We start from the raw sequence: 144,179 nt of genomic DNA, 5'->3' as shown, positions 1-144,179 counted from the left end.
TAATAATCTTTTAAAAGGAAAGGTAAGCCAATCAATAAATTGGTAGATGATTTGAAAGGACACTTCTCAAAAGAGGAAATATGAAGGCCAATGAATAAATAAAATGATGTTCAAACCTTTTTACTATAAAAACCAAACAACAACAACAACAAACTTAAAAAGACAATGTTGCCAAGAAACTGGATTGAAATGAGCACACATTGTTGCTAGAAAACATTACGGTTCCTTAAAAAGTATACATACATATCCATGTTCAGATGATCCAGGCACGCAGCCCATTACATCATTACATCCTGGGGAGAAATGATATCAGCATATATAAGTGTTTATTGCAGTCCTATACACAATAATGAAACTGTGGAATAAGCTTAGGTTCCCTTAAATTGAAGAATGGATAAAGAAAATAAGGTATATGTACAAAATGAAGCATTATTCACCATAAAGAAGAGCAAGTTATGTCCATGGAAGGAAAATATTGTGTCAAACAAAAGAACCCATATGCCACAACATTAAGCTGCATGTGTCTTCATTCCTATGTTGAAATTAGATTAAAAATAAAACAAGAACTAACAAGAACAGATAATCTTAATATGATAGAGGGTGTATTAGATCAGAAGGAGGAATTGAATCGGGCATGGAGAAAGGAGAATAAGAGAATGTATTAGAGAAGGTGGGTGTATATGAAATATGAGATATGTATGTGGGGAAAAGTCACAATGAAATATATTAATAGCATAATTGATATGTATTAAAATAATAAATCTTAGTTATTAAAAAATAGGGTTTCAAGCCCAGTGATTAACCTGAGGATAAAAAATTAATAAGTAAAAAAGGAAAAAAAATCACATAGAAAACTGTTTTTCATTCCACAATATGCTATACAATTGTGTACAAATATTTTCATTTATTTAGTATTACATGGAAAATATTCAAGGTAGAATTCAACACATGTGAAATGGGAGACAGCAATGAAAATATTGAAATTATCTAATCCTCTTAGCATATGAAGAAGAGAGGCTGGAAGGAAAACAAGCTGGAGGAGATAAATTGGGGGAGGGATATGATGGAGCCATCCCTGCCACATTGTGTACCATTTTTAAGTGAACATTCCAGTCTCTATGCTCTATTTTTGATCTGAGATAGCTTTAAGATTTGAGTGAAAAGTAACTGAATTTAAAGGAGTAATATTTAAAAAAAATTCAAAACTAAGAATTTAGAAGAGAACTATTTCAGTTATGTCAAAATCCAGTGGTTTGCAATTATACATATGAATGGAAAGAACACTGATCTAGATCCCAGACAGACAGAAATTCTTGATGGCTTGTGTATACAGCTCACAGCTTCCTGTCTCTGTTACTTTACATAAGCTAACCCAATTTCCCAGAATGCACTTTCCCCCCTGTAGTCCTAAAGCTTCTTAGTATCCTATGGAATCATCTGTTTGTTTGTTTGTTTTTTTTTCTGTATGAAGGATGTTTGTTCTTCTCTCATAGAGATAGCTGCTTTACAACTATGCTTTCTGTAAACGTGCCATTAATCATACATGTCAATCACTATTTTAATTATTCCTTGGCATGTTTCTTAACCTCCTAGGAGGCAGAGACCATGATATTCATCTCTGTGTTTGGTGTCTTAGGTAAATGTGAGGTAGGGTTGAACATAGCAGGACCATTGTCCATTAAGTAAGAAATGCCTATTTGGATTATTTTTTTCCTATCATTTGTATTATTCTCAATTATGAAGCATATTTACATGTTTTAATAAATGGTAAGACTCTGAAGAACTGAACAATTTGATCTAACAAGAATGGAAAGATACTAACCACCTGGTACCTATGTAATCTGATATTACTGTGTAACTTTTGTTATTGTGTCCAAAGTCCAGATGGATTTTTATCAGCTCAGTAAAGGCTGTGGCTGATCTGATTTTTATTTAAATTAGTATAACTATTGTAATCTTACAAAAAGTAGAATGACTAAATTGGTGTGGATATTTATTTATGAGATTTTGGTGCTTAATAAATTTAATTGAAATAAAACTGCAAAGTCCTCCTTATGATCTGACCCATAATTTTTGGTGACAGCTGATGTTGTAAAGTCACCAAATCTTCTGAGGTCCAGAAACTTGGTTGTAGAGTCTTCTGAGCTCTAGAAACTTTATTTGACCCAGGCAAAATTTTATTTACAACAAAAATATATTTCTGATGGATTTTAGTCCCAAATACAACTCAAGAATCTCTGTATTGGAACCTTGCTCATTTTTAACAATCATGGTACTAGAGCAAGTTTTTGTTGATGAGAGAGCTGTAGTCTTCAGCATTTTCTGAAAAGGCACATTTATAAAACTCCATGGATGATATATATATACATATATATATACGTATATATATATACACACACACACATACAGGATGAAGTGTGGACAGTTATTCAGCAATTGCGCATCCAATACTATTCTGGGTGCATGACATCTCAACGTCTAGGTTTTCTATGAAATGTGTGTTATGGCTACCCTCCTTACTAAGTCTAGCACCTGTGGGAGGGGTTTGCATTATGATCTTCTGTGGACGCTCTGTGGGATGAGCACTTAGCCCTTGGAAGTTTCCTGACAGTAAACTTCCTTGCATGGAATAACTCATGATTCCAGTATTGCTGTTGAGTCTAAACTGAGTGAAAGCCCACCAAAGCCCCAGCCATGCTGTCATCCAAGATACGACCTAAGCTTGCCAAAGTAAAAGTCAAGTGTCTGCAGCATATTCCACAGTACTTAAGCCACTGAAAATGTTTTGTCTTTGAGATGTGTGTCTTGATTTCAAATAATGCATTCCTGGGGATTTAATCTTGACACAACTTTTCTAGCGCGCTGAAAAGTTCTTCCTGTGGTCGCATATTCTTTTGTGCCTAATTATATCACTAATTGGCTCATTTCATGGAAATAACATTCCTAGGAAGGCCACTTATAAGGTGGGTATAAAAAGACACCATAATAATCTTCACAGCACAGGTTGGTTCTTTTTCAATGAAATATTTTCTTTTTTAGTGTCTTTTTCTTACAGCCAGCCAGTAAGCTCTGTAGAGCTAGAAGATGATAGATCAATAACTTTAGCTTCAAACAAAGAGAAATTTGGTCATCAGCATAAAACTTAGTAAAGTGTGGAGTCTGGAACCAGGAAGCTTAAAATAGAGATTTCCTTTACTGAAGACAGTTATGCTAAATATATTCATTTAATTTTCTAAGCATGTTATTAATGCTTTCAAGTAAAATCATACACCCTGTATACTTTTAGAGAAAATAATATAGAAGAGTAGGTTATTGACTTTAATAAACTTCTAGTGAAGAGTTGAAGAATTTTTCGTACACAGATATAACAACTCAACAGCTTATTGTAATCTCTTCATTTTTTTAGTAGTTATATAGATCATGAACATGAGCCCATCTTGAGTTTACTTTTTCAAATACAGTTCACCCAATAAATAAGGTGTATCATTGAAGAAATAATTACATAGACTTGTGTGTATGTATTCAGTGTTTATATTCTATTCTCAGAATTGTAATATTCACAGACATGTGAACATTGATTATCTATCAATGTAGTGAGCATTAATTAAATGCCCAATGAATGTAAAACACTATTCTAGGCAATTGGAATAGCTGGGAGTCTCTTTAATTAGGAAGCATGCATTATAACCAAAGGGGGAAAAAAGATACTAAAACAAAAACAAAAACAGATACTAAAAAAAGTACAGAGAATGAGTAGCACACATGATACATTGAAAATTCATCAGGATAAGGAGAATTAGGAACACTAGGAAAGATTTCTCAATAGGTTTCATTGAGAGGGTGAAATACAAAGAAGCAGGGACAGTGCTTGGAGATCACTGAAGGGGAGTGATACAATGCAAACAGAAACTACCAGTGCAAAAGCTACTGTCAACAGAACACGGACTGAGACCATATTACCTTTACGTTACCTTTCCTTCAACCCCTCTCACATCCCCTCCACTCTCAAGTGGTCAACCTTTTTCTCTTTGATTATTATTGCTACATTCGCATATGTATGTATGTGTATTCAGAAATATACAAATGCAACCTGATGATGCCATTTTTATTGTTTGTATATATCTGGCTTGGGGGATGATCACTCTGCATTGGAAAAACCAACACAGGGCTCAACCTAGGGATCGGCTAATTCCCTTTCTCCCAGCAGTCATTAATTTCCTGGAATTCTTTGCCTAATGGTAGGACCCTGTGAAATTTCCCCCTTCCATATTAACTTGGGAAGAAAACAATTAATAGTCCTACCCAACTGCACTATAGGTCATGATAATTACGGGCATAGCAAGGTATACATGAAGGTGCAAGAAGTTCTTGTTGGTTGTTGTTTTTCTACTCTTAGCTCTTTTCTCTTTAGGGAGCCCACCACCCAATTCCCATATAAATCACACAGAAGCTTATTTTTACTTATAAGTGCCCAGCCTTAGTTTGACTTGTTTCTTGCCAGCTTAATTTAAATTATCCCATCTTTCTTGCCTCCGGGTTTTTACCTTTCCATATTTCTGTATATCTTTTCTTTCCTTCTTATTCTTATTCTTGTTCTCATTCTGTGTCTGGCAGAGGCAGGTAGAACTCTGAATTTGAGGCAAGCAGCTCTACAGAGCGAGTTCTAGGACAGCCAGGGCTACACACAGAAACATTATGTTGGAAAAAAAAACAAATAAATAATAAAAGGCAGGAAGGAAGGAAGGAAGGAAGGAAAGAAGGAAGGAAGGAAGGAAGGAAGGAAGGAAGGAAAGAAGGAAAGAAAGAAGGAAGGAAAGAATGAAATGGCTACTTGCTTTCTTTAATATCTTTTCATTACAATTATAAGTCATGATTTCTTATAAATATAGGCCTTATTTTTAATATTTAAAATATTTAAAAGAGAATAAATGAATACAAAAAATCAGGTAATTCCATTAAATTATATTGCATTTTCCTGTAGAAAACAAGGTTTTCTTTACTTTTCTCTGAAGACAAGGAGTCAGGTAGTGTCCTAAATTTGGTCTCAGACTTTTATCATAGTGAACTTCCCAAATTACTTTGTGTCTGTCAATATCTTCTTTATAGAACTTTCTTTGAAGTTGATACACTGGGAGAAAATAGAACAGCATATCAGGATTTTACAAGTGATGGAGGCAACTCCTATGAGAGTGAAAGTAATCCTGATTTCCTATTAAGAAAACACTGATTATTGGCACGAGGAGGACAGAAGTCCAATTCTCTTTAAGTAATTAAATTTCTACATCTTATGTATTCTTCTCATTCCTCCTGAAGATCTGGTGTATTTTCTTTTCACTGTAAATTGGATCCTAGCAAAGGTCAGTTAGAGTTCACAGGGAATCATTTCCTTGCCACCTAGACAACGAGAATGGAGTATTTAATTGAAATCAAATCTAAAGAACATGCAATAAAAATTCAGAACTGCTTCATTTCAAAAACACTTCATTAAGTGTACTGACTTTGGTTCTGTTTGAGAAAAAGGGTTTTCTATTTCTTTAAGTATGTCAATAACCAAGCTGAAAGTGGTAAGGGATACATGCATGTTCCAGGCTGGTTAGCCGATTACCTCTGTTTGTCTTGCTTGTGGAACATGAACACGGATATGAGGAGAGAAGCCCTTTGTAGATTCATCTGCATCCATAGTACTGCTGATACTACAGCTAATGTTGCAGTATTATCTGTCTACACACTTGTTTCTCTCGGCTTTGTAGATAGGACTTTCTATCTGAATGTACATCAAAAGGATACAATGCTTAGAACTCAAATCTCTTGTGTAAAGACATAAAACTTTTTGATTATGTAATATTTCCACAAAACTATAGCTGCCCTCTTTCCTGTAATCCTAAATTTGTGAGTTCAAAAGAGGCAGCCTACCAGCTGAAATAGATTTCCAATCAAGTTATTTATCTGTTAAAACAAAGAACAAAGTATATAGCAGGAGACAGATCTCAGTGGTAGGACACAGAATATTGTAGAGATGACTCCCAGTAAGGCATAAGATTGACTGGGCAGAGGTGAGGTACACCTTTAATCCCAGCACTCTGGAGGCAGGGGCAGGTGAATCTCTGTGAGTTAGAAGCCAGCTTAGTCTACAAAGTGAGATCCCGGATAACCAGGGCTATACAGCAAAATCCTGTCTTGAAAAAACAAAGAAACAACCAAACCAAACCAAACAAAAATCAAACAACAGCAAAAACAAATTAAGCATTAACCATTTTACAATACCAAATATTTACTAGTAAATAAACCTTTAAATAATATGGAGAAATTAAAACCTGCAAAAATAGCATATGTATCTTTTAGACTGTAGCCACATGGAACTCTCCTTCTTGCTGAAGACCCGTGTGCTATGGAGTGTAAAATCTCCATCCTTCTGTCCCATTTAGAACTTGAAGAATTTGTAGATCTCTGTTCAGCAGAACTCTTATTATGAAGGAAATGTGATAAAGTGATGAGAATGAAAAACATGCTCTTAAGACCATTGCTGTGGTGGAAAGGTTTAAATTTGATGTTTTTAAAAATTAGTTAGGTTTTTAATTATTTTATGAAGAAAACATTACAGAAGCCAAATAAAAAATACAAATATAAATCTATTTTTATCAAATTTGCATTACAGAAGTGAAGATTTCTTCACTATCCTATTGTAAGGCTTACTGTGTATTTAGTATCTATTCAACGAGATATTTCTTGTCTTTCTTCTGTTTGTAAAGCTTCCTTGAATTGTTTCTCTATCTCGAACTTTCCCCTCTAGGACCATAAGAAAAATCTCATTCTGTTGCTTGAGCCATTTAATGTGTTGTCTGTTTTTACTGAGTATGTCTTGTCAAATGATGTTGCCTTTGGAAAAAAAAGCAAAAGCATTTGGGCCTGACCTAGTAATTTGCCTTGGGTCCTGAAAACAGTTGTTCAGTATTTGCGAACACAGGTTAAAATGAATAATTTATTAGTGGAAATAATAACTATTTATATACTTTAGATATTTAAGAAATTTTAGATAAAATACTTCAAGAGAATATAGTAGCTATACTTACTGACAATCAACTTGCTTGTGTTTCAATTTAATGAAAATTGGATAATGGACTAGACACAAAGTATTATGGTGACATTTTCCTAGCCCCGAAAAAAACTTGGCATTACAACTGAAAATAGGTATTATCTTTAAACCACTTAAATTGAGTATTTTTCTTCTACTTATTTTGGTTTTAGAAAGGGTAAAGTACACATTATTTTTTATTTTACCTTTTGAATGTCAGGAAATAGCGAGTCTTTCTGAGTGTTAGATGCTGAATGGCATCTCCCTTAAATATATATGTGTGTGTGTGTGTGTGTGTGTGTGTGTGTGTGTGTGTGTGTGTGTGTATGTAAATATATATATATGTAGCATGAATTTTAAAAGGTCTTATTAATTAAAAAAAAGCCCGGGGCCAGGTATTAGGGTGAATTCTAAAAGATCAGAGAAGCAGAACAAGCCTCCCAGTCGATCCTGTTTCCTCAAACTGGAAGCCTCTGAGTCCTCATCCAAATGGATCTCAGCTGAACTGCTGCTAAAAGCCTAGAAGTTTAAGAGCCTCTAGTTCCTGGTCCTCACACCTTATATACTTTTCTGCTTTCTACCATTACCTCTTGGGATTAAAGGTGTGTGTCACCAAGCCTGGCTCTTCCCAGTGTGGTCTTGAACTCACAGAGATCTGGATGGATCTCTGCCTCCCAAGTGATAGGATTAAAGGTGTGTGTGCCACCATTTTCTGGTCTCTATGTCTATCTAGTTGCTGTTCTGTTCCCTGACCCCAGATAAGGTTATTAGGGTACTCAATATATTGGGGGACACAATATTCCCATATATATATAATTGAGTTTTTAATCTAAGTCCTGTAGAGTGTGACTGATAGGAAGGAAACAAGGTCTTCAAGATATGATTAAGTTGAAATGTAGGTTCTACATCAAAGCTCTGAGCAGCATGGACATAAGGACAGAAAATCTGGACATATAAATGCACAGAACTGTGGTGTTGTATTCCCCCAAATATTGTGCATGCTAATAAACTTATCTGGGGTCAGAGACAGAGCAGCCACAATATTAAACATAAAGGTTAGGCAGTGGTAGCACATGCCTTTAACCCTAGCATTCCAGAGGCAGAAATCCATCTGTTCAAGGATAGACAGGCATGGTGACTCATCACACCTTTAATCCCAGAAAGCAGCCTTTAATCCCAGGGAGTGGTGGTAGAAAGCAGAAAGGTTTATAAGGTGTGAGGACCAGAAACTAGAGGCATTTGGCTGGTTAAGCGTTCAGGCTTCTAGCAACACAGTTCAGCTGAGACCCATTCTGGATGAGGACTCAGAGGCCTCCAGTCTGAGGAAACAAGACCAGCTGAGGATCCGGCAAGGTGAGGTAGCTGTGGCTTGTTCTGTATCTCTGACCATCCAGCATTTCACCCCAATAACTGGCCCCGGGTTTGATTTTATTAATGAGAATTTTTAAGATTCATGCTACAGTGTGAAGACAAATGGACAGAATGAGAAGATGACTGTCTACAAGACCGAAACAAAAATCACAGGAGCTATGAGTTTTGCTGACACCTTTGTCTTAAACTTTCTGCCCCAGCATCATGAGAAAATCCTACTCCATTACTTAAGCCATTTTGTATGTTGTCCTTTGTTACGGCAGTCTCAGCAAAGTAAAATAAGATTACAGAGAACATTCTTGGGCTTATACTAATATTTGCTTTCTACTAATATTGGGTTTATACAATAATAGGCATAGTGTATTACAATCAGAAAAGAAAAGAAAAGCATCATGCTTAATATTCTAAGATTTATGGTTGCTATATGAACAGGTTAGACCCATGGAAGACAAAAATACAATGTTCCTTATGAAGAAAGAGTTGTGAAGACCCAGAAATCCAATTGGATGAACATTAACTATATAACTGTAGCAATTATCCTTACAAGCCATCTTCTGGAAAGCATATGTGGATAAGTGTAAGCAACACATGCAGAAAAACCCAAAACACTATAAAATGTCATTTATTAGTAATAATTGGAAACCATGACTTCTCTAGATATTTTAGCTAGTGGTGGTTAAGTATTGATGTCCATGTATCAGATATATCTGAATTCAAACTCTATCTCTAATACTAACGAACTGATCATCTGGTCATTAACGTGACCCTATGTGTAAAATAAGGTATTCATAGTACTAAACACACAGGAATCTCTTAAGACTCAATGAGATAACACAAAAATAGTTACTAAATAGACTATTTATGTTAATATATTATTCCTATTTTTGTGATGGGTGCAGAACTGAGAAAAATGAGTTTCAGGGCTGTTTCACATCTCTAGTAGTAGCTATTCTTTTTTTCTAATCAGTTGTTTCTTATTGTCAAGTGTATTATAAAGGCATATTTAATTCACAGTAGATTACCTGTTCACTGGACGACCCACTACAATCACAACACATTTCTAAGGACTTCATTTTCTGGAGTCAACTTTGAAGAATGACAGGTTATACTTAGTTCACATTCCTGCAACTCAGCTCACTGATTTAAAATTGATTCTATCCATCTTGTGAATTCATGGATGATGTCTTAGAATCTAGGCCAAGTTCATAGCAATGGCTTTTTATTGTATAAATGTGAAGTACTGTTGTGGGATGTACTCGACAGAATGTTACAAAAAAAAGTCAAATCATCCCAGTGTAGCTCAAAGTCAAAAAGAGGTGTTGTACTTACCTGACGGAACCATACTCTGAAATTAAACATTATCACATGTTTTATGAAGACATTGATGATTTCAATATGTTGAATGAATTCATAGAAACAGGTCTCACAGTGTGAGCAGACCAAAGAGATGTCAATAATTAGAACCTTCCCATGACTTTCTATCTCTCTGAATACATAAATGTAATATCAGTACTTTTCTTAAAAGGTCAGAACCTCTTCTTTTGTTCACTTTGAAGTACTTTATTGGAGTAAAAAAGTAAAAACAAATCTTAAGCCCACAGTATTCAACACACACAGACACACAGACACAGACAGACAGACAGACAGATACACACACACACACACACACACACACACACACACACACACACATAAACACACACACACACACATATCCACTTATTACCTACAGTAGGACACTGGGGTTGCATTGCTTTCAGTATTTGCAGGCTATAAGGTTAGCAGTTCTTACTTCTATTCCTGAGCATGTGAGGTCTTTGGTAGTGAAGAACTTTAAGTCTTCATATATCACTTCTCCCCATCTCCACCCCCCAGGGTTACACAGAATACTAAAGGTTTTTGAAAAATCATGAAATTTGCAGGGAAATGGATGGAACTAGAAAAATAACCATCCTGAGCAAGGCAACTAAGACCCAGAAAGACACATAGGATATATACTTACTTTTAAGTGGATATCAGCTGTTAAGGATCCAAACTTTAAATCTTTACAAAGCAATGGAGAAATATAATATATCTTAATTTTTGAGGGCCTTATTTAATTTCTGTTTAATCCCTTTCAAAAATAGTTTATATGGCCCCCTGATATGTTTACTGTTCTCATTTCTCCCAGCTAAATAAAACAGTGTATTCCAGAGATCAGATGGGATATGGGTATGCTTTATGCGATGTGAGCATTGACTTTCTAGTGACAATCAAAAATATGATAAATCATACATATGTCAAAGGAAACAGCTGGAAGCAAAATGGTCCAAATTATCCCCAGATGTTGGGGCAAGAATATATGATGCTCACCCACTCTGTTCAGTTCTCCTCATTCTGCAGATTCCAAAAATCAGTGGGACTTTTTCTTCGGTCCAAAGGTAACAGTTCAGGCATTATCTTACAAATGAAGTATAAGAACACATGAAAAAAGTACATCCAATATGAAAATTAGAAGCAATAAGCTTTTTTCCCACACAAGCATGGATCATTGAAGATTTAAAGGCTACAGAAATAAAAACTGCTCAGCAAATCCTAACTTTCTCATTTTATGGGAAATCCTAAATCTTTCTCCTTTATAAATCCTAATTCTACCTTCTTGTAAAAAGCTTGGCAATTCCCACTCTTTTTATGCTTCTCTCCATCACTGTGAAACTCAAATCTTGCATTCCATGCTTGCTATGAAATGAACTGATAAGGTCTGTTATGCTATACAGTATTAAATCAATACAGAGGAATAATAATTTCTGTTTTATCAATACTAGTGTTTTTATTAATATATTTAAAATATTTAGTTAATATACAAACTGTATTCATTGTAATACTTTGATAATACATATGCATTATTATGCTTTTTTCTTTTAAATATATTTGTACTAATTCTTTGAGAATTTCATATAATTTTGATTATATTCATTATCCACTTGTTCCCTAACTCCTTGATCCATACACAACCTTCTCCTTTTTTGTGTCTTGTAGGTTTTACACATAGATATCTTGCCAAAGAGACGAACCATGCTCCATCTTCTTAATTGGTGAAGACACCAGTCTCTGACTCAAGTGATTGCTTAGAGACCTGCACATAATGTGTTTTGTCTAATGACAAGTGAGGAGCCTTTAAACTTCAAATGAAAAAGATCTTTTCCTCTGACACATAAAGACCAGAGATATATAATCATTCTCTGAATTTTTCTTAGAAGGTGTAATTATTTTTCCACTTTGGAATTATTCCAAACAACATGAGAATGATGGATTACAGGAAGATGAGAACATTAACCCTTAATGGCATGTATAATTGACCTGCTGTACTATTCTAGACTCTTCTACCAAGTTATGGATTAAATAGATATCACTTATATAAAGAGTAAAAAGAAAAAGTGCATATTGCTGTCAAACCCAGCTTTTATTCTTTTCACCTATAAAATATCTACTATTTCCTCTAGGATCTAGATTACATTCTACCTCCACTGGAGTCATCTTTTTTACCATTTTATCAGAATAAATCGATAATATATATTTTTATAAATTACTGATTGAACATTTAATCTCATATTTGTGTCACCTGTTGAATCTTCAATGGGACTTTGCAATCCTTAAGGAACATAATATGTGATGTAATTCATATCTCTTTATACTTAGTAGAATGTTCAATCTCTATGCAAACTGTCATGTCTTCAATAAACAGAGCATTGGTAGTTAACAATTCCTGTACCTTTGTTTGTGCCAAATCATCGACTAAGCACTTTGGAGTACTTAATGCTCTTGTTACAATTGCAGAAAGTACTGTCACATTCCACAGTGCTGTCCTTTAGCTAGGTTGGATGCTGGTTGAAGTTTGTCAAATAATAATTTTAGTAACCTGACAGATTTTTCCCTAAACATATCAGGTATTCCTAAGAGTTGTCAACCTATCTTAGGGATAAGAGTTTAGGTTTCATAGCATCTACAATGTAGGAAATAGCAGGAGGGCAGTGGACTTAGATAAAAGGCAAAATGAAGGAACTTCATGGCCAAATCACATTTTGCATGGGAAGTTAAACTCATCACAGGTATCCTTGAAGGTTCAGAATCATGACTTATAAAGAAAAAAATATGGAAACAAGTCTAAACCAGATGCATCCATCTGGAGCTTGTTTAGTTATGACGATGTTTGACCTTTTCAAAGAGAGCATACAAATTTATAAAGCTGCAGTGGAAGAAGTAGAGCCGTCATCTCTGTCACCATAGGAACACATTAAAAAATTGTGGTCAATTAGAGGGTAGCAAGTTCTCTTTGTGCTACAGTGTCCAGTCCAGTATCACCAGGATGACCCATGTCCTCATTCTTGCATCTTTCCTCTAGACATATGCCGTGGTAGATTTAATTGTATCTGTCACATCAGCGATCATATACATGTGTGTTTTCTAGAAGGTTGTGGGCTGTGTGATATGGTGCACAGCTGCCTCAGGCTAACAAGAGCATTTCCTCTGAGGTCACTAACTATTCTGCTAGTGTTTGCCTTGTGGCCAAGCTAGATGCCCCTAAATGCTTCATAATAAAGCCAAGAGGTGCAATGCTCAGCAAATGAACAGATGCTCAAAGCTGGAGAACCTCCACTCCCGGGGAAAAGCATGAGGTCTCCTGGAAGACAGAGACAGAGGAAACCACAAGCAAAATGTATTATTCCCCACAGAAATCCTGCTTCTTCTTACTTGCTTTTGTTTTGTATTGGAACATTTTATTCTATGTAAGGAATATTTCAAATTTTAAGAGGATGGAAAATCCAAGGGGGAAAAGGTTGAGAGTGATTTTCTGTTTGCTAAGGAAAACAGATACCTTGTGCTCAAATCTCAAGGAGTTGGTATTTATTCTTATTGCTACATTTTAGGGATAGTAGAAATTTGTTAGTACATTGCTTTGTTATTGATAGGGCCTTGCAATGCAGCCCAAGCTGACCCTGAACTCCCCATCAACCTGCCTTTGCCTCCTTAGTGCTGGAGTTACAGATGTGTGCCCTCACCACAGCTGACCTATTATTTTCTTAATTTTACTTGTAATTTTCCAGTTACATTTTAATTAATTTCCCATTTATATAACACTAATTCTCAAGTCCTGGGTATTTTACAAAGGTTTTTTTTTTTTTTCATGAGTATTTTACTTGCATGCATGTCGGTGTACCACATGCATAAGCCAGAGGTGAGTACTGTTTCCCCCGGAGGGGAGTTAAAGACAATTGTGAGTTACCATGCAGATGCTGGGAATCAAATCTGAGTCCTCTAGAAGAGCAGCCAGCATTTTTAAGTATCTTATATAGATGTACATATATTCTTGTTATTACCCACAATTATATTTAATATATAAAATATATCACACATTGTTCTCAACATTGTGATGCTAGAAACAGAGCTAAAATGTCTGTGTATAGTGATGTGGTAAATCCATGTAATTACAGCATGTAAGAAGAACATGAAGCCTAACTGAGCTACAGAGCAAGGCTCCATCTCAAAATGAATGGTCAACTTGCAAGATGATTGACCATAGAACTCCACTTCAGGTAATCCTAGGGGTGAGCTTAGCTTGTCAGCAGAAACTTGAGGTTCATCCCAGAAGCAGAACAATGAGCACTTACTCACAGCTACTATATGTAATGTTTTAATAATCACATCTCATGTTAGAAAGATCACTAACTAGATGGGATAATCAGGAAGGGTATTAAGCTGGGAATTCGAATAGAGATAAGCAATCATGCACAGGTAAGTAGCACAAGAGATATCACAGAAAAAAAAAATCCCAGGAATGACAATGAAAAGACATCCTAGATTTTATTCTGTATTTCCCTCTTATGTGCCAGATGTTACAGATGCTATATCCCTGCATGGTGAGAGATGGTTGTTACTGACTGAAGCATTGAAATGCAGATGTGCATACACGCATAGATGCATATTGGTTAGTCGCAGATTATTGATCCAGAAGGTTAATGATATGTTCTCTCTGTCTCTCTCTCTGTCTCTCTCTGTCTCTCTGTCTCTCTGTCTCTCTCTCTGTCTCTCTCTCTGTCTCTCTCTCTCTCTCTCTCTCTCTCTCTCTATCTATCTATATATCTGCCCCTCCCTTTCTCTCTCTCCCCCTCTCTTTCTCTCTCTCTCTCTCTCTCTCTCTCTCTCTCTCTCTCTCTCTCACACACACACACACACACACACACACACACATGCACACACACACACACACATCACACACTCATACACAGAGAGAGTGGTGGTGTCATTTAGATGGTTAGAAGTGTATTTCTTAAACAGGCTTTTGGTTATAGAAACTTGCTTTATACTGTTTTTCTTAATAACACATTAAGAAAATTTCTAAGTGTGTAGTGCCTTAGGAATTGTTTAGTGTCTGACCTTCATGTTCACACTTGTATGCTCAGCACCAAATATAATGATCTGGATCTCATAGATGTTCAATTACTGGTTGAATAAAAAGAAAGTGAATGAATACTTTTTATTCATAGTCTCCATTTATGATATTTTGTCAGCTATTCTTGAAGTGTGACTGAACATACTGAAGAAAGATATTTCTTCTTTGGGAAGTTTGATGAAATGATCGTTTTTTTTTTCTTTAAAACGTTAAACTGGGTTTTATTGTATAAGACTTTTAATTCATCGTTGAGCTCATATGATCTCATTGTTATACACACAACATGTGGTGCATAAACCCCACTGAGTACAGCAAAACCTTGATGATGATCTTCACTGGTTCCCTCTTAGTCCTCTCTCCCCACTCCTAGGAGGGAGCAGAAAAGTCATTAGTGCAAGCAGTCTAACAGCTCCATGAACGTGGTTTAGAACAGTAGATTGCTCCAAGTCTGACTGGCGCCGTCTAAACAGCACGGTGACATAAGACAGTGGGGTTCCCCCCCCCCAAAAGGAATCTGTATTTTTAGATAAATGGTCACTAAGTGACACTTACTTATTAACGAATATCAGTGTCTCTGAAAATTTAAAGACATGCTTTTAAGTGTTCTCGTGGAGGAGATGAAATGCTGAGTTATTTTCCTTACGTGCTGCCATGAGACTCTACATCCTCCTTGTGCTCTGTGTGCATGCTTGAAATACCTAGTGTTTCAAGGGTCACATTTTATTGAACTAAAATCCACCTGTAGTCATATAAATGTTTACACACATTCTAGTTTTTGTTCTAGATGCCCTTGCATTCTTGAGGGAAATCTCCACATTTCCATGTGAGGGATAATACAAAGATTACATGATACCCCAAAGTTGAACCTAGGAAGTTCTATGCAAAGAACAGAAATGATACACCCCATTACTGCTTTTGTTCATTGTAAAAATACATTTGTAATACAAATTGCTAAATGGTCTTATTAATGAAAAACTCAGAGCCAGATATTGGGTTGAAAGCTGAAAGATCAGAGGGATAAAACAAGCCACAGCCAACCTCACCTCGCCAACTCCACAGCTCATCCTGTTTCCACAAATCCTCAGACTGAAAGCCTTTGAGTCCTCATCCCTGAGGGTCTCAGTTGAACTGCTCCTTATTTTCCACCCAGCCATGTCACTTCCTAGGATTAAAGGTGTGTGTGCTTCCCATGTAAAGAAATGAGATCTCAAGTGCTGGAATTAAAGCTGTGTGTCACCACTGTCTGGCCTCTATATCTAATCCAGTGGCTGGCTCTGTCCTCTGATCCCTAGATAAGTTTATTAGGGTACACAATATATTAGGGTACACAATATATCACCACATACACTCAATGCTTTATTTAAGTTTCTTGGGAATTAAAATATTCTTATTATTTTATTTATGAAATAAAATGTTCTCTATATAAATTGAAGAAAATGATACCCATGCTATTATTTATGAAGAGAAAATGAGACTAAATTCATAAATTCACATAATGATTCACCACAGAATCTGGGCTGTGATGGGTGCTTAAAATATGGTAGTTTAATTTCCATTTAAAGATATTGTATTTGTACTATACATATGATGGGGAAGGATAATAAAATTAAGGACCTTACATAATTTTTCTGGGAGTAATATTGAAGTCACCTTGTAAATGAATTGACTGATAGCAAGTTCATTACAGAACTTATTCAATAGCAATTGGCAGTTTAAAACTCATTATTACGAATTGGCTCTTGGCTATAAATTTTACATCAAAATGAAATCAATATGTAATTGAAAAACTACTGAAATATCTGAATGATTTTACTGCTAATCTTTAATACAGTAATACTTCTGTAGCAAGACAGAAATTAAGACATATTTTCTTTATTTCTTTTTCCTTCACAACAAGGTCCCACTATGTAGCCCTGATGGCCTGGAACTTGCTGTGTAGATCACGTTGGACTCATTCACCAAAAGGTCCCTGCCTCTGCTCCTCCTCCCAAATTGTGGGATTAAAGGCAGGTGCCATTAAGCCTGACTTCACACGTATATGTCATTCACAATAGTAAGACTCTAAAATACAACTGAATATAGGAAACATGCACTACTGACATTTTAAGGAAAACCTGAGCTTTTTTTTTTTACATGATAAACTCAATAATAAAAATAATAAACCAATTTCATTCATCTAGTGACAAAACTTTTGGTTATTTTAGCTGAGAATACTGGTACCAAGGCCTCAAATTTTTCATGTCAATCCAAAATAATACTATATTTTCAGATTAAATATTTAGTACTGCAATTGACTTAATATTACTTTGATATAGAGTAAGGTAATAGCCCCACTTTCTTTTCACATTCATTTGCTATACTCAGCATCTTATGCTCTGCGTAGGTCTGTTCAAGCAGACTGTATTGAATAATGTTGCTTCAATGTTAATTGTTTCTTTTAGAGTATGTGAAGACCACCATTTTCATTAAAGTTGAATTGGGAATTAATTCTGATTTCTCTATGTTACTATATGCGTTTAATATTCTCTTTGCCAAATTTGTTAAGATTCCTGCTTGGCCGGGCGGTGGTGGCGCACGCCTTTAATCCCAGCACTTGGGAGGCAGAACCAGGCGGATCTCTGTGAGTTCGAGGCCAGCCTGGGCTACCAAGTGAGTTCCAGGAAAGGCGCAAAACTACACAGAGAAACCCTGCCTCGAAAAACCGGAAAAAAAAAAAAAAGATTCCTGCTTGAAATACGACTGTGATTCTGTTGAATCCTATGCAGGTTGAAAGTTGATGAGTACTATATCATATTCCTTCTTAACTGTTACTTTATTTAATAATTACTTTATTTTTATTTTTATTTTTATTATTTTTTTTTTTGGTTTTTCGAGACAGGGTTTCTCTGTGTAGCTTTGCGCCTTTCCTGGAACTCGCTTTGGAGACCAGGCTGGCCTCGAACTCACAGAGATCCGCCTGCCTCTGCCTCCCGAGTGCTGGGATTAAAGGCGTGCGCCACCACCGCCCGGCTTACTTTATTTTTAATTTTTTATATTTTTATTTTTTATTTTACTTTATTATTATTTAGTTATTAAAGTAATTTAATAATCACTTTATTTAGTAATAATTACTTTATTAATATTATTAATATTTAAGTATTAAATACTACTTAATTTAATTGAGCTCAGGGTTTTGCTAAGCACTGTACCACCAAGCTGTGTCTTTAACATGTAAATTCCACTATTTTTAAATCCATGAGTATGGATATGTCCATTTATAAAACCACCATCAGACCACAAGTACACAATAACCACATCCCAAAGTTTTCTGTCATTGTTTTTATTAATATTGTTATCAGCATTTTGTATGTGTGATACCAATACTTAACATAAAATTTACTTTCTTATCAAAATTTAGGTGTACAAATTGGTATAGTTAACTCTAGGTACTGGGTTGTGAAGGTCTATATAGCACATTTTTCTTGTATGAGAAAAACTATAGGCTCAGATCATTTCCTTTCTTGGAAACAACTTCTCTACTTCCTGTAAGTTTTAGTATTTCAGATTTTTCATGTACTGAGATTATACAGGATTGTCTGACATATGAAGTTTATTACAATTACCACAAGGACTTTCAGGTTCCTCTGTGTTATTTCAGATGGCTAATTTTTTTTTCTTTTCCCTTTAGTTTGTTAATGTACTGTTTCTATTCAAACACATCCTGGAATGTAGTCTGGGGACTGTAAACAGCGGATCAATGTGTTCTAGATTGGTTTGAGAGTCACACAGAAATGTAAATCATGTTGTCATGTGAACTTTCAGGGGCATTCCCATTTTATCATCTTATGCCCATGAATAGTTGAGATGCATATGATTAACAATAAATAAAATAAGATGCTTTGTAGAAAGGGACATGCCTGGCAAGCAAGGGTTTGCATAATCCAAGTCTGTAGGGTCAAATACACAGCTACCCAAATTATACTCCTATATCCAAACTCCTTCTCTTGAAAGCCATAGAATAAAACCAAAAAAAATCAGAATCTTGAATATCTTCACTAATTATGGCTTTCTATTCCTTTGCAATGTATTCTTGTCTTTTGTATTTTTCCGTTTGAAGTGTTTATTTTACAATACAAATATACACTAAAATATCATGAGATGAAAATTAAATGCATACACTTATAATTTCTTAAAAAGGATTTTAAAAACCTGGGAATGCATTGAATCTTATGTCTACCAGGAGATAAAAATAGTATGTTTAGTCCACTCAAATGACATCATTTCCATGTAGCTCCAGAAATCCTACTCAGTTCAATGCAGAAAAGCAATCAGAGTATTGATGGCATTTAAATATTTTTAATTTATGTTTTATTGTATGTGTATAAGGGTTTTGCCCACAAATTATGTACATGTACTATTTGTGTGCCTGGGGCCCTTGAAGTTCAGAAGAGGATTCAAATCTCCTGGAACTAGAGTTAAAGAGAATTGTGAGTTGCCTCATGGGTGTGGTCCTCTGCAAGAGCAGAAATTGCTCATTACCCACACAGTCATCTCTCCAGCCACCCAAACATTAAATGTTCAAATGTAAGTGTCATGTTTATTCGTGGTTTTTTTTTTGTTGTTGTTTTTGTTGTTGTTGTTGTTGTTTGTTTTGTTTTTTTTTGTTGTTTTTTTTGTTTTTTTTTGTTTTTCGAGACAGGGTTTCTCTGTGTAGCTTTGCGCCTTTCCTGGACTACTCATTTGGTAGTCCAGGCTGGCCTCGAACTCACAGAGATCCGCCTGGCTCTGCTCCCGAGTGCTAGGATTAAAGGCATGAGCCACTGCCGCCCGGCTCTCAGTGTATTTTATTTACGTGTTATTTGCATGATCATTTATCCTATGACATTTATTCCCATAAAAGAAGTCTCAATATTTGTCACAATCTATAAAATCAATACATTTATTTGAGAAGAAAATTCAAGAACTCATTATAATCTAGAAAGCAAATGAACTGACATTTTTCCTTATTGACATGCAGTAAAATGAAAATCCTTGAATTGTTAACTTTTTTGCTAGATTTTTTTCTATGCATTATTCTGTCAACTAGAACTAAGTACATTCAAACTGACTGTGGTTAAGATATTTTGTATTCTTTTTTAAATTCCTTTTTGTTGTTTGAGGATTTCATAAATGCACACAATGTGTTTTTGATTCAATTCCTTATCTTCCCCCTCCAATTTTCCCCTATGATACCTACCACTTTTTGCTTCCAACTTCATGTTCTCTGTTTATAAACCTTGAATCCTACTCCTAGCTAAGTATGTATTGGTGATTGATGGTTGCTGCATAAGGGAAAGTTAGTTTTCTACAGGAATGAGGTCCCCAAGAAGCTCCAGCATATGGTCCCACACCCATTCACACACTGGCAGCACTAAGTATTCTGATACTTTCTATTGCTTTGCTTCAAATAAAGTTCTCTTACTACTTTGTGATTTACATGGTCTTTTATTTCATTCTTGGATGAAATGTCTCAAACCTGGAAGCACACAATTCAGATCTTGACCTCTGCTAACATCTCCTCTAGTATGAGAGAGTCTGTATCTCTGAATCCTTTGTCAAGCATTTATATAAACTTGAAATGGGCATTTTCAGTCACATTATCTCTATTCAGTTCACAGTGCCCTTTCATTTGTTACATTCATTTTAATGACCATTGTTGATCTTGAAGTAGATGATACTTCATTAGCGCAGAATCTGCACTCCCAACAGACACCTTATAACAGCTCTCTGTGCAACTGTAACATAGCCAAATCCCCTTCTGAAATGACAGTGGATGTTGACATTGTCTATCACACCCATTTGGTTCTAAGTGTACAATACAGTTTTTCTCTGTCCTAAATGACAGAGTATGGAAAACACCCTGTTAGCATTAGGCACCAGTTAGTTCAATTTTTTTTTTTTTTTTTTTTTTTGGTTTTTCAAGACAGGGTTTCCCTGTGTAGCTTTGAGCCTTTCCTGGAACTCACTTGGTAGCCCAGGATGGCCTCGAAGTCACAGAGATCTGCCTGTCTCTGCCTCCTGAGTGCTGGGATTAAAGGCGTGTGCCACCACCGCCCAGCCAACCAGTGAATTCTTGATATTAAATAACATCCCAAATTGTGAGTTATCATTTACACAATACTTTTCATAGCCTAGATATATTTTGTCCTGAATTTAATTAAGTGTATTTACTGTAGTTCTTTCACTGGAAGAAAAAGACATAAAATTGCATTGAACCAGTCAGAGGGTAAAATCATGCCCTGTTCCCACCCAGAAAACAGTCTTTTCAGGTGATATGTGTCTGGGTTTTTTTTTTTTTTTAATCTTCCTCTTGTCCTCTCTTTCAGGAAAAAACATCCTGTGCATATCTTGGGTTATTTCTTCCTCTCATTTCAGTTTAAATTACTTATTGGTGTGTGAAAATTATCTTTCTTTCCTTTTGATGACTGACAGAAACTACTTTCAAAAACATGTCCACCTGCTATTGAAAAGTAGTATACAAGCTATTACTCTAATTGAAATAAGACTATTATACCTAGCAAACTTTCTGTGACATTTAAATATTTAAGGGTTACTTAGTAAGTTTTCTAATAGGAATAAAATGAGACTTCTCAACATAGCCTATTTATTAAAAGTATTAAAATTGCAATTGTTAATATGTATTCTGCAGATAATTGGATTGTGAGGGGTCATGGATACTTCTATTATAATGAAAAGGTAAAGCATTTTCTACTTGTAAAAAATATTGTGATGGAAACAAGAAAAGAGATTTATATTATTATTGGTGGCCGAGGTTTGCTGTTATGCAGCTGATTTCTGGAGTTCTATGTTTGGACTAACTAGAGCATTATACTTTTTTTGTTTTTATGGTGGGCATATTACGTACTATGATCCTAATGTAGAGGTTGGAGTACAATTTGTTTTGGTTCTCTCCTTACGTCATGTGGTTTCTAGGTATCAAACTCAAGCTGTCAATCTTAGCACCAATACCTTTAGCACTGAGCCATCTAACCTGCCCACCAATTAAAATTCCCTGATAGTCCCTCTCTCCAGCCCTGGAAACCACAACCCTGTGCTGTAGTCTGTGGATCTGCCTATTTAAAACACTACGTAGAAGTTGAATCACCACACTTATTTTTCTCTAACTCACTTATTTCATTTACTGAAAAGTGCTAAAGGCTTACTCGTGTGATCTAATACCATTAAATGTGTTTCTGTTGAAAGGCTCAGAAACGTTTCACTGTAAACACAAATCACAGTTTGTTTATCCATTAATAGCTGAATTCTAATTATGGCAAATTTTATTGTGAAATTAAGTTGGAATGAGTTGGCCCCTTCAAAACATGAAGCACTGGAAGTGAGAAGGAAAACCTCGAGGAGGAAAGAGAAATGGCTGGCATAATACAGCATGCTCTATGCTTACACCTTCTTGAAGATGTACTTTATTTTATTTTATTATTTAGTGTATTTGTGTGTATATTTACCTGCGTGTGTTTGGCCAACAACGCCAGAATATCAGATATCTTGGAACAGGAGGTAAGGTAGTTGTGAGCTGCCCAAAGTGCAGGGAACCAAATTCCAGTCCTCTGAAAAAGCAGTGAACTTTTTTTTAAAAATTAGTTTTACAAACATTTCTGTAAAAAAAAAAATTGTAAATGAAATAAACATGACATACACCCAAATTTACCAGGCCCCAAGTCTACATACAATTCAATGAATGTCTATGTCATTAAAATAGGCAATCAAAAGGGAAGCTGTGGAATTTCACATTATATTTTACACTTTTGGTATTGAATATGTTTTTATTTGCTCATCCACCATCAAAACTAAAAAGGTCCATGACAATATTAGACTAGAAAAAGAAATAGCTTTATATCCTCGTTCATAACTTGTGTCCATTACCTGCACTCAGTCCTTCCTCATCTCTTTGTATTCAGCCTTGCTTGTTTTCTTTTCTCCACATGATGTTGCACCCACATGTTCATTTGTTTATATATATACAAATATTATTGGCTAGAACCAGCATATGAAAGAGAAAAATATTGTTTTTTTCTTCCTAAGATTGTGTGACCTCAGTTAATATTACACATCCAATTTCTTACAAAATTTTAATCTCATTTTTATAGCTGGGTAGTATTCACATATATCTGTGTACAAACATATATACTTCACACACACACAAACACACACACACACACACACAAATTCTCATTATCCATTCATTTCCATTCATTCCATTATCCATTCATGATGGACAACTAGGTTGGTCCCAATTCTTTTTTAACAGTGAATAAAAGAATAATACACATTCTTAAAACTGCTCGGTCATGTCGCCAGCCCTCAATTTATAGTTTGTGCTAGATTTGCTTGTTACGATTTTATAACACCATGAGGCAGCATTTTAGAATATTTATATGGCAATATTTCTCTTCTAAAAATTTATTTGAAAAGAATAAACCTCTATCTCAAAGTTTATTTTACTTTAGTTGATGTCTCTGTGTCTTTTTACATTTCAAAAAATTAGTTTTTGAGAATCTCATATACTGTAAATTATAATTCTTATTTATTTTTTGAAATTATACTATCATTTCTACTTTCTCTTTTCTTCTTCCAATCCCTCCCAGATATCTTTTCCCCACTCCCAGTAAAATTCATGGCCTTTAAAAATGATTATCGCACATCCTCACCCCCCCCCATGCACCTAAGTACATAAATACAACCTGCTTAGTCTGTTAATTGTTTTCTGCATGCATATGTTTTCAGGGATGATCAAATTTCACACAGTGTGTTTTGACCATGTCTACTCTCCCTGGAAACTCCTTCTAGCTCCACATCCTTCTTCCCTACCCATCAAACTTAGTAGAATCTTTGGTTTGGTTTGGTTTTTTAACTAATATATAATTATGTTTGTGCTGCCCAATTTTTGTGGCCTTTCCATTGGAGCCAGGTCAACTTTCTAATGGCTACCCTCTTAAAGAAAGTTATCTATCTATCTATCTATCTATCTATCTATCTATCTATCTATCTACCTATCTACCTATCTCTCTATATATATCAGTTACCAATAGCTCCTTGGTTAGTTGTGGGACTTAGTGCCCATCTACCCTCTCCATGTTGGGATTTGGTCTCTACATTTTTAATTGAAAAACAACTTGAGGTGGTAAAGAAAGAGTGTTAGTTGTGTGGATTCCTACTTACTCATGTCCCTCCACTTCACCATCTCTTAAATGACACTGATAGTGTCCATCCTGTTACTGAGAAGACTAAATGAATAACTGTGTATAAAATTGTCACAACAAATTCACATATAAAAATACTCAAAGCTGACCCATACCTTTCCAGTGCTTCTCAGGGCTCTTCTGAATGCTTCCTGGCTTAGGTGAACACAGTCAGAATGTGGTTCCTGTTCAGCAGCTTTGATGTCTCCTGAATGAAGCTCAGTACTCAACCTGAGGAGTGACATTTCACCCAGCAAATTTTAAGGCTGCCATGCTGCCATATTTGACTAACAAATGGGATGCTGGACTGAATTATTTACATGATATGGATTTCTGTTCAGTTATAATTTGTAAATATTATCAGAAATCAAATACATGTGTGCAAATTAGCCCAACTCAGGGAAGCCATGACTAATACATAGAAGTGAAGTTAGAGTTGGACAGGACATAAGAGCAACTATAAATGGTAGCAAACATAGTATTGAGTCATTATAGATGATCTCTCCTTAATCCTTAAAATACTAAATTGCTTGGTCAGAGCTTATAAAACAATTTCACAGTTTATTTCTATCAAACACTGAAACTATTCTAAAAAATTAATCATTTAATTGAGCTGAATGATTTTTGCAGGGGTCCCCACTATCTGTTGTTGGTTGTTTTTGCTCTTTTGGGAGGCCCGGCACTCAGCTCCCAAATAAATCACACATGGAAGCTTATTACTACTTATAAATGCCCAGCCTAGCTTGTTTCTTGCCAGCTTTCCTTAACTTGTCCCATCTACCTTTTGCCTCTGGGCTTTCCCCATTCTCTTACTTCTATAATCTTACTCTTACTCCATGGCTTGCTGTGTAGCTGGGTGGCTTGCCTCTGATGTCCTCCTCCCCTCCTTCTTTGGCTACTTCTTCCCTCCCAGATTTCTCCTTCTATATGTTCTCTCTGCCTGCCAGCCCCACCTAACCTTTCTCCTGTCTTGCTATTGGCCATTCAGTTCTTTATTAGACCATCAGATTTTTAGATAGGCAAAATAACACAGCTTCATAGAGTTAAACAAATGCAACATAAACAAAAATAAAACAACTTAAATTAATATTTCCCAACAACTATCCTTGTGGCATTCACAGACTTTTTATTCCTTGGTTCTCAATCAGTACTCCATAACATTGGTGAAGAGAGGAAACATCCAGGCATTACTAGTATTTTTTTTTCCTGTGGATAGAATATAAAACTCAAGGCTGTGACCATTTGTGTTCATTAAGAATCCCACAGACTTCTGAGATGGAATAGGGATGTCCACTCTTTCTTGTGTCCTGGCTAGCTTCCGGCAAAGTAATTACTTTCTGCCAGTAAAAATGATACCCTTGCAGTTGGCATTGGGTTAGGCCTTGATTTCTTTATTTTTCCTACCTCTAACTTGCATCTGTTGTGTCAGTGGGGCTAGTATCTTAGTGTGGAATGGATTTTTTAAAATGTTCTCTACTTCCTTAGGAATATTTGTAGCAGGACACATTTGAGGATTTTATGTTGCTAAATCACAATCTGCCTCTATTTTACTAAATATTCTGGAGTCACTGAAGGAACATCTTGTTTTAAGATATGGATTTTATGATTATGCCTGCACATTCTCTGTGATTTGAAATGAAATGCTCTCCCATAAGCTCTTGTCTTTGAGCACTCGGTTACCAGCTGCTGGAAGGCCTTGAGGTGAGGGTAGGCAGGAGATGGTTCACTAGGGTTTCTTATCCTGGTCACTACAACACCTCTCTCGGTTTCCTGACTGCAGATATAAAGTAGTCATCCACTCCATTTTCTTGCTAGCACATCTCCTCTAGTATTATGGGACATATTCCACTTGAATTACAAGGAAAAAAATAGATCAATCATCCTATAACTTGTTTTTTGTTACAACAACAATAGAAGCATGCTTGTCCAATATTCTATAGCTTTTTACATAAATTTGTGACTGTGTGTGTAGACATTCTAGGTCAGATGCATGTTCAAATGCTGTATCCCACGAGTGAAGTTCCCATTTGTCTCAATATGCATTGACTTTCACTACAGCATAAGTAACTTTTGTCAGACTCCAGTTTTGATTTTAACATCCTATAAATCTTATACAATATAATTATCTCTGAACATCGGAAATTAAAAAGTCAGAAAAATAAAAATCTCCTCCCATAGGCAATATTTTAATCAAGTATATTTTTCTTTCGGCTTCCTCTTTAGCACAGTTGTGGGAATCAAAAGAAAGAAAGTATTGAAAATTCACATGGAGATTGACTGCTAGTTTTTTTTTTTTTAAAGTTAACCTAAGGTTATTTCAAAGTTAATAGGAAGAATATTTTCTCTTATTTTAAAAGTATCCTTTTCTCTAATTTCTTTCTGCTTTTTATTGTTGGAGAGCAAAACTTATTCAGAGTCTGGACTCATAGGCTGATAAACAGAAAAAAACCATTTCCACTAATAAATACTTTTTATAACTTAAACAGAATCACAAATTTACTCACAGATACAGATGAGAGAATAGGTTTTGGGAAGGGTCTCTCCCATATTCTTTAAAACAAAGCAGGTACATTTAGTCGCTTGACCTTCAGAATTTGTTAATAATGTCAAACTTTCGAAGGCAGTGGGTGGTACTTGGAACAGTGTTTCATTGGTATGGAGGAGGAAATTGCACTGAAATTATTGGCTCAAAGTCACAAATCTAAAGATGTGCTTCTAGAATCTAAGTGTCACCGTATCTTTCCGATCCTTAGTGTCTTCTCAGGACTTCAAATATTTTAGGATTGTGTCTGATATTTATACAACTTCTGTCACTTTCTCAATACATCAGAAAAAGAGTCGGCATAACATTTCACTAAAATTTCTCAAGTTCTGTCTGTTAGGACTTTATTACATTGTTTGTTAAAATCCAAGACTCTATTTCATATGCACAATCATAGGAGAGATGAATCACCATTTCCCAAAATGCCTGAAGCAAATTCTTCATTGAATCCAGAGGAAGTCTAGGAAATGCAGCATTGAGGAAGACATTGAAGTACCTAGGCTAGCAAACGAGGCAAGGTTCATGTCAGCAAATATGAGGAAAGACAAAAGATGTTGGATGCTATGTGAAGTAGAGAAGCTTGCCTACTGGACGTGATTTTAGAAGATGGCTAGAGGCAGTGACTAGAGCTGTGACCAGGTGTTCCCTGTGAGAGGCTGAACAGAGTAAAAGGAAGATTTAGTTCATTCCCCAGGAGTTGTCATTCTGCATCAGATTACTGGTCCATAAACTTTGGATCCCATCCCATAGCAACAGGGGTGTGCCCAAGAGCTTCATCAGATTCTAAGCCCAGTGAGAGGTGAGCAGGAAAGGAAACCGTGATTGGACAGCTTATGAAAAGTCTGAAACTTTAAATATTATTATTTCTTTTTTTGAGATTATAATATAATTACACCACTTCTCTCTTCCGCTTCCTCCCTCCAAACCTTCCCATAATCCCCTTCCCGATCTTCAATCCATGGTATCTTTATTTATGAAGTGATTGTGTTTTAAACATACACACACACACACACACACACACACACACACAATTACAAAATGTTTTTCTTTATTTAAATACATGATCAGGAGGATGAAGAAAGGGGTGAGTGATTAAGAGCTTGCAGAAGACCTAAGTCAGGTTTCCAGTACCCATATCAGGTGACTCATAACTGCCTGTATCTCTAGGGTATCTGGCGCCCTCCTCTTGCTTCCAGGGACACTGTACTCACATGGAGAAACTCATACAGACACATACATATGTACATAATTTAAAAATTGTCATCGTTATTATCACAGTGACATATAAAATTGTATGCATCCATGAGGTACAGTGTAATGCTCAAAAGTGCATGTCATGTTGAATCACTAACATCACCTTTTGTCCATCACATTCTTTACACATTTTTCCAGGTCACATTAGTAGCTGTTATTTCCCACATTGTACAATATATCACTTAAGTTTATTCTTTTTATCTGAAAGTTTATAGCCTTTGACCAACATCTCACAATTTCACAATTTCTGCTCATCCTTTTAATCCTTGTTAACTACTAGAGATAGAAACTAGGACCTCAATATGAGCTAGACAAATACTGTCCCAGTGGGCTATATCCTCAACACTCAGCTTGCTGTTTATTTTGAGACAAGGTCTCATTAATTTGCTAAACCTAGCCTTGAAATTGTTCTCTATCCCAAGAAAGTTTTTAATTTGTCATCTCCTGCCTCAGCCTTTTAAGTAGCTGAATTAATAAACAGACTTGTGTCGCCAGGCCCTACCACAGTTCTGTTTTTCTTCTTTATTTCATTTAGCAACAGTGTCCTCCAGATTCACCCATATAATTGCAAATGACAGAACTATCCTCTTTTTAGAGCTAAATGACATCCCATTATATGTTTAGATGATAGGGGTTTGATTTATTTGCTTTTTGACAGATTATTTTTATTTCATGTTTATGACTGTTTGACTGTCTTTATGTGTGTATACCACTTCATACCTGGTACCCAAGGAGGCAGAAAAGGGCATTGGATTCACTTGGAACTGGAATTGCAGGTGGTTGTGAGCTACATTTTGAGTGATAGTAACCAATCTTGTGTGTTTTCAATCTTTTCAACTCTGTGTGTTTTCAATCCTCTTAAGCACTGATGGACACTTAGAAAGTGTTCTGTATCTAGGCTGTTTTAAATACCGTTGCAATAAACAAGATCATGTAGATGTCTCCTTGACAAGCTGATTTTATTTTCCTTTGGATATATATTCAGAAGTTAAGTTATTGGATTGCATATTAGTTTTATTCTAATTCCTTTAGGAATCACGTTAGACTCATTTATATACTGCTTTAGACATATTTAATATTTTTGATGATCAATTATAGACTAGAACATGAATGAGCGTTACTCTTGATAGTCATTAAAATTATACTTTCATTAAGTTACACTTAGGCTAAAAGAGGTCTTGAAACTCCTCTAGCTACAGTAAACATGAATATTTTTTAAGAAATGGGAACTTGGGAAATATTTTTGTGTCCGTATTCTAGTAGCATGAAAACTGATTAATGGATAGAACTAGGAGACCTTCCATAAGTGACTTCATGGGGCTCAACACCAGTTACGCAGATACAGTGAGAGTCCTCAGAAGAGTGTCCGATCATCCCAAAGACTGCTGGCCATGACATTACATCTAGTGGAGTCTGTCATAGGAAGACTGTGAGGAGTTAATCTTGGTTATCAACTTGACTGGATCTAGAGTCAACTAACAAACAAGACAGTGGCACACCTGGGTGGGATATAGTAATCAATTTAGTTGCAGTGAGTAGACTCAACCTAATGATGAGCAGTTTATTCTGATGGTGGTGGAGATAAAAGAGCGTGCGAGAAAGAGAAGTGCTTAATTCATCTCCATGATGGCAGGTTCGCCTTGTCTGATAACACCTTGCTGCTGTCACTGCTGCTGCTGCCATAGCCATTCTTTACTGATATTAAAAACCCAGGTTTTTCAAAAGTAGGTCTTGAAACCCAGATTTTTTTAGCCCTCTAATGTGGACTGAGGACCAGTAGCTCCCCTTGAATCCTCCCGGTCTCCAGCATCAGACTGGGACTGCTGAGGTATTCAGCCTCCTGGACTAAGCAGTTACAGGATTCTCAGCTTCACTCTCATTTTATCAGTTCTGTTCCTATAGAGAAAGCTGACCAATAAATTGACTAGCAAACTGACAGTAAAGTCTCTCTCTCTCTCTCTCTCTCTCTCTCTCTCTCTCTCTCTCTCTCACACACACACACACACACACACACACACACACACACACACACACACACACACGCTTCCACCAGTACACAGGTGATTTAGGATAGACTGTCAGTTCCATCATTTTCCACAAGATTTTCAGATCAAATAATACCACTTACTAAAATGTCCACTTGGTCTTATTTGAGATGTTATCCTTATCCTATACAAACTAAGCTAAATATTTAAAGTTTGTTATTTTCTCTTCTTTTGCTTGACTTATTTATCTATCCATTGGCTAACATAACACTTTTAAATTATGGGAACTTTTCAATGTATTTGAATCGCTCCAGTGACTATTTATTTCCATGTAAAACTCAATGTGATTGCTTATTTCTATCCTTCAGTATTCCTTCTCTGGAAAAGTATTCTAGTTTGTTTCTCCAAAGAAACCTCATAATCAAATTGAGTTTTAAAATGGCGAAAGACAGGTACTAACTAGTGTTTATACTGTAATTTTATAGTTTATTGTACTTATAACTTATAGGAATACTGATACATTTATGATATTGATCTACCTTAAGATTCAAGTTTCTTTTTATGTCTTCACGTCATTTTTTATGTACTGTTAAGTTCAGTAAATGTGTTTTATATCTGTCTTTCTACACCTTATTTTGTTTTGTTGTTGTTGTTTTGAGATATTGACTCTACAGCCAAGGCTGAACCTGAAACCCCGGTCTTCCTGCCTCCACTCCCCACATATGGAAATCACAATCTGTACTACCACATTGAGTTTACTTATTGAATATTTACAGGATCTGGCCTTCATCCGTATCAAACCATTAGTTTTTGATTTCTGTGTTTAAAGACAGTGTATTTTGAATGTTAGAGTTTGCAGTTCATTATTTTTTTAAATTGTCACATTTTAAGTAAGTTCTCCATCATTTCTTTCAAGTTTTCTATATATTTTCACTTGTGAAAGTATTCTAATGACCAATAATATTACAAAAGGCCACCAGAACTTATGAACAATCTACTAGAATTAAGTCTCACTGTCTATGAAGAGTACCTGTTAAAGCAATAAAAGCAAAGAGAGTCTGAATATAAAATTGCTGTTTGAAAAGTAGCTCAGGCAACAACAGAATGCAGGAAATGACCATCGATCAACAAGATTATTAACAGAACCACTAAAGATAAAAAGCTTTGATTTTCTTCAACCAAAGGAAAACGTTACAGAAAGTTGACAGCTGAACATTTTACTGGAAATCTTATTTTATATTACACTTGATACGATCATCATATTTATTATATTACACAATATATATTTTATAAACTTGAAAGTGCATTCTCAATATTGTTTTAGAATCGTCACTAAAAATAGTAAAATAATATCTAAGGCTTTCTTATAAGAAGTATCATATAGCAGAAATAGTTTAATTCTTTCTCAAATTAATTTTTAAGATTTATTGTCAATTATGTGTATGTGGGTTTGTCTGTGTGTGGGAACGTACATGTGAATGAAGATGCCCATGTGGGCCAGAGGTGTCAGATACCCTGGAACAGGAGTTAGAGGCATTTGTGAGTCACCTGACACTTGGGTTCTGAGAAGCAAACAAGAGTTCTCTCCTAGAGAACTGCTCTTCTAGAATAGCATACATCCTTAACTGTTGAGACATCTCACCAGCTCTCTAAAACAGTTTAATTTAAAAACTGGAAGAAATAAGAGTTTCAAAACAAAAACATTTTAAAAAAAGATGAGCCACAGAGAAAATGAATGAATGAGATGGTAAATAGAAGTCTAAACTTATCAATAATTTAAGAAATATCTAATAATATACTGCTTATAAGATATGAATTTTAAATATAAGAACTTAAGTAAAAATGTATAAACATTTCATTATAAGTTTAAATGATTAAATAGGGAAAAAACAAAAGATTTAGGACTGTGCAGACAGTAAGTAGTTTAAAACTGTTAAAGCATTCAAGCAACAGATAAAGCCACCTGTGAATCTACAGGACTCATTAGAAATATATCAATTTTACTAGATGAGATCTACAGGAGCAAACTGGGGGTGAGGCAGGGTAATGGAGGGCAAGGGTCGGGGGAAAGGGAGCTTAGGGGAGCAGGAGGCCCTAGCTGGATCAGGAACAGAGTGGGAGAACAAGGAAAGAGATACCATGATGAATGAAGACACCATGGGAATAGGAAGAAGCAGAGTGCTAGGGAGCTCCCTAGGAATCCACAAAGATGACTCCATCATAGACTACCGGCAACGGTCCAGAGGGTGCCTGAGCTGACCTACTCTGGTGATCCGATGGCCAAACACCCTAACTGTCATGATAGAACCCTCATCCAGTGACTGACAGAAGCAGATGCAGAGATCCACAGCCGGTCTCAGGCGGAGCTCCAGGAGTCCAAGAGTCCAACCGGCAAGAGAGAGGAGGGATTGTATGAGCAAGAGATATCGAGTTCATGATTGGAAAAGGTACAGAGACAACTAGTCAAACTAGCGGAAACACATGAACTGTGGACCAAAAGTAAAGGAGCCCCCATGGTACTGGACTAGGCCCTCTGAATAAGCGAGACAGTTGTTTAGCTTTAACTGTATAGGGGGCCCCCAGGCAGTGGGACCAGGACCTGTCCCTAGTGCATGAGCCGGCTTTTTGGAACCTAGGGCCTATGGTGAAACACTTTGTGCAGCGTTGTGCAGGGAGGAGGGGCTTGGACCTGCCTCAGCTGAATGTATCAGGCTCTGCTGACTCCCCATGGGAGACCTTGCCTTGGAGGAGGTGGGAATGGGGGGATAGATTTGGGGGGGAAGGCTGGGCATGGGAGGAGGGAGGACAGGGGAATCTGTGGTTGATGTGCAAAATGAATAGAAATCTCTTAATAAAAAAGAAAATACATATAGAACCATGAAAAAAAAGAAATATATCCATTTTATGATAGCAAAAGCACAAAAAAACGGGAATGACACAGAACATGGAATGACATGCACCCAGTACCAGAACTTTACAAAGCATGAAACAAAAACTGACAGAAACAGAAGATTCACAAAACATGATAGACTAATACTTTTTTCCTTTTAAATACACATATTTCAAATGTTTATTCAATGCCTATTAAAGCTTTCTGACCTACAACATAAACAATTTCTAATTTCATTTTGTATCCTTTTTTTCAGTTTGGATTCTTTATTGCTTTATTGAAAATATCTTGCCCCCCTCCCATAATATATCCTGATTATGGTTTCCCCTCCCTCCACCCCTGCCAGACACTACCCATCTCCCCTCCAATCCAGATCCACTCCTTTTCTGTATTTCATGAGAAAGCAAACAGGATTCTAAGGGATAAATAATAAAATAAAATAAGACAAAAATAAAACCCTAACATACTTGATTGGACAAAACAAATAAACAAAAGAAAAAGATACAAGAAAGAGAGATAGAAGCAGACACCCACTTGCTCATACACTCAGGAATGCCATAAAAACACTAAACTGGAAGGCTTAATATATATACAAAAGACCTGTAGGGTCATAACAGAAATTAGTCTGTAATTCTTTTCTGTTTGTTGATTCTCTCTGTGGTTTGGAAAACCGGATAACTATGGTCTTTTAACATGAACTGGGCAATGTTCTTTCTGTTTCTACTTTGTGGAAATATTTGAGGAGTATTGGCATTAAATCTTGTTTGAAATTCTGGTAGAATTCTACACGAAAACTACCAGGACCTGGGCTTTTTTTAGTTGGTAAAATTTTAAATACTACTTTATTTCACTAAGGGCTATAGATCTGTTTAAATTGCTTATCTGATTTGGTTTAACTTTGGTAAGTGTGTCTATTGAGAAAATCACAAATTTCTTTTAGATTTTTCTAATTTGGAGGAGAACAGGAAGAAAGGATGTCCTTATGGTCCTCTGGATTTCTTCAATGTCTGTAGTTACATCCCACTTTTCATCTCTAATTCTGTTAATTTGGATATTTTCTTTGCCTTTAATTAATTTGGATAAGTGTTTGTCAATCTTATTGATTTTCTCAAAGAATCAACTCTTAATTTTGTTGATTCTTTGTATTGGTTCTCTCTCTCTCTCTCTCTCTCTCTCTCTCTCTCTCTCTCTCTCTCTCTGTGTGTGTGTGTGTATGTGTGTGTGTGTACTTTCTTCTTTTTGTTCTAGAGCTTTCATGTGTCCTCTTAAGTTACTAGTATAAGGTCCCTCTCTCTCTCTCTCTCTCTCTCTCTCTCTCTCTCTCTCTCTCTCTCTAATGTAGGTACTTGATGCTATGAACTTGCCTCTTAGAACTACCTTCACTGGGTCCCATAAGTTTGGATATGTTCATTTTCATTCAATTCCAGAAAGTCTTTAATTTCTTTCTTAATTACTGTCTTGACCCATTTTGCATTCAGTAGATTGTTTAGTCACCATGAGTTTTTAAGCTTTCTGTTGTTTCTGTAGTTGGTGGTTATCAGTTTTAATCTGTTGTGGTCAGATAGGATGTAGGGTGTTATTTCGATTTTCTTGAATCTTTTTACATATAAGAGATATGTGAATTAAAATTAAGATACACATTTGCATATTAATTTAAAAAGAATATATTATTGTTTCACACAGTACATCTACCAAAATTTTCCAAGATCACTGGAGTAACACTGTAGAGGTTTTTTAAAATCTCTCCTTGACAATTGTAATAAGTATAGTAATGATCTGTAAAATCCAGATTGTATAAGCACAGTAACAGAAAATAATGCATTACTTCCAAGCCTGTCCTTAAATGCAGACAAATATTTGCCTGTGCTTGTTTCATAAAAAGTTTCAATTTGAAATTTGAATGCACTGAACCTTACAGATTCCCTGTCCCAAAGTTTATGTTATTTGTTACTAAAAACTCAAAAGAATAAGCTGAATACTAAAAAGAATTGGAGAACAATTGAATTATGTGCCACTGATTGAATGCCCTTTAATTTACATCCATAATCTGATTTGAATACTATCTACTTTAAAACACCCATTTTTTGAAGGTCACAAATGAATATTCCCTAAAGAAGAATACTGAAGTAGGTCAAGTCCAGATCCTCAAACTAATTATTTGATTTGCTTGACTTTTACCTTGTTATACTGCAGGTAAAAGAGGTTCAATATTCTAATATGTTTTTATGGTTGTTGTATTTGGTGGAATAATGGTTCCTCAAAGAAGTCTATGTTCTAAGCTCTGAAAGTTGTGAAGATATTATGTTACAGGGCAAGGAGAAACTAAGATTGAAGATGAAACTAAGGTTTGTATTAGCTGACTTTAAAGTAAAAGATTTCTCTCAGTGTTCCAGATGCTTAAATAGAATTATAGTGGACCATAAAAATATTGCAAAGAAAAAGAATTAGGCTCACAATGGTGTAATACAAAGATTTTATTTGATGTAGGTGGTTATAATACAGTGTGGATGTTCATTTTGAATTTTGGATTATTGCTGACCAGAAAACAGAATATGAAGTTAAAAAAGCCAAAAAAAGAAGAAATATTTCTCAGGCACTATCAGAGAAAATGACTTAATGCATATTCCTTATTGCAAATCATATTCTTTCTTGAGATCTACCAGAAGCTGGCAGCCTGTCAATCAAAGCATGATCTCATCGTTCTTATTCTTGCAGTGGGCTCACAGAATTATTTGTTTTACCTTACTTTTTTAAAAAAGTGAGATTAAGTTTCATTCCATCCAATGTGTACGCATTCTTAATTGTTTAGTGAGAACTTTTGTTAGAATTAACAATTTAAGTGTATATTAATATTTGCGTTATTATGTTTCTACATGTGAGTATAACAAACTTCAGTATTTACTACTTTAAAGGTACCTGTTTTCTCAAGTCTACAAGTACAGAAAGTTAGTTTAAAAGATCATTGAAAATAGAAAAACGCAATTTAGGGACAATGCACAAAGTATATTTCTCTTTAGAGGACATGTCATTTGATTGCATTCTATCTACATCTATACCTACATCAATCCACATACAGTCTTTGTTTGTTTGTTTGTATTGAAAATAGATTTTTCACACAATATATTCTGATTATGATGTCCCTTCCCCCACTTCCTTCCAGATCCTCCCTGACTACCCATCCACCCTAATCCATACATTTTCTTTTTCTCTCACATTAGCATACAAATAGGCATCTAAAAAATAAAACAAAATATGATAAAACCAAAACAAAACAGAACAAAACAAAAAAACAAACTGCAATAGGACAAAATAAACAAACAAGAATAGAAAAATCAAAGACAAATCATAAGAAATACACATAGACACACACACACACACACACAAACACACACACACCACACACACACACACACATTTGAACACATGTAGAAGTCCCATTTTTAAAAAAAGACCACTAGATATATACACACAAGGCCTGGGAAGAAACAAAAAAAGAAAGGAAGAAAGGAAGGGAGGGATAGAGGGAGGGAGGGATGGATAGACAGATGGACAGACAGACAGACAAAGCGTTATAAATAAGACAAGGAATCTTCAAAAGTGCCATTGAGTTCAATTTGCCCTGGCCTGGGGTTTTTCTTAAGAGTGGTTTGTGCATCTAGTGAGACTCTGTTGCAGAAAACTAATTTTTCTTTGGCAATCAAATATCAGTTGGAGATAGCTTCTGAGTTAGGAATGTGGGGCTTGTGTTCAGTCTCCCTCAGTGCTGGGACTCCTGCTGACTTAGACTTGTGCAGGCCCTGTGCATGCTGCCACAGTCATGTGTTGTCAGCCCCATTGTGTTTAGAAGGCTTTGTTTTCTTGTTGTCCTCTGTCCCTTCTGCTCTTCCATTCTTTCTGCCTCCTCCTGTGCAGATTCTCTGAGTCCCAAGGAAGTGATTTGGTGGAGATATTCCACTCAAGACTGAGTTCACAAACAATATTAATGAATTTAGTTACCTGGTAGAAAATACAGAGACCTTATAATAAATTAGATATGGAAAGTGTCAACCGTGAGATACACTGAAAGAATTAGTAAATAATAATTGGGAATTTGAAAGTGAGGTTGGAAGTCGAACTCTATGTAAATTGAATATAGGTCATAAAAATGTGAACTCCCATAATTGTTTGATGCTCATAGCATGCATTTCAGCAAATATTTACTCATATTTATAATCACAGGAAGAAAAAGAAATAGGATCATCTATAGAAACAGAAACAAATATGATGAATATGAATTATACTTAAAATGTACCAGTTGCCTTTTCAATTATTATCTGAATTAAGTAATTTAAATCCTGTCTAAAAAGTAGATCGATTATTTATACCATTTTTAGTTAGATAATGTAATTGCATGAGGGTTAGCCGCCTGCCACAGGCCATGCACTCAGAAATCTGTCAGAAACCCAATCTGTCTCTTGAAATTCTACACATGAACATGACAAAATAGTAGTTCCCCTAAAACTAGTTGTCTCTCAAAATGATGTGCTTTCAGACTTAATTTCTAATTAAGAAATTCCATTAAATTGTTACCTGTCACCTAAAACTAGCTCTTATTCTATAATGACATTATTAGCTAGATACAAGTACATTCATCTTGGGCACCCATTTTCTAACCTTCTTTGTATCTTCTGGTCTCCTCACTGGATTGTGAGTTCAAAGGATATTATATAGCTCCTATCAAAATTGTTGAATCCACTCTATAAACAGGTAAATAAATTAGATATTTCTCAAATAAAAAATTAACAATGGCCAAAATATATATGAAAAAAAGATTCTACATTTTTAAGCATCACAGACATGCTTAATCAAAGCTATGCTGCGATTCTCACCTCAATCAAAACAACTATCATATAATAAAATGTTGTTAAAAGTGGGGCATAGGGAACCATATACATTCATGGTGGGAGTGTAATAATCCAGCCTCTATGGAAATCAGTATGGACAATTGTCAAAACACTGCCAACAGAAGTACCACATGACCCATGGGGTCCACTATTCATAATACACCTGAAATAATTCAATTCAACACACAACAGAGATAACTGTATTTCCATGTGGGGTATCACTCAAAATGGGCATGTTACAGAATCAAACATGTTTATTCATATGGCATGAAGGTAGGTGGAACTATTTAAGATGAGAAAGGGGATAGCAAGGATAATAGAGACTGAGTGAATATGAACGATATAATAAACACACGTCTCTACATCATTTTACAGAATCATTATATGCTGATAGAAATTTTAAATGATTTTTACAAAGGTACTACTTCCTGCCTTCTTTCCTGCTGTTTCCTATAGGCTGTCAGTTCTAGTGACAATCAGCTGTGACTATGTCTCCAAGGCAAGAGAAGCCCAGGAGAAGTAACTTGGACACCTGAATAACTTCATGGAGCAGAACAATTTTCCAGGCTATACCAATCATATACAATATGTTTTTAAATTCTAAAACACACTAAAATAGAAATATACAATTGTAGTAGCAAAGAGAAAGGAGAGAACATTACAGTGTTTCCAGTGTACTAATGAGTGAGATAAAATTTTTAACAGTAATAGTGTCCTTTACAGAAAAGTTGGTACAACATGGGCACTGGGACATCATTGATAATAACAAGCAAGATATAAATGAGCCTGCAGTTCTAAGTAAGCAGGACATGTTTTTGTTTAATTACAAAATGGAGGACGGTGCTTAGGGGATATGGGAATGGTGCCTAAACATCTATCTGCCTTTATGCTGAAAACTGTGAGATCCTGAAGGTATAAACCATGGGTCATACTTTAATGCTCATTCATTATATTTAATGCACATCAAAGACTGTGTTTTCTGTTCAATGGGCAGGATCAGAAAACTGAAACATACTACATATGCTCATGAAACGTACAATCAACAGGGAAACCACAAAAATAACAATGGCCTTGCTACAAGTGTTGAAATGGAGGTAAAGAGAGTCTACCTGTGTAAGGGAAGGAAAGGAGAATATGGGAAACTGAATGGTGGGGGAGAGGACAGCATTTGTCATACTGCAGATAATTTAATAGCAAAATCTTGGTAGGAAATAGTCAGGGTGACATAGAATGAAGTTAGAGAACTATCCTAGTTAGGGTTTCTATGGCTGTAATGAGACACCATGACCACAACAACACTTATAATGGAAAATATTTAACTGAGTCTGACTTACAATTCAGAGATTCAGACCATTGACTGAATTATGGAGCCATAAGCCTAATCGACCCTTGACACACATGCTGCCATATTTGGGCTTCTCTTCTCTTTTCTTAGATCTAGGCCTTGCTTAAGTCTCCATAGCACCAGAATATCTTCTCACAGATACCAGAACCTCTTCTCAGATATCAGGTGAATGAGCTGCAGTTAAGCAATTAGGCAGTTAGACAAGAGTAGATAGATAACCCTCAGAGCAACATTCCCTGCTGGCCCAACAGCCCATAATTAAGTCCCTTCCTGCTTGCAACCCCCATAATTAAGTCCCTTCCTGCTTGCAACCCCCTTTGTCTACCTATATATGCCTTGAGAGAAAAATAAAATTTTGGAGCTTGACCAGACGTCCTGTCTTGCTCTCATTCTTTGTGTCTTTTGTCCCTCTCATTCTCCGGCCCTCCCTTTAGGTCCCCGTTGAGAACCCCGCTGGCTGGTGCAATTGACATTATGGCAAGGTACACAGTGGCGTGCAGGCAGACATGGTGCAGTAGCTGAGAATTCTGCATCTGTATCCACAGGCAACAGGAAGAGGAGTAACACTGGGCCAAGCTTGAGCTTCTGAAACCTCAAAGCCCATCCCTAGTAATACACTTCCTCTGACAAGGCCACACCTCCTTATAGTGCTACTTCCTATGAGCCTATGGGGGCCACTTCCTGTGGTAGTCTGAATGATTAGGAAGAAGGATGTTCTCGGGTTTTGTCATGACATAGACGGTAAATAAGACTTTGTCATCTGTCTCTGTGACAGTGGTTGCACTAACTCCTCTGCCTTTTATCAGCATGAGAACACAGGATGTCCACTTGACCAAACTGCCATTGCAAAGCCTCAAAAGAAAGATCTGTAACGAAGATGTAATTTAGGATGCTGGTCCTTGAATCCCACATATGGCCAGACTATGGCAAGTAACCTCCTAATACACAATACACGTTTCTTTCCCCCAAAGCTATCTTCTTGCAAACAACAATAACAACAAAACTGTGGTTTTATTCTTGTTCTTGTTTCTAAAGGAAGTAAAGGATTTGCCACATTTTAAGCAAGGTGTTTATGTCATTAATCTGGCAGGAAGCTGGGAAAGGGTGGTTGTTAAACCAGCCACTTGTTTTGCTTTTGGAACAGTGCTATTCCTAATTATTTTCAGTGAAGCCATAACAGTAACCAGCATTCACTAGGCTCCTACATAACAGCAGAAACAGAGAAAAGAGACAGCTTAAGCATAAGAAAGCCAAGGGAAGTTAAAATCCCAGGAGTCTGTAGGAGCAACAGAGTGACTAGAGAGCACAAAAGACCACATGGTGAGATCGGATTCTTTCAGTGACTCAGGAATGCTTTATTATTATAACAATAAACAAAAAGATGATTTTTCCCTCACCCCTGATGGGGGATTATTAGGACAGCCCTAGGAACAGGAAGGAATGCTCCAGATTAGAGTGTGCACTGTTTGATTCTCACACTTCTCTTTCTTCTAACGAATGCTCAGTATAACAATGTGCGGTATTATCCTACACTCCCACAATAATCCTTGTTAATGCTGTTGGGACACCAGCAGAAACAGTCTATTACTATATCTGTGCCCCGCCCCTTCCCCCAGTACTGAACACCTAGGTGCTGGAGATTTTTCAATGCAAAAGGAAAAACAAAGCAGGGTTTGTTTGTTGTGTGACCACTGTCCATACATAAGGATGCTCTTCCTCATCTTATATGTGTCATCAAAACAGATTACTAAGTACCATAGCACTGAATGTGAAGGCGGTATGCTAATGCCCTCTTGATGTTTAATTGCAGGAGAAGCTTTTCCTGGAAGAGAGCCAAGAACTCCTATGAACCAAACAGTCTTAATTTAGTTCCTCCTCTGCCTAGCGTACACTGAAGTGCTGTGATCTTCCTTCACTGCCCCATGCTCAGAGGCTGTGTGCAATTTTCTGCTCTGCCTGGTTTAGCTATTGTTACATTCAGGTGACGGTTAATTTAATCACTCATAATATTGATGCACTGTGTTACATGTGTTAATACCCAGGTTGCTCTGTTTGCAGGGCCTTTGGGTTATTTAGTGTCAGCCCATTTCTCTGGCACAGACAAAGCTCAAGATGTTTCACCCAGTCCACAAAAGAATTTTGTTCTCATTAATTCTTACAATGCTCTTGAGTGGGAAGTAGATTATATATTCAGAGCAGCACAGCAGCAGCACTAGAAACAATATTTCCCCATACCTTTCCACGTGCGTACTCTCACTGACATTATTTGACAAGTGAAGGAGCCAGGTACCTACCAGGCATCAAACCTCAATTATCCCCAACTCACAATGGTTCAAGCACTTTAGTTAGTCCCCAGGGTGCTGAGTATTCCAAGATTCAGGAAACAATGCTTTCCCCGGTGTTCATACAAGAATGACAGGTGTGTGATCCCTCTATTGGAGATGATCAGAGCTTCTCACACACTGCTTCTGACCACAAAAATTGACGACTTATTTACAATGCCCCAGAAAGTATGGGCTTACCTGTAATAGTACTGTTCTATTGAGCAGAACTAGAGGGTAGAGGGGAAAGATAGCTTCAAAGAGGCTGAAACACGCAAGTCAGCCCTAATTACTTTGGAATATAACCTGAAACATTGATATGAGAGGCCTTATAACACATTCCCTAAATATACAAACTTGGATGTTACTCTCTGACCTCCTACCTTTCACCCCGAGACATGGAAAATAAATAATTTAAATTAACCAATAAATAAGTCAATAAATATATAAGGAAGTAAGTTGGTAGATCTTCATCTCAGAGAATTCCTACACTGTGTTTGGAGGTTAAGATTATGAACAAAGAGGCCTTGCTGAGCCCCCACCCCCCTTTGCCATTAGATCACAGTCTTTGCCCTGCAAACACATCAACAGAACTGTCCCCAAAATAGTTTTATATGAATCTTCTCTAAGCTCCATGTCATATAAAATTTTAATTGAATAGAATGACTTTGCCTTTCTCTTGTGGACATCTCTTTGATACAAGGAGTGAACGAATGAACCTTGCAACAGGTGAAATGCATTACCCTCCCCCTCTTTCTGTATGCACATGGGATGATAATGCTTCATTTTAAATAAACAATGATGTTAAAAGGTTAATCTTGTCCTTCCCTAGGTGTGTCTGCATGTGGCATTTACTTGCTTAGTAGTCATAAACAGCAGGAGACAAATGTATTCGGTTAGTAGGAATAGGAAGGAGGCACAATAGAAGTACCATATTGGAATTAGTCATTTCTTATCTAATTTATTGGAATTGTTGCCTGTGGAAGATGAGATTTCAAGGCCTGTTTGAGTGATGAAAAAAGGAGAATTAGTCAGGGAGAATCAGAAGTTTTGTGAGGGAAAGCAATTTGCCCAAGGTCACTTAACTAGCCAATGTCAGAGTCGGGGAATTAAACACAGTGAAAGGAAATGGATGTTTCTATAGTGAGTCTCTTAGAAGAGCACCTTCAAGCTGATGTCAAGAATTTCCTCCAGGAGGTACATGGGAGTTGCAGTGACCTTCGTGAAATTATACATTGTGACTCAGAGAAAAGAGACTCAGGTTTTTTATCTAAGGCTCACCTAAACCCACTTTCTGCATTACCTATGAAAGTGCTTTTCACATCCCTCTCAAACCTGGAACAAGACAAAATTCTCTCTGCAAAAGATGAAAACATGCTCTAGTCAACCCTTCAACTAGCAGAGCAAACTTCATTTTTTTATTTGTTTGATAAGTGCGTTATTTCAGCTACGTATAAATATGAATTCATACACATAGATGCATATACTAAGCCTTGGACATGTCCTCCAAAAATTTTAACATTAATTCCATTAAAAAGTTTTATAAAACCATAGGGGAAAAACAACAACACTTAGAAGTAAAACTTAACCATGTATCTTTTTTTGTTTTGTTTTGTTTTTTTGTTTTTTCGATACAGGGTTTCTCTGTGTAGTTTTGGTACCTGTCCTGGATCTCGCTCTGTAGACCAGGCTGGCCTCGAACTTACAGAGATCCACCTGGCTTTGCCTCCCAAGTGCTGGGATTAAAGGTGTGCGCCACCACCACCTGGCTAACCATTTTTATGTGCAGCAATGAAATTTACATATTAGAATGCAAACATTCTCAGTCACATGTTTTTTCCTCAGGAATCTCTCTCAACTAATTAACTTAGGTAAGGATGGAGCCATGCAGGCACCCCGACTGATTTTAGCAATGCCAAGTTGGAGAGCAAGCTCTTCCAGTCAGTTGTATTATCTGGACCTATTGTTACACTTTATCAGGTTTCCACCCTAGCCTAGCTACCTTCCCCTCCCCGATTCCAGATGACCATCTTCCTTGCTTGTGTGCAGACACTATTCACACTTTTCTCCGAATGAACCTAAAGCTCTCTGAAGGCTTGAGCTCAACCTAGCTCATTACTAGAACCATAGCACCTAGAGTAGGAGCTAACACAGTGATATTCAGTAAGTATTTTTGAACAAAACAAAGCTGGTTATGGCTTAATGGCATAGTGGTAGATGTCAAGCTTGGCGTGCATGAAGCCCTGGCTAACATCAATAATAAATCTAATAAAATTCTTCTATATTGTTTATTTTTTCATCTCAAAACTTATGAAATATCTAGACAAAAATTGAAGGCTACGGATGTTTCACTATCAGTATAATGCCATTAGTGTGAAGCTTATTAGTAAATAATGAATGTTATGTACTATGACAAATGTTTTCTGGTAAATAACATGCAGGATATATATGAAAGTTTCATTAGAGGCATTGAAAGTCCAGAAAACATGCACTGAGAATCACTGCATGAAGTTATTCAAAATAGTTAATTTTTAAATTTTATTTGCTCATTAAGTATAAAAATATAAATGCATAATTGATAAAAATGTGATATGTGTGATCATTTGATATTTGTCTAATACTGTGTAGTTTTCCACAATCAAATGAATTAGCATATTCATGACCACCAATAGGTACACTTTGTGTGTGTGTGTGTGTGTGTGTGTGTCTGTGTTGTGTAAGTGTGCACTTGTATGCATGAGCATGTGTACTTTAAGGACATGAACTCTTTCTTATCAAATTTGAAGTAACCAGTGTGGTACCATTAATTATGGTCAGCAATCTGCATACTAGATTACCAGAGCACATTCATGTTAGAACATTTATATACCTCAGCTAACTTCTCTCCCCACTCTTCCCTAGCAACCAGCATCTTGTGCTGCTTGAGTAAGCTCAACTGTTTGAGCTCCTGTGTATAAATGACATCATATTTCAAAATATTTATCTTTTTGTATCTAACTTATTCACTGTTTTAAGAATAATTAATAGATGCTATTTGAAACACCACATATTTTAAAATCAAATTTAAAATATGTGTGTGTGTGTGTGTGTGTGTGTGTATGTGAAAATGGCAATATAATTCTTTAAAAGACAGTTCTACTGCAGAAGTTATCATAACTTGAGTTAGCCTTAGAATTTGGATCTTAGTTCTTTTCTTTACAAGGGTCATGACTTTTAGAAAGTTATCCACTTTAATATTTTATTTTTTTCTTTAAAAAATAATAATATCTACTTCACAGAATTGTTATAAATGTGATAGCTAGTTAAAGTCAGACAAGAAACACTTGTTATTGGTTCTTCCACTCTAAGTATTCTATTTACTTCTCCTAACGTCCTCTGACACCCAACACATTTTGTAATTGTATTGATATGGTTACAATATTGGTGGAATAGGCCTTTATTCTTCTTGTCTGATTGACTAGCTCTGACATTTTCTTGGGGAATCATCTTAGTCTGTTTCTTCTCCACTAACCTTGCCTAAACATCTCTCTCTGCCTCAGTGATATCATAACCCTTCCCCATGCTAAAAGTCTGCTGTAGTTTGGATCTGAAACGTCTCCTAAGGTCCATATAATATGTATTCCCCAGTCCATAGTACTACTGGAAGGTAGGGAATAATTGGAAGAATTTAGACCATTTTAGTGTATTTGTGAAGGTAATGCTAGGACCCTGACTTCCTTATTCTGTTTTTAAATTTGCATATACTATAAGATAGTAGGTAGTCTTCTCTCTACAGGCTTCTGACATAATTTGGTTGTACGCCTTTTCCTTGGGAAGACTTGAAGAAATGCCTATCCCCAGTCAATCCAGAGAGAGAGGGAGAGAGCAACGATTCTTCTAAGTCCAGGTCGCTGAACAAATGAGTTTATTACAGTTACTTACAGAAGCCAGGGTAACTTGAAGCAGCTACACCACTTAGAACCCCCCTCCCCCCCCCCCACACACACACCCAAGGACAACTTACAGGCAGCTACATCACCAAGCAATCCCGCTTGCATGTGGTCTAGATGAGCCATGAATTCACATGACTGATGGGTTCCCTGGCTATGTAGCAGCAGTTACACACACCACTACTCACTTCCGTAACTTTAAAGTGCACAGTGACCTCATCAGGAGCTCACAAAGGCTCATGAGCCCCAGGATCCCTAGGACCACAGGATCCCACAAATTCTGTGAGTCTCTATCATTCCATTGCTGTTTTGAAACATTGGAAGCGGCACATAAAACAGATCATTACCAAAACTTCTTTGAAACAATTGAAAGTTTGGTGGTAGTTGTAGATTGCCAAAGGAAATGATAAAGGTGACTGCTCAATTTTTCACTTGGAAAATTAGTAAAATAGTTTCCTCCTCAAATAGGCAAGTGAGAGGTACTGGGAATGTGTAGAAAACTGAAGATCCTGTACCACTTAGGATGTATCTGTAAACCTTCTGTAGATATGTAGTAAGTAGTTGTATGGCTTTGAAGCTCAGGAGACATGTTTCATTGGAGAGATGCATATTTGAGAGTCATTTATGTACTCAACTAATATTTGTTCAGTGTCTTCTGAAAGTAAGACACTGCTCTAGACACAAATTATTAATACTCAGATTAATTACACACTAGTGGGACTTTTGACAGGTATGCAAGGAAAAAAAAACTCAGCCAAGATGACTTTACAGATTACCTGCTACAGTCTTCTCCCCAGCACCCTTGCCACCATCTCCAGTGGATCACACAGATATTCTCCTCCAAACTCCCCATGCCACTCATCCTATTATCTTACCCCCCCACCCCCCGCCCCGCACGCTCCAGCAAGGATTTCCTGGAACCCCATCAGCCAAGATGGCCAGAGAAACAAGTAGATCAGTGAAGCATGTAGGCAACATTCAGATCTTCAGTATCCTTTCTCTCCTCTAAATCCAGTCTCTCAGTTTCATCCCCAATTCTACCAGTGGCCTTTCCTCACTCTGCCCCAACCCCAGGGGACTAAACAGATCCTAGTAGATCACCCTGCTTTCCTCATTTCTGTGGACCCTCTGCCTCCCATACCTATCCACATTCTCAAGTATCAGTTCTCAATACCTAGAAACACATTTTACCCAGAACCCACAGCAGCCACACCTGACAGTATTCCAGAGGAATTCCCTACCAGACAATACACAGTCGCCACATCCTCCTAAGAACCAGAGTGGGCAAACAGAAGCCGAGGAACAAATCACCCACCAAACAAAGACAAGACTAGATATCAGCACCTAGAATTCCAATATCCCAAACCCAGATGCCTAGACACCAGCACAAAAACACAACAGCCAGAAGAATATGTCTCCATTAGTACCCCACAACCCTATTGAGACCTGAGAATTGCAACTTAGCTGAAGCATATGTAGTCAAGGACCATAAAATAGCCTTTATGAATATGATAGAGGAAATCCCTTAAAATTTTTTATGAAAACAATGAACGGTGAAAGGAAATGAATAAAAAGTTCAAGACCTGAACGTGGAAATGGAATCAATACAGAAGAGCCAAACTGAAGGAAATCTAGAAATGAAAAATTTAGAAACTTAAATAGGAATCTCACTGGGAAGTCTCACTAACAATACATACCATAATCAGTATATATTCTGTGAGAAAAAAAATGATTTTCAATAAAGAAAAAAAAAGGGAACAGATTTAAGGATATCTACCTCAAAAGTCTCTACAATACCAGGATTTCCTAGAGTTTCTGGTTCTGAGTATGAATGGCTTGACCAGGAGAGTACATATTTATATGTTGTATGTATTTTTCTTCAATACAGGTTGAATTATAACTTCCTAGACTTGACATAGGAACCTGTGACTTCATTTTGAATCTAATCTATATGATGGTTCTGTTCGTTCACATTTGCTTTCTATGGTCCATCATATACAGTGTTTTCACTACTGAGCAAAACAAAACCTGATTGGAAAACACCACTAAAATCATTTAGTTTGAGTAACAACCAAGGAAATCCACTGAGCTTGAATTTCTACAACTGCCTCAACTTTGCTCTCCCATGTGTTAGGAGGAGTTGCCTAACGCTTTTAGATTATCAAGTAAATTATTTTGATTTTCATTAACTGTGGTGCTTTGTTTTTCTTCAGAAGATTTTGAGATGGCTGTTTTTTTAGACCTTAAATGAATAAACTCTTTTCACAATTAATGCTGGAATCCTAGAGCATCTCAGAATTTATCTGAATGCTTGGATAATTATGTATTGCCAAACCTAAATTTTAAATAACAATATGTTTTTAGTTATTTGAACACTTAATTAATATGAGAAATGATAATCATAATATTCAATGATGTCTTTCCTAAGGCTAAACAAAATAAGGGCTCATAAGAGGATGCTGTCAGAATATACTGGATTATGTTTGTTCTAACATTGCAAAGGCAAAAAAAATTGTTTACCTTAGTGCTATATATAATAACTCTGAAAGACTCAATATGGTGATTTGTAACAAGAGTTTGTTTTTTATTTTATAAGAAAATAAAAATGGAATTGGAAGCAAAAAGCAACAAAGCAAGGTCAAATCGGTGAATGGGAAGTAGTTTTCCTCAGTACATAGGTAAATTCCTGATGCTTCATATGGCCTAATTAGAATGCTATGGATAAATGAGATGTAGAAAAAATGATTTCCAAATACTCTTTCTTTGTTTAAGTGATGAAAAACTCAGCCCTTTGATTGGCCATCTTAAAAGGGAGGGAGACTCCCGAGAAGCAAAATGTCCATTTTCATTCTGGCTTAATGATTCACTATCCAAGTGTGAAATTAGGTAAATAGACAGTCTGTCATGCAGACATAAAATTTTGAAATGCCTAGGGATTTTTGACGGTGTCACCCAGTGTCTCTGTTTTTCCTTTTTGCTCATTTTCTGTAATTTGCAGAATGGTGTTGAAATGCTTGCCACTCCGACAGAGGGGCAGAGTTAGAATAGGTTGTATTATTCACCAACAACATGATGGAAGTCATTCACAAAGTCCTCTGCTTCCTGGATACAGCAGACGATGTACAAGCACCTACTTTCACGGAAAGCAAGATGCCCTTTTGTATGAGGGATCTGCAAGATCCTAGGTAAGCCTCTCTTTAGAGAGACAGGGTTTTCTATCAATTGGTTCACTATCTCTACTCTTTCTGTCTTTATTTGGAAATTGCAGAGATGGAAGAAGGGATATTATATTGAGAGCATGGAGAAAACCAGTTTCTCTTAGTAATTTTCTCAAAAAGAACACATTTGCTCTTGAAAAAAAAATATGTATAGAAGACAATGGTAAAGTTGAAGCCTCACTTAAATTCCTTTCCTCTAAGCTGCTTTGTTGAACTTCTCACTGAGTCCCTTCACAGTTTAGATAAGAATAAGGAAAATTTTCCCCATTGAATATATTCCTGGGACAGAACAAGCACCCAAAGGAAATATCATCTGATCTTGTATCAGAAAAGCTTTATTTTGGGTAGCCAGGATTTTTATATCATTGTTGCACACTCTTATACCACGTATTTTTTTTTTAAAAAAAAAAAAAAGAGGAAGAAAAGAAAAGGAGAAATCCCAGAACATGTTTAGTCAGTAGAAGAAAATCCTATCTGTATACCAAGGGACCACATCTTGTTTCATAGTATTCATAACACAAACTCCTATGTGCATATTCTAAAAGAAGATGTGACAAATCTGTACCCTAGATACAGAAAAAATTCTATGAGATCTTCTGGAATTCAAAAATAAACATTTACAGACCTTGGTGTTTCAATGGTCAGCATGACACACTTGGATAAAGCCAACATTGCCCAGCTGTTTCCTTCCACAGTAGCGAGGAAAGCAAAACAGAACAGGAGAAACACCAACAAAGATCTGACATCTGAACAAATTTGAAGACCCATGCTTGATGACCCAGAGAATGCCATTCTAACAGATCTATCACTGGAGGTCTCCAGGTCAAAGAAAACAGGGTACCATTGAGAGAGAACATAGGAACAGTGTGCTTGCCCTGCTCTTCCAACAAGGAAACAATAGGAAGCAGTCCGACATGGTTTAGGTTGGTGGAAAGCTTGGTTTTTGTATCTCACTATTAAAAAAAAAAAAAAAAAAGTGAACAAACAAAAACAGGACCAAAGTATCCACTTAGCATATTTTCAAATTCCAGGAGGGAGAATTTCTGGAGAGAACATTGTCAGCTCATCTATTGTTTCAGGGGTCTCAGAAACCACATGTTTGTTCTGATGGTAGGTCCTTATTCGAAATGTTTTGATTTTACTTTTCTTGTGGGAAGGAAATGGTGAAAATAACGAGCAGCACCGAATACCCTTAGAAGGCTATTAGTTCATATTCTGAGCTCTTCCCTAGTGGCTGACTTGAGACATTCCTTAAACACAAACACACAAACATGTAATAACTATCTTAGGAAGCACGTGGTTGATAGTTTACACTTCAGAAGCCCCCTTCTCCCTCTGGATCATTTCTGACAAACACACATGGATAAAGGCTCTGGGGTAGGTTCTCTGTCAAATACCAATCATTAAGAAACAGTCATCATGTTCTCTAGACAGCTCCCCAAATAGAGTGTCAGGTAGGAAGACAGGCTTTGTCTTCAAAGGTAACTTTTCCTCAGTTTCTTTTCTTACACTTCTCTGTGACCCTATCAGTTCTGCACTCAGTGGGCAGCCAAACAGGGTGTTTCACAGCATTTACAGCATGTCCTGGGGCAGAAAGTCTAGCGATGAGAGGTTGACTAAGACACTTCACACTCAGTAATGAACTCCAGTCATACCTCTGCCAACCTCTACCAGACAGAGTTTCTTATAGCCTCTGGGTTCCCACTATAACTGTTATTTCTACTCTGTAGAAAAGATATAGCAAGCAAGAGATGCAGTTATACAATCAAATGCTTAAATACGTTTAAAAAATACAGACTAAAGTTAGTCTAAAAATGTGTTCCCTTTGATTTTGAGGTTAGTCAAATGTTATTAAAGACATCCATTCCTGCTCTCTTCCGCTACATTTTATTTTAGTGCCACCAGCAAATGTCATATGTAGAAACTGTACATTTTATCATTTGTGGCCATAAATTATTTACACAGTTCAACTCAGACTGGAAAAGAAATTAAGATGTGTAGTACATCTTCAAGGAAACTGTTCGGCTTGGGGAATACCTACCAAAAAATTCAGCAATTTTAGAAAGAAGTTATTTTTTAAAGATACATTTTGTACTCACTTAAAACAGTATATTCACCAATTCTTACTACAGGGGAAGGTAAGTTCAGGCATCCTCTCCACCATTGCTAGGTTGTTTCCAGGTGCTTTGAACATAGTTGAGCAAGTGCCCTTGTGGTATGGTTGAGCATCTTTTGGGTGTATGTGCCCAAGAGTAGTATTGCTGGGTCTTGAGGTAGGTTGGTTCCTAATTTTCTGAATTGTCATCATAGAGTCTACATCCAGTGAAGAATGGAAACAGATGCAGAGACCCACAGTCAAGCACTTGGCAGAGCTCCTAGAGTTCAGTTGAAGAGAGAGAGGGAGGAGGGCTTATAGAAGCAAGGGGAGGGGTCAAGGTCATGATGGGGAAACCCACAGAGACAGCTGAACTGAGCTAGTAGGAACTCATGGACTCTGGACTGATGGCTGGGGAGCCTGCATGGGACTGAACTAGGCCCTCCAAATGTGAGTGACAGTTGTGTGGCTTAATCTGTTTGTGGAGTCCCAGGCAGTGGGATCAGGACTTATCCCAGGTACATGAACAGGCTTTTTAGTGCCTATTCCCTAAGGTGGGATGCTTTATTCAGCCTTGATGCAGGGGGTAGGGGCTTGGTCCTGCCCCAATTTGGTATGCCAGCCTCTGTTGACTCCCCAAGGGAGACCTTACCCCCTATTAGGAGTGAATAGGGGGTGGAGAGGGGCAAGGTGGGGGCAGTGGGAGAAGGGAAGGGAGGGGGAACTGTGGTTGATATGTAAAATGGAAAAAATTAAATAAAAAAGAAGCTCACACATACACAAACATACACTACAGAAACACACACACATACACAGTGCAGAAGCACATGAACATACAGCACACACACACACAGCAGAAGCACATGAACACATAGTACACGCATACACACTACAGAAGCACATGAACACACAGTACATATACACACACAAAGAAATAGTATATTCAGATATATATGTGTATGTGTATATATGTATATATATATATATATATATATATATATATATATATATATATACATAAAATCATATCACAGATGCTTACTTGAACAGATTTCATTGGTTGTCATTTTAAAGAACGATTCTATTGTAATGTTTTCCTTTGTGGGTTAGATGACTAGCTAAATGTTCAAGTTAAATGTTAGTGTGGGCTACTATTAAACTCCACTGACACTCTGTACTTCATAAATTAGTACAAATTCAAATGATGACTTCTAGATTATTCTATTTGGGTAATAGTAGAATAATTGTTTTGCCCTTTTAGTCATTAGTCATTTTGTCAATTAGTAGAAGCCTGGGTATTATAATCTAGCACATTCATTGACAAATAGATCACTACTAGCTTAAAAAGAAAAACCAACAACAATACAACAAAACCACAACAAACTATGAATCACTATCTAATCTGCTAAAATACACAGCCTCAGTCTTCTAGGTCACTTCTCAGAAATAATCTTATTTGGTGAGTTTCTACTTCAACCTATTCCCTTTTTACACTATTGTGCTATTGTGACTTATTCTCTTCTATATAAGGGAATATATAAATGTCTATAAAAGGAAGAAATATCAGTTTGCATCATTTTTTCATGCTGTTCTAGCAAAGAAATAGAGAAATTCATAATATGAGATCAAGATATACTATAATGGCCAGTGGATTGTTCAGCCAGTAAAGGAGCTTGACACCAAGCCTGCCTGACTGATTTAAATTTGATCTTTTCCACATGATAAGTGGTAGAAAGAATCCTGCATGTTGTCCCATGCTTCTACTTGTATACCTAATGTATCACAGGTGTAAACACACACACACACACACACACACACACACACACACACACACAATTAGATAGATAAAGAGAATTTGTTATAAAGCTTAAAAATTGAAGAAAGAGACAATGTATTGAAACGCTTCTTTTCTCAATGTGAGGGATCATAAATGATTCCAACACCCTAAGAAACACTTTAGTTTCCAAACAGTGAAATCTCATTGGCAGATAAGAGCCTGGTTGTTATATAACATTATGTTGAGGTTAGTAAACCTAAGAACCAACTTGGATACTTCTGGTCCCAAAACAAAATACTGACTAGCAAAATTATACACAGCATAGATTAGTTTTACTGCCACTTTGTTATTACAGCCAAGGTCCTTCCTACATTCTAAATCCTATTCTCACATCCACAGGTAAGTGTAGCTTCCTCCCCTCATCAAAGAGCTCTCTCTTTATACCTTTACAGCAACCAAGACCATCACAGAAAACCACATCTAGACACAGTGCAGAGATTAATAGATGATGGGGAGTCCAGAGCCAATGGATACATCTACATCACAGATCCTGCATGTGTGACTCAAGAAACATCATGGAAGAGGGGACAGAAAGACTGTAAAAACCAGAGTATCAAGAAATCTGCTGTAAAACAGTTTCTTCCAGAAAGGCTGCATGAACAAAACCAAACGAATGATAATACCACTGTCAATGTTAAAGTGGAAGAGGAAAATTTCCACAGGGTCTTACTCCTGAGCAAAGAACTACAAGTAATTAATGACTACTTGGAGAAGGAAACTTAGTATCTTCCATAGATGAGCCCCATTATTGGCTGAACCAATAATGAGTGATTACTGAACCAATTTAGAATGATGAGCCTTGAAACCATATACACATAAACAACAAAGAAGTGATATATTGTATTGATTATTGTATTGATATATTTTTGTGCACACACACACACACACACACACACACACACGTATGTATCTAAAAATATTTTTTAAAGGCTATCAACTTGAGAGCCAGGGGAGCCTAGGAGGGGTCTGAGGAAGGGAAAGGAGGGAGAAAATAATGTAATTCTATTTCAATTAAAAATATATTTTTAGCCAGGCGGTGGCATCTCAGGCTTTTAAACCCAGCAGAGGCATACAGATTTCTGAGTTTGAGGTCAGCCTAGTCTACAGAGCAAGTTCCAGTACAGCCAGGACTACACAGAGAAACTCTCTCTCTCTCTCTCTCTCTCTCTCTCTCTCTCTCTCTCTCTCTCTCTCTCTCTCCCTCTCCATATATATATGTGTGTGTGTGTGTCTATGCATAACATATCATATATAATATAATATATAATGTTAAAGATATAGTTAAATTACATATTATATACATTATATTATATACATTAAAATTTCTACATAATTATACAATCATGCTAGGCTTTCAAATCAAAAAGCATTTTTAAAATACTAGTTAAGTTTAGTTAAACAAAAGTATTTGTTTATCCCAAAATTACAGGAAATATTAGCTACATTTTCCTCTTGGGGAGGAAATACAGTATCAGTGTGCCAAAAGATATATTAAAAAAAATTAGCACAAAGAAATGTCTTTATATCTGCTAGATATAAAGCCATTGCTTGAGAAGTAGACTAACTAAAAGCATAGTTAGTACTGGTCACCATGAGATGACCAGGTAGCTTCTCACAGAGCTCACTTAAAAAATGTTGATAGACATCACTTTAAGTTTTTGTACTGTTTGTTTTCAAATTCCCCATAATAGGGGAGGGCCAGGAAGGTGGAAAGTAAGCTGTGGGAAACATACAGGATTCAGAGAGCAGATCAAGCTTGAACTCCACCTTGGGAACCAAGACAATTATCCAGTTCCTGACTTGGCTTGGACGGTGTATCAGGCTTATGTGTACAATAGCGGAACTGAGGTCTGGGAAAACAACATTGAGCCAAGAACATGACAGTCAGCTTACCACAGGTATGTCTCCATTTTCTTGCCTGAATAACTAAGAGCCTTATGGAAGAAAGTCTTGCCATACTTCTTAATGAAAACAGGTAAGATTCCAGCTGGACTTTATGTGTTTAAAATAAAGAAATGAAATGTGGTATTTTAGTGAAATAAATATCTTGGAAAAGTTTTTGGATGCTATATCAAAAACACATGTGTAAAGCAAAATCTTTAAAGCAAGACACTAATTTTTGTAGGAAACACAGGATGGACCTGAAGAAGAGCTGGAGAAAAACACAGTTGTATACAGAGCTGAGACATAAGTGAACACTATGTGTGAGAAGGAGAGAGGGGAGTAGGGACCCATGATGGCAGTCAGATATATGAAAGACAGACTCATATCCTCTGTTCTCACCCAGACCATTTATTTTCCTGGAAAATTTTATCTTCTGATTACTGAGAAGTTAGTCTACTTTGAGGAATTACCAAATCTCACCATATATATATTTGTGCAGCATTTACAGAAGTCAGCTGTGTTATGAAATGGTCTCATATCATTAAACGGAGTCATATCATTAAATTATCATGAAGACATTATCATGAATTTAATGGAATTTCAGTATCATATCTAACATGGATATATGTGTGTGAATCTAGTATCATTTTATAGACACTAATTTTTTTTTAATTTTTATTTTGCAATACAATTAAGTTCTACATACAGGCACAGATTCCCTTGTTCTCCCCCCTCCTGCCCCCCTCACCTTCCCCCCAGCCCGCCCCCCATTCCAATCTCCTCCAGGGCAAAGCCTTCCCCACAGACTGAGATCAACCTGGTGGACTCAGTCCAGGTAGGTCCAGTCCCCTCCTCCCAGGCCGAGCCAAGCGACCCTGCATAGGCCCCAGGTTTCAAACAGCCAACTCATGCAATGAGCACAGGACCCAGTGCCACTGCCTGGATGCCTCCCAAACAGATCAGGCCAATCAACTGTCTCACCCACTCAGAGGGCCTGATCCAGTTGGTGACCCCTCAGCCATTGGTTCATATTTCATGTGTTTCCGTTTGTTTGGCTATTTGTCTCTGTGCTTTATCCGACCTTGGTCTCAACAATTCTCTCTCATATAAACCCTCCTCATTCTCGCTAATTGGACTCCCAGAGATCCACCTGGGGCCTAGTCATGGATCTCTGCATCCAGATCCCTCAGTAGTTGGATGAGGTTTCTAGCACGACAATTAGGGTGTTTGGCCATCCCATCACCAGAGTAGGTCAGTTCGGACTGTCTCTCGACCATTGCCAGCAGTCTGTTGTGGGGGTATCTTTGTGGATTTCTGTGGGCCTCTCTAGCACTTTGTTTCTTCCTATTCTCATGTGGTCTTCATTTACCATGGTCTCCTATTCCCTGTTCTCCCTCTCTGTTGTTAATCCAGCTGGGATCTCCCACTCACCCAAGCTCTCTTTCCCTCGACCCTCGCCCTTCACTACCCCCACTCATGTCCAGGCTGTTCATGTAGATCTCATTCCATTTCTCTGTCATTGGGCGATCCCTGTGTCTTTCTTGGGGTCCTGTTTTCCAGGTAGCCTGCCTGATGATGTGAGTAGCAGTCCAGTCATCCTTGTTCCACATCTAGTATCCTGTTATGTGTGAGTACGTACCATGTTTGTCTTTCTGAGTCTGGGATACCTCACTCAGGATGATTTTTTCTAGGTCCATCCATTTGTCTGCAAACCTCATGATGTCATTGTTTTTCTCTGCTGAGTAGTATTCCATTGTGTATATGTACCACATTTTGTTTATCCATTCTTCAGTTGAAGGGCATCTAGGTTGTTTCCATGTTCTGGCTATTACAAACAATGCTGATATGAACATAGCTGAACAAGTGCTCTTGTGGTGTGGTTGAGCATTCCTTGGGTATATGCCCAAGAGTGGTATAGCTGTATCTTGGGGGAGATGGATTCCCAATTTTCTAAGAAAGTGCCATATTGATTTCCAAAGTGGTTGTACAAGCTTGCATTCCCACCAGCAGTGGAGGAGAGTTCCCCTAGCTCCACATCCTCTCCAGCATAAGGTGTCTTCAGTGTTTTTGATCTTAGCCATTCTGACAGGCGTAAGGTGGTATCTCAGAGTTGTTTTGATTTGCATTTCCCTGATGATTAGGGATGTTGAGCAATTCCTTAAATGTCTTTCAGCCATTTGAGTTTCCTCTGTTGAGAATTCTCTGTTTAGTTCTATAGCCCATTTCTTAATTGGACTGTTGGGCATTTTGATATCTAATTTCTTGAGTTCCTTATATATTCTGGATATCAGTCCTCTGTCGGATGTGGGATTGGTGAATATCTTTTCCCATTCTGTAGGCTGTCGCTTTGCTTTGTTGACCGTATCCTTTGCCCTACAAAAGCTTCTCAGTTTCAAAAGGTCCCATTGATTGATTGTTTCTCTCAGTGTCTGTGCTACTGGTGTTCTATTTAGAAAGTGGTCTCCTATGCCAATGCGTTCAAGACTACTTCCTACTTTCTCTTCTAGCAGGTTCAGAGTAGCTGGGTTTATGTTGAGGTCCTTGATCCACTTGGACTTAAGTTTTGTGCATGGTGATAGATATGGATCTATTTGTAGCCTTCTACATGTTGATATCCAGTTTTGCCAGCACCATTTGTTGAAGATGCTTTCTTTTTTCCATTGTGCACTTTTGGCTTCTTTGTCAAAAATTATTTGTTCATAGGTGTGCGGATTAATGTCAGGGTCTTCAATTCGATTCCATTGGTCCACATGTCGGTTTTTATGCCAGTACGAAGCTGTTTTTATTACTATAGCTCTATAGTACAGCTTGAAGTCAGGGATCGTGATGCCTCCAGAGGTTGTTTTATTGTACAGGATTCTTTTGGCTATCCTGGGTTTTTTGTTTTTCCATATGAAGTTGAGTATTATTCTTTCCAGGTATAGACACTAATTTTATAAAATATGACATTTTTAATGTTTAAAAACAAAATTGATGCCTAGCTAGCATATCTAGAATATAGATTTTTATGATTATTGAAAAACAGGTATGAAATAAAAATAAATGCTTTATTTAAAAATTCACATAAATGTAAGAATATAAATTAATTTGATAGTGAGTATTGGCGGTGTGATCTATATTTCATAAAGATCTAAATAGAAAAGTCAAGGCCAAAGAATCCTTTAAAATCTTTTTAGTAAAATCTGATAATTCCACTGTCTCTTTTTTTGACAAATAATAGATTCTCTTAATCATGTAGCTCTGATGGACATTGATAGAATCAGTCTAACATTATTCAAATTTTGAGAGATTTTCATATTCTGGGATCAAATTGCATGTATCTATTTACACTATTTGATAACATAATTTGCTATTATTTAATATCTTTCATATGTTACATGAAGCCAGCATGTGGGATATTCATCAGTTTAAAATTTATCTAGTTCAAGAGAGATGTCTCCAGGCAATACACTAAATTATATCTAATTGCTTCCTTCAATATATGCAATTTTACAGACAGCTTGTGTTGATCTTCAGAGATTTTAACATTTTTATTCATCCAAGACATAGTCATTGGGGCAATAGGCTGATGGCTTAAATGATAAAGTGTTTGTCTTGGAAACATGATCCTGTAAATTTATTCTATAGATCTCATATAAAAAGCTGGGGTTGGTAATGTGGTGCTTGTAATCCCAGCCTCGGGAGGTGGTAAGAAACAGATAATTGGGGTTTCTTAGCTGGTCAGCATAGCCTACTTGTTGGACTCCATATGAATGAAAGACTGTATGAATAACTCCTGAGCTTGTCCTATGCCCTCCACATACATGTTGCATGCATGGAGACACACACACACACACACACACACACACACACACACACACAATTTTTTTAAGTGGTTATGTTTGGGCTGTGGAACTGGCTACGTTTGTAAAATGTTTACCGTGCAGGCATGAAAGACCTGAGTTTGATCCTCAGCACCCACATAAAAGGCAGACATGGTGTGTGTACTTGAAGTCGCAGTGTTGAGGAAACAGAGGCAGGAGGATCCATGTGGCTTGGTGGTAGGCCAGCCCAGCCTAATCAGACTCGAATACAATAAAACTCTGTACTGAAATAAGATCATAATGTCTAAATAATAACACTTGGGGTTTATCTCTGACCTCCACATACATGTACACCTATAGACACATATGCACCTTTACACACACACACACACACACACACTGGCCAACTATGTCCTAGTTGTGCATTAGATAATGATACTTATCAGTGAATGTTTAAAAGGACAGTCCTCTTGTTGAAGTTACATTCCATTTGATTCTTCTCTGTGACTGATGGTAAGGAGACAGCATAAAATAAAACAAGCTGAAGAATTTCAAATAGAGATAACCTTAAAAAAATAAGATTATCCAAGAGAGAATGAGCTCAGAGAGTGCTTATTTATAAAAGAAATCAAATTAGGCTTCTATTTGAACCATGAGAATAAATCAATGACCTAAAAGACAAGAGAAGAACATTTTATTTTGAATTTTCGAGCAATTGCAATTCCTATGAAGGGCAAGATTTGGTTCATTAGTGGAACAGAATAAAGACTGAGTGAATAACTAGAATGGAGATCTGGGAACTGAGGGGCTGGGAGGTAGGAGCTGATGAAGTGGTCAGTGACTACTGAGCTGAATACATTTAGACTAGTCTTCTGTGGGTAATCAATTATCTATAACATTACAGTTCTTTCTGGGAGGCAGTAAATTTTCCCACGAACTCAGATGAACATGAGCATCACCTTATGTAAGCTAATAAAGAGTAGGTAAATTTGAATCTTACCAGATATAGGTCAGAGTTGCCAAATGCAGACTCAAGGATAAGTGGTGATTTACTTGATTTTTCAAAATTAAATTGAACTATTTTTTCTGGTGCTAAAACTTTGGAAAATAGACAGTGTTTCTCTTCAAAGACTCATTATTTGACCACCCTGTTGCTGTTTTCCCAACAATATTAGTGTTATTTAGATAGGGAAATCACTTCTTTTTGCCACATTACACAGTCCTGCATTGTGTCTCAATTCCATTCTTCTTTTGTGTATGCTTTCTTAACATCTTTATTTTTTGCCATACTATGGGAAAATCCTGTGTGCAGGTCTGTGCCCAGTTTTCTTTTGATTAGGAAACCAAGAGTATCTCATCTTAAATACTTATCTTGGAAATCATCCCTTGATAAAATAGGGCCTATTTTGACATACTAGACATCTTTATTAGGCTATCATCATGCCTATTCCGTGGCCTTTAATTTGCTCTTATTCTGAAGCTGTACTCAATCTGGAAACTGTGAAATCTTTTAGTTATTCATCACAGCATTTGTATAATTAATAATTGATTATCAATTTATTAGCATATAAGAATGCATAACTCTAGCAAAGAAAAATTCTGAAGTATGCTGATTAGGGTCATGTAATACCAGGATGGTGTGTAAGTCCTGAACAAGCCAAGAAAATTGGCCTTTAGCAAATAAAAAAAAGTGTGCAGATTTTAAGGTAACTGTCTTAAAGTTTGTCTTATGGCTAGAACCAGAATTGTTTTTCCCAGTGAAGAATCCAAAAGTCGAAGTAGGTTAAATATAAATAAGGATCATAAGGGAAAGAAAGGGCAGTTTATTAATAATTGTTCTTGTTCTTGAAGTAAGTAGTTATTGGAGGATGAGTTTGTCTTGGGTCTCAATTTGAGATGTTATCATCAAGGTAGGTAGTGCTAGTTTGGCAGGGGGTGTGGCTAAGATTTCTCACATCTTGTCAAAATAAGAAACGGGGAGCTGATGGGAAGTGGAACTTGGCTATAAAAAATACATCAAAACCTATCTCCGGTCACCTACCTCCTCTGGCAAGGCTCAGCCTCCTAAAGGTTCCACAACGTTTTCAAATGACTTTACCAGCTTGGATCGAAGTGTTCAAAACATAAGAGGCATGAGGGAACATTTCATATTCAAGCCACAACAAATAAGAAGATCATTACACCTTTTTAGTGTGTCAGTATTATTCTATATGATACTACAATTGGGACCCCATGTCAGTATACATTGATCAAATCAGGGCATATGCATAATCAACAGAGAACCCTAATGCCAACAATGGACTGTGAAGAAAAATTGGCAAATTTATTTCAACACATGCACCATTCTGTGGCACCAGTGGAAGTAATGTATATTTGATGACAGGAGATATTGGAAACCTAACTTCACTTTCTGATCAGTTTTCTATGAATCCAGAGCTGTTACAAAGTAATTAAGTCTATTAAAACAAAAATATTCAGAAAGCATAAAATAACTTACCTTGATGTTTTATAGAAATAGAAATTTCCAGAATAGCAGTCATCATGTCTAGAGACAACTGCAAAATAATCAGAGGCAATTAAAGGAAAAATCCCTAAAGAGACCTGTCCTAAGTTCTGATTGAATCAGTACTCACTGACATGTCTCTAATGGCTGTCTCTTAAACTTTCCATGACTTTTAATTAAGTACAGGTCACAATCTTCAAGCTTCCTCAGAAAGATTCACGGTTAAAACCTAAGAAAGAACAGAGTCTAAATAATCAACAGTATCATCAGTGGAAAATTTTGGATGTAATGTTTAGAAATGGGTAATGGAGAGACAGGTAGAATATAGTGAAAACATGGGAGATAGTTTATACCCTGGAGATGCAAAATGAAGAAAAAAAATTCTCGATTTAAGTCTTCAGTGTAAAACCTACAAATGGTGAGACATTTGAGTCAGTAGCTTTAGATTTCCGGTTCTTAAGTTCTTCATCTGTATAGTGTGAATAGTAAAGCTTATCTCACTTAGTTTATATTAGAGATGAATGGGTGGATATGTGCAAAATAAAGCCAAAATGATGCAGAATCTAATACAGTCCATTCCATTATAGGACAGGTGTTGCTTTTAATAGATTTTATTTGAAATTTTTCTTATTCACATCAATGCAATGAATTAGGAGCTTATTTGGCCAATTAAACAGATGAGGAAATGAAAGCATACATAGATACATAGATTATGTAATTCACCTGGGGCCATATACCTAAATATATTTGAAGCTAATGCTGGACATGTGTGTTTCAATCCTGTTTTTGACCAGGTCGATGTAGTCTCTCTTTTCCAGAGTTCTCATTTCCTTCTTCTCTTGCAGCTACCCTGGCTTGAATGTTGATATTCTACTTATCCACACAATGATTCCTAATGATCAATCTGATGGTACTAAGAGATGGGGCCATAGGAAATGATCAGGTTGTGAAAGGTGTGCTTAATGTCTTTATAGAAGAGGCTTGAAGGAGTCTCCTTTCCCTTCTGTTATGTGAGGAGATAAGAGGAAAGAGGTCTCTAGGCTTCACATTGGCTACTCCTTTGATATTGGACTTCACAGGCTTAAGAACTAGCTGACAAATCTCTGCAATTTACAACCCATCCACTGCAAAGTATGAATCTGTTTCCTCATCTGTTTTTGAGATAACATTGGAAGAGTCATAGTAACTCTTGAAGAGAAGTATATAGTAGGCCTTGTCTTGGGCTTGACATCTGCAATAAGAATGGGCCTATTAAATTAGATTCTTAACTTGTAGGATCTGAACTTTACTCTAGGTCAAGAACATTACAAATACACCCCCAGAGGCTGTTGGAAGGTTAGTTAGTGCACATAAACACACAGTGTCAGAAGTGTTATATGAATGGAGAGAAACAATGTTCACTATGAATTGAGAATGTGAGAATCAGGATTTTCTAGACTAGTCCTGACTCATGGGTATATGTTAGAAGAAAAACAGATAAAAAGATTGGGGATTATTTGGTTCTTCGGTGTCTAATCATCATGGGATGAAACTACTTACTCATAGGTCAGATGCTAGAATTGAAGTTACCAGTAAGACTCAGGAGATGGGGGTAGATCTGACTCATTGGGTACACAGGAAATGCAGCCACAATAAAAAGTATGTAAGCCAAACAATCCCTGGGGATTATTCTTTCTAATTGCCAAATGAAAGGAAAAGACAGCCCTGAGTAAGGCTTTCATAAGATAAGTTTAGATTTCAGTCAATGTGAACTTTCAAAACTAACATCAAAGTACATCTGAAAATGAAAAATTAGGTAAGAATAGTGGGACTTCTCTAAGAGACTGGATAGCCAAGAACATAGTTCATATGGAGAGAGAACAAAACCAAGAACCTACTAAAACTAAGGAAGAGGCACTTGTTTGGAGGAACAAAAAAACACTTATTTTATGAAGTTTGTCATCATTTTCTTGAGAACTTTTATAGAATAGGTTGTAACTAATTTAAATGAACTGGTTTTTTTTTATTTTGAATGTTATAAAGTCAAAAAAGAAGTTAGGTTGATAAGAGGAGCCTATGCTATATTATTGAGTAATTTTAAACAGTTGATCATGAGCCAGACACACAGGAGGAAGTCCTCCTAGTAAAGAATGCTAGGCATTAGACTGTAAAGGATGCTAATCATGAGAAGGCAACCTGTCTGACACCTCTAGAAGTGTCCAGTGGAGCAGCATCCATGAAGCAGCTACATGCCTTCTGGTACATTTTATAATTACTTCATTATTACCCACTGACTATACCTGTTACCCACTTCATGGTAAAAGCAATAGTTAGTTTTCTATTTATTATTGAGCAATAATATAATAATATTATTATAGTTTTCTTTATTCATTATTGAGAAATTTTTATTCATTTTACATACCAACCAAAGATCTCCCTCTCTTCCCTCTTCCCTGCCCCCAGTCTTCACCCCCATCAACCCACTCCCCATTCCCTCCTCTGACAAGGTCAGGCTTTCCATGGGGAGTCAACAGAGCCTGGTACATTCAGTTGAGCTAGGTCCAAGCCTCTCCCCCTTCATCAAGGCTGTAGAGTACCCTGTGTATCAAAGCTTCTCTAGAACTGAACAACAGTTTGGGCAGCCTTTATGGAACAACAGCTTCCTGCCATAGTGTTGAGAAAACAGGAGACAGAGACTTGTCAGACTCTTTTAGGGCAGGGGTCAGACTCTTTTAGGGCAGGGGCCTCAAAAGTAGCAGCTTCATTCTTGTCCTTGTCCAGAAACTAGCAATGCTTTTGTTTCTGTCCCAGCTATTGGCCAGAAATTCCAGATATGTTTTAGACAGTAGCTTTTAGTTTGTTTCATGCTCTCTTTCTCTAAGTGAGCTTCTCTGCATGCAAACTATATATAAAGTCATGACCAAAATTCTAGTCCAGACACCCATCCCTTTAGTGAGAAGCTTTAGAATTGGATTATCTGGCTCTTCATGTTGGAAATGGATTTTGTCTATGACAATCAGAGTAATGATGTTCTTAATATTTGAACCTTGTGCAATCAACTGATGCTTTAATTTTATTTTTGCATGTTTACGGACAATGTGAACTGAGATGATACCATAACAATCTAACTCCACCTATCTGGATCCCCTTCTAAGACATGAATGTCAGCAAGAGTGGATCTGTAGACCTTTCTACATCCTGATTAAGGTCCTCACTGTTGCAGGGGGCACTGTTATGTGGTTGGCTCACTTAGAGACCCCTAAAGATGGAGCCTTCTTTTGCCTTTGGCTTTGAAGCCTACCTCCTGTTTCCGTGGTAACATTAGAAAGGAAAATATCACAACTGCTTCCTCTTAGGATTTCTAATAACATGAAAATGTGGACATATCAGGGCTTGGTTGAGACCCACTAAAGGAAATGTGTTTTTTCCTAATCAAAAGATGCAATCTGTGTTCTCCTTTTGGTCCTGGAAACAAACATGGCATTCTGATCTGCTCCAAAGATTAGAACATTTCATACTACTGCCTTAAGAGTTAATCCAGCTCAGACTGTCAATCACGTGGTCTCAGGAAAGCCGATTCTCCCTAGACACGCTAGGATGATGGGAGGAATACTTATCTCCTTAATCAGATGATGTACTTATCTCTCCCAGAAGCCCCTACCCTAGTGCAGCAGCTTATAGCATTTTGAATTCAAAAGGATATCCTTTTTCCTCTTTCTGTCTCCTTTAGGATGCTGGCCAGAATCTTGAGGATATTTGCTGTGAAACTCTGGGCTTCCTTGGTGTTTTTTCTGGAGCCTCTCTCCACTTCTGCCATGCAGCTATTTCCTGGTCTGCATTGCTGAAAACACCCAGTTTCTTGGGTTCTAGTTTAAAAGACATGACCACCTCACTTCCTATTGCCTATATCCTTCCTTCCAGCAGCTGCCAGTTTACACCTTGCCTCTTCTGTTGTTGGTCTTTAAAACTACTAAAACAAACCCAGATTACCCTTCTGAGTATCCCTTTTCTTTGTTTGGTTAATTTTATAATTTTTATTTCTTCCTGAGAACTTTGTACACATACATAAAATATGATCATATCTACCCCCATTTGCTTCCTCCACATCTCCTCAAAACTCAGCCATCTAATCTCCATACTCTTCATCTTTTTCTTTTAACAATGAACAAAGTTCAATGATTGCTGCCCAGGTATATGGTGGGGAGCCATCCAATGGAGAACAATCCTATGATTTTTGTCTCTGCATTTATGCAATTCACTTATGAAACTCATTACCCTTATTGATTTGCACATGTTGAACCATCCCTGCATAATTAGAATAAAGGAAACTTGGTCATGATTAATGATCTTTTTCATTTGCTTCTGAATTCAGTTTAGGAGTCTTTTATTGATAATTTTTTCAACTATGTTTATCTATAAGATCATACTATAATTTTCATTTTTATCATGTCTTTATCTTCTTTATGTACTAGGGTCATAATGACTTCATATAAAGAATTGAAAGCTTTCTATATTTTATGAAATAATTTGAGTAGTATTGATATTAGATCCTCTTTGAAGTTACAGTACAATTCTAGAGTAAATCCATCTTATTTTTGGCATTCATTTACTTGGGAGACTTTTTATTTTTATTACCATTTCAATCTCATTGTCGGTTACAGATATATTTAAATTATTTATTTTACCTTGGTTTAATTTTACTATAGAAGGTATATATAGAAATTCAACCATTTCTCTTAACTATTCCAGTTCAGTGGAGTATAAGTTTTGAGGGTATGTTCTCAAGATTTTCAGAATTTTTTGGTGTCTGTTGGAATGTCTGTCTTTTGATCTCAAATTTTATTAATCTGGGTTTTTTTCTCTCCTTATGGTTAACAATTTGCTAATTTTGTTCAAGAACCTGTTCTTTGTTTCACTGATTGCTTATATTGAATCATTTGTTTGCTTGTTTTCTATTTTATTCATTTCTGGCAGAGTTGATGGTTACTGTCTGCTTGTATATGATTTTGCATTTTCTTGTATTTCCTAGACCTTTCAGTATGCCATCAACTTATTTATTTAAGATATTTAATAACTTCAAGTATGTCATTAATTTATTTATTTGAGATATCTCAAATTTTTAATTGAAAATAGTTTCTTCTTTCATACAATACATGCTGACCACAGTTTCCCCTCCCTCCAGTCCTCCCAGCTCCCAGCCACCTCACCTTTCCTTTAGATCCACTTCTCCTCCTTTTCCCTTCAGAAAGGAGGAGGACTCCAAGAGACAATGATAAAACATGACAAAACAAAATAAGATACAATAGGAGGGAAAGTGTCCAGAGAGCAGGCAAAAGAGTCAGGTACACATCTGTTTCTACTGTTAGGATTCTCCCTCCATCCCTTCTCTCCACACCCACCTGATTCCTCCTGCTCTGGTCCCCACATGCACCAGTCCACCAGCAAAATCTGTTCTATTTACCCTTCCCAGGGATCTTCATGCATCGCCCCCTAGAGCTCTCCTCTTTACCTAACCTCTCTGGGTCTACAGATTGTAGCTTGGTTATCATTTCCTTAACAGCTAATATTTACTTATAAGTGAATATCTACCATATTTGTCTTTTTGGGTCTGGGGTACCTCACTCAGGATGATTTTTTTTTCTAGTTCCATCCATTTGCCTGCAAATTTCATGATGTCATTGTTTTTAACAGCTGAATAATATTCCATTATGTAAATGTACCACATTTTATTTTTCTATTCTTCAGTTGAGGGACATCTAGGCTGTTTCCAGTTTCTGGTTATTATGAGTAAAGCTGCTATGAACAGAGATGAGTAAGTTTCCTTGTGGTAGGATGGAGCTTCCTTTGGGTATATGCCCAAAAGTGGTATAGCTGGGTCTTGAGGTAGATTGAGTCTCAGTTTTCTGAGGAACTGCCATATTGATTTCCATAGTGGCTGTATAAGTTTGCATTCCCACCAGCAATGGAGGAGTGTTTGCCATGCTCCACACACTTACCAGCATGAGCTGTCACTTGTGATTTTTATCTTAGCCATTCTGACAGGTATAAGATGGAATCTCAAAGGAGTTTTTCTTTGTATTTCCCTGATGGCTAAGTATGTTGAATATTTCTTTAAGTGGCTCTCAGCTGTTTGAGATTCCTCTGTTGAGAATTAACTGCTGGAGGTACCACCACCCCTGATTTCAAGTTGCACTGCAGAGCTATAGTAAAAAAAAAAAAACCCACCTCATTCTATTGGCACAAAAATAGATATATTCATCAATGGGCTAGAACTGAAGATCCAGATACAAAACTACACATCATCAACACCTGATTTTTTATAAAGAAGCCAGAAATACACACTAGAAAAAAGAAAGCATCTTCAACAAATGCTGCTGGCCAAACTGGATATCTGCATGTAGAAGAATTCCTATAGACTCATACTTATCACCCTGCTCAAAACTTAAGTCCTAATGGTTCAAAGACATCACCAAAAACAAAGCAAAACAAAACAAAACAACAATAACAACAACAAAAAAAACCAGACACACTGGACATTATAGAAGAGAAAGTGAAGAATAGCCTTGAACACATGGGCATAGGAGACAACTTCCTGAACAGAATACCAATAGAGCAGGCACTAAGATTAACAATTAATAAATGGGACCCCTTGAAACTGAAAAGCTTCTGTAAGGCAAAGAACACGGTCAATCAAAGGGACATCCTACAGAATGGGAAAAGATATTTACCAGTTTCACATTCAATAGAGGTCTAATATCCAAAATATGTAAAGAACTGAAGAAACTAGATATCAAAATACCAAATAATATAATTAAAAATTTGGGGTGAAGGTCTATAGAGATATCTCAAAATTTTTGGTGAAACACTCATCACTATGAACTTCTTTCTTAAGAATCCTTCATGACCTAGGCACTCTGCATATGTTACAGTTGTGTATCTTGTTCCTCTTGTGGGATTCCTAACAACGGGAGCAGAGACTGTCTCTGACTCTTTTGCTGGCTTTTGGACACTACTCCTCATACTGGGTCACCTTGTCTAGCCTTAGTACATGGGGAGGTGCTTAGTCTTACTATCATTTGATAAGCCATGTTTTGTTGATATCCATGGGAGGCCTGGCATTTCCTGAACAGAAATGGAGGAGGAGTGGGTTGGGGGTGGGGACAGAGGGGAGTTTGTGGGGAGGGGTTGGGAGGAGAGGAGGAAGGGAAAATTGCAGCCTGGTGTAAAATAAATGAATAAATACCATTTTTAAGGGAAAAAAGTCTCCTTCAGTATGTCTATAAATTTTGATATATTGTGTCTTAATTTTCATTCAGTTCTAGAATATTAAAATTTCCTTCTTGATTTCTTCAGCAATCTATACATACATCATTTAGTAGTGTATCGTTTAATCTTCATGACTTTGTGTACTTTACGTGGTCAGCCTTATATTCATTTTAATTTATATTTTATTTCCTATGATTTTATTAGCTCATCTCTGTTACAATCACAGGAATATATTTTTGACTACTGAAATCCAGGATCATTACTGATTGACTTCCTATAATCTAATTTATTCTTGTTACCACTCCAATAATGCATTTTTTTCATTTAATCCATATTTTGTCCATATTAGACATACTTGGAACATAAAATCATGAAGACATCCCTTTCCTAGGATAACTTCTGTGGTTAACAGTCAGATTTGCACAATTCAAGTGCCTCAGAAGCTGAACTACTGTTTCCTAAGCAAACAATGTGTTTTTTACTCCCCTGACACAAAGTAATATATTCTCTATCAGAGAATTCTAAAAAGAAGTAAATGTCAGAAAAACACTTGTCTCTGTAAAAATTCAACTTCAGCTAATGTAATCAAGAAAACATATTTGAGGCAGTAACTAATGACTCTAGTCTGCCTATCTACCAGGACATTTGATTTGAGATTTCTAAAGTATCTTCTTAATAGTGTCTTTAATAACTTATTTGAATAAATTCCTGTGTATTTAAAAACCTATTTTCCACTCCTTTTTAATCACAGCAATATGTGAGTTCAAAGCATTGAATCCCACACTGCCGTAGATGCTGCTTTTTGCTAGCATTGCTCCGTTTCGATTTTAAAATGTGTGCTGTTTGAAAATCTGCTTTGCTTTCAGTTATTTTGATTGCATTATTTTGTGATATAGAAACCAGAATGCATTACTGGCAGCCATACATTCTGAAGAGGCACAATTGATTCTAAGGATAAAGGAGGCTCTGTCTAACAAACTTTAGCATAAGCAGGTATTATGATCCACATTCCTCAGGACATAAGAAGCCCCTGGAAACACAAATTGAGATGTGCATCTCAATGCTACAGTGATGGCTTCCATAAACATGGGTAGAAAATGAAATGCAAATAGATACAGCACTTAAGACTACCACTACAGAGGCAGGTGCAGGAAGATAGCCAAGTTTTTCTTAATGAGATTTTTGTACTTTGCTCCAGTTAACCAATTTAAGGGACATTATATATCCATGGTGAGATAGCATTTAAACTGGGAGAACAGCTTAACATTCACATCCTGCAAACTCCATGACAGTCTTCTTGGACTGATTTCTGAAAGCAAGGTGGTATTTTTAATTGTGAACAAGTAAACACTAGCCTGGATGCTAGGAACAATTCAACAGATGAAATGAGACAGAAGTTTTCTCTGCAGGTGGGTTAGTAGCTGCTGCCAAATATCTCTATCTTTATATCTTAGAGCAAGCCTATAGCAGATAGATTAAATCATTTTCTCAAATGCCCAAGCTGAAAAGATCTGCTTCTCATGATTGATGCTAAAGGTTGGGTCCTTCAATTCTGGAAAAGAAAAAGCTTTTGATCCTTTGAAACAATACTCTTTCATTTGTGAAGAGGAATCTAAGTTCTCCCTCATTTTATTTTTCTGAAGCTGAAATCATAGCAAAGATTAGACCTCCAAATTTAATTGCCTATAATTTTGCTATCATGACAGCCCATCGAAGGGTTCTACAAACAGAGGAGTGATTGAAAATGAGAGACAAGTGTCTAGCTCTCTGCAAAACTAAATTAGAAACCCTGTCAAACTCGGCCTGGATCTCTCTCATTTGCATGTTGTGTACATACTTCTCCTCAAATGCATCTCTACCATTTCCACATGTCTCTAGCTTGTTAAATGATGATGCCAGAACTCATCTCCAGATTGATTTTAAGACTCAAATCTAAATTGTAGGAAATTAACACATTCCTAGGATATCGTTTATGTAAATAAATATCTATAAATTGTAGTAGAGCAAAGGAAGAAAACTATACATGGGAAGGAGAAGGTAATTTTCAGGTAGTATACAGTCCTTCAAGGACGTTTACAACTTTTTTCATTAAGAAATTATTTTATTCATTTTACATACCAATCACAGATCCCCCTCCTTCTGACCCCTCCAGCATTCCTTCCCAATCCCCCATTCCCTCCAAAAGAAGGTAAGGCCTGACAATTGCAACTTTTTAGAAGAGTGGAAATATTGTGGAATAGTGATTCTCCAATTCATCTTATCTTAAAAGAATTTGTTTCATATCATGTTTCTCCATAACCATTTGTTCTGTTCTTACTTAACCATTTTTGTTTTCTTCCTAGTGTTTGGTTTTTACTGAAATGATTGACAAGCTACAAAATAAAGGTGAACACATGGCAATTTTCTAAGTAGAGAAATTAGGAGAAGGGGTTGGGCATATTTCATGCAGTCTCAGGGATCAGCTGCTTATAGGTATTTTGGTAACTTAAATAACTAATTCAAAGACTTTAAATCAAGTCTTAGCATTATAGCATTTGGGTTTTGGTTGTATGTTTTGTTTTTCTATAATATTTTAAAGAGTAAAATTGAAAGAATAATGGTATTTCTTTGGGGATATAACTAAAATCACAGAAAGGAGGCTTCTGCATATTGTCTCACTCAAATTTTATATTCATTAGATGTGAAAATAATATAACTATTGGAAAACATTTGATGATTCTGAAGAACTTTTTCAGAAGTTTCCTTGCCACACACAAACAAAACACATAAAAAAATCTGCAAAGAAAGAACATTTTCTATATATGGATGTATGCAGGCTTGTAATTATACATGCATAATTTTATATATTGGAAAAAATGAAACCATAAAAATATGAAGCACAAAGCAGGGCATGAAGACCACTTTCAGCAGGAACTTGTGGTACTACTCACTGGCTGTGCTGTGGTATGTCCAAGCTTCTGTCTTCTGTCTACAGTACTTGTCTTGCCTGAACTGAATGCTCCTCTCATAATTTGGGCATATTGATAAACCAATTCAGAGATGAAACTTGCTTGGAACTTTCTTTCTCTTTTCCCTAGCTTTAATTAGGTGTAACTGACAATTAAAATAATACATACTTAAGCTACAGGACATGGTTGATCATGTTCCAAAATTTATTTTCTTTTCCAATGACAGTACATCAGATCTACTTTTTCAAATGCATCATGATGAATTGTAGGCATATGGCTGGATAGTAGTTTCCCAGTGATGTGGTTTATTTGAAAGCGATGGGACTTTTCTGAGCTCTGGGTGATGTTATCTTGAGGGGATAGAGTCCTAGACAATCAATGGCCACTAAAGACACGTGAGACAGTCGTTTCTGAGCTTATTGTCTTATACTAAAGGAGAATAAAGAGATATAAACAAGAAGTGAACAGAGCAATCTTAGATTTACTACAGGAAAATGAGAAAGAATTTTCAAGAGGGGGTGGGGCTATAAAAGATGAAGCACTGCTGTCCTGCCTAGGGGACTCCTGTGGATCTTACAGTGGGAATTGGATGGAGATTGAATTGAAGCATTCTGTTGGGATTAGTTTTCCATTGTTGTTGTCTTTGAGAAAGGGTTTCTTTGTGTAGTCCTGGATGTCCTGAAACTCTGTAAACCAGGCTGGCCTTAAACTCAGAGTTCCTTCTGCCTCTGCCTCCTGAGTACTGGGATTAAAGGCATGCACCATCACCACCCAGCAGGATTAATTTTTTTGAGTATATTGTAGATCAAATTAATAAGGAGTCCAAACCCGTTTTACATGCTTCCTGAGCCCAAATGTAGACTTCAAAAGCGGGCTCATAAGTGATACATGACTAAGTCATGACCTACCATGGGTCCTGCATGGCACTCTCCTCAACAGAAGTCATTCACTTTACAACACAATTTTGCACTCTTTGGCCAACATCTCCTTTTCCTTGTTCTATGACCCTTACCTTCTGCTCTGTGATATCTACCTTCTACACTTACTCTCTCTGAGTCTGAGTATTTTTCATCTCACACTGAATTAACACTGTGGAATGTTCTTTGTTTTAAAACCTGTGAAAGGAAGGAGGAAATGTAATCAAGTTAAATCAAGAGGGAAAAATCATCATTTAACATTGTCAGCTGACCCCATGAGAAATTCTCTAGTAGATTAATAACTGGGTGTCCCAACTTAAGGTAAAAGATCTAAACTGATAGCCTAGTGTTGAACAAGCATGAAAATGAGTTACACCCAAGAGAAGGCAATACAGAATCCTTACAGACAATCCTTACAGTCACAAAACCTTACATTTTTTTTATTACAACATTTTTTTCATATTGATATTTCCTATAATAATTCAAACTGTTTGGCATCAAGGGATATGTCTTACTCTTTTGTTTATAGGATGAAGAACACAGAATAAATCATATGATGGCTTCCTATTTCCAGCCAGCGCCGAGCGATGGGCATCTCTCAAGACAACTGGCACAAGCGCCGCAAGACCGGGGGTAAGAGAAAGCCCGACCACAAGAAGCAGAAGTATGAGGTGGGACGGCCTGCTGCCAACACGAAGATTGGCCCTCGTCGTATACACAGACAGTCCCAGTCCGAGGAGGCAATAAGAAGTACCGTACCCTAAGATTAGATGTGGGGAACTTTTCCTGGGGCTCTGAGTGTTGTACTCGGAAAACAAGGATCATTGATGATGTCTACAATGCATCCAATAACGAGCTGGTCCGCACCAAGACCCTGGAGAAAAACTGCATCGTGCTTATCGACAGCACACCATACCGACAGTGGTATGAGTCTCACTATGAGCTGCCCCTGGGTCGCAAGAAGGGGGCCAAGCTGACTCCTAAAGAGGAAGAAATATTAAACAAAAAACGATCAAAGAAAATCCAAAAGAAATATGATGAAAGGAAAAAGAACGCTAAAATCAGCAGTCTTCTGGAGGAGCAGTTCCAGCAGGGCAAGCTTCTTGCCTGTATTGCCTCAAGACCAGGCCAGTGTGGCAGAGCAGATGGCTATGGGCTAGAAGGCAAGGAGCTGGAGTTCTATCTGAGAAAGATCAAAGCCCGGAAAGGCAAATAAAACATCATTCATAGCTCATGTAATAAAGGTGTTTATTGTTCTATATTTTAAAAAAAATCATATGATGAAGAGGTACAGGTAACAAATGGCTGCTGAGAATGGAAGACTCAGTTTTCTCTAGAAACACTAGTAGGTTATCTAATCACAAATGATTATCCCTAAATACATGTACACAGGGTACACAGGAGCAGCAAAGTGTGTGTGTGTGTGTGTGTGTGTGTGTGTGTGTGTGTGTGTGCATGTGTGTGCGTGCATGTGTGTGTGCGTGCATGTGTGTGTGCGTGTGTGCATGCGTGCATGTGTGTGTGTGTCCTCATGCATAATAGAAAAGAGGTTTATGAATTTGAAAGGAAGTGGGGGTCACAGAAGGAGTTCAGAGGGAGAAGAGGAGAAATGATGTAAATACAGTACTGATATATGAAACTGTAAAAAATTATAGATATTTGAGAATGGAGAGCGAGTGCCTTTAGAACTAAATACAGAAAACTATCTTTAGATATTATTATTATGTACGATAACTTAGTAGAAAGTGCCCCAAATCCAGTGAACCTTGAGAAAAATATGTCAAGTAGATGAGAATGTTTTGGAGCCAATAGTGCTCATTAAAAAACAGCCCCAATCAGTCATAGGCCACAGTGTGCCATGTGATCTAGAACTACCAAATACAAGGTATTTTTTTGAGCATTTCAACAGTACCCAGAGCTTTTTTAATTAGAAAAATGAGGCAGAAATGGAGCACAATACCCTGGACATGGCGCAGGAGTGTGGAGGAAATGTGCTACCCCACATTAGAATACTGAACAGCTTAACTGTTACCAAATGTGTGGAGTGGGACAGTAAGTGACAGAGTATACATTCTGTAACGAAGTCCCTAGATTGTATACCTTAGAATATTGTTGAGACCAAGGTTGGATAAAGCACAGGGACAAATAGCCAAACGAATGGAAACACATGAACTATAAACCAATGGCTGAGGGGTCATCAACTGGATCAGGCCCTCTGAGTGGGTGAGACAGTTGATTGGCTTGATCTGTTTGGGAGGCATCCAGGCAGTGGGACCGGGTCCTGTGCTCATTGCATGAGTTGGCTGTTTGAAACCTGGGGCCTATGCAGGGTCACTTGGCTCGGCCTGGGAGGAGGGGACTGGACCTACCTGGACTGAGTCTACCAGGTTGATCTCAGTCTGCGGGGAAGGCTTTGCCCTGGAGGAGATGGGAATGGGGGGTGGGCTGGGGGGAAGGTGAGGGGGGCAGGAGGGGGAGAACAAGGGAATCCATGGCTGATATGTAGAACTGAATTGTATTGCAAAATAAAAATTAAAAAAAAAAAAAGAGTATGCCTGTCTAAGAGCTTTGTCTCTGTCTGGGCTTCCTGTTTAATTATGCTTTCAGTCATTCCTACCTGCTACTCTTTATAACAAAAAAGAAGGTAATTCCAGAAACCTGTTCTGAAAATGCTTCATATTGAGTAAAATAACAATATTTAAAACTCCATCCATGTGTTTTTACAGTTCTAGAGATTGAGAGAACTGGTGTTTTCTAGGAATATCTTGCAACAAGTGGGGACAGACCTCTCCTCTGCAGACATTTGAACTAAAGACCCTGAAATCTCATGGCAGTTGTTCTTTGACAGCACCTCTGGATGGTTTCCATGGAATAAGGAATCTCTCATTAATGCAGTTCCAGAGAGAAATTGTACAGATTGGTCCTGAGTTTCCAAGAGAAGAGAGAATCAGCATTCACAGCCTGTTACAGATGCTGCAATCTTCAGGCCTTCAAAGGGGAGAGCAGGACCTTTGCTCCCCGGAGGGAAAGGCCTGCTAATTGTATGGCATATCATGGGATGTGGGCCAAACTAAGCTGTCTGCCATCCCGCCTTTTAAAGAGAACTCAGGACTGTGTTTGTCTGTATCTTTACCATGCTTTGTCCTGACCCATGAACATATTTTGACAGAACAAAGAAGTAAGACTAAACAGATTAAAGTGTTAGCCATCATTTCTCCTTCTCCTTCTAGCTTCCTCTCAAGATTTGTATGTGTTTTTTCTGTTTCACTGCTCTGTTCTAATGGTTGCCTTTCTCAGTGACCATTGCCCTCAGTGTCATCATTATAATTACTCTAAAAAATAAACTCTTAAATCACAAAATATTCAACTCTGGAAGATTTTTGAACGTGGAATAATTCTTACTAATTGTGTTCTTGCAATTCTGTGAATGTAACTACGTTGGGGACTGACTTCACTCACTGCTTTTGCCCTCACTATTGGAACTACTACCTCCCCGAATTTCTCTATGATCATTTTCTCCTTAAAGGATATCTTTCCTTATATATTTTTTAACTTGTTTATTCATCTAAACTCTTGAGGCTTTCATATTAAACTGAGAAATTTATTTTTCATGTACAAGTAACTATTAAATCCTCATGTTATGGAATGTTGTTTGTAGTTTTATAAATTCTTGATGAAAGATAGCTTTAGAATTAAATAAATAATACTAAAATGTTCTTCACTGTTAAAATATTCTTCCATCTCTAAGCATCAGGGTTAACATTTACATGTAGGTAAATCTTTTCTAAAACAGTGCTCTTCTATATGAAACAGTGCTAGACTATATAAGAGACTTGGAAAAAATGGCTATGCCTTAACACTATGATAGAAGAATCAATTATTTTGGAGATATACACAGGTGGTCAGTTCCAACTTGGAAGTACAGGTAGTTAGGTACATCTGTGTAGTCATGGTTTGGATTGATAAGTGGAGAAGCATCAGCCTCAATTCTCAAGCATGGGAAAGTTGTCTAGCTTCAAGGAACTCAAAGTTGCCAATAAGAATGAGACACTCAGAAGCAAATGGGCCTAAGAATGAACAGGAGGATACAATGGTGAGTAAAAGGAGCCGGCTGTGCCACACAGACTAACAAGTAAGTCCTTATTGTAATAATATGTAGCTGGTTTTATTTTGTTTCTAAGAGTTATTATCTTAATTTAGACCTAAGTGAAACTAAATTACCTGGTATTGGAAATGATTTTCTGCTCTTCCCTTTCAGATATTTTTCTTCTTTGACTATTTATAAGATGTTTTAGAATTATTTTAAACCTGAGTAAATATTATTTAGTGTTTATTCCATCACCTATTGTATATGCATGTACTGGATATCCAGTAAATGTATATATATATATATATATATATATATATATATATATATATGTGATTCTTGAAATTAATTTTACTAATTCAAATGATTGAACTTCAGGCCATTCCTTAGAAAATGAAGTATAGCCAGGCAGTGGTGTAATACACCTTTAATCTCAGCACTCGGGAGGCAGAGCCAGCGGATCTCTCTAAATTCGAGGCCAGCCTGGTCTACAGAGCGAGATCCAGGACAGGTAACAAAACTACACAGAAAAACCCTGTCTCAAAAACCAAATAATAATAATAATAATAATAATAATAATAATAATAATAATAATAAAATATACTTACATAAAAAACACCTGTTTATATATGTGCATGTTCATATGTGCTACTAGCCATAAGAAAATGTAATGGAATTCAGCTACTATCACAAAAGCTACTACTTAGAAAAATAAAGCACTTTTCTGAAGGTCAAGCCATGGTTTAAGCAGTCTTGGTGATATTTTAGATTTTGTAACATACATTAGCTGGTTCCTACAGTGATTTTTTTTTGTAATGCTATGTGAGCTTCCAAGAACTCCTAACAGAGTATTTATCTAAAATATCTATCAAGCATTCAAGGCCAAACAAAATAACACCTGTCTCCTAGGTCAGGTGATAGCTTTATTTTTTGTGCAATTTAGGGTGAGACCCTCTTTCCTTACAGCCTTACTTATAGATTCCTAATTTTTTTTTTCAAGACAAGGTTTCTCCGTGTAGCTTTGCGCCTTTCCTGGAACTCACTTGGTAGACCAGGCTGGCCTCGAACTCACAGAGATCCACCTGGCTCTGCCTCCCCAGTGCTGGGATTAAAGGTGTGCACCACCACCGCCGGCCAGATTCCTAATTTCTTACCTAATCACTTCTAGGAATGTAAATAGAGCACATAAATTTCCTTCTTGACTAACCAATCATTAGCACTCATTTGGGTTGTAAAAGAAAGCCTGACAGGCCCTACCTGAAGAAAATCCTTACCTGCCTTTATGACGGGTAAGAATTCAAGACTGGTGACCTTGCTCTGCCAGAAGATCTATGGCTTGGGTTTATAACTGAACACCTCAGAGACTGAGGGGGATCTGAGGTCTAAGGAGAATGAAGAGAGGATATTGAGGAGTTTGGCTGGAGAGGACTTTTGACTAGAGAACTAGAGATCAGGATGGAAGGTGAAGGAGAGCCAGATGAGGAAGAACAAGATGAGAAAGAAAGAGATGAGAGAAGAGCTAAAATGGGAAAGAACTAGATGGATGAGAACCTAGATGGGACAGAACTAATATAAGAGAATTAAGATAGAACTTAGAGGGGACAGCAGATAAATGTAGAGAGAAATCAGGCAAGAAAGGAGCCAGGCACGAGAGCAGAATAGAAGCTGTATATAGAGAGAACTGCCACAGAATAATAAAGTGTATGGACTAAGGAGTTTCATGTAAGTAGATTCATTTCCGATCATCAAAGATTAAATTATCAGCTGGTTGTAGATTCTTCCTGGACCCTGGGAGGGGACTATCGAGGGGCTGGACCCCCATAGTCCTCGTTACATATGTATATGGCTGCATGTGTGTGGGGGGGTGTGTACACCTGTGTTACACATCCAGTTGAGAGGACAGCCTTACACATCATTCCACAGAAGTTTTCTTGAGATGGGATCTTTTTCTGGCCTGGCTAATTAGGTTAGATTGGCTGACCAGCAAATTCCAGGGATCCTCTTGTCCCTGCCTTCCCAGTGTTAGGATTACAAGACTGTGTCACCAGCATGTGCTTTTTAACATGGATTCTAGGGATCAAACACAGGTCTTCCTGCTTGTGAAGTGAGTACTTGGCCAACTGAACATCTCCTTAGGCATATATATATATATATATATATATATATATATATATATATAGAGAGAGAGAGAGAGAGAGAGAGAGAGAGAGAGAGAGGGAGAAGGGGAGGGAGGGAGGGAGGGAGAGAGGGAGAGAGAGGAGAGAGAGAGAGAGAGAGAGAGAGAGAGAGAGAGAGAGAGAGAGAGAGAGAGAGAGCGCTTCTTAGCTTGGGCTGTCCTCAAACACATAGACCTTATTGCCTCTGTCTTCTAAATACTGGAATTACAGGCATGTGAAGCCATATCCCATTAAACACATATGTCTTTTATATACATCAGAAAATTCTATGAAGTCAAACATTCAGTTCTTGGCATTTTATAAATAGACTTTCTATTTTCCAAACAGATCAAAAGGGACTTAGACATCTTGTTTTATTCTTTTTTAATCAAATAAGGCATTTGCTGCTTTTTCTTCTAAAGAAATATATTTAAAAAGATGAGTAAATATTTAAATAATCAGTAATGTGAACAAAAGACATGAACTTGTAAATTGTATCTCAGTGAAATCTCCTCCTCTCCTCTCCTCTCCTCTCATTTTCTCACCTTTCTCTTTTTCTGTCTCTTTTTCCATCTTTCTACCTTCTCCCCCCTCAATGCTTAAATATATATTAACATCATCCTAATAAACTCTGATTTTGCTTCAATAACCCACATGAGGATAATAATGCACACACAAAAATGAAATGGGTAAAGTTGAGTAAAATTTTGAGGCTCATTTCATTCTGGTATATGAAGTTTTAAATGAAATAATTAAAATAGAACTGTTTATGTAAAAAATAATATTGTAATATATAATTGTAGAAGAGTAAAATAGATCACTATTAAACAAATTAAGGAATAAAAGAATAATAAAGGTACTTAATTTGAAATGAGATAGAATTATAAACATAGTAAGCATAATATGAAGCAATAATATATGTGAATCACTGGCACTAATGATTAAAACAAAAAGGAAAACACACTGAATTAATTTACATCTGTTCCTATGGTGGATGCTATTAATGATTTTCTAATACTGAAACTTGTTTCCACTTATTCTTTGTAAAGGTTCCTTTTTATTTATCTGATCTGACATGCATGTATGTGTGTGTGTGCCTGAGAGTATGTAGATGTTCCATTTTAAAAGGGGCTAACTTTTGTGGACTCAGAGTCAGTATACATGGTTGCTGTGAATCTGTGATTGCCATGTCTATTACCTGCTTAGAAAATGACATTTTTGCAGACCCTCTTACTACCCTCTGTCTTTTCCATTCTTTCTGTCTTCTCCTCTGTAATGTTCCCTGAGCCTAAATGGTGTGGTATAAATATCTGGTCTAGGGACGAACCTTCAACTCTATTCTCAACATCATGTGTATTTATGGTTTCCTTCATTTAACTTTGTTCACTATAAGAAGAGGCTTCTCTGTTTAAGGCTGAGAGTAGCCTTTGTCTGTGTGTATAGATATTTCATATAATCATTTCAGCTAATCAGTCATCTTAGCCACTTCTCAACCTAGACCTTAGTCATGGATTTGAGGATTGGGTGTGCAGTCTTAGGCATGGATTCCTTCTTAGAGAACAGGTCCAAAACACAAGTAAGGAGCAATTGTTTATTCCCACAATAGTCATGCCTTAAATATATCAGTGGGAGCATCTTGGTGGGTTGGTATCACAGTTTGTGGAGTTCACATTCGGATTAGATCATTGATATCTTTAACCTACAGTAGCAATCATAGCAACATCTGGCAATATGAGAGGCAGCCAGAGGGTGGAATCTTTTAGCCTAGTTCAGATTTGTTTTTTTCTGTGTCTTGCATTCATGATATGATATCTACAGCAATAAGATCTTTTCAACTATTTCAGCTGGATAACCAGGAGGCACATAAGAGCTTTCATTGTTTGGAGTCCTCTGGGATCTTTTTGACCAATGATTTTTATGGCAGTGTTCCACACTGAAGCCTGGGTATTTCTTTAATGACCCCTTGCTCCTAGGACCTGAATTTTCTAGTCTTGCTGGGTATGTGCCTTCAATCTTTCTTTTGTGCTTTTAATCTGAGCGACAACATCATAGGTCCCTGAGTGGTTTTCTCATATCCTCTTCTATTTGTTTGGCTTTCCCACCATTCACTTGTATTCTCAATCCCCAAAGAATCTCCCTGTTTGAACCTTTCCACCTTGAATATACCCTCTATCGGCCTGCATTTAACCAATGTAGAATGCTTTCTCCCTTGCATTGAGGTATATTCATACACATACAGATGCATTGTTCTCTTTATAGTTTATTGGATCCCTGAGGTACTCCAAGGAAAGCACAAAAAAAATTAAAGTGATTAGGCAAGAGTCTGAATACGAGGGAATAATGCATGCCTGGAATTTTCCTGTCTGGGCCTGGTTGACTCAGTCAAATTTTTTTCCAGTTCTGTCCACTTTCTTGTAGGGTTCATAATTATATTTTTCTTTATAGCTGTATAAATTCTGTTATATATTGTATAAGTACATTATCATTATCCACCCATTTATTGATCAATATCTAAGCTGACTAGGCTGAATCCATTTCCTACCTATAATGACTAGAACTGTAACGAACTTATCTGCAGTGGGATAGAGATTTCTTACTTTTAATATATATATATTTTTTAAAAAATTCTTTCCTTTTACATATCAACTCCTGCTCTCCCTCCCTCTCTTTCTCCAGCTCCCCCTTCACCTACCCCTATCCTGCCCTCATCCCCTCCCCAGAGTGTAAGGCCTCCCTTGGGTAGTCACCACAGGCTATCATAACAAGTTGGGACTGATCCTGGTCCTAGCCGCTCTCCCTGCATCAAGGCTGAGTAAGGCATTGCACCATAGGGAATGGGCTCTAAAACGTCAGTTCCTGTACCCTGGATAAATCCTGGTCCCTTTGCCAGGGGACCCACAAACACATCAAGCCACTCAACTTTCATCCACATTCAAAGGACCTAGTTTAGTCCCATGCAGGCTCCCTAGCTGTCAATCCAGAGTCCATGAGCTCTCATTTGCTTGGGTCAGCTATCTCTGTGTTTTTTCCCATCATGATTCTGATCCCCCTTGCTCCTATAATCCTTCCTCCCTCTCTTCAACTGAATTTCAGGATCTTGGCCAAGTTCTTGGCTGTGGATCTTTGCATCTGCTTTCATCAGTCACTGGATATAGGTTCTATGATGACAATTACGGTAGACACCAATCTGAGTGCAGGGGAAGGCTAGTTCAAGCACCCTCTCCACCATTGCTATGAGTCTTAGCTGGGGACATCTCGTGAGTTCCTGGAGGTTTTCTTAGCTACAGATTTCTCCCCATCCCCTTAATGGTTCACTCTGTCAAGATATTTCTTTCATTGCTCTCCCTCCTGTCTCTCCCCCATCTCGAGCCATCTCAAGCCCTCATGTTCCCACTTCCCATCCCCTCACCTCTAGTCCCCTCTCTAAGTTTACCCAGGAGATCTTAACCCTTTCCCCTTCCTGGGGTGAGCCATATGTGTCCCTCTTAGTGTCCTCCTCTTTACCTAGCTTCTCTGAGGTTGTGGATTGTAGCCTGGTTAACCTTTGCTTTGCATCTAATATTCACTTATGAGTGAGTACATACCGTGTTTTTCTTTCTGAGTCTGGGTTACCTCACTCAGGTTGATTTTTTTTTTGTTCTATCCATTTGCCTACAAATTTCATGATGACATGTTTTTTTTTAAACCTCTGGGTAACACTCCATTGTGTAAATGTACCACATTTCTTTATCCATTCTTCGGTTGAAGGGCATGTAGGTTGCTTCCAGGTTCTGGCTATTATGAATAATGCTGCTATGAATATAGTTGAGCAAATGTCCTTGTGGTGTGGTTGAGCATCTTTTAGGTATATGCCTAGGAGTGGTGTTGTTGGGTCTTGAGGTAGATTGATTCCCAATTTTCTGAGATATTGCCATACTGATTTAAGGCCTGTACCTAGAACTGATATGGCTAGATCATATGGAATATCCACTTTGAGTTGTTTAAGGAGTCTCCAGAATGTTCTCCTAAGTGGCTACACTTGTTTGGAATCCCTGTCAGCAGTGTACATGGGTTCCATTTCCACACAGACTGACCAGCACTTGTCTTTTGTATTCCTGAACATGGCCATTCTTACTGAGGAGAGATAGGTGGAATCTTAGAGTAGTTTTAGTCTGTGTTTCCTTGATGGTCAGGGTGTTGAATTTTATAAAAGTGTTTCCTAGCCTTTTGCAATTCTTTTTTGGAAAACTGTTTCTTTAAATACATAGCCCATTTTAAAATACTGGTTTATTTGGTTTCTTTGAATTTAGTGTTCTGGGTTCCTAGGTAGTCTGGTTACTGATCCTCTATCTGATAAAGACTGACATACATTTTGTCACATTCTGAGGGATGCTCCTTTACTCAGTTAACAGTTTTCTTTGCTGTTTAGAAGGTTTTGGTTTTGTGAAATTCTAGCTGATTTACAGAGAGGACTGCGCTTTTCTGAAGAGAATGGAGTGGATGGGGGAGTGGAGGCAGGTGAGAGGAGAAGAAAGAGGGAGAGGAAACTGTTTTGGTTGTGAAATTTTTAATTAATTAATAAAAAAGAACATTGTTGGTCTTATTCTCTGAGCTACCAGAGTCATAGCCAGAAAATACTTACCTATATATAAATGTTGAATTATAACCCCAACTTTTCCTCCATTAGTTTCAAGGTATCATCAGGCCTTGCAGTATGGTCTTTGCTCTGCTTATAACTGAATTTTCTATTTGCCTGTTCATCTTACATCTGGCATATTTGTAAGTTGACATTGAACCTGTTTCCCATAGTGCTTCCCAAACGTTGCCTCTGTGTTCTGTTTTTGTGTTTGTTTAGCTGTTCACTCTCCATCCCTAACACAATGTCAGCTGCTCTAATGAAGTCTCATCCAAGATGGTTCTTTGTCTACCTATTCTTTTGTTTCATTTAGAAATAAATCCCCAAACTTCCTGGAGGCAGCAATGCCAGGAAATATTCATTTTATTTTCTATCTATCCTGAATTTTGGACATTCAAATCTGGCTGGTTGGGAAGAACAAATTCTCAGTTTTGTCTCCCTCATTATGTGACTGCGGAAAGCCTGGATCCATCTCTCACTTACTTATTATCTAGTGCTCAGCGTTTATTCTTTGATTTTGCCTCATTAATTGCTCAGAAAAAATGTGTTGAAGTAAAACAACACCACAGGGTACCTTTCTACCTTTATAAATTAGTAGAGCCTGTGTAATAACAGTGTCAGGAAGTACCACCATCCAGCTTAAGCTATAGAAGTGCACTTATGGTCCTGGAGGATGATAGTCTAAAGATCAAGTTGTCAGCAAGGGCCATTCTGTCTGAGAGCTGTGAGGAGAGGATCTATTCTTGGCATCTCTCCTTCTACTGATTTATTGGTATCCTTAAATCCTCTTTGGCTTACAAAAGCATCACATTATCTGCTGTCATTTGCATATGGTATTCTCCCTATTGCATTTTCTCTAAATTTTCTTTAGAATGATACCAGTTACATTGGATTAGGGACACAAACAAATCATAATTTAGTTAATTATATTGCAATGATCCTATTTCCAAATTAGGTCACATTTGAAGGTAGCAAAGGTTAGACTCTTAACATATAAAGTGAGGGAAACAGCATCCAACCTAGATTTCCTTGAGAGCTCAGAATCTCTCGACTAGTATCTTTGGGTTGTTCTTTAATGTCTTCAGGGAGATTATTCCCATTTTTTTCTCATTCTTTAAATTGACCTCAGCAGTGTACTGGTTGGTATGCCAGCTGGTGCACAGAATTTGTAAAGTGGAGTGTCAGATTTAATCTGAAATTAGTCAATAATGCATTCTTCTAAAGTTACAATTTTTTATTCAGTATTACTTTTAGAAGTTTGGTGAATCTTGAACTATTTTATTTTTATTTTCCCCTGTTTCAAAATTTAAAATGGACCAGGTACAAAGGTACTTGAACATAATGAAATGCTGTATATTGAGTTATGATTAACAAAGTTCCTGTGAACATGCTTTGAAATGAAAGTCATACAGAAGATAGAGTCTCATCAGGATGAGAACCACAAATAACTTCTCATCAGCAATAACTATTTTACCAAGAAAGATATTACCTAGAAGCAACCAGAATATAGTTATATAATAATTCATCATCAATATACCTTAGAGTCTTAGGAGTGTTTGACTGTAAATATTGATTCTAAGTACCTTCTTTTTCTCAATTGTTTGCAGAGGGAAAATCTAGGCATAGAGAAGCACATTTATAACTAAAATTATTTTCTTTGACCAGTAATCAGGATAAGTTTGGCTGCCCAGTTACTGCCCTAAAGGACTTCATGGAATAAATTACATGTTTCAAATCTAGTCTTGCCTAATAATAATACCAATGTAATAATGATAGTAGGTCAAGAATGGGTTTTAAGTATTTAATTCAGATAAATGGTCCAGGAGCCCTATTTAAAAAAATGATCAGAGCTCTGTCCTCTGGCTCCCTAGTTCATTCATGCTTCTCTACTGATGAACTTTAACAAGAGTCTCATTTGCAGCACTAAAAAAAAATACTAATTTGAAGTTTCAAGTGCCTTTTTTTCCACTGTTAGTAATCACTCTGTTCAGACACTACCTCTCAAACAAAAGCCCTTTATATTATTGAAGTTTATACCAAAATCTTAAGTAACATATATCTGAAGTTCATATGCCCTATTGTAAAAAATCTGCTTTGTGAGTTCAGGTCTGATCTTCAATTAACTACAGGGCAATCACATCTTCCTTTGGTCCTAAGAGGACAAAGAAAAGGGGGCGTTGCTTATATATTATATATTATGATAGCTGCTAAGTTTATTTGGACGATATTTTAATCTTTGTGCCAAAATATGAACCCTCTTTAAAATTAACCATATATATATATATATATATATATATATATATATACATATATATGTGTATATATGTATGTGTATATATATACATACAAACACACACACACACACACACATATATATTCATGTAGGAAATAACAATTAATGAGAAAAAAGGCCATGGGTTTGAAGGAAAGCAGGAAGGGATATTTGAAAGGGTTTGTGAGGAGGAAATGCAAGAGACATATGCTGTAATTAAATCGCAATCTCAAAAATCAACAACAACAAATTTTCAAGGTTTTAAAAAAGTAACTATTCTTTAGCATATGTGCTACCCAAGTTGAGCACTATACATTTCAGTAGTTTAGCAAGTAACAGAACCTTTTAAGTGTCTTAGTTACTTTTGTATTGTCATGGCAAAGCCCTATCACCAAGGCAATTTAAAAATGAAAGCATTTAATCTGGAGGATCAAGTTGCCAGAAGGTTAGTCCATGACCATCATGGATGGAAGCATGATAGGAGACAAGCAGACATGACACTGAGCTGAAAGCTTACATCCTGATCCACAAGTTGGAGACAGAGAGGGTGAGAACTAACTGGGGATGGCTTGGACTTTTGAAACCCCAAAGTCCATGCCCAATGACATATCTCCTGCAGCAAGCCACACCTCCTAATCCTTCTTGCACAGTACAACCAACTGCGAACCAAAGATTCAAATATAGGAGCCTATGAGGACCATTCTCATTCAAACCACTACACTAAGTAAAATCTTCTGCCTCTATGGAAAAACATGATTTTTCCATGTGTGGCTTGTCGACCACATGCGACTTGCTGACCACATGTGGCTTGCTCTTGGACACTTTATTAATATGCTGTCTCTTAACCTTAGAGTATAAATTGTCTAATAATGTGTATAAAATTGGCTGTTACATTTAAAAAAAAGAAGGACAAATGACTGTACCCTTAGAAGACTATGATATTATGATGGCCAGCTATCTGACTAAGCTTCATTTGTGGCTGTGGTGATGGGGGCTTTTTCTTTCTCTTTCTTTCTCTCTCTCTCTCTCTCTCTCTCTCTCTCTCTCTCTCTCTCTCTCTCTCTCTCTCTCTCTCTGTCTCTGTCTCTCTGTCTCTCTCTCTCTATCTCTCTTTCTTCTTTTTTTTATGGGATTAGTATTTGGAATCAACCAGCTCAGCAATCTGGCATCCTCATTGTGGGTGTGGCAGAGTTCAATCCATTTTCTTGTAGCTTAGTGAGAAGTATTCAAGCAATGAATATCTTTGATCTTTTAATTCATAAATAAATAAATAAATAAATAAATAAATAAATAAATAAATATGTCTTTAGTAGACTCTCCCACAGTTTGTATTTTGACCAATTATAAAATTTTATTTATAAAAGTTTTAAGCTATGTTTACTGATACCTGTTATCTAAAACTATTACTGAGACATCTGATTCAATCGTGGTTCCTGCTTCTCTCTATATCTCCTTCTTCTAGATTGATGCTTTTAAGGTCATCATTTTTCCCTGCCTATCTTGAAAATTTACAGTAATATCTAGATACAGAGTGAAATAGAAATTTTTCTCTAATTATAACATTGCAAATGAAAGCACAGACTCATAATTTTTTCATATTTCTCCCCCAGTTGCCCTTTTGGGATGCCTGCTTAGCAGATACTTTGAACTCACTAGATGAATCTACAAATCTTAATTTTTGTGCATCTCTATTAAAAAATCTATGTGTCTAATGAAAATTACATATCACAATTATTTATACAATATTATCTTTTATTCCTATATTTTGAGCTTCCCAAAGCTTTCATTTATCCCTGGTTGTTCTTTAATTTTAACAACATATACTTTTTCATGGTTGAACGTATTGTTTAAACTCATGGAGAGCAGGAATTATGCTGCCCACAAAGAAGTAATCCCCACATGTTTTCTGCTTTCTCTGTTTCTACTACATGATTAGCAGTTTTGTCTTTTAACCTTTGTTAAATACATTTCATACATATCTGCTGATTTTGATTACACTTTGTCCTTAAGAGTGAGGCACTGTGTAGTTGACTGAAGGTCTTTTTGAAAAGATGAGATTGGCAGAGGGTGGTAATCTGGCAACATGATACAGTTCGTAATTGGGAGACTTCTAAATTTCCTAGATTCTAGCCTGGGATACTTCAGCTTCTCAAGAAATAAGAATTATCTCCTGCCTGTATGGCTGTAAATTTTGTTTCTGACTCCCAGAATCATGAGGGATGGACAATGAATAAGAATTACACCAGTAAATATACAGGTCCTTTTGCAATGTCTCTGTCTAAAATCAGGTTCCTCAAGTGCCCATCCTGTTCTTGTTCTCTCCAAGTCTGGGTGTGTTCTGCTTCATTGGCTGACTTTTATAACATACCATTGTACTTTTCTTAAAGTTGGCCTAAGGAGCTAGGAGCATGTCACTGTCCCTTATAAAAACTCTTTATGTGAACATATTCTACGTTAAGTCTACTAGCTTTTCTGATACAGGGCATCCCAATTCCCAAATTGTAGCAAATGATTAGTGATTTGATCTTCTCCCCTCATGATATACCTAGATGTGTTCTTCATTTGTCCTATTAAATCAGACTCTCTTCTCTTTTAATACTTCCCATTTCACTTATTGTCGTATTGTTCATGGTTATAGGTATTATTAAATTTTATAAATTTGAGAGTTTGAGGCATTGATTCTTATTATTCATGTATGCTGTATGTGTTTGTGGTAGGGCATTTGATAGAGAATTATAAAGGGGGAATATCAAGAAAGAGAAAGAAAGAAATAGTTTCAGAGAAAAGGAATGAAATTCTCTCTTTGCCTAATTTACACAATAAATTAGAGAGTTAAGTGTGGTGGTTCATGCCTGTGAGTTCAGGACTTGAGTAGCTAGGGCAAGAAGACTGACATGAATTCAAGGCCAAACTGGGCCACACAGTTAGTTCTTGGCCTGCTGAGACTACAGTGTGTATCTCTATTCTACAAACAAGTACGTAAATAATAATAAGAAGGAAAGAATTGAAAGATTGGCTTCTTATTGGTCTTGAATGAGTCTGTTAAACAACATCCCCATATGGGGTAACAGAAATCTCAGTGAATGCAGTAGTCTATCAATAAAGCACACGGAGAGGTAAAGGGGAAAATCATTGCACAGTGATTTTCCTGTTACAAGCCCGTTCTGTCTGAAGCATCCATTTTCTTTCTTCTACAAATACCTATGTCTTTCTCTAGACATGATAACTAAGGATTTATATCATATCCACAAAATGTGTAGCTTCAAGTAAGAATTGTATGGTGGGGGCATAGTTCCTGTCAGAAGAAACACTTCCCTTTTCCAAGAGGATCTAAGAAATCATTCATTTTTTTGTCACTGTCACAGTGTTTGCAATCATATCAATCATTTAAATATTTTAACCCAAACACCTCAGTTTATACTGCTTTGTTTGTGGCTCTACTGCATCATTTTTCTAAAATGCATGTAGATAACCTATGCTCCAAGATGACCCACATGTCTTAGTGGTTGAGAAGACGAGTTCTGAAGCCAGATTACTGGATTTAAAATTCTTTAAGTGTGTTTAATAAGTGAAGCATGTACTTATGTCCTTCATACCTCACATTCTGTTAAATGAGGATGTTATTAAAAATTACTCTATTTATATTTAGATTTTTATGGAAATTTACTAGTTTAATCATATAAAACACTTGTGATAATATTCAATAAATACTGTAACATATTTTTTATAATTCAGTTTTTTAATTTTTCCAAGTCAGGGAGTATGCTGGTTAGAGGTTTTTTGTTTGTTTGTTTGTTTTTGTTTTTGTTTTTGTTTTTTGTCAGCTTGATGCAAATTATGGTTATTTGAGAAGAGGGAGCCTCAGTTGAGAAAAAGCTTCCATCAGATTGACATGTAGACAAGTCTCTGGGGCATTTTCTTGATTCATATTGATGCAAGTAGAACGGACTTTTATGGATGATGCTTACTAAGAAACTTGAAAGCACAGAAGAAAGTTTAAATAAAGGCTTAGTTAGCATAGTATTGCCAATGTTAGCATAGCTACAAGAAGAATGATAACTAATGGTTCATGATCAAATGGTGGTTTCTGAGGACAAGGGATGTACATATTGAATCATGAGCTAGGATAGAAAATAAGAGAGAAAAGAGAGAAAGAGATTGAGGACATAAGTGCTTGATATCACCCACCAACTTAGAAAGTTTTTGCAAGATATACAGGAAAATGTATCATTGCAGTAGAAAGGGTGTTGTGAACATGTTATTAAAGTCAATGCAGTCAGTGTAGAAAGGAAATGGTGAATTGGGTATTTCTTTTTAAAATATTACAGTTTCATCATTTAGCTCAGAGTGTTTCTAGACAAGACCTCATTGTTCTAGCACTGATTACTTCTCTGGACACTAACATTCTGGAAATGTTTTTATTTGATCAGATACTAACTAATGAAATAATAAACTTAACCTCAAAACTTGAAAGTCTAATAAAACTTGAATTGATAAATTGGCAAGTGAAGATGTGGTCAAATTCCACTAAGGATTGCAGTAAATATATGACAGGGACCCTGGGACCCTGAATAATCCTCTCTAGGAAGCCTTTTGTGACTCTCACACAGATGCTGTTTCCTTATAAAGAGAAACATCAGCTGGATTCATACAAAGCAGGTTCCTTGTTTAAATTTGTAGCTCATAGAAATGTTCATCAACAAAAGTGAGTCTACCTTCTGCTACTCTCCAGATGAGAATGGACTCCTGGACTGAGGGAATAAGCACCAATTGCTTGTGGAGGAAAATGCATTAATTCCAAATGTGAGCTCTCAATAAGGAAATAATTTTCAAAAATACAATGTGTTCTGTCCTTCCTTATAACCTAATATAACCCCTGGGTTTTACTAATCATTAAATAGGGAGAAGAGTATATGGATATTTGACCAGATTATTCAGAGTGACAATATGCAGCATGAATCTGTCTATAGAGTTAGTATTATTGCTCATATACTTTTTAAATAGCTACACTTTAGTTTCTCTGTTCTAAAAGGTAGTAAGTAGGAGATTATAACAATAGATTCTTTAATTTGTTTCACTATAACAAACATTTTGATATCTTAGTATATCGTAAAATATCCTATTATAAACTACAAATAAGCATAACAAAATGAAATAAAACAAGTATGGGCTAAAAGTACGACCATTTTTTAAAGGCAGGCTATTTGTAAACGCTGTTTTAAAAAACTAACTAAGGAATTGCTATGGTTTAAATGTGTCTCTCAGAGCTTACTGTTTGGAAAATTAATCCCTAATATAACAAGGCTAAGAAGATTAAGAGTGACTAAGTTATAATAGATCAATTTTGTCATTGCAGGAGTGGGTTACTTACATTTGGGTGGGTTCCTAGTAAAGAGTGAGTTTTCCTGCTTTCAGTTCAAATTTTTATCTAAGTTCTTGCATTCTATCATATGGTTGGGTAACTATAAATAATGGTATTTTACTATATATTTTTAAAAAGCTAGAACAAAGTTTGTTGTTGTTGTTGTTAAAGCTTTACCTTGAAGAAATTATCAGTATTTGAGGAGATACATGTTTTCACCCTGACTTGAATATATATTATGTTTAATTATTCAAAAATATCAAGATACCCTATAAAGTAGCATATATTATGTTGCTTAAAAATACAAATGGTCCCAGGTGTAGCCGTTCACATCTGCAATATTAGTATTCAGTAGATATGGTAAGGGAGTTGCCATGAACTCAAGGTAAATTTACTCTATGTCGTGAATTCTAAACCAGCCTAGAACACAAAAATGCAAATAAATACCATTATTAAGAAACGTTTCTAGTATGATAGACTTAAGTGTAATAAAATGCCTATAGTAAATATACATGCTTGGGATTCTTAAGTTCCTCTCACCGTTTACATTTTTATTTCTTTTGTGACCTATTACACATGCTGAATGTATGTGTTACCATAGATTTCATGGCTCATTACCCATCTCTTGCACTGAGTTATACCAGATGGAACAATATTGTGAGTACATCATTTATCGTGAGCATGCTTTATTTTGGTACTTATTAATTATAAGCAATACAGTTGCTTGTGAGTGAAAGGCACTCTGGGTAATTTTGCTACTCACAGGTGATTACAATGAAGAGTGAGCTTAATTATTCATTCTTCAAACATTCCCCAAACTAATGCCCAGAAAAGAAAACCATTTCAATGATGTCTTGTGTTTAAAAACAAAACAAAACAAACTAGTTCTTTTTTGCCTGCTTGTTTCCTTATTTTACATCTAAGACATCTTTTTTGTTGATTTATTATTTATTTTATAGCTATGCAAATTTTAACAATTCCTCAAGGTTATCTCTCAAATACATTCTGCATCATCTTATCTATTTTCCTTTTTGGTGGAGCCCATGAACCTAAGCTTCACAGCCGGAGCTCCCTAAAAATTTTACTCTATTTACAAAGCTACTGGATTCCAAAATTCTTCTGCAATGGTTGCTAAATGAGAAGTTCCCAGGTCTTTGTCATTTCCTATCTGTCTTTCACACATCTTTTATCATTTTCTGTGGAAATAAGCTACTACTTATTTTAAGCATGTATCATACTCTGAATAACTTTCTATGTCAAATTCTTGCAGCTTTATCAAATGTTGGTAGCATCAGTTAAAATACCAATAGACTCAAATGTGCACTTAGAGCTATAGATATATTACTTCAATGCATTTTCATGACAATCTGATGAAACGGGTATCATTATCCATAATCTGCAGGTGAAGAATTTGAGACGTTGAGAAATTCAGACATGACATAGCAAGTAAATGGATAAGATAAAATTGAGCCAAATTTTGTCCAAGTCAATACACATTTTCCTCACACAATACCATAGTGCCTATTTTATTAGTTGGTTAGTGGTAACACTAACATCTGACTTTAAGAAATATTTATTAATAAGAAAAGTAAAACCCCTATAAAACATCCTCTTTTTTCACAGAAGCAATATCTACATTGTAGCACAAATCTTAAAAGGTCTTATTAATAAAAACAAACCCAGTGCCAGGTATTGGGGTGAACACTGGAAGATCAGAGAAGCAGAACAAGCCACAGCTATCTCACCTCACCAATTCCTCAGCTGATCCCGTTTCCTCAAACTGGAGTCTTGAGGAATAACTGAATAATCTGAGTCCTTATTCAGAATGAATCTCAGCTGAACTGCTGCTAAAAGCCTAAAAGCTTAACCAGCTCTAGTTCCTGGTTTTCACGCCTTATATACCTTTCTGATTTCTGACATCACTTCCTGGGATTAAAGGTGTGATTCACCATGCCTGGCTGTTTCCAGTGTGGCTTTGAACTCACAGAGATCCGGATGGATCTCTGCCTCCCAATTGATAGGATTAAAGGCATGTGTGCCACCATTTTCTGGCCTCTATGTCTTTCTAGTGGCTGTTCTGTCCTCTGACTCCAGATAAGTTTATGAGGATGCACAATATTTGGGGGGATACAATATATTACCACACTACGTATTATAGTGTTCAAAATAATAAAGTATAGTAAATTATAAACTAAATTTATTATCTTTCTTCCCAGTACCATGACTATTGCCTTGTTGCCACCTTTACCATAACCTAAGCCTTGAACTTTGCTGTTGAAATAATAGCAGTGAGCAATCAGCACTCATGCCTAGCCATGCTGTGTATTCTTTTCACAAGAGAATGAGAGTTTTACTGAAAGTTTTGCTCTTTAATATGTGTTATATTTGAAAATATTTTTTAGCAATGTCTAACTTCATTTTGTATAATGCTAAATCACATAAATCCTACATGCTGTGGTGATTTCCTTCTTTACTGTCTGAATCTGAACTCTTCTGTTATTGTTGATATCTTGAGGCACATCAGCCTGTGTACTTTAAATTGACTAAATTCAAATTTCCCATGTCAGACAATTAAGAACTGTATGTAGACAAGAGTTAGCACAGAGGCCCACATCTAGATAAAGTTCAAAGAGTGAGAGACCATGAGGAAGAGGAGAGGGAAGGACTGAGTCTGTTTTGCATTGGATTGCCCAGAAGAATGGTTTGTCTACTCAGTGACATTCTATTGGAGAAAACTGATTTTCCTTTTCCCAGCAGGTGGCAATTAATTGCAAAAAGATTCTTGGTTAGATGAAATAGTCCACCATAGTGAAGAACTCATAGCAGCCAGAACTACTCATGTTGGTGGCAGTGGGAATGTCAGCAGCTGGTTACCTCACATTACATGTCATGAAATATAGAATTAAGCCAGAAACAGTCACAGGCTATAAACAAAAATGTCTGTTCCTATGTCCCTATATCTGGCAGCTAGGTATCATGTTTCAGTGGTTCAAGCTCTCTCGAAGCAGTACTAACAGTTAGCTACCAGCACATATGCCTGTGAAGGACAAGCCATAACACTGTCTATCTATCTATCTAGTCATCTATCACTTGTACCTTAAAGTATTTACTTTATTATTTCAGTTGGGACCCAACCCCAGCCTCCATAACTGACATATATTTCCATGCTGAGCTATATTCCCAAACACTTTCTTTTGAAAATAATTTTAATTAATTGCATAAGTTAACATACAAAGTAAAGGTACTGTCATGACATCTTCGTACACAGGTATGAACTCTTTTAGCTTAACCTGCCTTTTGGGGAGTGACATTCTGAGTTTTCCTTGTTTTTAAAAGCCTACTCTGAGTTTATTAATAAAATATAGTTACACTGGTAAATAGTTACAAGTCATCAAGAGTTATTTCATTGTTTTATGGATCTCAAAAGAATAAGACTTATCATATAAACACAAGGGTGAGAGTCTAAACCCTGTACTTTTTATTCACCATTTACATGCTACAGTTTTCAGGAGCTTACACTTTAGAATAATTTTTACACTTAACAACTGATTAGTTATTTTGACTTTCCAATCTTAGATTTCAAAGGTGAAATGTTGTAGATAATGCATAATATGTATTATATTTTTAAGGTTTTTGTGGATCTGGAAAAAAATATTTTTTTACTAATCTAAAAGATGGCATAGCTTTTTGTCCAAAATGATACTTACCATGAATAAATTTCAAATATAAATGGTACTTGTAAAATAATTGCCCCAATGCTTACATATTTTAGAAATTCAAGGTATGTCTTAAGAATTAACATCTTCATGATATGGATGCCAACTGGCAGGACTATGTTGGAACCTGAGTGAGGTGGACTAAAGTCTCATTTTGCAACTTTATTCATAACATCAGATAATTTATACTCTGATACTTAAGAGTCATATGCAAAAAGTTCTCATAAGTTCAAGCTGTATATAGTCACAATAACAAGCTACACATGGCAAAAACATGTTTTTCCATAGAGACATATAAACAAATAATACCCAGTTGTAATAAATAATTTCAAGCAAACGCCCTCCTATCCATGAACATGAAAGGGAGGAACATGAAAGTACATTCCAAGGACAATTTTGTGATTTTGAAGAAATGAGGTCACATGATTCTTGACTTGTTTTCTTGGAGTTTTCTCACAAGCACTCAGAAATCTTCCAACTCAACTCCATTCTTAGACCATGTTCTGACGAGTTATAGTGAAAAGACATCAACTAGGAATGTAACATAAAGACTGGTTATCAAATAGAGTGATAATTATGAAATACAAGTAAAACTCTTAGATGAATTAAATAAGCTATTATGAGTTACATAGGCACAATCTAAAAGCTAGAATAAATTAAACTGTATATAACATAACCTACAGGATATGCTAATGATGAAAAGAATAAGTGAAATGTAAACTGAAATAAAAGTGTCATATAGATGCAAAATAGATCAAATACTGACAGTGCATCCTATAAGCTAAAGTACATTTAGAACAGTCTCATTGTGCCTTGAGATATTATCTGTTCAAGAAAGTAAGTAATACAAGTGCCTCTCTGCATCTCTAGATAACTAATGGGTATGCTCCTCCCTGGGGAAGGCCAGTACTCTCCCTTCCTGTAAATTTTTGTGCAAGCATTTCCTGGACATTCTCAGAATTATGCTGTGAACAAGAAAGGGAACGGTGACTGAGAAGCATGATACCTAGATGCTGTGTGTACCTGAAGTCTCATTTGCTCTAACTCATAACCTAGCTGAAACTCTCTCTCTCTCTCTCTCTCTCTCTCTCTCTCTCTCTCTCTCTCTCTCTCTCTCTCTCTCTCTCTCTCAATATATCTAGTAAGCTAACTTTGTAATAACCATTTCTGAAATGGTATTCCTGGGGTAGTTTGAAGGTGTATTCAAAGGCTACCATTGTGTCAGGTCATTTCCTATATGGTGGGAATTGATAATAAGATAATTAGAACATAGTTGTTACTCCTCTTAACAAAATAAATGTTGGAGACAAATTATTCAGTAACTAAGATGGCATGAACACACAATGTTAGGATCAAAGCTGTTTAATTGTATTTGTTGTAGCGTTTTGTTTTGTTTTGTTTATCTATGTGACATACTTCTAACCTTGGTCAATACTGAATATATTCAAGGATGAAAGTAAAAGTGAATCCTGTGTAACATAGATGCTAATTAATCTCTAGGCTACATTGTTGGACACATCCTTCTGATACCATCTGGACATGATCATACGTCCTAAAAAACAGGAACTTATGGTCCATGACATTTTAATTTGTGTTTATGTAATTATAGATATGTGCTTTGCATAAATCTCTAATCCTTTCTAAAACTGTTCTACTCCAGTGAATTCCACATACTGTTAGCATATCAAAAGCTGCATTCCAGTGATGCCTGCAGTAGTTCACTAACTGAACTCTTGTTGGACTTTTTTCACCATCACATACTCAGATCAGTCTTGTTAAAAAGACGCTTTGAGGGACACTGATTTTTAAATCGTTTTGGTGGATTCAGTAAAGTACCAACTTCTTCAGCTGACATTACAACACCTTAAATTGGGGCTAGAGCAAGGGCCCAGCTATTAGCAGTGCTCACTGCTCTTTCAAACTCTTTCAAGTTTGCTTCCCTGCTCACAATGAGCAGTTCCCAGATCCATGTAACTCTGGCTCCTGCGTATCTGACACCCTCTTCTGGAATACACAGGCACCTAAACTCTTTCCCTCTCCCTCTCCCTTCAGCCCACTTCATACACACATACACACACACACACATGCACGCACGCACGCACGCACGCGCGCGCACACACACACACAACTACTTACACATGCACATACATACAAACTTTACAAATGAAATAAATCTTTTAAAAATACTGAAGTTGCATATCTTTGCCTCTTTGATTATAGTAAATCCAAATACAGTAGAAGGGACTGAACACCATCTAAATCCAGCAAATCCTAAGAAAGCATGAGATTTGAAACTAACCATGGGACTTCTACAATCATTGAGAAATGGTATCATCACCTACAAAATGAGAAGATCACAATTTTATTTATAACCATTGTAATAATTACTTTCTTTCTACAAGTTACAAAGATTAAATTAGATAATTATGATACATTTGTATTTTGAAAAACTGCATATATACACCTACATAGTTATGTATATCTTGCACATATATACATATTTGTAAATACATGTATGCTCATCAAATCTTTCTTTGTAGATCTGTTCCAATCACATTGTAAGACTCTGACTATGATGCTTTATAAAGTATCTAATTTTTTCTTAGTAAACAAAATATACTCATACCTTCTCTACCTTCTCCTTAAAACTTCTGCTATAACTTTGAGATTTTTCTTTTTGAGAGAGTCCCTTAAGGTAGTTCAAATGGCCTGGAATTGGTTTTGTGGTACATAGCACAGGCTGGTCTTGAATTCATAACCCTTCTACTTCCTGTTCTCTAATTATGAGTATATATCAGCATGCTAGGCTTTTTTGGATCCCACTCACCTGGAAAAGGAAAAACTTAGTATATTTCCCTCTCTATATTTATATACAGTCTTTTTTTGGAATATGAGCTTTTGCACTTGAAAAATACATAATATGACAAGTACAATTATCACTAAATAATCAAGATGTATTTAGTAAACAATCAAACACATAGACCAAATGGATCAAAGTCTTGGGCCATTCCTGAAACAAGCACATTCAATACACAGCTTTCAAAACATGTGTTTTGAAAAATGTACATATCATCCATATTTTTAATCTTTTATTTATTCTTTGAGAATTTCATAATTGCCTACAATATATTTTGATCATATCTACCCCACTTCCAACTCTTTACAGTTCCTCCCACCATGCACCGCTCCTCAACTTCAGATTATATGTCTCAAGTTTTTTATAACCTACTGAGACAAAGTGATACTACCCATGTGTACATGGGTATAGGGTCATGCAATGGAGCATAGGCAACCTAGGAGGAGATGTGTCCATAAAAAACAAATGACTTTTCCTTTCATAACAACCATCAAATGCCAATAGCTCCTCGGCTGGGGCTCACTCTCATCTGTGCTAGAATTTTGGCTGCCCTGATCTTGTAAAGGTCTTTTGCAAGAAATCTCAGAAGTTGAAAAAGAACAACCTTACAATTCATATAGAAACACAAAAGACTCTAGATAGTTGAAACTATCCTGTACAATAACAACAGTAAAACAAAGCACTGCTATAAATACCATTATTCCTGATTTCACGCTATATTATGTACCCAGAGTACTAAAAACAGCATGTGATTAGCACAAAACAGACTCATTGATCAATGAAATGGAACCGAGGTACTAACTGCTGAAATTCTTTCAATTTCATCGTCCTTATATGAAAATGGAAGTTAAAATTTTCACAGCTTATTCTTTATAATGACTAGATTACAGAGACCACCTAAAGACTAATGATTGTCATGGTGCAGAGTCAATCAGAAAATTATTGTTTTCTTGTATTTTTCTTTTGTAACTTGGAAAGAAGTCATAAGGCATGAAGAAAGAGTTAATTTTATTTTACATTTAATAAGTTTAGAGAAAATGATTAATCTATTTTGTGCAATATATAGACCTAGGAACTTGAAAATGTCACTATCTGTACCAGTTAGAAAGAACATTTGAATGATTTTCCAATAATTGAACAGTAAGGAAAATTATGGTTTTGTTTCAACTTTAAAAACATCTGACATTACAGAGATCAATTTTTATTAGAAGGCAAATAGATAGATTTCAGTCGCTAATTATATTCAAATGTATTACTTGCATCCTGAGTATTGGGCTAAATTATGTTGATCTTAGCATAGTCGAGATTTAAAGATACATGTTGCATTACAAAAGAAATATTTCAACTTTAATTTTTCAAAAAGAGAAATTTTAAGGAGTGTTTTTGTTGGAGTTTTTTGGAGATTATACAGCTAGGACACAAATAATTTATATAGGAAACAATTCTGAAGCCACTAAGCATCCTTAGATACCTCTATCAGAGTAGTATTTTCAGTCATGATAGGAGAACTTGGTTTTTATATTATGCTGCTCTTCAGAGCCCTGAAGTTCTACTGGATTTTCCAAGTACAATAAGAGTGGTTCCCCTTATGTACTAAGAGCATAGTCTAAGACCCTCTAATAGATTTCTAAACCTACTGGTAATTTTAAATTCTGCATACACCATATTTTTCCCTGAACAATGTTCATCCTAAGCAATGTCTAATTCAGGCATAATAACAGATCAAAAGCAACAACTAATACACCAAAATAGAAGTTAGGTGAATACAGAGTCTTTGTCTTGAAAGAGTCAAGACAAGTGATACCTGGTCTGTGGCTGACCACAAATAACATCAGCTGTGCAAAGTGAAAGTGTGTATAGTGGAAGATGGGGATATCTGCTATATTAGGATTATACTCACAGAAACTGTTATCTTTCATTTCTATAATACACTATCTCAGTGTACTCTGAAGTAAGCAACACTATTAATTCTGAACACTGTAGGCAGTCCAAGCACACTTAGACATGACCTCAGTAGGAATTAGTTATTTGATGCTCGTAAGTCTTGGGAAACTTATATACTTTGTTTTGCTTCTTTTTGAGATTGTATCTTAATTAAAACATTTTCCCCTCTGCCTTTCAAACCATCCCATATACCCCTCCCCAATCTCCTTTAAATTCATGACCTCTTGTTTCCTTCAATCACTATTGCATGCATAAAAATAGTTTTAACCTCACAGAGAAACGCATGGGTACAATTCCACTTCAGAAATTGACTTAGATTGAACAGGAACCTTGTCATGCAGTGATAGTGAGTTCAACTTCAATAATAGCATTAGATTCTTGGGCTTTAACTTTTCTTATTATCTTGTGCCAATTTGCTTCCAATTTAACTCATTATTTAATACTCAACGTAAATGTAATAATTAGAAAAAATGTGTTCAATTAAAGTAACTGTCCATGATTATGTTAATTTGCAATACTACATGGTTAATGAAGCATGTATGGGCATTTTTTGGAGGACACAGGTAGGTCATCTGACATAGTGCAGATAGGATCTGAAGACTGTCGTTAGGTGTGTATCAGTGTAATGGCAACAGTACCTTGACAAGATTCTATTGGGCCTGGTTATATACCCAGCCACAGCAGACTTCATGTCCTTGGAGCTATGATAGCAAACTGACAAGTTTCTTTTCTCTCTTGTTAATTTTTTAAATTAATGTATGATTACATCATTTCACTCCTTCTCCTCCCTCCAGTCTCTCCTGTATAAGCCCTTTGCTCTCTCTCAAATAAGTCTCTTTTGCTTCCCTTATTATTACACACACACACACACACACACACACACACACACACACACACTACCTGATTAGTTTAGTGGTACTTGTATGCATATGATTTTAGGGTTGACCATTTGGTTTTGGTCATTTTAAAAATAAGATTTTAAATTTATTAATTAAGAATATCATACATGTATACAATGTATTGTTGTTGTTGTTGTTCAGATCTATGCTGTGGGATGGTCTGTATGTCAAATGTGTTGCTGATTGGTCAATAAATAAATCACTGATTGGCCAGTGGCCAGACAGGAAGTATAGGCGGGACTAACAGAGAGGAGAATTGAGAGAACAGGAAGCTGGGGGGGAGACACTGCCAGCCGCCACCATGACAAGCAAGATGTAAGGTACCGGTAAGCCACGAGCCATGTGGCAAGGTATAGATTTATAGAAATGGATTAATTTAAGCTATAAGAACAGTTAGCAAGAAGCCTGCTATGGCCATACAGTTTGCAAGCAATATAAGTCTCTGTGTTTACTTGATTGGGTCTGAGCAGCTGTGGGACTGGCGGGTGATAGAGATTTGTCCTGACTATGGGCCAGGCAGGAAAACTCTAGCTACAGATCTATCTGGCACTCCTACTTCCAAGACCTCCCAGAACCCCTTCTTCTTCTTGTTCTTGTTCTTGTTCTTCTTGTTCTTGTTCTTGTTCTTCTTGTTCTTCTTGTTCTTCTTCCTCCTCCTCCTCCTCCTCCTCCTTCTCCTTCTGCTCCTCCTTCTTCCTCTTTGTCTTATTCTTCCTCCTTCTCTTCCCCTCTTTCTATTCTTCCTCTTGTTTTTATAAACCTGAGTCAAATTAATACTGCTTGTATGATAGCATAGGTGTGGGACCATCCACTGGAATATTAGCAACCTTCATGTAACCACACTCTAACTTTTTGCCACTCAGCTATTGTTAGGGCCCAGGGAGTCCTACCTCCATCATCCATTCTGAAATTTTGACTAGCATGCTCTCTTAAACTAGCAACCAGAGTTGCTGTGAGTCATAAGGGCAATGGTCTATCATGTCTAGAATATAACATTTCACAGCATTCTTCCTCTTCTGCTGGCTCTTATATTGATTCTACCCTCTCTTCCATGATATTCCCTGAGCCATGGTGAGTGGATGCTGCATTCCTTATGTTGGTGAGTACTCACAGCCACCTATTCTTAGTTCTTTGTCGAACTACAAGTATGCAAAATTACTGCCCACCCCAGAAAGAAGCTTCTCCAACCAAGTCTGAGAGAAACACAGTCTATGAGTATAAGCACTTATATTTAGAAGACGGTTTGATATCATGACTACTTAGTAAAACAACAGTAATAGGGGCCCTGCTACAGCTAATGACCTCCCAAGCCACAGCCTTTTAACCAGATTTACAGTGCCAGCATAAATTTCCTCCTATGTAACAGGCCTCACATTCAAGCATGGTATGTTTGCTTTAACCCCAAAGCAATCATAATATTGTTCCAATGGGCACATCTTGCCTGGTAGGTTGTACTGTAGCATATAACATTGGGTAAGACAATTTATGCCACACACACATTGTGAATGGCCTGCACAGTACCCTCCAACACTGTGAAAAACAGCTAGCAGGGAGGACATTTCAGTCATTGACACTGTTTTCTACCAAAGAGTTTGAGTCCTAAGGAAGATAGGAGCCTTTGTGTTCCTTGTGACCAACATCAGTCGTACATATCTTGAATGAAAAAAATGTGATTATAATTAAATAATGATGTTTAAAGATATATCCCATAGAAATTAGCATATGCTTGGACATATGTTTAACCATACATATAAGAAGTCTGCATATATATAATATACACATATGTATAATCAGACAAAATTCTTATATATAAAAAAAGTTATATTAAGACATGTCTCATAAACTTCAAAAAGTGTCCATGATATGTACAAAAAGAAAAAAAAATCTGCTTTTGATGGCACAATGAAAAATACTGGCATGAACAAGAATAAGTTTTGAAAATACAAACAACAAGGAATTATATTGGTGGTGGCCTCTGCTTTCTTTATGATTTATTATCACTTAAAAAGCAATAAATGTTTACAATAATGATGGATGGGAAGTTAAGTGAAATAGCACTGGTTCAAAGCCTGAAAATAAAAAAAAAAAAGACCAACATATATTATTTGATTAGGTACTGGCTCTTGTTACTTAGGAGTCTGCCAAACAGTTTGAATGTTGGCCAAAGTTGCCTATTAGTTTTCATCAAGTTGAAACCTTGAGAGCAAGAGGGACATAAAATTCATGTGTTTTGTACAAAAACGGAAAAGAAACAATTAATCTGGAACAGATACTCAACATGAGATGAGGACAAAGTTCTAGAAAATAACAAAAGTGGAGTAGCAGCTTCTAGATGTCGTGTCTCTGCCCCTTCTCCAAGGCACAAAACTAATTTCATACCTTTTGTTGAACACTTCAGTTTTCAGAGCAAGCAAAAACTGCTTTCAAAGTCTGGACATTAAATTTACTTGTGGTTGTTCCCTTAACCTATATATCAAAGTAAAATCCTTTTTAAAAAAAAACCCCTACATTTGGAGATACAAATTTTCAATATAATTTCAAAATCATGTCTTTTCAGTGTTTAAAAAGAACAAATTCCTGGACTCAAGTGACCTCTTGCCTTAGACTCAAAGTAGCTGGAAGTGCAGTATCAGCCATGTCCAGAAAAGGAAAAGATCTACATAGGCTGATTTTTATTTAGTTCACTTGGAACAACAATGAGATGTGAGTGAAATCTGACATAAAGGAGGTTCTCCAGGTATTTTAAAACAAAGCAGAAGCTTTTGAGCTTGACAGACATATTTTAATGTTTTATCATCACAGAATTTTCAGCTGTACATGCATATTTAGATGAAGGTAAGATTTTCTACTATACCATATATACATGGCTTGATCTCTTTGACAAATCTAGTCACAGATACAGCATCAAGTTCAAAGTAATGCTTTACTAATTAGAAATTATTTTATTTTAAAAATATAACTTCATAGAATAATTAGGAAAAATATACAAGAAAGAAAAAGGAAAAAATAAAATGTACACCCATGTCATTGTCTTAAATTCTCTGGATATCATGGTAGAAATATTTTCAGAAGACAAAAACATTGTTCAATGTTTAATGTTAATGTTTAATGTTAATTGCTTAAGGTCAGAGTTTTACATGAACTTAATTTTAGTAAAAATAAATACACAGCCTCTTGATGTTATCAGATATCACATGAAAATGCTTTAATCATTTAGAAAAGGTACAAGCATTGTTAATTATATATGACAATAAACACAATCATGTATGCAATATATATGTTTATATATGTATACGTGTGTATATGTATTTGCAAGTAAGTAATAAACATGCACATATGTGAATGACTTATATTTTGAGAGAGGGAAGATAAAAATAGACTTTTATAGATAATATACCAAGGTTAGAATAATTATAATACAAATATGGAAAACTCCACATAAAATTTCCATAAAAAAACCAATTCATTGACAACTCATTACATCAGCAAACTATCTATTCTGTACATGAGAAAGATGACTGACCTAATTTTGTAGGAAGAGAGGGTAGGCACAGTGAGAAAAAAAAACAACCCTGGGGAACAGAACACAAGAAACAGAACCTGGAAACTGAACAAACATTTAAAACAAGACATGATCTTGACCATACTGCATTCCTGACTCAAGTTGTATCTAACTACATGAAGTTCCAATAACAATTTTTTTGATTCTGTTATAGCATTGATTAGTATTTCTTAAATTGGCATGTAGGACAGATGAGATCTCTAGGCAAACACTAGTGAGCAACGGCAGTACTGTAGAATGTGAAGATTAGCGGAAGGAGGATGTGACACGGGGCAAGTTCTTACAGAGAATGCTGTGATCCCAGCCCCTGCTCTTCTCTTTACACCCCAGACACCAGGTTCTGAGCAGATTTCTATACTATGTGCTTCCCACACACTTCCACCTTGCCACAGGTAAAAAGCAAGTACAGTAAATTCACCCACCCTCTAAGAGTGACACATATTCAATCCACCCCCTGACCTCTGAGAGCTGTCTGGGGTTATCTATAGTTAGTAATTAGTAAAAAGTAAAGATTTTAGTACAGCTCGTCTTATTTTTAAAAAGACATATATTGTGAAAATTGGGTAATAATTTAGTGGACTTGCCCATTTATCAGCAGATTCCAGCTGCCATCCAAACCTTTTGGAACTAAATGATATTAAAACAAAATGAAAAAAAAATTGCTGCATCAATGTAAATTATATCTTACACTTTTTGAGAAAACGTGGAGAATAAGAATAATACATTTGGAAGTCCAGTCTAAAGCATATATTAATATTGATTGTTCTGTTGTCATTTTATTTATTTCACTGTAGAACTTCCAGATATGCTAAACATAAAAATGTTATATACTGACAATATATTTTAGGAATTAAAATAATGCACAGGTATTCTGTGAGTTCCATGAAGGGAAAGTCAAATTGGATTCAGCAAAAACTAAAGGAACTTTATACATGTGAATGTCAATATAAGGATTCTCGTCTATAGCCTGGCTTCATAATTTTACAATTAATAAGAATATCACCATAAATGAATTACATTGGAGAGTGTAGTTAATAGGACCTTAGAACTTAGTCATTTAAAAGCTAAAGGAACCTTATACATGTGAATGTCAATATAAGGATTCTCATCTATAGATTAGTTTCATAATTTTACAGTTAATAAGAACATCACTATAAATGAATTACATTGGAGAGTGTAGTTAATAGGACCCTAGGACTTAGTCATTTACACTTCCAGGGCCGGCAGATCATCTCTGCCAGGTGACTGTCATGGCCATGTCTCATGAGAAGATTCTACTCCTGTAAAAGTGCCACAGATAACTCACTGGTCTGACACGCATTATTTCTCTCCTTTCCTTTTGATGCTTTGTCATTTTTATACACAAAGTAATTTAGTTATCTTACCATCCATTATTCTTTCTCATTCTCATTCTTCTTCCTCTCCTGCTGCAACTCTTCTTTCTAACAATATGCTTTTGTGTCTTCTTTGCTTTTGTGACCCAGTAAGTTTAATAAGGGCTGCAGGAGCTTGAGTGGGAGGCTATTTAGCAGAGCATGAACAACTTATGAGTGGTTACACCGCTGTACAAAATAACAACCCTCACTCACTCTCTTTCTTAGTTTGGGTTTTTATTGCTGTGAAGAGATACCATGACCACAGCAACACTTTAAAAGGAAAACATTTAATTGAGGTGATGATTTACAGTTTCAGAGGTTTAGTCCATTATCATCCTGGCAAGGAGCATAGCCATATGCAGGCAGACATGGTGCTGGCTATGTCTTGATCAGAAGGCAAGAAGTGGACTGAGACACTGAGGGGTATCTTGAGCACAAGCGACCTCAAAGCCCTCACCCACAGTGACAGACTTTCTTCAACAAGTCTATACCTTCTCCAATAAATACATACCTCATAATAGTGGCAATCCCTTTGGAGGCCATTTTCTTTCAAAGCACCACAGCAACCATTAACTAACAATAAATCATCCCTCAGAAAGAAGCAGGGCCTCCTAAGTTCCTACTTCATCCCTGATACAAGGAGTTCCTAACAAGAGCCATGTCACATCCAGAAGACATATTTTTTTAAAAATAAACTTATCTATATTTTACCTATACATTCATTCTGCCCCCCTTTTCTGTGGTATTTGCTGAGCCCATGAAGGGTTGATTCAGATGTCTGATTTAAGGTTGAGCACTTATGCACCTTGTTTTGACCATCTGTGAGACTCTACAGTAACTGCCACATACTGTAATTAGAAGCTTCTCTGACAAAGGCTGAGAGAAGCATTGATCTGTGGGTAAATGGTATTTAAACACAGTCTGACAGCATGGCCATTTAGTAAAACAATATTAATATTTTCACTCCCTAGGGCCTATGACCTTCCCAACTACAGGTTCTTGACAGGTCATTGTACCATAAATGAATTCTTTCTTATAAAGCGGTATTCAAATACATTCAAAAAGCACTTGGTTACTCCCACGATAATTATGTCACTATTATCACAGTTGATACACCTTGCTTGGTAGGTCATTACTATGACTCACAGTGTTCATGGTTATTGGGTAAACCTGTTGATGTCTTTTCTCCCTCAGTAGCAACTTCTGACACTTTGAAGCTGACATCACGGCAGCTGGAATTGAGGCAGGCAGGCAGACAGACAGACAGACAGACAGATAGACACACACACACATACACAGAGAGAGAGAGAGAGAGAGACAGACAGACAGACAGACAGACAGACAAGACAGACAGACAGATGCAAACACAGAGACACAGAATCCTTCTGCAATTTAACCCTACCTCAAAGTAGCTTATTAAGCTATAAATTCATCAATGGATTACTACACTAAACTTCAAGTTCTGGCTGCAAACACTGTTGCCCCAAATCTAAGCCTTCAATGCATGAAGTCTTTGAGATGAAACAATATATACATTAGAATAGTTATATAAGATAGATAATGCTGTGGATATCGCTCTGTATAAATAAAATGCTGATTGGTCAGTAGCCAGGCAGGAAGTATAGGTGGGACAAGCAGAAAAGAGAATTCTGGGAACAGAAAGGCTGAGTCAGGAGATGCTGCCAGCCGCTGCCATGAGTACCAACATGTAAGACACTGGTAAGCCACAAACCATGTGGCAAGGTATAAATTTATAGAAATAGGTTAATTTAAGATGTAAGAACTAGATAGCTAGAAGCCTGAGCCATTAGGCCAAACAGTTTAATAATTTAAGAGTCTGTGTGTTTATTTTATAAGTGGGCTACAGGACTTCCCAGAGCTTGATAGGACCCGGAGAGAAATTCTCCAGCTACAAGATATCTTTCAAAATTACCAGTGCTGTATTGTATACATAAAATTTCTAAGGTATGTACTGAAGTGTTCTTAACACACACACATGCACAGAGAGAGAGTAGCCATGTGAAAGAAATACTGATCAGTTTGACAATGGTGATAATTTCAGTACAAGGATTTAAAAATTGAGTTCTAATAAACATCACAGGTGGACAGGGGGAGGAGTCTGGATGGGGGATGGACATGGGAATGGGAGGGATCAGGTGGAGGGAGGGTGGATGGAGATAATACTGGGAGAGACAACTGGAATCAGGGGGCATCTTGGTGACACGCTAGAAACTTAGTGCAATAGAAACACCCAAGAATATATGAGGATGAACCTAGCTAAGACTCCTAGCAATGGGAGATATTAGAGCCTGAACTGGCCATCTTCTCTAATCAGGCAAGATTTCCACTGGAGGAATTGGGACCCCAACCCAGCCACATAACCTTTGACCTACAATTTGCCCTATCTACAAGATGTGCTGGGGTAAAGGTGGTGCAGAAATTAAGGGAATGGCAAACCAATTGTTCCAGCTTCAGACCATAAGAGGGAACCCATCCCTGAAACTGCCTGGAGAGCCAAGACCCAGAGGCTAGACAGCCTAGAAACCTAGGATAGAATCAAACATGACTGGCAATTAAAAAAAAGTCAATGAAATGATTTCTAGTGACATTCTGCTATATTTATAAATTGTTACCTAGCCCAATGGTCATCAGAGGCTTTACCCAGCAACTGATGAAATCAAATGCAGAGATCCACAGCGAAACATTAGGTAGAGCTCTGGGAATCCTGTGGAAAAGAGGGGGAAAGGATTAAAGGAGCCAGAGGGTTCAAGGACACAAGAAAACACACAGAATCAACTAACCTGGGCTCATAGAGGTTCACAGAGACTGAACAGACAATCAGGGAGCTTGCATAAGAGTGACCTAGCGCTACATATATGTGAAAATTGTGTAGCTTGTGGGACTCCTAATAGTGGGGGCAGGGGCTGTCTCTGACTCTGTTGCCTGCTTTTGGAATCCTTCCCTCTTGCTGGATTACCTTGTCCAGCCTTAAAAGGAGAGGAAGTCCCTAGTCTTACTGAAACTTATTATGCTATGGCTGGCTGATACACATGGGAGGCCTGTCCTTTTCTGTAGAGAGAGGAGGATTTGATGAGTGGGAAATAGTGGAGGTTGCGGGGAGAGACTGAGAAGAGAGGAGGGAGGGAGGGGAAACTATGATTGGGCTGGAAAAATTAATTAATTAATTTAAAAAAAGAAAAATGAGTTCTACACCTTAAATATATGCTTTTTATTATCGACTGTACTCAAATAAAAAGATACAAATCTTAAAAAATATCAAGAGCAGAAACAGTTATCATCACCACACTGTTTTAAAAGATGAAACAGAAGCTGAGCAATCATTTTGTCTTTTGACATGCAATGATATGGTGTATAAAGGCATAGTATAAAATCCTCTTCTACCAACAGCTTGTATGATATTCAGTAAGTACTATCTAAAAACAAAAAGAGAGAACAACAAATAAATGAAAAAAGAAATGATGGAGGAAAGCTGGAAGCAGAAAAGATGATCTTCCCCCCCAAAAGCACATCAATTTGTTGTATAGTGCTGAATGCTCAGCCCCCAAAACACACACACACAAGTAACATTATGCAGAATGAGTAGGTTATATTTAGGAATATATATGCATACACACACACATATATATAGGAATTTAATTATATTTAGAAATATATGCACATTAGGAAAATACCTGCATGCACAAGTGTGTATGCATGCATATAGAGTACTACATATACATATATATATTTGAATTCAATAAAGGTTAATAAAACAAAACATCATTAAAAGTAAATTATTAGTCTTGATACACTTAGAAACATAGAAAGTGTTTTATTTGAATCTTCACATTTGTAACCCTGTTTTCCAGTATAAAAAATAAACCATGAAGCTGCTTCATATCATAGGAGCCCTTGTGTCCTTGTTTGGTTTGGAGAGCCTGAATTGATATTATATATATTTACTGTTTATTTATATTATTTTATTTATTGATTTTTTTAATTTATGTAATGAACCACCATGACTAAGATAACTTATAAAAGACAGTGTTTAATTTGCGGCTCATGATCCCAGATAGCTAGAGTCCATGATCATCATAGTGAAGATCATGGCCTCAAGAATGAGGGCATGTCTCTGAAGTAGTGGCTGAGAGCTGGCATCTCGAGACACAACCAGGAGGTAGAGAGCACTACTTGGGAATAGTATCAGTCTTTTGAAACTGCAAAGCCCAACCTCTGTGACACACTTCATCCAACAAGGCCATATTTTCTAATTCTTCCCAAATAGTTCCATAAACTGATGGCCAAGTAGTAAGCATGTGAATCTACTGCAGGGGTAGGGCATTCTCATTCAAATTGTCACATAGATACACACAGAGAGACACAGTCAGAGACACAGACACAGACATACACACACACACACACACACACACACACCCCCTCTGCCCAAGAAAATGAGAGAATTTAATGTTGAGTCAACCATGCTGTGGTGGTGGTGTTGGGGGAGGGTCCAGTCTAGTGTTCAAAATATGCAAGGCCTCATTCTTGTTTCCTGAAAGATCCCTCTGTGTGATCAATTTGACTGCTGCAGATGGATCATTACAAGAATTTACAATGTGACTGCTGCTGAAAAGGCCCTGGAGACTCTGTGAGGTCTGACATAGTTCTAATTTGCTTTCTTTTCAAAGCAGATATTATTATCTTTTCTTCAAATATCTGAGCAAAGCAATTATGTGATCTCTAGAAATGTGTTCATGTGCTCTCAGAGGACTCTACCAAATATTTCTTCCTCATTCCATAATCTACTTATTTTAAAACACAGTTATAATTCTGCTTCAAATGACCCATATTCTTCTACATGTAAAAAGAGCCTAGCTTACCACTGCTTAAGTACAAACTTACAGAACCTACTTTCCCTACCTTATTGCACCTTGAAGATTTCAAGATACTGTGTGTTTATCTGTAGCATTATTACAAATGTTGATTCAAAACTTTATTTATTTCCATGAGCTCATTTTTATAATATCGTGGGGGACAATTTTGAACAAGAACTCCAGATTGCTCAATGATTAATTATAGTCATCCTAAGAGACTATACTTCAGAGTGTGAAAGGTTCAACCTTACCGCAAATGATAGTATTAGAAAATGGAAAGATCTCCCATGCCCATGGATAGGTAGAATCAACATAGTAAAAATGGTAATCTTAGTAATGGTAAATCATAGTAATCTTACCAAAAGCAATATACAGATTCAATGCAATCCCCATCAAAAACCCAACACAATTCTTCCCAGATTTGGAAAGAACAATACTTAACTTTATATGGAAAAACAAAAAACCTAGGATAGCTAAAAGAATCCTGTATAATAAAGCAACCTCTGGAGGCATCATGATCCCTGACCTCAAGCTCTACTATACAGCTATAGTAACAAAAACAGCTTGGTACTGGCATAAAAACCGAAATGTGGACCAATGGAGTTAAACAGAAGACCCTGAAATTTATCCACACACCTATGAACATACGATTTTTGACAAAGAACCCAAAACTGTACCATGAAAAAAAGAAAGCATCTTCAACAAATGGTGCTGGCATAACTGGATGTCAACATGCAGAAGATTGTGAACAGATCCATATCTGTCGCAATGCACAAAACTCGAGTCCAAGTGGATTAAAGACCTCAACATAAATCCAGTTACACTGAACTTGATAGAAGAGAAAGTAGGAAGTAGTCTGGAACAAATTGGCACAGGAGACCACTTCCTAAATATAACACCAGTAGCATAGATACTGAGAGTGACAATTAATAAATGGGACCTCCTGAAACTGAGAAGCTTTTGTAGAGCAAAGGACATGGTCAATAGGACCAAAAGACAGCCTACAGAATGGGAAAAGATCTTCACCAACCCACATCTGACAGAGGGTATTTGAAAGCTGCAGAGTTGGTGAGGTAAGGTTGACTGGTGGCTTTCCCTGTTTCCCTGATCTCTCTATATTTGGCTCCGTGTTTTTTATTTCATGACATCATTTTAGAAATTCATCTACAATTGGAGCCCATGTGGCAAGAATTCATTAAGAACCTGCTTGTGGTCTTACAGGGCCCCTGGCTCAGGCCTGTTGCACAACTCAGACTGGAGCATGTGGTCAGAGTGTTTTTGGCTTTCTCTCTCCTGGTGGGTGGTGGGCTTTCTCTCTCTGGATTCCCATCTCAGACTTCCACCACACTAGGTAGCTGCATTGAAATTCTCTCAGACTTCTACTGTTCTATGCAGTCGACAGACTTGGTAAGTCAATTAAGATATCTTAAAGGGAGAAATTAGTTAAAGGAGAATTTTTTTCCACATTTAAAAAAAAAAGGAGACATTTTTACCATGGAAAGAATTTGGTTTCTGTTTGATAACACATTAGGCAGTCTGAAAATGGAATAATTAGATGAGAGAATAATTAATGTTGATGGGATGTATATAACATCAGTTATAAATATTATATGTTTGATCATTTTTATTTTAGCATTAAAAAGGTTGGTCAATTTAAGTGCCAAGATAAAAGCTTTAGAAAAACCTATTAAAATGAATCATAGAGAAATCCAGACCCAGACAGGAATTTAAAGGTAAACGTAACTCAGGATTGACCTTAGAAAAACTTGTTAAAATGAATTATAGAGAAATTCAGATGCAAAGAGAAGAATTTAAAGGTGAAATTATTTCAGGATTAAATTATATGGTTACAGAGAGACAGTCTGTTTTCAAACAACCAAACAATCTATCTAGTAACCTTATAGGAACAACCTGCTCAAGAGAGTGTACAAGCTAATTGGACTCCAGTAGAAATGTTAGATTTAAGGAGAGTTAAAAAGCTATAGTATCATATGTCATGTATTCTCCATTTGTAAAGCAGATGTTAAACTCATGGTCAACTTGTAATAGAATTATCCCCCAGGACTGGAAAGAATTAATTACAGCTGTCCTAGAGGCCAAAGCACAATTACAACAGAGAACTTGATTTAAAGAGGAAACAAAACAAGAGAACAACAATGTAGGACTAGAGGTGTAGAAATCTCCCAAGATCAGCTTATTGGAGAAGGTGATTATGCTGATATAAAAAGACAGTGTTTATATGATAACTAAATCTTAATTCTATGCCACATGGCAGCCATGAATGCATGGGACAGAACTGAAGAGGCAGGGAAGAAAATGAATCATTTATGAAAGTTATACAAGGCCCAAAAGAATCCTTTATGGATTTCTTACAAAGACTGTCTTCAGCAGTAAATAGAATGATGCCAAATTCAGAAGGTAGACAGATAATAATTGAATCTTTGGCTTTTGAGAATGCAAATGCAGCATGCAAAAGAATAATCAGGTCATTAAAGGCCAGATTAACACCCTTGGATGATTGAATCAGGGACACAATTAACATTGGGTCTCATAATCATAATGATATGTGGATAGGAGAGGTGATATCAAAAGTTTTGAGGAAAAATAATAATGTCAGATGTTTTAATTGTGATGAACAAAGCCATTTGAAAAGGGACTGTAAACAAGGTTTTGCTAGAAACAATGTTTATTCAGGGAACAATGGCAACAGAATGCCCCTCCTTTCTGAATTATGCAGAAGGTGTGGTAAGGGTAAACATTAGACCAATGAATGTAGATCAACATGGGACAGATAAGGTAATCCTTTGCCTCTGCCATTGGGAAAATCCCTGAGGGGCCTCACGAAGGCCCACACAGCAAATTCAGTTCAGAAGATTCCTGCCATCATAGAAGAAAACTCTTCCCAGAGCAATTAAATAACCAAATGCCTATTGGAATAAATCAGGCTGCTCAGGGTGATAGAAAAATTGTAGCAAAGAGAACAGGAAACTCAGGAGAAACCATAGAGCAAATTTTGGCAAACTTCTATAAATGAACAAAGACCAAAATTAAAAATATGAATAATTGATGTTCTCTTGGAAGGTTTGGTAGACATAGGTGTGGATGTTACAATAATTGCACCAGAATTTTGGAGTCCAAATTGGCCTCTTCAGGAAGTAAATGTTCAGGTGTTAGGGAATGGAACATTATCTAAAGTGAAACAGTGCAAGATAGCTTGAATGTGTAGGTCCAGAAGGACAGGGAGGAAAATTAAAGCCATATGTGGCTAATATAGCTATGAATTTATGGGGCAGTGATCTATTACAACAATGGAATACTAAGATTAACATTCCTCCAACCTCAGAAACAAACCATAAACTAACACATGTTTCTGAGAGAAATATTAGAAGGTATTATTATAAAGAGCAGTCACCAGCCATCCAGATTGTACAAGAACTGGGCACAACTGATGACCTTCCAAAGACACCAATAGCTCTACCTTTAAAAATGGTTAACAGACAAGCCTGTATGGGTTCAGCAATGACCTTTAACAACAGAGAAACTGCAGGCTTTAGAAGAGCTAGTACAAGAGCAATTAAATGCTCAGCATATTGAAGAATCAACCAGCCCTTGGAATCCTCCTGTATTTGTTATTAAAAAGAAATCTGGTAAATGGAGAATGATATCAGACTGAGAGCAATTAACAAAGCAGTTCAGCCAATGGGTTGTCTGCAATCTGGAATTCCTTTGCCTACTTTATTACCTAAAGGATGGCCTCTTATAGTTATGAATTTAAAAGACTGTTTCTTCTCAATACCCTTACAAGAAAAGGACAGAGAAAGATTTGCCTTCATGGTGCCTACTTATAATAATTCTCAGCTGGTCAAGAAATATCAATGGAAGCTGGGGTGGTGGTGGGGCACGCCTTTAATCCCAGCACTCAGGAGGCAGAGCCAGGAAGATTTCTGTGAGTTTGAGGCTAGCCTGGTCTATAAAGAGAGTTCCAGGAAAGGTGCAAAGCTACACAGAGAAATCCTGTCTCAAATATATATATATATATATATATATATATATATATATATATATATATATATATATATTATATAATATATATATATATATTAATGGAGGATTCTCCCACAGGGAATGTTAAATGGCCCAACCCTATGCCAAAATTTTGTTCAACAGCTATTAGAAGTAATACACAAAAAATTCCCTAAATCTATAATTTATCATTACATGGATGATATTTTACTAGCTGATTCAAATGCAGATACTTTAGAAAGAATGTTTGAAGAAGTAAAGAAAATCTTGCCTTGTTGGGGATTACAAATTGCTCCTGAAAAGATACAAAGAGGAGATTCTATTAATTATTTAGGATATAAAATAGGTCTACAAAAACTAGACCCCAAAAGTTGCAAATTAGGAGAGATCGATTATAGACTCTTAATGAGTTTCAAAGATTATTCAGAGACATTTCCCATCTACAAACTGTTAGTAAAAAATAATGAACTGAGTAATTTGTTCAAAACCTTAGAAGGTGACTAGGACATAAATAGCCCAAGAGAATTATCAACTGAAGCTAGAGAAAATTGGCCTTGGTGGAAAAGAAAGTACAAGGAAGGACATATGGATCATGTGGATACAAAGCTTGATTGCACTTTGGTTATTTTTACCCTGTAAGCATTCTCTGACAGGAATTTTAATGCAGAGGGAAGATATTATATTGCAATGGATATTTCTACCAAATAAACAGAGTAAAAAATTAAAAACTTATGTGGAAAAGATCTCTGACTTGATTTTAAAAGGAAAACTCAGACTTCATCAATTAGCATGAATAGACCCAGCAGAAATTGTAGTACCTTTAACTAAGGATAAAATTGACAAATTATGGGCAGAAAATGAACTGCAGTGATAGAATTCAACTTATAAAGAGAGCTGATTGGATTCTACCTTGCATTGTTTGAGAAACACCCATATCTGGAGCCCATACATTTTATACAAATACAAACAAACAAGGAAAGTGAGGTTATAAGTCAGAAAATTTAAGTAAAGTGGTTCAAAGTCCTTATAAGTAGGTTCAAAAATCAGAATTGTATGCTATTCTGTTGGTATTAATGGATTTTCAGAACCTCTCAACATAGTTACTGACTCTCAGCATGCTGAAAGTCTTACATACTGAGACTGCAGAATTTATTCCTGATGAGTCAGAATTAACTTTGTTATTTATTCAGTTATAAGATAATCAGGAATAGGAAGCATCCCTTATACATAACTCACAGCCAATTCCATTATGGGTCTTCCAGGCCCTCGAGCACAAGGTAGTGATGAGATTGATAAACTATTGATAGGAAATATGCTGGAGGCCTCAGAATTTCATTAAAAAAATCATGTCAATAGTAAAGGCTTTAAAAAAAAAAGGATTTTTCCATAACCTGGCAACAAGCCAAGGAAATTGTGAGGAAATATCCTACTTGTTCTTTTTATAATCAGATTCCATTAACAGCAGGATGGAACCCAAAGGGTACTCAGGAATAAAATCTGGCAGATGGATGTGTTTCCCTTTGTAGAATTTGGAAAACTGAAATATGTACACCACACTATTAATACTTATTCAAGATTTCAATGGGCAACTGCTTTGAGTTCTGAAAAAGCTGATTATGTAATCAGTCATTTGCTAGAAGTTATGGCCATCATAGCTATACCTGCACAAATTAAAACTGACAATGCTCCAGCATATGTCTCTGGTAAAATGAAACATTTTTTTTTGCTTATTACAATATAAAGCATATTACAGGTATACCACACAATCCTACAGGCCAAGAGTCATGAAAAGATCAAATCAAACTCTAAAGGATATGATAAATAAACAGAAAGGGGTAACAAAAACCTCCAGAAATAGATTACATAATGCTCTATTAACTTTGAATTTTCTCAATGCTAATGAGAAAAGAACAACAGCTGTGGAGAGACATTGGATAATAGAAAAAAATACAGAATTAAATCAGCCTATATACTGTAAAGATGTGCTGACCTCAGACAGAATAGAAACCAGGATATGTGTTACATTGGGGATGAGGTTTTCTTTTGTTTCTATAGGAGAAGATAAGCTTTGGATAGCATCAAAATTGATAAAGTGATCTCTTAATTAGAAGAGGTTATAGTTCATTGACCAGCACGACCATCCAATTTAAACTAACTTATACCACTATCAAATGCTTTTCATTTAATCAGATATAACTTGCCAAAAGGGAACTTCCCCAAAGTTAGGCTTGGGGTAGGCTTGGGTTTTTGTCTTTCAGGAGAATGAAGGCTAAGGAATCTGAAGAACACTGAACAAATAAGACATCTGAAGAAAAAGGACAAATCATGTAGAAAAAAATGTCCCAAGAAAAGGAGTATATTGTTCTATTGGTATATCACATATAAAATTTCATGTCTTCCTAAATGTTTGTTTCTGCTCTTCTCTGCAGTCACATAACACAAATGGTCTTTACGTAGTCCCAGTTCGATTAAAAATTAAAGCTGGCTTTGAAGTTGGAAAATGGCTCTGTCCTTCTATAAACCCAAGTATGTTTGTTAAAAGGAAAATGCAATGTATCATGTCAGAAGAGAGAACCATTTGATATGGGTCAGAAGAAAACCAAAATTAAGGGACTATTCTATTGTCACTAACTTTACTTTTTTGATTCTGTTTTGATTCTTTAAACTTTTCTTAAGGTATGAATTTTATATTAAAATTTATTATATATATACATATATATGTAAAACTTATGTTATATTAATGGTTGTATACAGTGCTAACTAATTCTAGAAAAAAAGGCTTCATTTAGCTGCTGGTACATGTTTTTGTGTTGGAGTCTCTCTCAGTTTTCTACAGGGAATCAAGACCAGGCCTAACAGCAAATTTGAAGTCTCCAGAAAGAAGATGGGGCCCAACAATGATGATTCCATATGGACAATAATAATACCACAAAGCTGACAAACATCACCCAAAGATCAGCTTTGGACTACAAACTGCTCAGGACAATTTCAAAATGGCTAGCTGAGAAGATCCAGTCTCACAGACTATTCAAGCAAGGACTTGAGATATGCCCTGCACTTTCTCATTATGCAGAGACTGGACAACAAATGATATAGCGACCTGTTCCAGGACTTGATTATTAACCAAAAACTTTTCTTTTCAGTATCATCTAAAGATGCCTTCACCCACAAACAGCAGGAAGCAATTTTAAGATCATGATGCCCACACTCCCAAGAGGTGGGGCTGGTAGTTTATGGTTTTTCAGTGGGTTTTGGGTTTGGGATAATGTGGGGCCTTTACCCAACCTCCCCCACAGTTCCCCAGAGTTTTCTTGAGTGCGAGCAGCAGGAAATATTAGATAGAAGGATTTATTGCAGAGAATCTTGCGGAGATAAACAGATAGAAAATAAAGGATAGCCTCGAGAGGGCCTGCAACCTATTCCAATGGGCCCTGACTGTCTCTGCCTCAGGGTTTTTATAGAGACGCCAAGGGGTGGAGCAAAAGACCTCCTCCCCCAGCACAGCCAAGTGCGGACCATCTCAGACACCTGCACTCAGGCCCATGGTCTTAATCATCCTCTATGCGGACCTGCTGGGTAAAGCCACGAGGAACCCAAGAACGGGCTCCCACAGGTCCCCCTTTCTTAATATATAAAAAAATAACCATGAATGGCTTACAGAAATCTCCATAGCTGCTACACGTCCCAGTATGGGAGTAGAGGATGATAAAGATGGCATTTCTCTTTTGAATTAGGTCCAAGGTGACTACAGCAGTCTTAGCTGCCTCAAGCCCTTTCTAAACCAAAAACTCTTAAGGCGACTACAAACTTAAAGAATCCCTTATCTTCATCATTACCATTAACAGGTTAACAAATATTGCTATACATAGCCACAATTCTCTCAGTCTTACAACTCAAAGCAAACTCTTAACAGAACCATTTGAATTAGCATATATGGTGCTATATATAGTTAACAATTTTCTCCGTCTTACAACTCTAACTCAATCATTTGAATTTTCTTGCTAACAGAACATAGGAAAAACTTCGATGTATTCACAAACAAATATTTCCTTAACTCCACAAAACCAGGGTGCATCAATATCAATAGGGTAAACATAATTTCTGCAAACATAACTCAACCTCATAACTCCTCCTTTTCTTTATAATTTTTTAAACAAAATCTCAAACCTAGTTAGAAGAACCCAAACTCATACAATTCCTACAAACCCATATTGAAAAGCAATCTTCTTAATCTAACCATTAACACTTTGAAAACTTAGCAAAACATCCAAAAGCAGTTTCTTAATAAAACTCTTTACACTTTGAAAGTATTCTGTTAATATACCCCATTTGCATTTCTTACTAACAAAAACATGACATTAATCCACTCAAACAACTTTTGAAATTAGACTAAGGAATATTAACTCTCCCCCTTTTCTTTATAATTTAAGCAAAATCTCAAGCCTAGTTAGAAAACCAAACTTTTCTGTTTAAACAGTTCCATTTGTAACACAAAACCAGTTCCATAAGTAATTCTATTTTTACATAAACAGTTCCACAAAACAATTGCATTTTTAACACAGAACAATTCATGAATCACCAGCATATATGCATACACAAAACTGCATCTTGATTCTAGGTAGAAACAATAAATTTATTCATTTAAATAGTTCCATTTTTAACCCAATTCCAGCAAACAGTTCCTAGGTCATTACTATAAGTAAACTCAAAATTGTCCCATTGCAATGAAATCTCTATTGTTCATATCATTTCTTAAGTCCCAAAATTCAAATGATAAATTCTGGTACTAGCCTTCCAAATATGAAGAAATCCATAACCAAAATCTTTGTAGTTTTATCTCATTTTAAGTTCAAAAAGTTCAAACAAGAACTAAATTCTAGTATCAGGCTTTCACTTCCAAATTTGAAGAGACGTTTTACAACCAAAACGTTTTGCAGTTAACAATTTTTGTTCAAACAAGCATCTCTGAACTTTTATTCTCAAGCCAGAGACCTTTTTAAGGTACAGTAGTATTCTAAACCGCACCATTTTTGATGTTAGCTCAGGTTTTTCTATGTTGTGTCGATTTTCCACGGATCTCAGCTGCGGATGCCTTTTTGTGCTGGCTCTGGCGTCCACCATTCTTAGCTTCTTAGTGGCTTCTGGAGCTTTTGAAACCATTCAGACTGCCTACTTTGCAGTCTACTAGGACACTAACTTCTAGATCTCAGGTTTTTTCATCATATACATTAAGCATAGACTCACACTTAACATTTATGCTTTTTTACAAACTCACATACAACATATTTTACCTTGCAAAGCATTTGGACTCACATTCAACATTTACACTTTTTTACAAACTCACGTATAACGTATTAATATCTACTTATTTATACTCCTTAAGGAAACTATAGAACTACTTTAGCAAATATATTTCTTATTACTTCTTATTTTTTATGTTCATTCCATCTTATTTCTTATTTAAACTTACATTTACAACTAGCATCTTTACTTCTTACAAGCTTATTACTACATGTCTTAAGACTACCTTAGATACTTCTTGCAAGCTTATATATATTCTTAAAGGAACTCTATAGATCTATTTTACAAACTTATATAGGGCTACCATTAGCATATATTTAACTTAGCAAACACCCAAAGATTTCTTAACACATATTTAACAAGATAGAATAATTTCTACAAACTCACATATCTTATTTTCATCTTTTTCTATTTCTTACTCTTAATTATTATCACTATCTCTATTAGAAAGATTCTTAACTAGACAGGAAGTACGTACATCATTTCTAAAGTTTAGAATTTATAGTCTGCGTTGTTATAAAGCACTGGGATTTAGTGAGTGTTGTTGTTATAGAATTGTGATAGTTGTTGCTAGGGGAATGTAACATTCTTGGGATGAAGCCACACTCCAAAGTTGCCAGTTCTCTCAGCAGTTCCGGAACCGGCAGAGATGCACTGTCAGCGCTAGACAGTTTTTAACTAGAGGCTGTCCCTTCACCCAAATTCATAATAGTTCCCTTAAGTGCTTCAATTCAGACAAACGTTTCTATTACAGCAGTACTTTTGGTTTGTTCTACCAAAAAACTTCACTTCACGCTGAGGGTGAAATTACTGTATTTTGCTGCTGTAAAGCTCTTCGCCAAATACTGCACAGCTATTAGGTGATATAAAGTATTTTTCTAAAGGAGCTAGTAAAGCCACAAGTGGCACAGCTCCGAACTGTATTTAGTATTTTCACTTCATTAGCTTTAACTCCTGATGTTATTAGCAGCTGTGATATTTAGCATTGATTTTTTATAAGGAACTTTCAGGTGAAGCAACTCTTTTGTAAGACAGATTTTCTGAAGTTTGTTTCCCATCTATAAAGCAGTCATTTCTTTTTGAATGCCTGTTTCTTATCCCCTTAATTAGATTTGCAAAGGAATCACTCATTGCAGGCTGTTTGTTCAAGAGGTAAATAATTTTTAATTTCACATAAGTTTCTTCATATCTAAGACAATGTTCAGTGTATAAACTGCTCTCTTGCTTTCTTAAGGATTTTAAAGTGGCTTGTTTGCTCTTATAGGTAGCTTTTTGTCATCCAACTACCATAAAAACTTTGCACAGCTATTAGGGTAAATAAGGCATTTTACCAACGGAGCCCCAAACTGTGAAGCACCTAGTTCCGTATCCTTTCAATTTTTCATTGGAACTGACACTTAAACTCTTAGATGATTTTCCTCCTTATTCTTTTAAAAGCTGTATTTTAAGTTTACCATGAACGTATTTTCGAGCTAACAAGTGTTTCAGGGCAATGTCGCCATCTTTAGCAGAAAACTACCTTTCCCAGAATGTATTTCCCTTATATCAGTCCATAATAATATCAGTCCCTTATGTCATTTCCCATCAGTCATTTCCCACAGTTCTTTTCGGGTCTGAGAGTCAACTGGTTCTCTTTTACCAGACTTACTTACAAATTCTGTAAGCCATGACTAGGCCCCAGGTGGATCTCTGGGAGTCCAATTAGTGAGAATGAGGAGGGTTTATATGAGAGAGAATTGTTGAGACCAAGGTCGGATAAAGCACAGAGACAAATAGCCAAACAAACGGAAACACATGAAATATGAACCAATGGCTGAGGGGTCACCAACTGGATCAGGCCCTCTGAGTGAGTGAGACAGTTGATTGGCCTGATCTGTTTGGGAGGCATCCAGGCAGTGGCACCGGGTCCTGTGCTCACTGCATGAGTTGGCTGTTTGAAACCTGGGGCCTATGCAGGGTCCCTTGGCTCGGCCTGGGAGGAGGGGACTAGACCTACCTGGACTGAGTCCACCAGGTTGATCTCAGTCTGTGGGGAAGGCTTTGCCCTGGAGGAGATTGGAATGGGAGGCGGGCTGGGGGGAAGGTGAGGGGGGGGGGAGGGGGGAGAACAAGGGAATCTGTGGCTGATATGTAGAACTGAATTGTATTGCAAAATAAAAATTTAAAAAAAAAAAAATTCTTGCCCGGGAGGTTTGAACAAAGTTTTTTGCTTTTGTAAAGGGAGATTTGAACAAGCATTTTACATTTTCAATTATGGGACATTGGGAGGTTTCTAGTCTCTCCTCAGCTGGCTTTAACAGATGTCTCTCCTTCATTTGACACTGGCCCCCAAATCAGAACCGCACCTGCCCCATTAGCGCGCATTGAGGTGGGCAATTTCCAATAGCAACTTTCCTTGGGGCTTGTGCTTGCCTTAGCCAGTCAGTGAAAAACAAGATCATGTACAACAGCTTTTCCATAGCTCCTTCAGAAGAGATTTTTCTCCCACTGATTTTATTCTCATTTTGCTTGTTCCTTCCCGCCCAGATGCAGAGCTTCAGGTATCTGTCTGCGGCTCTGTACCTCTGCTAGCTGCCTTTGGAGGTACACCCCCCCTCCCGCAATCTGCCTCAAATTCTAGCAGCTTTCTCAAGTCATATATTTTCTGGGGAGGATTATGTCCCTTCCCAGTTTGGTCTCAAATTTATCCTCTCTACCCCAGAAACAGTTTCTGACACTACAGTGGTGGCTTTCCCTGCTACTGAAGGTAGGGGCTTTTTTGTCCGTTTCTGTTTTCAGGGTCTGTGTGGTTTGCGTACAGACTGAAAATCTAACAAGGGAGGTTTTTGCCATTTCTAAACTCCCATTAGGACAGGTGTTTTACCTCATCAGGCCTTCACCTGGCCCAGTCCCCCAGTGGGTTGCATTTGTTTGTCTAGGTGCTCAAGGACAGAGCTTATGCCAGAGGCAATCACCCCTTAGGGCTACACTCCCTCAACTCATCGGAGAAAGTTGAAACAAAGCTTAACTCAAAAAGGTGCTTTCTTAGATAGAAAAGAAAGCTTTACTCCTGGATAGTTCTGTTCTGCCCTGGCTGGGCTCTTTCCCCAGACAGCATTGTGACTCTGCAGCACAACTGCTTCAGACACAGTTCAGCTTTACTGTTTTCCCAGAAAGGTTCTTTCTCTGATAGGAAAGCTTTTTCTCAGATTTCTTTTTGCAGTTGTGGACCTATCAACTCGGGACTTGTAGGAAAGCAGACAACTATGCCGTTCCCACAGGCTTTACCTTTGGTTGTTCATTAGCAATCTTCCCTTGGGTCCTGCACCTTCCTGCCTCAGCTCTGTGCTCCAGGAAGTTTACAACTTGCAGGAAACCTAGTATCCCTGAAATGCACCCCAACTAAGAGACGCTGGCCAGTTGCCTCTGGGTTTTTGGTCAGAAGCGAGGATACAATGCTAACGGTTTGCATTGATTCAGGGGATCTTTGCATTAGGATGATTAGGAGCACCCTTTCATTCTGAAATGCTCACTCAGAAACAAAACCCTTGATGCCTCAGCTCGGCTGTAACTGAAAAGCTTGGCTCTTTTGCTTTTCTCAGGTAAAGTTTCCTGCCCTTTTGGGCTCTCTGTAGCTCTTTAACCACACTGTTCCAAGCGTTTCCCTCGGGGTACTCTGACCCACTGTCTTTTACCAGCTTGAAGAGACAGAGCTTAGAAGAGGTTTTTAGGAACTTGTCCCTGCTTCCTGCATTGCAGGGAGGATTTTTAAAGCTTGAAAGAGAACTTGGAGAGGTTTTGCCATTTTAAGAGGTTGTTTTCCCTTTGAGCTAATCACAGGTGGTCCCCATACTAATATCTTCAGGTGATTCTAATTTTTTGTCCTTCTGAGAGAGAAAGTTAAAGGCTTTAGTTTTTAAGTTTAAGAGAGCTTTTGAGAAAGATTAAGGCCTTTTTAAAGAGATTTTTCCCCCAAATTTTCCAAGAAAAGCTTTATAGTTTAAGAGAAAGATTTTTTTTTCCCCGAGAGAGAAAGACCAACTTTTCCCAAAACTTCCCAACTTTAAACTTTTTGGCTTTTTACACTCCCATTTTTGCCTCAGGGAGAAAACACTTTCTCCTGCTGCTTGGACTTAGCATTTCAGCTGTCCCAGGACAAAAGCTTCCATAGGAAACTTTTTCTTCCCCATAAGCTCAGAGAAGAGCTTTTTTACTACCCATAAAGCCCAAAGAAAGATTGTTCCCCCAGTTTGCAACCATAGCTCCCAAAGTTAGAAAATTGAGTTTTTCTGTCTAGCTGCCTTACTTATTTTTTTTCTACACAATCTTACACTTCTGTTTTTCCTACACTATTTTACTACCCTATACCTTATACTTATTTTTCACAGATAGAAATTGAGAAAGGGATAGAAGATAGAAAATTTTGACAGAAGAGAATTTTGCGCTGCAGCATCGGACATCCTTCCAGTCCACTTTCCTTTTCTCTCGAGGATAAAACCCCTGCCTCTCAACAATATATAAAATATATATTTTCCGTAACACCAGCATGCCTTTCCACTGGCAGGGCTGAACTCAGCACTTTCGCCAAAAACTCTGTAATAAAACTATTATTTTCCTTTATCTTTAGTCCCTATTACTTTGTCTTTAGTCCCTGTTCATTTGTCTTTAGTCCCCCCTTTTTTTAGTCCCCTTTTTTTTCTTTAGTCCCTTTTTCTTTTTTCTTTAGTCCCTGTTCTTGGCGCCATTCTGTGGGGCATTTACCCAACCACCCCTACAGTTCCCCAGAGTTTTCTTGAGTGCGAGCAGCAGGAAATATTAGATAGAAGGATTTATTGCAGAGAATCTTGCGGAGATAAACAGAAAATAAAGGATAGCCTCGAGAGGGCCTGCAACCTATTCCAATGGGCCCTGACTGTCTCTGCCTCAGGGTTTTTATAGAGACGCCAAGGGGTGGAGCAAAAGACCTCCTCCCCCAGCACAGCCAAGTGCGGACCATCTCAGACACCTGCACTCAGGCCCGTAGTCCTAATCATCCTCTATGTGGACCTGCTGGGTAAAGCCACCAGGAACCCAAGAACGGGCTCCCATAGGATAATTGTCATTGTTTACGATGGTTGGTTACAAGTTGTTATTGTTAATGGTCAGGAAAAAAAGGCTAAATAAAGGAGATTAGATTTAAGGTTTTTGTTTGAAAGAAATAAGAAAAAGAAAAAAGAGGATGTAGATAAGAGGTAGATTATTGAATCTACTCTAAAAAGAAAAATGAGAGGAAAAAGACATGATACCCATAAAAAGGTAGATTATTAAATTTACTTTTAAAAGACAACTACTAGTTTTAAATATTTTACATTGGATTGGAATTTTATATATTGTATATAAATTATAAATATTGATACAAATTTGAGATTGATAGTGTTAGAAAATGTTGTAAGTATATTTCTAATTTTATTCAAGGTATTTTACCTACACAGTTCATTTAACAATGCAATGCAACTTGCTAATCCTTGAATGTTATTACTACCAACTATTAGGATATAAAGAAATGAAAGTTAGAAGTTAGACATTACAATCAAATTTGTAGTCATACTAGATATGTTTGCAGGGTCAAGCAGAGATATATTTTAGATAGACACATCGTCTTCAAACCCTTCAGAGATCTATAGAATATAGCATTTAAAATGTTTTAATAAAATAGATTTTTTTCTTTTTTTTTTATAACTATGAAACATGTCAGCTCTTGTCAGCACCAATCTACTTCAGAGAAAATATGGGCATTGAAGAAACTACATATGAAGTTAACTTTCATTTTGGTAAAAGTTAGCCACTGGGCAACAAAGTGCCCTCATATTGACTGCTGACACTATGCTACCCAAAATGGACAAACAAGACACAAAACAAAGGACTACCAATCTTTGCCAAGACAAGTGTGGTTGCAGCTTTGGCAACAGGCATCCTCTGTGGTCAGGACAATATGGTACCGTTGCTGAAGTGTCTTTGCAATCTGGAAAATGTACAGTGCCCCTTTCTTCAAAGGCAATTGAACAGGCTGTGGACTGATGGCTTCTGGTGTACAATAGAACAGTAGCTGAAACAATTATTCTTGGAGGAGTAACTAGGCTGATGGAGTCTAACCTCTCAATGGTAGACTGGCATTTAATAAAGGAGATGAAGCCACCCACAAGCCGAGAAGAATGGGAAGCTGAATTCCAAAAACACCAGCAATTTCCAGAATTTAAAATGCTAACTCATGACAGGACACTGGTGGAATTCAAGTTTATCTGGTACATGGAATACTCACACAAAAATTTGAGGTTGAGCTATAGGCCTTGCATACACCCTGCTTTACAAATGAGTCTGTCAGATATGCTAATCCTGTAGGCCGAAGATTATGCCTGAACATGCAGAAAAATCTCAGGTGACTGTACAGGAATCTGGCTGTTTCTGTCATAACTCATTTTTTGGAAGTCACTTGTTCGCATTTCCTGTTTTACTAGGTAATATTATTTCTTTCTTGAGTCTCTGAGGGAGTTGAAAATTAGATAGGTATAGTTACAATTTTCTTTGTTAAGAAATTCAGAAAAGAAACTCCTTAAGAGGTGTTAAGTGTATAAGTTTTAAAGACATCATAAGATAGTTTTCTGTTGGTAATATAAGTTAGGATAGAAAGTGAATTAGATACATTTTGAACTCACCAAAATAGGATAGATAATGGAATATTTTCTCTGAATTTGTCAAATGCAAATGGACTAGACATTGTTGATATATTTATTGCTTATATATATATTGTACAATATATATTGCAGATAGTTATTGTACTATTTGTATATAGTTTTTCTTATATTAGTTATAGCTTTTTAATTTTTTTTTTAGTTTTATTAGATAAAAAAAGGGGGAAATGTGATGGTATTTTAATTGTACTGAAATGTGGTGCCATTTTATTTGTGCTTTAATAAATAAAGCTTGCCTGGAGATCAGAGAGAATAACAAGCTATTTTAAGTAAACAAAGAAGTCAGGCAGCAGAGGCACATGTTCTTAATCCTGTCACCTAGCAGGCAGGATCTCTGTGTGTTCAAGGCCACACTAGGGAACAGAGCCAAGCTGGTGACACACACCTTTAATCCCAGTACTAACCACAGAGGTCTGGTGGTCTGTACAGACAGACAGAAAGTGACAGAGCTGTGTAGGAAGAGGAAGTGATATGGCTGGGATATGAGAGCCACTGAGAGAACAGAATGGAAAAGGCATATAAACATGAGTATACAGGAAGTAACTCGTATTTGGAAGCTGCAGAATTGGTGAGGTAAGGTTGGCTGGTGTCTTTCTCTATTTCTCTGATCTCTCTAAAGCTTTCACCACTTTATTTGGCTCCATGTTTTTTTATTTAATAAGACCATTTTAGAAATTCATCTACAATACTGTATGAATATGAACTTTATCTTCTAAAATAAATTGATGGTTTATTGTTGATTATTCTTGAATAATTGTGACAATGTCCTCCCTTCCTCAATGTTGATAGAGAAGAAAAATAAGAAACAGGATTTAGGAAAGGGCAGGGAACATTTTCCTGCCTTTGAATGATGTATTTGACAATGTGCTGATCTGAAACTCACAAACATAGAAATTTTAAAATTTATTATAGATTTGAATTCATAGCTTTAAACTACTTAAATATTTAATAATTAATTAAATATTACTCAGAATCTGTATTTTTGGAACATTTCTATAAAATAGGGTATTTGACATTATTTTCCTTCTATGTCTGTATACCAAAGTGCTGTTGTGATAGCTGTATTGTAGGGTCCATAATGTTTTCACTATGCTTTGTGAGCATAATCCCAAGAATTGAAGAAGAAAACACAAAGAAGGAACTATTGAGAGAAAGGTATATGTATGTTTGTACCCTTGCATATGCCTTGTTATTTATAGGTGCTAGGTACACAAATGACATTAACTAAGAAAATGAACACTGATGATCAACATTCAGTATCTTATTTTCTATAAAATAGATGTTCAGTTTGCTCAGAAAATGATAGACATACATAAGTATCAAAATGCTTAAATGCAATGAATTATATATTTATCAAATAAAGGCACCAGAAAGGTATACTTTTATTAATTAGTTCTTTCAAACTTTAAAGTAGTTGATCATTGCTGCATCATATAAATATTTCAAAGCATTCAAATGATGGCACACATGACAACTCCTTTTATAACCCAGAAAAGTGAATGTAATGTTTTATCTGATAAAATGTTTTATTATAGAATTAAAGATTGATGCACCCTACCACCATTCATAATGTGAAATCATAACCCTCTGTGTAAGATAAATGCCTTTGAGAGATAATCAGGTAATGAAGGTATAGAACACAATACAGGATTAATGCTCTTATAATAGAGAAAGAGATATAATGACCCCTTTCTCACTATCCATCTCTGTCTCCCTCTCTCTCTTTGCCATCTCTCCAATCTAGGACAGAGATCGCTCAGCTATTTACAAATCATAAATAATGTCCCCACTAGACACAGGATCTGACAGTGCTTTGAATTTTCACTCTCCAGAACCAAGAACTGTGACACATAAATGTTTGATTTAAGCCACCTAGTCTATGACAAGCTGGTATAACAGACGAAAAGCTCCCAACACCAAGATGGAATGGTTTGTGTCATACTCACTAAGAAGAACATCAGGAGGCTAAGAAGGGAGAATCTTTATGCACATATACAGTCATAGTTATGAGTGATTGCTGTGATAAAACACTATGACCAAAGTAACTCATGGAGGAAAAGGGTTTATTTAATCTTAGTTAGAGTTGTAGTCCATTATGAAGGGAAGTTAGAGTAGGAACTCAAGCAGGGAAAAACACTGGAAGCAGGAACTAAAAGAGAGACTGTGAGGAGCACTGCTTACTGGGTTTCTCTCCATGATTTGTTCAGCCTGCTTTCTTATAGCATCCAAGACCACCAGCCCAAGGCTAACACCAACAACTAGGAGCACCAATCACTAATTAAGAAAAAATAGTACAAACTTACCTACAGATCCATCCTATGGAGGTATTTTCTCTTTTTTTATTGAAACTAGAATTTTTAATATAATATGTTCTTATTTTGGTTTCCCCCCTCCCAAATCCTCCAAGATTCTCCTCCCTTCTCCACCCATCTAAATCCATATACTTTCTTTTCTCTCATGAGTATACAAACATGCACCTAAAATAAATAATAATAATAATAATAATAATAATAATAATAAAACTAGATAAAATAAAACAAACAAACCAGCATAGGACACATCAAACAAGTAACAAGGAAAAAAGCAAATGGTAAAGCTTAAGATACATGTAAGTTGCAGAGCCACGCACATTTGCACACATAGTAATCCCATCAAAACACAAAACTGGAAACCTAATGCATACACAGAGGACCTGTAGGGTGAAAAAAAATTCCTGACAATTCATTATAAGAAAAAGGACCTCAGAAAATACCATGTTCTTCGTATTTGGCCAGTTACTGCTAGGTATGGGACCTGGTCTTAAAAGTTGTTTGTATACCCAATAAGACTCTGTTGGAGAAAACAAATTTTTCACTTGTGAGAGGGTATCAATTAGAGACAGCTTCTGGGTAAGGGATGTGGGTTCGTGTCTACTTCCCCTCTCAATTCTGGGTACCATCTGATGCATACCTCTGCAGTTCCTGTGCGTGTTGTCCTAGTCTCTGTGAGTTCATATGTGTATCAGTCTGGCTGTGGTTAGAAGGCTTTGGTTCCTTGGTGTCCTCCATCCCCTCTGGCTCTTACTCTTTCCACCTCCTTTTCTGCAGGGTTCCCTGAGCCCTGAGGAGAGGGAATTGATGGAGACTTTTCATTTGGGTCTGAGTATTCCCAGATCTCTCACTCTCTGTATGTTGCCTAGCTGTAGATCTCTATATTTATTCCCACATGCTGCAGGAGGAAGCTTCTCCAATGATGGCTGAGCAAAACATTGATCTGTGAGTACAGTAGACTATCACTAGAAGTCATTTTATGCCTATGTCCCTTTAGAAGAACAGTAGTATTTTGTTTTCCCCTAGGTCTCTGGCCTATCTAGCTTTGGGTTCTTAGCCATCCAAGCATTGGTGGGATAGGTTTCACCACAAGAAGTGGACTTTAAATTCAATCAGATAGTAGTTGCTTAGTCCTGTAAACTTTGTGTTACTATTGCACTAGTATATCTTGCAGGCAGGTCACCATTGTAGATCGAAAGGTTTTTAGCTGTGTTGGTGTATAGCTTTCTCCTTTGACACCATGCAAAATACCTTCCAGTAATGTGAACACTAGTATGTAGAGGTGAAGGCCCTAGGTAGGTACCCGCTTTGCTTTTCTGTGTTCACTGAGAACACAGTTGTGTAGGTGTTGTCTTCAGCAATAGGGGATACTATCAAAGCCACCAACAGCTTTGACAAAAGCCTAGGTTGTTTGGGGGTTCCCATGGAGTTCTTTTGGCCAGCAACTCAATTAGGCGTAATTCATACCTGGAACTAGAGCCTTCATTTGATGACAAGAGATATCCAGTTGGGACAAGATCTCCCTGGTTATTTAATGATTCCTTTTAGATCACCTTCATATATTATATATGTATAGACTTTAGAAAGCTTCTACTGTGTTAGGGTTCCATACTAGCCCTCAAATCGGCCCTTAGTTTTAGATGTCCATCCCTTACACTCCTCTTCACCCCCACCCACATTCAATACTCCCACCAAGCTCCCCATCCACCCATTATTATCTGTTCTATTGCCCCTACCAAAGTGATCCAACCCTACCCCCAGTCCCTCACTCTATACATAACCTCTCTGTTTGTATGGTTGTAACCTGCTTACTGAAGACTTAACAGCTAATGAGTTAGGAGCAACATGGTAAGTCTCTAGGAAGTCCTGGTGACTAAGCAAAATACCTGACTCTTACATGAGTCACACACTCATTAAGCAACATGGTACAGCAGCTTGTGTAAGGAGAAGAAACATGAGAATATCTTCTATGAAAACATTGCTGTCATGGCTGTTATGATACCCTCTGCAGCAAGTTCTTTCATAAAAAAGCTGAACTGTGGTGCTGCCACTGACTTACGATTGGCACAATACCATCTTCAGCTCCTAAAATACGAGCATCACAAAATCAAGTAAGGTTGGCCTTTACTGTCTACTGAACAAACCTAAGCCAACATGGGAATATCTTGTACCACAACTTTACCTACTAACAGGTTATGTTTTAGAAAGAATCTATAGGGAAGACAGTGTTTTGCTCATTGTAAAATAATTTATTATTTCATAACACCAATAGAAATCAGAACTTGTTGATTCACTGAAATATTTAATTCATATTTTGATACACATGAGTAATGAAAACATTCAATATGCCATATGTTCTTTTCAACAACCTGATATCACAGAATAATTATAACTCACTACTATGAGACGACTTTGGATAGTATATGTCTCCATTTTCTCCCTGGTAAGTAAACTATGAGACTGAAATATAGTATATAAATCAAACTTAGAGATGAAATGATTTACAGACAAGAGTATTTAACCAGCAGAATGAAGGAAGCTAAGAACTTTTAAAATAAAAGTATTTGAGTAAAAAAAAACAAAAACAAAAAAATTGAAATTAAGATTGACAACTGCCAAGCTTTTTTCTTTCTTCCTCTCACTGATTTATACTGACTTTGTTTTTCTGACTTTTGTTTTTGAAACAAAAAACATGTATCTACATAGGAAATCATTGTAAGTTAAGAAAAAATTAGGAAGGCAGGCCCTGTGTATTCCTGTTGGTTATTGCCAATGTATGAAGTTCTCCTGCAGAGCACACTATAGCAGGTTGGTATCCTTGCAAAATCAAGGAGCTTTAGATCTCTCCTAGTGTTATCTACCAAGTATCGTCCTGTGGAACTTTAAAGACATCAGTGTATTCTACAAAATGTCTCTGTGTGATAGATGTAGTAACTGAGGTGTAGGAAGATGAATTGCCTACGAGTGTTCCCATGGACTTAGGTACCCATTATCTTAGTTTTCTTTTATTCCTGAAAGAAATCAGGAAACAAAAAGTAGCGTAGGAAAATGAATGTACTTGATTTGCCCAAATAGTCCTCACTGTGATTGTGGTCATCCTGCAATTATTAGAAAACCCACAAAACAAAGGCCAAAATATATGCAAATATAGCTATGAGTCGGTTTGAAGTATCCCCTTCTGGTAGAGCAGAGACTACCTCCAATTACCAGCTGCCATGGTTGTGTCCATTTTCTGCTATAAACACAGGGTTTTTATTGTTGTTGCTCAAGCCTGAGCCTGAGGAAAATGAATAAACATTCTGTCTTAAAGGTTTCTGAAAGAGGAAAGCAACTCTGGGGGCTTTATGCCATTGTGGGATCGCTACTTATTCTGGCCTGGCAGAGTTGTTTGTTTCTAGCTCCCTTCCTTATAGTAAGTATCTTTCCTTTGAAGATTAGCTTCAATTTTGGACTTCTGCATGCCTGTTAAACAGGCCATTGTAATGGTTTTAAAGGATGAAATGGAGTATTGAGAGATCTAAATACATTAATTGCTTAATAAATGCCAGCTAAGCTTTTGCATATCAGGATACATGCTTACCATGCTAGCAACTTGGTTAGTGTATTTGACACTTACTTTGTATGTGTACTCATCTCTTCCCCTTTGGTTAGCATCTCTTTCTTTTGAGGGATCTTGTCTGCTTATTTCATCCTTGGCACTTCAGTGGCTGCCGTCGATCATGCGACTTCATCTACTTGAATTTTTATGTGGATAGCCGTGCAAGCTGATTTAGACAAAGCTCTTCTTTGGAATGTTCCCAACTAGATCCAAGAGACAAAAAAATAAAACAAACAACAGCAACACAAATCTTTTCATTTTAGTGAAATGCTCATGAAGGGAAAATCACCTAAAAGAAAAGAGGTAAAAAGTGAGGAGGAAAACTCTGGTGGCACTGAAGTTTATCATTTGGGGCTTCCAATTTCATCTTTGTTTTCACCACTCAAGACCTTGTACCAATTGCTTAAGAAGATTGTTGTGAGTTCTCAGTCACTTGCAACCAAAAGACTCTTACTGTGACACAGTAAAAAGAAATTCAGGTTCTTAATCTAGTATCTTACTACCATTGTATAGCCAGGTCCAGCTGCACTCTTTTTCGATTTGGGCTCATTAAAAACAAACAAAAACAAGTAGCAAAACCTATCCTTATTGCTGTAAAGAGTTAATCTACAGAACCTAAATATCCATTACACATATAACACCTTAGTCAAGTCTCAACCAAATGGAATAGGTACAATAAAGTGAAATTCTAAATATAGTTGACCTAACTCACATTCCATCTAAAGAAATACAGCTTTCACACATACCCCCCAAATATGTTGGCATACCTGCAATTTCTTTTCACACATATCTGAGCAACTATTTTCTTGCTGTTCTGCCTGCTTCAGAACTTAGCTACAATAAATTTCCCTAGAGAAGGTTATAAATGTAACTCTGAGTCTAAGATCACTAAAGCCAATTTGAAATTGAAGTGAACTGCTGAAACAGGAAACAGACAGTAGTAATGCCCTGGATTTTTTTCACAAACCCAGTTTTATTTTCTCTCAATGTTAAAGACACAAAATCAAGCTACAGTTGTGACACAAGACTATGAAAACATTATTAGCTAATTGAATGTGACTGAGAAAGACTAATCATAATGGAAAGAAGGCAGAAATTAAGAACAATCTAGACCCAATTGTGGTTCATGGAAGGTTTCATTGTTACTGACTGACTTTTCTTTCTGGTTTTACGCATTTTCAGAATGCAAAAAGCTAGGTGGACTACTATTCATCTTTAAAATGACCATTCATGATATTTTAATGGAATAATTTATTATCTTTGCAAAAGTGTATGAAAATAGAAATATAATTACACATGTATATTTATTATTGTTGCCTGCCTCAAATATAAATAATTCTTAAAACCAGTTCCAGACTATATCATTTAAAATTATTTGTTGTATTAATTCCCAATAAGTAATTTCAATATATTAAAAGTGATTATCTCTCTAAATACCCATATACTGCATGTAATTTGGGCCACTCATTAATCTTTGCTAATTGCTACTGATTCTGTTCTAATTTTGCTTCCATGGATGTCTCTCATCTGTTATCAACCTAAATAAATTTCACTAAAACATACCATTATACAAAATCAATGTTAAAGCATAGGTTTTAAACTATAATCTTCCCTAATATGTATTTCTTAAAGTAGCAGTTTACAGGAAAAATTATAGCCATTCTTAGTATATTCTACAAAAATATCTACCTAACAATGCTATAGTCGGTGTCGTTCTTGGAGCAAGGAGCTGGGTCTGACCTGGAAGCCTTCTCCCTAAAGACTAGCTTTATTAGTACTTGAAGGTACTATGATGCTATCAAGAGAAAAAGAAATCAATATTTCTCCTGAACTTTGATGCTACAAACCACAACGACTGGCATGGCAAGAGATCCCCAAAAGGTGGTGTAATAGTGGCACTTATATCGCAGAGATAACAATTATCTAATTGGACTTCAGGCTTGGTCAAAGAAAGTGATTCATGCCTGGTACTAAAAAACATGTGGCTGGTTAGGACACAGAAGCCAGAGGAGAATCTACTACCACCTTTCCAAACTAGTGTAATCTCAGACTGCATTTAAAGTACTTATCCATGTATCTACAGATAATTATTGTAAGAGTTTTGTGGTGAAAGGATGTCCTGGTGATTGAAGGGCTAAGGAATGAGGCAAAAATCATACAGACCTTATGCAAGAGATTTATTTGGGGCAGGGGATGTGAAAAGCCACCTCTGAGCCCAGATGAGAGACAGACAGACAGACAGACAGACAGAGACAGAGACAGAAAACAGACTCTCTCTCTCTCTCTCTCTCTCTCTCTATATATATATATATATATATATATATATATATATATAGTGTTATAGTTATATATGTATATTGTGATATATATCACATTAAAAATTAAAGAAAAAGAAGTCATGATTGAGATGAAGTTGAGAGCATGGGAGGAGTTGGGGGGGAGTATGAGGGAGAAATAATGTAATATAAAGTTTATTATCATATCCATGAAACACATCCTGATAAATATCACAGCATCACTCAAACTTGATTCCCTCAATATCCTTCTTTATTGTATGATACCACTTACATAATATTTTTACTATGTATAGTTCATAGGAGTTAGAAAAAATAGTTGGTCTAGAACACTGCATATTTTCATCATGTTAAAATTGTAGTGGACTTTATCTCAAAGTAATTTTTGATAAAAATTTTGGATATTATACTTGAGTAGTGAAATATATGTGTATCTTTTTGCTAGATATTATGAAGCTAAATGATTACTGTTAAGATGTATATACTCCAGAGGGCCCATAGATTAACCTTTGGCATAGGTCTTCACAATGAAGTTCATATGGTTTTCTTGGGAGTATTTCTGTGTTAGTCCTTACATGTTTATTTCACCGGTTGCAGTAAACATCTGTGTAAGTAGATGATGAATGAAAATGGCCTACAGTTTACTGGTTTGGTTGTAGTAAGCAGAGTCATGGGAGACACTAATGAGGTGAGAAGGTCAAGTTTAACAAGTATCCTTGTGTTGACTCTGCCAGTCTGTTGACTCAAATTTGTCTTGGGCCATGTTAAAAAATACAGAGCTTTCATTCATCATTTTGTATTTCCCAGACATTGTGCTAAACATTTTACATTATTTATTAATCTTAAGATCTTTGTAGGAAGTCAGCATCATTACTGCGCTAACTATATTAAAAAAGAAATGAAGATTCTTAAATTTTAAGTAACTAGCTAAGAGTCATTGAAATTGTAAGTTTCTATTATTACTTGAGCTGAAACCTGTTTTACTGCAGAATCTGAGCCTTTAACAATTTTGAAAGTCACATTTTCACAGCTTAGATTTTATACTGTTAAGCGCTAAAGTCATGCATTTATAAATGTGTGTATATATGTGTGTGTGTGTGTGTGTGTGTGTGTGTGTGTGTGTGTGTTAGTGTTTGTGTGTACACATAAAATGCACAAAGATGGATGTACATATGTATTGAATGGACACAGGATCCAACCCTCAGCATTCTCTAGGGCTAACTTGTCCTGTTTGATCACTCTATTTTTATAGCTGTGGATTAGTCTCACTGATTTTCCATTACATGCTTCAGTGACACCCCAGTGCAGCAGCACTGTGATAATACTATGGTGACTTTGGGAGATACATACCAGTCTAGAGATGTGCAGTAGCCTTCTGGGTGACTGAGGCAGTTCCAAATGGAAGACTATTGAAGAGTATGTGATGATTTCATTTAAGCTTGTCACTCCAAATAAACAAGCCTATGGACAAGGCAGGTTTACAGTCTGCAAAACTTGAGTGTAACTGGTCCTTCCTATTAAAATATACCACCAACAACTTTGATAGCATGCTTAGGAGTCCTTGGGTACTACAACAAAGCATGCAGCTTTTCAGTGAGTCACATCCAAAACACAGACACCAGAAACCCTGAGAATTAATTACACATTACCTATTTTAAATATATTGTGTTAGGGTATGGTACCATTGTAGCACATGATATTGGAACATGCTTACACACACACACACACACACACACACACACACACACACACACACACATATATTTATCTTTTTATAACTGTTTATAAAATATTTTTATATTTTTCATGTTTGTCATTTCTATCTCTAAAATCGTGTTGACCTCGATGTATTCATTTGAGTTGAAAACACCATGTCTATGTACTTTTATATTATCTTAAAAAATATAACTACATTATTTCCCCTTACCTTTCCTCTAACACCCCCATATATCCCTCCTTGTTCTCTTTTAAATTCATGGGCTCTTTTTTCATTAATTTTTGTTGCATATGTATATGTATGTATATATGTATTCCCAATACATAAATACTCCCAAGGTACTCAATCTAGATAATGTTATTTGTATGCTGACTAACTTTTTTTATAAACTGGTTTAAGATACAATCCCTGAACTTCTACTGATTTTTAGTTGCTATTGTTGTTTTGTCTTTTGGGTTTGTTTTTTTCAGGACAGGGTTTTTCTGTGTAGCCCTGGCTGTCCTGTAACTCCCTCTGTAGATTAGGCTGGCCTGGAAATCAGATTCCCACCTGCCTCTGCCTCCTGAGTGCTGGGATTAAAGGCATGCACCACTGTTGCCCGGCTTTCTGCTGTGAACAATACAGTCAATCTTTACCAGTGTTACAACTAGTTAACTGTGACTTTCTGATACAATTTTCATCCTTTTATTTATTCTGAAAACTGCAATATTTTTACCTCTATTATTGATACCTATAGCAGAATCATTTAGAAAAACTGAAATAAAGGACAAAAGGTGACATGAATCCATCTGTATTCACTGGGGTTATCTAGAGTAACAGAATTTGCACAATGAATCTCTCCATATATATAGAAATGAGATTTATCAGAATTACTCACAGGCTGTAGTCCAACTAATCTAACAATGGTTGCCTATGAAGAGAAGGTCTAAGGATCTAGTAGTTGTTCAGTTCATGAGGCTGGATGTCTCAACTGGTCTTCAATATATGCCAGACTCCTGAAAGAGCAGTCTCCAACGCCAATGAAGGAATGGGCTTGCTAGCAGCAAAAGCAAGCAAGCAAAGAGGAAAGGCTTCTTATTCTGTGTCTTTGTATAGGCTTCCTGAAGAAGGCATGACTCAGATTAGAGGTGGTTTTTCCTAGCTCAAGCAGTCTGTATTAAAGATGTGTCTTCCCACCAAAGGTCTGGGCCGCCATTGAGGCCATATCAATGCCCAAGGGCCACACTTTTGCCCGGGGCCACACTGATCTGAGTGGCCTATGTAGCCACTCAGGTCTGAGCTGTGGCAAAAGGCCATGGCAAGGCCCCTGGTTCTATTGCAACCAGGGTCTGTGTTGATGTCTGTGCCTTGTGTTAGTACCTCAGGCCATGGGAGAGCTAGCCCCAGTGTCCTGGGTACCAGAGAACTAGTTCTGCCTCTTGATGGCTGCCTCAGAAGGAGAGCTGCACCCCAGCCCCCTAAGAGAACTGGCCTCAGTGGCATGGACACAAGAGAGCTGGCCCCAAATTTCGATGTCGCTAGAACTGTCCCCCTCGAAGGCTGCTGTAATGGGAAAGCATCTGGCCTCAAACCTTGGAGAGATGGCCCCACCTCTCACCATGGGCATGGGAAGAGTTGTCCCTGATCCTCTCCTGAGGGGGTTGGTCCCAGTGGAAGTCAGAACTGACCAACTCAGCCACCACCTAGGCCCACATCCAGGGCTTTGAGTTGGTCCACCCCAACATCAATCCCATCTTTGATCTGCTGGAGCTCATGAGGCGACCAGTCCTGTGGAACCATAGCCACAGGATCACCATGACTCAGGGCAAAAGCAGGATATCTAAGAGGAGTCTCAGAGAAGGTCCAGTATTGATGGTGTACCAGAAACCAGGGGCCTTGAACCATACCAATGACTCATTGCAATGAACTTCTGCAAGTAAAATTGTTTGGGCAAAAGGGTCTACTGAGTGACACACGCCAGCTCCCAAGGGCACTACAACAAAAGAATATTCCATGGAGAAGTGGAAAAGATTGAGGAGCAAAGTGATTTTCTTTTTTCTATTTATTTTATTTGATTGAGGGAGGGGGAGGCTACAAGGGTGGAGTGCAGATATGGAAGAACTGGGAAATAGTGGCTTGGGTTGCATGATGGCATGAGGTGAAATTCCCAAAGAACTAATACAAAATTATGTTTAAAAAATGTGTCTTCCTGCCTTGAAAACCAGATTTAATATGTTTCTGCCTACCTCACAGATGTGGATTAAAAGTGGATCTTCTGCCGGGTGGTGATGGCATATGCCTTTAATCCCAGCACTCGGGAGGCAGAGCCAGGCGGATCTCTGTGAGTTCAAGGCCAGCCTGGGCTTCAGAGTGAGTTCCAGGAAAGGCGCAAAGCTACACAGAGAAACCCTGTCTCAAAAAAAAAAATGTGGATTTTCCTACTTTAAATTAATCAAAATTTCCTCACAGGTGTTACTTAATTCTAGAGGTAGTCAAGTTGACAAACAAGAATAGCCATCACATCATAAAAAATAAAATTAAATTAAAAACAACAACAACACTTATTTGGAAAGTTTGGAAGACTTCTCATTTAGCATACAAAACAAAACAAACTTGCAGATAATTAAATGTCTTTTCCTCCCCTCTTTCCCTCCATCACTCCCAAAGCTCCACAGAGTGATGGCTATGGCAGGGGCTGCATGATAATTTCAATATTAAAGAGCCTTTTATTCTAGACGTTGAAAAGCAAGAATGGAGAAATTTGATAAAACACATTTTGTAGGGAGTTCATTCAAGGTCTCTGACATCTACCACACAGATGCATGTGAATCTGCAAGGTTTTCCACTCACACTGTGCTCAGTTCTGAAATGCTTCAGGCTGGTACTGACCTACTAAAAAAAAAAAACTCAAAGATTTTATATAAGCATGGGAAGATTACTTAATTTTCCTATTGAGAACTTAGTTATGCAGATCTTTGATGGCAACCATTTGAGATACATGAAGTTCATGGCATTGGGATTAATTAAAACCTGTCCATCTTTGGAGCTATTGTTCTTATGATTTATTCATATATATGTAAGTGTATACAAGCATATGTCAATGTCATGTGCCCATAGCTATCTAAACCAACAAAGATACCTTCTCCAAACTCCAGTTACCATCAAGTTATGATTCCTGTACATTAAGAATCATACCACTTCCAAGTCTGAAGTATGGTAGTAAACTAAAAATATTTATACTTTATACTCTTAATTCTGTGTTTGTTTGTGCTAGCTTGTTTTATGCCAATTTGTCAAAAGATAGAGTTTTCTGAAAGGAGGTAACCTCAGTTGAGAAAATACCTCCATAAGATCTGGTTGTAAATCACTGCTTGAATTAATGATTGATGGTGGAGGGTACAGTCCTTTGTAAGTGGTGCAATCCCTGGACTGGGGTCTTGGGTTCATAGGAAAGCAGGCTGAGCAAGCTATGAAAAACAAGCCAGCAAGCAGCACCCCTCGATGGCCTCTGCATCAGCTCCTGCCTCCAGGTTCCTGCTCTGTTTTGAGTTCTTGCCCTAATTTTCTCAGTGATTGAGTGTTACCTGGAATTGTAAGCTGAAATAAACCATTTCTTTTCCACGTTGCTTTAATTGTGGTATTTTATCACAGCAATAGTAACCCTAACTAGGACACTGTCCATTATCATTTATTTTATTATTTCTATTTAGGAAGGAAAATATTAATTTTTTTTTGAAAAGGAACTAACACGTGTTTAAAATCTTGTTTTTCTGTGAAGGAGCAACTAATCCTGATAATGCCTAATTTCTAAACTATAATAACTGACTGGGCAATTCTTAGGTACCAAAAATTTTATATGACTTAATTCATTAATATTAGTCATATTTTTGACATGAGTTAATTTCAATATATGTGCCATTTCAAGGTTCTTCTTGAAGGAAATAATATAAATTACTTTTAGCCATTTAGAAACCTCTAATTAAATCAATGTGGAAACCTGAGTGTTTGGTGAACACCTATTTGCAGAACCACAATTCTTTGCCACATTTAATTTCCATGTGTGGATCACTCATTTGCTATAGAATTCACTGTTACTACACTACAGATTGTGGGTAATGAACCACTCACAACTTGACAGCAAAATGAATCAGAACAGAGGATTTTCTTACATCTCGAATTTCAGAAGTGTTTTTCAAGCAAGAAAAATCATGTAAATATTTGCCAGACTTAATCCAGAATTTACAAACTGAGCTTCATTAAATTTACCATCAAATGTGGATCACCCAGCACATACTAATTAACCTCCAAGGGAATGCTGCTATGATTGATATTGTGGGGAATGTGGTAACATTGGAAGTATAGCCAGTGCATTTAAACAGTGATAATGGGAAAAGCAAACGAAAGTGTGAAAATAACTTCCAATGTACATGACATTATACAAAATCTAATGTGTTTTCCATTATATTTATTTATTTTGGAGGAGCACTTATGCCATGGGAGTCAGTTCTCTCCTTCCATCATAATGGTCCCCAGGATCAGACTCAGGTCTTCAGACTTGGCAGCAAGCACCTTTGCCCACTGAGCCATCTTGTGGGTTAACAATGCTAGTTTTTAAGTAAAGGTCATAGACGTTAATAGGACTGACCTTTCACTGAGCAGGTGTTATTGGAAGAATCTTCTAGGAAAACCTAAGATTTGAGATGCCTTACATAAGTAGGATGCAAATGAGTTTAAGGGAAATAAGTGATGGTGCAGATATAAGAAAATGAGAATTAATTAAATATTCAGATTTCATGGTGTAGTGGATTCACAGGAAGAACTGCTGGGAGCTCCATGGTCTGTTCTGTACAGGACTCTCTCCACTCTCAACTGAATGTTCAGATTGAGCTTCCTGCTATTATTCAAGAAAATGTTCTGAGAGCCCCAAGTTCAGTTTCTCTTAGTAAACAATATTTGTTATGGTTTGAATCTAAAAATATCTGAGCCGGGCCGTGGTGGCGCACACCTTTAATCCCAGCACTCGGGAGGCAGAGCCAGGTGGATCTCTGTGAGTTTGAGGCCAGCCTGGTCTCCAAAGCGAGTTCCAGGAAAGGCGCAAAGCTACACAGAGAAACCCTGTCTCGAAACACCAAAAAAAAAAAATAAATAAATACATAAATAAATAAAAATATCTGCCTTAAGGGGCATGTGTTAAAGGCTTTGCTGCCAGGCAATAGTTTTTTTGAGAATGATAAAATCTTGAAAATTATAACAGCATTAATGGATTCATACATTGATCAACTCATAGCTGAAGACACCTTTTGGAATTTGAGCATGCTTGGAGGAAGTAGACAGATCTGATGGTAGATCATGCCTTGGCCCTTGCTTTTGGTCATCAGCCCTGCCTCCTCTCCACACTGAAGTGATGGGCTTGTTCCACCCCTCCCAGCCACCATGATACCCATCACCATAGGTCCAGAAACAGAAACAATGGAGACAAATGACTATGGACTGAATCGTCCAAACTCATGGGCTGAAACAAATCCTTCCTGTTTCTATTACAGCTTCAAAAAGCTAACTAACATAAAATACGGTGACATTTGGTTTGAATGTTGGCTCTGAGACAAAGCTGATGAAGTCAGAAAGGCTTAAGATGGAAGTTCTATGGCATGGAAAGAGAATATGATTCATCCATTAAAAATTAATATATTAAGCAGATATGTAATTGTCTGTGTACTGTGGGCAAGGAAACTAAAACTTGCAGCCTCAGTGAGAATTTTCCCTTCTTTGCCAGACAGAACTTATGGTTGCACATGTAACATGTTTTAGCACTGATGTGATGCACTGTCCTCTATTATACTTTTGTGCACACTTTGCTCATGGACAGCAAAGATTTATTAAATGTTGACTTGTATAACTGCATGAAATATATCTCTGGTAAAGAATCACATCAAAACAGATGGAAAATGATATAGAAATTGAGGTACTGGATTGCCACAAAGTCAGTTCTGCTTGTAAAACTCTAATTTTTAGATTTTTAATTAATTTTAATTAATTTTTAAATTTCATTTCAAAGAATTTTTATATAGGAGGCTATGTATATGTGGAAAAACATAGGAGAACAATTTTAATTGTCTTTTGTCAAAATTATTCATCAATAGCATGAAAAAATATTCTGATGTCATCAAGCTTACTTCATATGAAAACAAAATAAAATGAAAAGTAAGAAAATGTTGCCCTGGTGTTTAATAATCTGTTAGTCATAGTATGATTGTGTTGAGTTACAATGCCACCACAGTGACATTAAGAGACTTATTATTGTACTGAAGTTTTCATCTTTCAGGAAAATATATTAACTAAATCTTACTCAAGTTAAATAAAGGCGAAGAAAGCTATCAGTTGTATCCAGAGATAGAACTAGTTTCTCATGTATAGTTTCACCAGTAGGTTTGCTAATTCATATGAACTTTTATTGTCCAGTCTTTAGATTTTAGGACATGACTTCACTCCTGCAATAAACAATCCTGCAAAACTCCACACAACATATTAGTTTTACATCCTTCTCTTCTCAGAAACAAAAACCAGCAATGCCAGAAAATATGTGATATTCCAAGAATATCCTGTATATTATGATACAGATTTAAAAATTTAAAAATTAAAAATTACTTGGAGGTATAATATTTTGGAACAGCAATCTAAAGTAGGCTTTTAGTTAGCTAATTAGTGAGTACTTACTAGGGTGCCATATTGTTCTCAACAGTAGATCTAAGCTCGTCACATAGATGATAATAACTCCAGAGATCCAATGAACATAAACTTCATAGACCATCAGAAATTTTATGCTTTTTTTTCATTTTCATGACAATTTAAGAATATATAATCATACATATATGGTATATTGTTATCAAAATTCTTTAAGTGTATAACAGTTCTTATAACACCATTATCATCATAACAGGAGGTATGGTAGTGGTGTGGCCAACTTATTGTCAGCATGTACAACAACGCTTATCAATCAAGGCTACAACAAAGAATTTTCTTTGGAACAGAGTGTTGAACAAGAACTAAAATGAAACTCATAATATGTTCAAAAGATAGTCAGAATCATCATAAGAGATGATGGCATTTTAAGTCATTTTTGTTTATTACTGAAAACACTGGATTTAACCAACACTACAATAGTGCTTAATAATTTTCTTTATCTCCTATTCAGAAGGGAATTAATTCTAATTCTAAATATATTTAACAAGAAGTTTTGCTTAATATGAAGAGACCAGTGAAGCATAAATTTTAGGACATTATAGTGCACATAAACTATGATTAAGAAGAGAATTCTATAGAACTGGAGAGAACACATGACTAATAGGCAGCTATATCTCACGGAGATGGAATTAGAACTGGGTAGTTGAGTTTTAAAGACAAATTGGATTCAAATATACCAACAATTCTTATCAACTAGTACATTTATGAGTTTTAAATGTAGCATGGAATACTTTCTGATTCTTAATAAGGTCCATTATGGAAAAAAAATCTAAGGACTCACATAGACTTTATAGAAAAGATGGAAGAAATTAATTGCAAGGGAGAAGTGGTAGAGTGACGACCAGAGGCATCAGACATATCCATGAGCTTGCCCTCATTTCAAAATCCACATGCACTGAGTGTGCATGCTAGGAATGATGGAGTGAGACAATAATAATTAGTAGACTGAAGAATGTGTACTTCATCAGGAGAAGAGATGGAGGAATACATGGATCAGGGCAGTATGGGACAGGCAGGACATCTGTAGCAGAGCAGTCAAATATTTTGTGCTTGGGAAATGTTAATTTGTTACAGGAACATTGTGCAGAGGGGATTATACAATGAAGTTCCAGAGCAGGAAGATGCAGAAGGATGCTCTTGGCAATAACCCACATGTGTGATGCCATATGCTGCATTGTCTCCAATGTGCTGAGGCATAAAATCGGGATGAAATCATCTGTACAAATATTTCTGCAAAAGAAATGTATCTGAGGGGTTTCTCCCTCAGCTCCAAGTAAGTGTTTGATTATCTCTGCCCCATTCAGCCACTGAAATACCTTAAGTCATTAGACTGTGATAATCATAAATCTCTGTTACATAGTAATTTGCATAATACCTAGCACACCACAGGTGTTCAAAAGACCTGGCTATATGACTGTGTCATGCAGCATGTCACTCCAGTAGATAGTAAGGTTCTGAATTTTTTAGATGCTATTGCCTGAATTAACATGTGCATATATTTTGTGAAAAATCAAACCTCTGAAAATCTCAATATTTTAGGTCTTAATTTTAAGAGTATCCTAAGAGAAAAATTGATATTTTTTCCTGTCATGTGCCTGCTAAACAAGGATACTACTTCAGAGTTATGTCATCAACCCTTGGAAACCGTTTTGAAAATGATGTTCAATCATTAAAGTTGCTGACATAGTCATAAAATATCATTTTTTTCCATGTTTAAGGGCAGCAGATTTCTTAAGCGTTGGTGATGGTGCAAGACAACAAACCAAAAATATCTGTGCAGGGTATGAGAATATTTTTCCCATTTAGAAGTTCAGAGAACACAATAAGGAGACATAATTACTGATCATTAATAAACTTAAATCCTAAACTGACTTCCTAACAAGAACTATTATCAAACAATTGCACAGAAAATGAGACAAGTCCTGTGGTTATTTCACAGAATTACTATTTTCAAAAGTCCAGAATTTTATTGATTGCATGAAAAATTGTAAGGCCCAAAAGTATATTAAGCATCCAATAAATACAAAAAATAAATCATTCAGTTTTATTACTTAGTAGGAAAGTACATATTAAAACTTACCCACACTTATGAAGATCAATATGCAT

At 36.7% G+C, this 144,179-nt stretch overlaps 1 long non-coding RNA gene and 1 pseudogene across 1 annotated transcript; one reads left to right on the top strand and one right to left on the bottom strand.

Annotated features, from left to right (window-relative positions):
* Positions 1-66,188: 66,188 nt before the first annotated feature.
* On the bottom strand, positions 66,189-107,263 carry LOC131922750 (uncharacterized). The gene is made up of 3 exons (XR_009382378.1): positions 107,167-107,263; positions 71,804-71,885; positions 66,189-66,756 (listed from the first exon to the last, which is right to left on the bottom strand). It is a non-coding gene; the product is annotated as an uncharacterized LOC131922750 (long non-coding RNA).
* Positions 72,244-72,903, top strand: LOC131922748 (small ribosomal subunit protein eS8-like; annotated as a pseudogene).
* Positions 107,264-144,179: the final 36,916 nt, after the last annotated feature.

Source organism: Peromyscus eremicus, chromosome 12 (assembly GCF_949786415.1).
Source record: "Peromyscus eremicus chromosome 12, PerEre_H2_v1, whole genome shotgun sequence".
NCBI classification, from domain to species: domain Eukaryota; kingdom Metazoa; phylum Chordata; class Mammalia; order Rodentia; family Cricetidae; genus Peromyscus; species Peromyscus eremicus.
The sequence above is the reverse complement of the archived record's forward strand: the minus strand, read 5'-3'. Positions and strand labels throughout refer to the sequence as shown.